At 53.2% G+C, this 141181-nt stretch overlaps 1 protein-coding gene across 1 annotated transcript; it reads left to right on the top strand.

Annotated features, from left to right (window-relative positions):
- Positions 1–24726: 24726 nt before the first annotated feature.
- On the top strand, positions 24727–129005 carry ARID3C (AT-rich interaction domain 3C). Its single transcript, XM_053303471.1, has 8 exons — positions 24727–25525; positions 25568–25707; positions 104896–104968; positions 121115–121298; positions 122527–122771; positions 124278–124547; positions 125682–125771; positions 128745–129005. Exons 1-8 carry the CDS (start codon positions 24727–24729, stop codon positions 128879–128881), a joined length of 1938 nt encoding a protein of 645 aa, XP_053159446.1. The 3' UTR covers positions 128882–129005.
- Positions 129006–141181: the final 12176 nt, after the last annotated feature.

The raw sequence follows: 141181 nt of genomic DNA, 5'->3' as shown, positions 1-141181 counted from the left end.
TGGAAAACACCCAGGAGATGGATGCAGATTCCTGGAGATGCCAGGCCAGGCACTGCAAAGGGCCCCTTTCTGTGTCTCCAGGTCCTTTCCTGCCCATGCTTGTGTCAGAGCTGCCACACGGAAAGGGCTGGAAATGCTCCCGTAGGAGCCGTAATCGGCAAGAGCTGCTCTCCATGGGACACAGCCCCCTGATGTGGAGAGTTTCCAAGCGAGGGCCAGGTGCCAGCATCTGGCAACTCTCTATGCAATGCGGGCAATCCAGGCTGGGCATGGATCTTACAAGTTAGAGCTGCTCTGTGAAGATGCCACCTTGCAGGGCTATTTCCTGTGCTTGTGGCCCGTACTCAGGGACGCTCTGCATCTGGTGGCTCTTGGGGGATTGGAGTGTGATCTGTGTCCTCAAGGGGGCTGTGGGTGCAAAAGGCTCTGCTTGTCCTGCGGCCTCGGCCTGCTGGGGTCAGGATGTTCTCCTTGGGGCCTTCTGGATGGGCAGTGAGGGGTTGTCCCTGCTGTCGTTCTAGAAGGGGAGCTTCAGCAGGGGATCCTGGCTTTGAGGGACTGAAGGTCATTCTCGGGGATTCCTCAGATGGGGCCTCACCTGCCGAGGACATATCAGTCTCCTGTGACCTGTAGTCATCCCAGGTTGGGTTCTGACACGGTGGATTCACCAGGGTCCACAGGGAGTTATCCCTTCTATTGGATACTGGAAGTTACAGAAAATGTGTCTGTTCTCTGGATTGGTGCGCACACATGCATGCGCGCACACACACAACCATGTGTGTTAAAAACTCCCCCCCCCCGCCACCCATCAACCGGAAGCAGCCATTAGGCACCCACTCATTTAGCGCACGACACTCTCCCTGAATATGAGTAATTTTTAATTTGTGCCCTCGGGCAGTCAGCTGAAGTCAGCAGCTCCTATCAATACTGGTCCACTTATAGCGCAGGGCGGTGTAATGAAAATCCAATCTGAGGACTGGTGAGAGTAAATAAGTATGCCATTAAAACGAGAAAATCAAACCCCCAGACAGGTCTTTTCTCTCCTCCATTGATTCCTTTTATTACGGAAGTATTGCAGCTAAATAACATTAGTGTGAACCATCTTGATAGTGTTTTCCGTGGATTGCCCGTCGATGACCCAATTGCAGGTCATCCCCATGTATTTGGGGGCTACCCTGCTCGCCACACAGCCCAAAGGAGGGGTCCTTCCCTGCCATGCTGGGGAAGCAGCTAGAGGAGGAAGAGGGTGTTGCTTTGTGGCTGAAATTCAGCTAGTTCTGTTCTCTGTCTCTCTGGGCAAGCGAGAGTCATAGGAACATAGGAAGCTGTCATATACTGAGTCAAACCCTTGGTCTATCTAGCTCAGTATTGTCTACCCAGACTGGCAGCAGCTTCTCCAAGATTGCAGGCAGGAGTCTCTCTCAGTCCTATCTTGGAGATGCCGCCAGGGAGGGAACTTGGAACTTTCTGCTCTTCCCAGAGCAGCTCCATCCCCTAAGAAGGGGAATCTCTTACAGTGCTCACACTTCTAGTCTCCCTTTCATATGCAACCAGGGTGGACCCTGCTTAGCTAAGGGGACATGTCCTGCTTGCTACCACCAGACCAGCTCTCCTTCCACAGAACTGGGCCCAGGAATGACCGGAATGCAGGGCAGGGATGCCGGCTGTTTCCAGCTCCGTAACGGCTCATCCTAATGACCCACAGGGGGAACCAAACAAGGTGCAGGTGCCTCTGGTTCCTCTCTCTCCCACCCCACCCCACCCCACTGCCCTACCGGATGAGCCCACGCAGCTCTACCTGACGAAAGGCCAGTCTGCAGGCAGTGTGGCTCACGTTAGCACTGTGGAGGGGTGGGATGGGGGAGAGAGCAGCAGCCGGCGCGCCTGGGAAGCAGAGGCAGCTGTGCCTCGTTTTGTGACCTCCCCCCATCCTCGGCTCATTAGGTTGAGCCGCTGCTGCCCTTGCTGCTGCCCTTGCTGCCTCCGGCGGCTGTGCCCCTCAGCCTGGGAGCCCAGGAGGAGTTAGGCACCCCTCATTTCTTCCCACGGATCCTGCCCTGGGAGCCCCCTCCGTTCCACGGTCCCCGTTCTCTCCGTGAACATGAAGTGGGCAGCCAAGCAGTTGCTGATGCCATCTCCAGGGCCCCTAAGCCAGTTTGCAGCAGCAAATGGTTCCTTGGAAGCGGGGGCAGAGTTTCTGGCAGGCGAGACATACCTGCTCTTGGTGAAAAGAGACGTTTCTGGCTGGAAGCTTGTCTCTGACAGACGTGCTTAACGTAAGGTGTGTTTTGACCCTGGAAACAGACATGGCGAATTGGGTTGCCAACGCTGAGACTGGAGTTCGTCTTGGACACTTTCCCCTCAGTGTTTTCCACACGATCAAGTCCTTCAGATCTCCATGATTGCATGAATGAGGCTGGAGGTGGCCTACCGCCCTCTGACTAGTAGCTGTTGATAGACCTCTCCTCCATGAAGTTATCCAAACCCATCTTAAAGAATTCCACAACACATCATCAACTTGTGGAATTCTCTGCCACAAGAAGTGGTGACAGCCAAAAAACCTGGATGGCTTTAAGAGGGGTTTGGATAACTTCATGGAGGAAAGGTAGTCATCGCAGGTTGGGATCAGAGACCTAGAGCACCTTCCTTAAGAGGCAAGGCTACAACACCTGGGGCTTTTTAGTTTAGAAAAAAGACGAGTGCGGGGAGACATGATAGAGGTCTGTAAAATCATGCATGGAGTGGATAGAGAGGAATTCTTCTTCCTCTCACACAACACTAGAACCAGGGGTCATCCCATGAAACTGATTGGCGGGAAATCTAGGACCAACAAACAGAAGTACTTTTTCACACAATGCATAATCCACTTGTAGAATTCTTTGCCATGAGATGTGGTGACAGCCAACAACCTGGATGGCTTTAAGAGGGGTCTGAACAACTTCAGGGAGGAGAGGTCTATCAACGGCTACTAGTCGGAGGGCTATAGGCCACCTCCAGCCTCAAAGGCAGGATGTCTCTGAGTCCCAGCTGCAGGGGAGTAACAGCAGGAGAGAGAGTATGCCCCTTTCAACTCCTGCCTGTGGGCTTCCAGCGGCATCTGGTGGGCCACCGTGTGAAGCAGGATGCTGGACTAGATGGCCCTTCTTGGGCCTGATCCAGCAGGGCTGTTCTCATGTTCTTATGTTGTCTCTGAAGATAGGTGCTGGTTCCTGGAGGGTTGGCAACCATTCAGGAAGGGGCTGGAACTGCTTCCAAGGTAGGCAGCCATCATCTGCGAAAGCTGCTCCCTGTGTGAAGCAGCTCTCCGATGTGGAGAGTTTCTGTGCTAGCACCAGCTGCTGGCCAGGGCAACTCTCTGTGCAATGGGGCGGGGGTGTGTGTGACCCGTGCAGGGCTTGGATCTTGCAAGTTAGGGCAGCTCTGGCACAATGACGCTTGGCCGGAATATCATGTCCAGCACGTTCCATGTGGGAGACAGCCTACAGGAGAGGCAGGTCTCCTGTTCCGGGCTGAGCCAGGTGGTGTGCTGAAGGAGGCTCCCAGGAGCACCAGCAAACTTGGACAGCTCCCAAGGCCAGGAGCCGGGCCGTCCTTCGAGAGCCCTGGCAGGCGCGGGGCCTAGGGCCAATCAGCCAGTGCAGGGGGCCCCCTTCCAGTTAATTCTAAGGGGGTGAGAAAAGTGGGGCCCAGGGCGGTCACCCTGCTAGCCATGCCCGAAGGACAGCCCTGGCCAGGAGCCAGAACCATGGTGAGCACCCAGTGGGCTCCCAGGAGCCAGGTCTGGCAACACAACAGACCCCTGCTGACTGAGCAAAGAAGCCTCTTTGACAGTGGTGGTTCTCTGGTTTTGAGCAGGGGGAGGCAGGGAGGAGCAGGCCCGACACTCTGGAACTCTCTTCTGAGAAAGGACTCTGGAACTCCTCTTCTTCCTTGCTCCCTCATTCAGTTTCCTTTGGGGAACAGAGAGAAATTGGAAATTGGTGAAGGAGGCACCTTTCTAAAGAGGCGATTCTCTTTATTTAGTAGGGGCAGAGAGCAAATGGCCCTCTCCACCCCACAGCACAGCATCCCTCCAGTGGCTGCTGCAGGTGTCATATCTTATGTTTCTTTTTAGATTGTGAGCCCTTTGGAGACAGAGAGTCATCTTTAGTTATTATTTTCCTATGTAAGCCATTTTTGAGAACCTTTGTTGCAAAGCAGAAGATAAATATGGCTGCTGCCCAGGCAGAGTGAGTTGGCCCCGCTTCTTGCCTAGGGAAGCCCCATTGCCCTGGACAATTTCTTAAGCACTAGCTTCAACTGTGCTGGGGGACCCCTATTGGAAGTGGCAGGTTCCCAAGAGACTCCTCTGAGTCGGAGGACAAGGGTAGGGCTGCATCCTTACTATGTGGCGGAGGTGCCGTGCTGGCTCAGGTTCCCATAGTTCTCCTGGGGTGTGTGTGTGTGTGTGTGTGTAGGGGGGATCACAGCAGCACAGGGCCTCACGGGGTCATCCTCCATGTGGGGAGGTCCTGGATCTGGAATCATGAAAGGAGTACATGATTGGAGAGCTGGTCTTGTGGCAGCAAGCATGACTTGTCCCCTTTGCTAAGCAGGGTTCACCCTGGTTTGCATTGGAATGGGAGACTTGATGTGTGAGCACTGTGAGATCTTCCCCCGAGGGGATGGAGCCTCTCTGGGAAGAGCAGAAGGTTCCAAGCTCCCTCCCTGGCTGCTCCAAGATAGGGCTGAGAGAGATTCCTGCCTGCAATCTTGGAGAAGCCGCTGCCAGTCTGGGTAGACAATACTGAGTGAGATGGACCAGTGGTTTGACTCAGTATCTGGCAGCTTCCTAGGTTCCTATGAGAAGGCTGGGCTCGTTCACTGGGAATTCTGCTTTGTTCAGGGCCATGTTTGTGGTCATTACCATCATGCCCAGAACTGAACTGGTGAGGAGGAGCTTTAACAGGACTCCCAGCCAAAAAGAAGAAGGGGTTCAAAGCCAAGCAAGGCCTGGGAGAGAATGTCTGGGACAAGCTGGGCAAAGCTGTGTATGCACCCATCCTTCAAGGCTAGCCAAATGGTTGAAGCTTCTGCCCACGGACTTTGGTGCTAGTCCCTACGAATGAATAGGGTGTTAGGGTTGCTCTCTCCCCTTCTGGCAGGGCTTCTGTGCCATTAGCAGCTGTCCCAGCGGTTCCGCTGGATTCTTTCAGGATGGAGAGGCAGGGAAGAGCATCATGTCATCTGCTTGGACAATCAGACGGCCACTGGAAGACCAAGACCAAAGAAGTCTTATGCCAGCCAAAGAGGCACCATGGGTAGGCAGGCTCCATTCTTATGTTCAGTCTCCGCTAATAACTGGTGACACAGCTTATGAGGCACGAGTGTCTTCTGATCAAATAAAAATTAAATACTTGGATTTGAGGATCAGATATTGGATTTGAGGATCAGATTTCAAGTTTTGAGGATTTGAGGATCAGATTTCAAGTTTGAGGATTTGAGGATCAGATTTCAAGTTTTGAGAAGGAATGATGTCAAAATGATGAAAAATTAGTTTCTAAAATGTATAAACTGTTACTTCGGGAGGAGACAAGAGAGGAAGTGGTTAAAACGACCATGATAAAGTGGGCTCAAGATGTGGGGCGTAATATAGAAATGGCAGCCTGGGAAAAGTTATGGAAAACTGATTTAAAATTTACTGCATGCTATGCTTTAAAAGAAAATTATTATAAAATGATGTATAGATGGTACTTGACACGCAAAAAATTGGCATTAATGTATAAAAATGTTTCAAACAAATGTTGGAAGTGTGGTGGACATTCTGAAGGTACTTTTTTTCATATGTGGTGGACCTGTGGGAAGGCTAAGGCCTATTGGGATATGATATATAATGAGTTAAAGAAAATATTTTAAATGACATTTCCTAAGAAGCCAGAATCCTTCCTACTGGGAATAACACAAGGTTTAATTTCTACAAATAATTTAACATTCTTCATGTATGCTTCTATGGCGGCCAGAATAATATACGCACAAAAATGGAAGAGTAATGAACTGCCTTCAAAAGAAGATTGGCTGATAAAAATTTTGGAATATGTGGAGATGGCAAAACTTACAACATTGATAGGAGACCACAACTTAGAATGTTTCAAAGAAGATTGGAAACCATTTTTGGTGTATCTAAAAAACTATTTTCCTACTATGGACCTCACAGCTGGATTTGAAATTTAGAGAGAAAAGGGGAAAAAATGCAGGTTGGGTAGACTAATGGTGTTTGTAAGGGTTTAAATTTATGTTTTGAATTATTATTATAGCAAGGGTAAATTTTATAGCTGATGTTTCACGAAGAGAGATGCGCGGGAAGTCCACTTCTGTTTATTATGTTTGTTATGAATGAATATTATTACTGTTAAAATCAATAAAATTCAATTTGGGGAAAAAACAAACAAATAAAAATTAAATACTAAATAGGGCCTGTTTAAGACTCCAAGGAGACTGGGGACCCGCATGTTCATCTGAGGGTCCCTCCCTGCCACTTTCTTCTCACTGGCAGTGCAGTGCATGGAAGGAGAGGGAGGTGCATCTTGTTCTGCCCCCGCTGAGAGCCCTCCTTGAAGTGAGCAGTGGAGGCTGTTGCGTGCATGCTAAAGTGTCCGTAATTGCTGCTATTATGCAAACCTTAATTTGGATGCAACAGACCCCCCACTCCCCACCACTGCTCTGAGGATGGGCTGTTGGCTGGGGCAGAAGGCACAGCCGCCCCCCACCCATGGGCGGCACGTTGTGCTGTATGTTAGCCATTGCTTCTGCAGCAATGCAGGTTTTTTTTCAGTTTGAAAAGAAATTTTTTATATATATATATATATATATATATATATATATATATATATATATATATATATAATTTCATCCATCCATATTGACACCAGGACACTGGTTAAATGTGCAGGTCAAACAACAGGACCATCATTGCCCATTGAAGTCAGTGGTCCAATCAATGGTGTGTGTGGGGAAACCCAAAATAGTGAAATAATTCTTGATCATGGGGTTATATTTCCATTGATTAGTTTTACTGCCTCAAATGAAAAGGATCGATCTGCTTATTTCAGATACTGAACCATACTTTGGATATTCTCCTCCCCACCCCTGCAGCCCCGTGTGTGGGGCCCAGGACAAATGTCCCCTTTGCCCTGCTAAAAGGAGGACCCTTTAGTTTAAATAGATGAAGTTGGAAGCTTCCCTCCCCTGCTAACTGAGTGAAGAGGTGCCTCTTATATTTAGCAGGGGGAGAGCAACTGTCCCTCTCCAACCCCAGCACAGCATCCCTCCAGTGGCTGTTGCTGGTATCTGCCTTACGTTCCTTTCTAGATTGTGAGCCCTCTGGATGTTTGACACACAGCAGTTTTACCACGAGGTTTTTGCTTCTAGCTCGCATCTCCTCCAGAATGGAGGGTGCCAGTACACAGATCGGCCAGATTTCCCCCAGAGTCCCTGCGAGTGATCAGGGAGCAGCCCATGTGCTCAATTTGGGTTTTCCATTGAGCCCCCGTGTAGCCCAATTTACCTCCAGAGTAAAAAACTCCACTATTTTCAGCTGGTTTTTGAGACAGCTTTAAGTTCACAATAAAGCCTCCCTGTAAACGTGCGGTAAAATCTACTGTGTGTAAAACCTCCTGGAGACAGGGAACCATCTTATTTATTTACTTTATTTTTCTATGTAAACCACTTTGAGAACTTCTGTTGAAAAGTGGTATGTAAACAGTAGCAGTAGTTGTAGTCGTAGAAGCAGCAGCAGCAGCAGCAGCAGCAGCTTTGAACTCCGTTGATGGGTGCACCTAGTCTAGTGACACCAGCAACACCTGTTGCTCCTCTCTGATAGTCTTGGCACTACAGACAGTGGCGCGTCTGGTCTGCCTCCCTCACCTGAGCAAAGGTCTGCAAAGCAGCCACAGTCTCATGCCCTTTTTAAGAACCCAGGTGCAAAACCAAGAGAGGCAGCATTAGGCCGGCAGAAGCTCTGCAGTAGCTTCAGAGAAGCCAGAATTAGGCCTGGAAGGGAAAAGCAAGGCCGATTCCTCGCACCTCTCCGCGGCTTCCAACCCCCACGACATGGACAAATGTGCCCCTTTGCTCCTCCAAACATATTCTCCCTGCCTCTTGCTTTGTCTTGCTGTCCTTCTGTGTACAGTTGCCATTGATTTGCTTACGGGGCTATCTATCTAGCAGAGCTTTGCCCAGATACTCCATGAAGTGTCTATATATCTCCTGTATCCCTTAGTCTACAGTTATCTGGATATCTACCGCAGCTATCTGTCTGTCTGCAGGAGCTGTCTAGCGATTTACCTCCAGCATTCATCACCACGCAGCATTGGCCTGGGATATTTATCGACAGCAGCTCTTTACGACGGCAGGTGGAAACATGGCAAGGATTTGGCACTAAAAAACATGTTAAAACTATGTCATTAAACATGTAAAAAGGCATGAACTATAACATGAAGTCTGTGGAGTAGAATTGGTTTGTGGAATTGGGGTAGAAAAGTGGGTGTGACCGCGGAGGATAGTTCATGATTAAATGGTGGTTAATTAAAACCTTTCTTTTTTAATAAAATAAAATAAAAATGACATGGAAAATTTAAGATAATAAAGTTTGTTTTCATTTGAGAGGGTTGAACTTAGTGGATGGTCATTTCCCTTGTGTATTTCCAATGCATCTTTTGCAGGCACAATAGCAGTTTTTGCTGTACTATCCCAAAATCAAGGCCTAAATAGATATATTCCAAGCCAGGATCCCGATTCAGAACCTTCTCTCAGTTCGAGGGCTCAGGACTCCAACTGCTGAAGTAACAACAAGAGTGCCTCTGAGCTTGTGCAGAATTTATTTCTCTTGCCCCTGAATTTATGTATTTGATTTATAACCACAAAAAGCTCCCAAGCATGTATTTGAATAACCAGCAACTGCTCCCAAGCATCTGACTTTTGGGGTGCGGGAGGTCAGAACAATGTGTTGAGCTTCACTACCTCAACCTTGGGTCCCCAGATGTCGTTGAACTATGACTCCCATCATCCCCAGCCACAATGGCCTTTATCCATTGTGACTATGGCTGATGGGAGTTGTAGTCCAACAGCAATTGGGGACTCGTTTGAGAACCCCTATCATACAACCCTGCATCAGCAAGCATTGCCAAGCAAGAGACTCAGGGCACCCTGAATAGATGATGGGCTGTTTCCCTTCCCTTCAAGAAGCCCCTTCATAGGAACCGAGGAAGCTGCCTTCTGTGGAGTCAGACCCTCAGTCCATCTAGCTCAGGATTGTCTACCCAGACTGGCAGCGGCTTCTCCAAGGTTGCAGGCAGGAGTCTCTCTCAGCCCTATCTGGAGATGCTGCCAGGGAGGGAACTTGGGACCTTCTGCCTGCAAGCAGGCAGAAGCTTTTCCCAGTGGCCCCATCCCCTGAGGGGAAGATCTTTCAGTGCTCACACATTTAGTCTCCCATCCAAATGCAAACCAGGGCAGACCTTGCTTAGCAAAGGGGAAAATTCATGCTTGCTGCCACCAGACCAGCTGTGCTTCCTTGCTGTGCCTCTCTGGTGTGGGGTTTCTCATTCAGAGCATGCGTTTTTGTCTCATTTAGTGTGCATGCAGCAGCACAGACGCTTAGCAAGCAGAAGGTCCCAGGTCTCTGACTCTCTTTCAGAGGATCTCAGGTAGGAAAGCCCGGAGAGCCCCGTCAGGTGGAGCAGGCCAGGCACTCCTGCTGGGCTAGATGGACTGGTGGTCCCGCTCCGAATACGGCAGCTTCAGAGGTTCTCTCCCCTTGCAATGCTGGGGATTTTAACTAACTAACTAATTAAATTATATTAAAGTAATAACAACGGGGGGGGGGGACACACATGATGATAAAAAATACAATTATAACAAATACATTATACAATTATATGAATACAAATACGAGGAATATTTATATACCGCCCTTCTTCTACCCCATTCCCTGGTTGTGTCAACGCACAGGCTGCCTGCAGTCCGAGTGTCCAAAGAGCTGAGTGCGGCAAGAAGATGTTGCAGTGGGGGAATCCCCCAATCCTGGCACAGTGCATTGTGGGATGCCGGAGGACTTAACAGACAGTTTTCATAATGGAGGTAGGTAGGAAGTGGGGCCCCCAGGGATCGGTGCTGGGACCTGTGCTCTTTAACTTGTTCATAAACAATCTAGAAGTCGGGGTGAGCAGCGAAGTGGCCAAATTTGCAGATGACACTAAACTATTTAGGGTAGTGAAAGCCACAAAGGATTGTGAGAAACTCCAAAAGGATCATTCCAAACTGGGGGACTGGGCGACAAATTGCTGTTCAGTGTAAGCAAGTGTAAAGTGATGCACATTGGGGCAACCCCCCCCCCCCCCCAACTTCACATATACGCTGATGGGTACTGAGCTGTTGGTGACTGACCAGGAGAGAGATCTTGGGGTCATGGTGGACAGCTCATTGAAAGTGTCATCTCCGTGTGCGGCAGCTGTGAAAAAGGCCAATTCCATGCTAGGAATCATTAGGAAGGGGATTGAAAATAAAAATGCTAATACTATAATGCCCTTATACAAATCTATGGTGCGGCCACACTTGGAGTACTGAGTACAATTCTGGTCACTACACCTAAAGGGGGACACTGTAGAACTGGGAAAGGTGCAGAAGAGGGCAACCAAGATGACCAGGGGCCTGGAGCACCTTCCTTATGAGGCAAGACTACAACACCTGGGGCTCTTTACCTTGGAAAAGAGACGACTAAGAGATGAACAAAGTGTATAAAATCATACATGGAGCAGAAAGGGTGGACAGAGAGAATTTTTTCTCCCTCTCTCACAACCCTAGAACTGGGGTCACCCCATGAAACTGAAGGTCGGGAAATTTAGGAACAACAAGCGGAATAATGTTTTCACACAGTGCAAAATTAATCTATGGAATTCCTTGCCATGGGATGTGGTGGCGGCCACCAGCTTGGATGGCTTTAAAAGGGACTTGGACAGATTCATGGAGGACAGGTCGATCCATGGCTACTAGTCTGGAGGCTGTGGGCCACCTCCATCCTCAGAGGCACGATGCCTCTCAATCCCAGTCGCAGGGGAGCCACAGCAGGAGAGAGGGCGTGCCTTCAGCGCAGCTCTTGCCTTTGGGCTCCCCAGAGCCGGCATCTGGTGGGCCACTGTGTGTCACGGGATGCTGGACTAGATGGGCTTCCTCGGGCCTGATCCAGCAGGGCTGTTCTTGTGTCCCTATGACTTCCTCCCCTGCCTCCCAGCTCTGCCACTTGGTGTGGTGCTGCTCATGTGCCCTGCAAGCGGCGGAGCCCTCAGTAAAGCTGTGAGCATGTGCAGGAGGCAGCCTGCCTGCCCACCCAACCCCCGGTAAGTTGGTCGTGGGTGACCTTATTGCCCTTTGGAGGGCAGGTGGGGGGAGGGTTTTCCTGTAGCTGCATGAGAAGTCCCTCTGTGGAGGAAAAGCAACTGTGTGTGTGTGTGACCTTTGCAGGGGAGAACTGGCAGGCATGGTGAAGTGCTGCCCACCCCTGCACTTCTGGCTGCCCCCTGCAAAGGCCTCCCTGCGTTCTCACACCTCTCTGCTGACGCAGGGTAGTTCTGCCCTTGCATCCTGATCCGAGATGCGTGTTTACTCAGAAGTTGGTCCCACTAAGTTCACTGCAACTTGCTCCCCGGTAAACATGCATACAAGCTGTGGGGAGGAGAGCTGGTCTTGTGGTAGCAAATGTTACTTGTCCCCTTTGCTAAGCAGGGTCCATCATGATTTGCAGCTCAGTGGGAGACGGCATGTGAGCGCTGTATGATACTCCCCTCTCAGGGGATGGGTCCGTGGAAGAGCATCTGAGGACCCAGGTCCACTCCTTGGCAGCATCTTCAGGTGGGGCTGGGAGGGAGACTCCGGCCTGAAAAGTCAGCTGCTGCTGCCAGTCAGTGTAGACAACATTAAGCTAGACAGACCCACGGCAACTCTGTATAAGGCAGCTCCCTATATCCCTATGCAGCCCAGTCCCCATAGATTTGTCCGCTCCCACTCTGGGCCGGATTGGGGGCACTGAGAGGGTGGTGGAATGTATGTGGGGAGGGCACTGGGCTTTGAGCAGAAGGGGTACTTAAGAGTGTGAGTATTCACTGCTGCCGAGCGCACTGGGAAGATGCCCTATTGCCCTGTGGGCCACTCCGAGGCTGCTCCCACTGAGTTAAACAAGCCTGACTTCCTCCAGGTCCTGGGAGACGTGCCTTGGGTGTCCAGCTCGTTCTCCCCTGTTGCTGAATTCATTTCAAATGGCAGTTAGCCTGTTCCCTCACTAGATGTCACATTTCCCCCTCTGTTGTTGAGGCCTGAGCATACAGGTGAGGTCATTGGGCAAGACCAAGGCCGTGCACTTCTCTTCTTGGCTTGGCATAAAACCTGATTACGCCTGAACTGAGCCCTCCTTGGGGACGTGGTTCCACAGCCAGGTGCCCAGTTCCTGGAAGGATGAATCCTCTCGGCAAGGGAAGGGCCACCCAATGCCCACTCTGGGCTTGCCACACTCTCACCCAGAGGGAAGCGGGAGAGGGGAAATCTCAGAACAGCCTGAGAAAGGAGCAGGGTGCTTGCCAGGGGGTGCTGCGTTGCATACAACCCTGAGTTCAGGACCTACCAACCTGTGCCAAGTATCATCTGAATGGCTCTGGGCACGTTACTACTGCATTGATATGCCTTTGTTCTCTATCTATAAAACGGGCATTAATAGTGACTTTCCTCACAGCATTGTTCAGAAGAAACATAGGAAGCTGCCATATACCGAGTCAGGCCCTTGGTCCATCTAGCTCAGCATTGTCTATGCAGACTGGCAGCGGCTTCTCCAGGGTTGCAGGCAGGAGTCTCTCCGAACCCTATCTGGAGATGCTGGGGGCAGGGGTAGGATGGGTGGGCAGGGGGGCCTGGAACCTTCTGCATGCAAAGCAGACACTCTAGGGAATGTACTATAATGAATGACGGGGAAGGCCCACTGAAAAGCCCTGGTTCCTCCCAAAGGGCCACAGGAATGCCTGGAATTTCTGGATGACCATCGGCTATTTGGGAATCCAATGCATTCCATGGCCATTTGCAACACACAAACATAGAAAGCTGCCTTCCTTATACTGAGCAGGACCATTGATCCATCTAGCTCAGCATTGTCTACACAGACTGGCAGCGGCTTTTCCAAGGCTGCAGACAGGAGTCTCCCACACGGCCAGGACTGCAAGGCATTTTGCAAAGGGCAGATTCACATGACTGCTGGCCGGCCTGGAAGTGGGGGAAATGTTGGGGATATCTCAGGATGCCAGAGCGGGTGCTCCCTGTGGGCGTGAGATCCAAACCCACCCAGCTGCAGTTCTTATACTCTCTGCCTGGCATCCTCCCAGGTTTCTCTGCCCAGTTTTCAAATCTTGGGTATGGAAGTTGAGAGAATGTTTGGTGGCGAATCTTGGGAACCAGACTTGGGCGAGTTCAGATGTCACAACCACTGGGAGTATGTATGCGCTCTTGCGTTCCAACACATATCTGACATTTTCCCCGTTTCCAGATTGGCCAGTGGCCATACAATGGCCAGTGGCCTGCCTAAAATAACAGATAATTTTCCTTTTCGTTTATTTCTTTGTATCGCACTTCAAACTGTTTTAGAAAACAATTCCAAGGGAGATGAATCCATCAACATCGACAAAACAAACCACATTAAAAATACAGAACCAAATAAAAACCAAATCTAATTGAAGCAATAAAAAGATTAAAGTGGCACTATGCAATAAAACACTAGATAAAACAGGAAATAAGCAGCCTGTGTGTAAACAATCCTCAGTAGATAAAAGCCGATGACATTTCTGTTCATGAAAAGCTCCTGCAAACCAAAGAAGGCTTCACGTGGTGGTGCCTAAAACGGAGGAAGGAAGGGGCCAGGGCATTCCACACATGGGGTGCCACCACGGAGGAGGTCTTCTCTCCAAGCACTAATAAAACCAGGGAGGGGCACCCAAAGGACGACCTCTGGTGAGGCTTTTAATTTCTGGTCAGCTTTGTAGGGGGGCAGGCAGTCCTTCTGGCACACATACAAACAGAAATATGTTGTGTTAGCAGTTACAGTGGCCCGTAAAAAAGTGCTGTTGCTGCCGTGATTCCCCCCCTCCCCATCTCATGCTGGAGGAAGGAACTTCTACCTCCTGGAGTAAAGCAGCCCCTCTAAGCCCCCCCCCCCCCCCGCCACATCCTCTTCCCCAGCTTGTCCTAATGGGCGTTCCAGGCAGGTCCCGTCATGCTGGTTGTTTGTGCCCCTGGGAAGGAGGAAGCCTCCCTCTGAGAACGGAAAGCTCCCTCTGGCTTTGGTTTGGCCAGGGCCACAGAAAGAAATTACAGGCCGGCCGTTGCCACAGGGCTCATCCCCGCTCCCCAATATTTATGTTGCTGTTTTATGGGTTTTTAAAAAAAAAAAAAAGGTTGAAAGAGAGAGAGAGAGAGAGAGAGAACAAACAGTTCTAGAGGAGGAGAGGAGTGTGGCAACTTTTCTCCCTCAGGCAAAAATGGTTGCTTAGGCAGAGCGTCCTTTTCCAAAGCAGCAGCAGCAGCAGCAGCAGACCTGCCTCCTCAAGGGAAAGGGACACAGGGCAGCGCATTCCTTCTCACGGCACAGGGCACCAAGCAGAGAGCAGCAGCAGCAGCAGCAGCAGCAGGATGTCCATCTGCCCGGATAAAGGCACTGTGCAAACTGCCCAGAAGCCAGTCTCTTTCTGTCTGAAGCAAAGGTGTTGTCAGGGCAGGACCTTGGGGCCCACGCCCAGGGCCCCACTCTCAGGGGGGCCCCATCATCAGCACTCCAGCCGCCCGCCAGCTGCGCCAGGAACCTCCTCCCTGCCAGCCTGGGCACCAACGTGGAAATTGCTCCATGAGGACTCCTGCTGCCTCCCTCCTCTGTGCCGGAAGCCCATGAGAGGCTCTCCCAGGTGCGCGGACAGTGGGCACTGCTGCCTGCCTGAGAGGAGCCCACCCACAGCTCTCCCGGGCACAGGAAGCCCCGGCTAGCCTAGGCATCCAAGGGGCAGAGCGGCACTGGCGAGGGCTGCCCACTGTGTGCCCGCTGCTGCTGCTACCTGCGCCTTCCTCTGCACTGGTGCCCCCGGAGGGACCCCTCGCTTCTGCTGCTGCTCTCCACTCCAGCCAGCTTTATGTGCTCAAGAATGCTGTGTGAATCCATGGGGGTGGTGTGTGGTGATCATTGGGGCTTCCCACCCCCCTTCAAATGCCCTGGGTTGGTGGTGAAGGGCTAGGTGGCCAGGTTTGCCTTTTAAAAAGCCAAATTCTGGCTTATGGCCCATTTGACTCGCGAGTATACCCCTTAGGTTCTGGCAACCCTGCGGTCTGTGAGTGGTCCAGAAACCCTCTGAATGCATGGCATGGGGCTTGTGTGATTTTTTCTGCTGTGCATTGATCTACTTGGTAAAGTGCTCTAAATGTGGCTTTCAGAAAAGCAGGAAACCTGTGTTGCTGGTTTTCAGTAGGCAGACGGAGCCACGTGTTATTTTCGACATTGCTCAAAATGGTTGCTAGAAGTTGTTGTTGATTAATGTTCCATGTTGCATTTGAATTCATTGGCACAGTGCAAGCAAGATTGGCCCAAGTCTAGGAATCCATCAGCAGGTGAGCATACTCTGTGTGTGTGTGTGTGTGTGTGTGTGTAGAAGGAGGAGGGGCAGACTTGTCTTCTGTTGCTCCCCAGGGCAGGACTAGGACCAGGAAGAAGTAAGTGCCCCACCCCCAACATTGCCCATAAGGCGATTAGCTCCAGGGTCTACATAAAATTACCTTGCTGCACCCCGGGTTTGAAGGTAGGAATCCACCAGAACCACTAATAAATCCTCTGACATATGGATGGATCAGAGGTTGAGTGAGTTTGAGGGTTGTTTAGGGGTTGGCGGAGGAAAAACCGTCCCACAGAAAAGGGAAATACTGGAGATAGTGTTCTGTACTGCTCCAGCTCAGAAGGCCTCAGAATGAGATGGGCCGTGTAACAGAGCTGAGTAACAATTTCACTTTTGCAGCAGAGATCTGTGTGATTGGTTTTGTCTGTATGATTGGCTCCAGGACCTGAACCACTCTCCTAGGCCCAGATGGACTAGAAACTAAGGACAGTAACTCAGAGAAGGTGTGCTTGTTTTTTCAATCCACCAGCCTAGGGGTTTTTTTGCAATTCGTTTTTATGAGCTTTCCAGTGAGTTGTAAACAATTAAAGGGTGAAGTGATTAAAAGAAGTCTACTGTGTGCTGCTCTTCTCACCTATCTCATGGATAGCAATGTTTTTAGATCTGCAGTCTTCACTTATTTTTCAAGGGGGGGGGGCCACACTGTAGGCAAAAATCCTTCCATATGAGGGCTGTCTCCCACTGTGCCTCCGACCTCTGCACAGTACTGTGCTTTTCTTAGTGCTGGGACCGGGATTCGGTGTGGGGGGGGTCGCCCTTAAAGAGAGACAGAGCCCTCCCTTAAGAGCTCTCGGAGGAAAGCACTGGGAAGGCCAGCTACTGTGCCCAGCTCTCTGGGGCTGCCTGCCAAGATGGTACAGGGGCTCAAAGGGGCTCCATATCTCTTGAAAGGAACTCCACCGGTGCTGGACAAAGGGCAGCCCTTCACGGTGGAAACCGTGGCCGCTGCGTGGTGCCAGCAGGACTGTGCAGAGACTATTCAGGCCCAATAAAGAATTAGTCACGGAGCCCCACTTAGGGTTGCTGGGAGCAGCTACTGGCCCCCGGGTCTCACACTCAAGACATTGTCTTCGACTGAAGGAGCTTTTTGCTGGTGCAAAGCTGTGCTCACCTCACGAGGGCACACAACTCTTCATCAGGTAGCTTTTCGGGCCAGCCCCAAGCAAATCACTGGGGCTTGGCCCCTGCAGCTGGGCAACTCTGTCACAGGCTTTGGCCTCTCTGGTGTCTATTTCACTCCAAACTGGATTCCCCTTGATCACAGCGCTGTTGGCCTCCTTTGGGCTGTTACGACAACCCAGGACTTGCTGTTTGAAGAATTCCCAAGAGTACACGGGGACTTGAGATTCAGAGTTGCGCTGTGGGGCAGCATCCGGTGACCCTATTCCCAGGCACAGTAGTTCCCGGTATACTGCTCTGCAGCCCCACTTTCCCTCTTCCTGTTGTTTATCTCCAGCGTCAGTCGGAAGGTGCTGGGCTACTGAGGGAGTTGAAGCCCCTCATTTTCGTATTTGAGGGAAGCTCTTTGTCCTGTCTCTTTTGCAGATTAACCCACAATGAATCTACGGAGCAGAGAGGGGGAAAGAAAGAGGGCAAACTTGCATCTGAACAGTATCTTGGAACTCTAGATTCCTTTCAGCTGCCAGATGACACTGCACATTGTCAAGCAAATCCTGCCACGTGCCAAATATAATGTAATGGCAACTGTCAAAAGCATTGATCAGTTACTGTCACTTATCAATGACTGGCAAGTACTACCAATCATCCAATATGGGGTGGGGGAGTCTTTAGATGTTCCGTGTAGACATTGAGCGATGGGAAATAATTGAGTTTCCATCAAATATCTGAAGCACATTGAACATCAAAAGCCACACTGGAACATGTATGGGTGCAAATTCAATGTAGCTGTAGCAGCCATGTTCTTTTGTATACGAATGCTAAGAAATCAGAAATGGATTTGTTTTACTTAGGAAACATCTGAAAACATTTGTAGCTACAAATAGAGGAAAGCTGATTATAAATGTGGGATGTGAGTGACTTGTGGGGCTGGTCTTGTGCCAGTACAACTAGTTGCTCCTGATGCCAAACATATTGCGAGATTCCCCGTGAGAGACCGTGGCTGTGTCAAAAACCTCGTGCTGCTTCCAGACCATTTTCAGATTATTATTTGCTCACAATGAATGTCAGTGTCAGTGCCAGGTAAATGATAGACTCCAGTTGCTGAGATACTTGGGCACCCAACACTCTATAAATATAGATTACTTTATAGATTATGTGCCAGAGGATAAGAAGAGGCACAGCATTTTCCTACAAAGTGTCAGAAGGGAGAATTATCCACCACATATGCTTTTAAGGTGGCTGGATTAATCCACTGTCCCACCTTCCTTTCCGGTAGCTCTACCATCTAATGCTCAGGGACCAGAGAGACCAGCCTTATGCATGAGCATTTCCTGGGGCGTCTTAATTTAAGGCTCCTGGAGTTAGAAGTGGATGGGGCAGTGTGTGTGCCTTTATGCATGCCTGGGTATACCCAATAAGCAGTGAATGTGCTATTTCTGGAATCAGCGGTTACACTGGCATCACAGAGTGGCTGAAAGGAACAGGCTTCAATTGGGAAAGTGGGGGACTAGATTAAGTTTGTCCCTGGAACCTGCAGAAAGTATAATTTGGGTTGAAAAGGCAGGGGTGACTTGGCCACCTCCAGTTCAAGCTCTGAAGGTTCTGGCAGCCATCCCAACATCAGTCATCTTGTTTCCCACAAGCCTGCCATATGCCTATCCTGGGTCTGAAAGCTTCACAAGAACATCACCTATTTATATATACATAAATATATTGGAATATCTCGATATTGTTTTTCAACAACCACAAAGGGTATCAACCTGGTTTACATAGGGAAAGGAAGAAGGAGAGGATTCCCTCTCTCAAAAGGGCTCGCAGTAGAAAAAGAAACACTCCAGCAACAACCGCTGGAGGGATGCTATGTAGGGCTGAGTAGGGACTCTGCCCTTGAAGAGAGGCACCCCTTGAAAAGATGCCTCGTTGAGCAGTTGACGTTTTCTCTCCTGTTTCTTGAGAGGGGTCAAAGGGCAGTTTCTGTGCTTTGACAGCAGGAGAGGAAAGAGAGCTGGTCTTGTGGTAGCAAGCATGAGTTGTCCCCTTTGCTAAGCAGGCTCTACCCTGGTTTCCATTTGAATGGGAGACCACATGTTTGCTGGGATGGGCACAGGTCTGGGAAGAGCAGAAGGTTCCGAGTTCCCTCCCTGGCAGCATCTCCAAGATAGGGCTGAGAGAGACTCCTGCCTGCAACCTTGGAGAAGCCGCTGCCAGTCTGTGAAGACAATGCTGAACTAGATGGACCAGTGGTCTGACTCAGTATAAGCCAGCTTCCCATGTTTCTAAGGTTCCCGGCAGAGGTGCACCTAGGTAATTTTGGAGCCTGGACCTCAAGGCCTTTGGAGCTCCCCCGACCCCTGCAAGTTAAGCATCATCCCACACACACACCCCACACCATGACACACACAATATTTTTAACATGCGGGTTCTTGGGGGCACAAACAAACAGCAGCTGAACTCACAAGAATGTAAGAATATAAAACAGGTCTATTGATGCAAATGTGCAGTAGCAGAAACATTTCAACACACAACTCAACATATTCCCATCCCACACATTTCTCCCCCCACCATCTCTAAAGCATCTGGCGCATGTCACAGTCACACTTGGCTGCCCAGTGCAGTGCACGCTGGCAAGACAGCATGGCAACCACACCTCCCAGGACAGACTAAAGAGGAGTTGGGGGCCCCCAGGGGGTGTGGAGGCCCTGGACCTCAGCCCCGAAGTCCAGGGGTAAGAGCACCTCTGCTTCCTGGCTCAATTCCTGCATCTCTGAGATTCCCAGTATCGAGGCTGGGAAAGACGTCTGCCTGATATCCAGGAGAAGAGTCAGCACTGAGTTGAATAAACCAATGGGTTGAGTGCTCAGTATAACGCAGCTTCTGATGTGACAGTCTTAATGCTTTGGAGTGAAACCAATTGCATTATGGTATTTTGACCTCTCTGCATGCTCTGCTGTAATATCACTAAACCACATGATCCTGGATATGATATGGAGTAAGATTCACATGTGGGAATGCTATGGCTTTTGGGACACCAGAGAGGCCAGAGACTCCCAACTCTAGGTCCGCAGAGGTTTTTGGACTACAACTCCCATCATTCCCAGCCACATGACCCTTAGCCATTGTGGATGGGGCTGTTTGGAATGGTAGCCCCACAGTCTCTAGAGACCCAGGTTGGGAACCTCTCCCGTAGATGACAAGGCAGCCAGACCACAGTGCAACTAGACCGTGATCAAATTATGTGTGTGAAGGAAGAAGGCTGCAGCCCTGGACACCTTACGCAGGAGTCAATTCCATTTCAGCCGCTGGGGAATCCTTTCAAGTGATCCTGCACAGAAGGCTGCCAAATTGGATGCTTGGCCCATCCCGCTCAGCATTGTCTGGGAACAGCTCTCCGTGGCTTGAGGGAGGGGCTGACATCCAGATGAAAGGACTCAATGGCACTGCTCAGGGGAGTGACTTTAAAGGACTACGGCATTTCAGTGGGACTTAGTCAGGATCTCTTTCCCAGCCCTACCTGGAGGGGGCAGGGGTTGGACCGGGGACCTTGTACATGCACGGTCGGCGTCCCCAAACTGAGCTGCAACTCCCCACAGGACAGGAGTGAGTGCCACGCAGGCAGCCTTAAGGCTGCAAACCTTATGTCAGCGTGGTGTGGGGGCTGGAGTAGGTGGCATGGGGGTGGGCAGTCCAGGCTCACCTCCCTGTTCAGCTGGGAGGAGTGGTGGGCAGCCCAAGGCATGGTTTGCTCCCTTCGTCTCCCACACAGGGTTCGGATGTGGCCAGGACGTGGCTCTGAGCTCTTTGGTGGAAGGGGGGGAGCATGCAGACATCACTGGCCAACTCAAAGAGGGGGCATAAGGCCCCCTGGCAGGGTAGGATGGCTAGCCCCAGAGCGAGCCCCAAGCCGCTCGGCCGTGGGGAGTTTTAGGATTAGACACGCCAAACACAGACCAGCAGTTACAGAATCAAAAGGTGGTTTATTCTAGCCAAGGGGCAAGGGCTCGGGTCTGAACCAGGGGAGGGGAGGGAAAGAGAAGTTGCAACAGCACACATTCCCCTGAGGATACTAAGGAAGTGAACCAGCCTGGGCTGGCATATATCCTTGTGGCCAACTTCAGAAGTCAAGGAAGACTGACTGCAGGCTGAGCTCCAAGTTCCACCAGGCAGACCAACTCCTCCTCCTCCTCCTCCTCCTGAGTTAGACTTCCCAGGAAGTTTTCAACACGGGGCTTTTGAAGCCCTTTAACTTGCATCTCCTCCAGAATGAAGGTGCTGCTTTCACATATCAGCCAGATTTAGCCCGAAGGCCCTGTGAATGATCAGGGAGCAGTTCACACACAATTCAGGTTTTTCACAGCATGTTAGAGCGTAGCCCAGTTTATATCCAGGGTAAAATAAATCCACTTTTTTGGGGTGGTTTTTTGGGACAACTTCGAGTTCACAGTAAAGCCTCCCTGTAAACTCACGGTAAAACCTGCTGTGCATAACAGCCCCTGGGCTGGCAAAAGGGTCCCCGCTCTGCAAGGCATCCATGGTGCTGCTTGGGACTTTTTGCTGAACACAAACCAGGGGAATTGCAAACCAGAGAGCTAGAAGTTTATACTCGGGGGATGTAAGGATTTTTTAACAACATATTTGTCATTACTTTACATATGTGAGCATAAATGCACATACATAAACATTGCAGGTGGCTTTTGACACTACAGCTGGCTGTTATCTGTGGTCTCACGGTTTCATGTATCTGCAGTTGGCTCTGAGAGGCTCAGTTTATTTGTGGTTTAAAAATTGGTAAATTTCATTCTTGGGTGGTCGGAAATGACTTCTGGTGTCATTTCTAGTTGCCTTTGCAGCATGGAGCTATTTTGTGGCTATTCATCATCATCATCATCATCCCCCCACCCCCCCAGATTAGCAAAAATTCACAAAAATTGGGAGGATTTGTGGGTTTGGAGGCACCTTGCTGGAGGCCTGGAGAACAAGCAAGGTAAAGCTAAAGTAAAGTGTGCCGTGGAGTTGATGTCGACTCCTCGCACCCCCAGAGCCCTGTGGTTTCCTTTTGATAGAATACAGGAGTTGTTTACATATGCCTCCTCCTGTTTACATATGCCTCCTCCTGTGCAGTGTGAGATGATGATGCCTTCCAGCATCTTCCTATATTGCTGCTGCCCGATATAGTAGTAGCAGGGATTCGAACCGGCAACCTTCTGCTTGCTGGTCAAGCATTTCCCCGCTGCGCCACTTAAGGTGCATAACAAGCAAGGTACTGTGCTTTATTCCCACTTTTTTGGGGCCCTTTTTAAAGCTTAAGGAACTTAACTGCTGGATTTCCATGGGGTTTCATTATTTGTGGTTTCCGTATTCGCGCCTATAGGCGAGAACAGAGCCCACCACCCTGGGAATAACGAGGGCCAGCTGTACTTGCTCATGGCTCATATTTCTTATGGCAATATTAAGAGAACAGTGAAATGGTGAGCTCTGAATAGGCAAGCTGCAGGGGAAGGAGGGACCCCTATCTGCCTTTTTAAAAACCCAGACTCAGGAGGCGTCTTTAGCCATGCAACCCCTGCAGTGTCAAAATCAAGCAAAAATGTAGGCCTTCCCCCACATTTTGTCCTTTATGGATGTCCACTTTTCACCCATAAAGATGTAATGGCCCTGGAATTTTGGAATTATATTATCTACTGGCAAGTTTATTTATCCCCTCCTCCAGGGTCATAGCTAGGGGAGAGGGGGCCCACATTTGACCCTCTCCCAGGTCCCTCGGAATGAGGGAGATAATGAAGAAAATAGGCAGGGGTGGATCTGGGTGTCTATCATGTTTCTTTTAAAAATTGTGAGCCCTCTTGGGGGACAGTAGCCATTTTATGTATTTATATCCATGTAAACCGCTTTGGGGACTTTGTTTGAAAAGCGGTATATAGATATAATTTGTCATATTTGTATTAAGGAGTGTGTGTGTGTGTGAGAGAGAGAGAGAGAGAGAGAGAGAGAGAGAGAGAGACTAGCTTCCTGGCTGAAAAGGGATTTGAACCCAAGTCCCTGCAATTCAAGCACAGCACTCAAACTCCTGCACCAATTAACAAGGCAAAGATGTTTGTGAAGTCCAATGGCTGGTGAAAAGATGGACCCTGGTTTCAGCCACATCTTTGCAAAGCTGGAATGTATGTAGCAAACCCCTTCCCTTGAAAAGTTGTGCTATTGTTGGCCACTTTTTTTGCGCGGTGGGGGGGGGGAGTGAGTGCTGATGTAACCCGCCCCCACTCTGTTCCCGGGACCTTCTGCATGCAGAGCATCATGCGGGCAACCCAAAGGGCGAGGAGGTCGAGGAAATAGTTTTATAAACTTCCCTTCCAAATGATCGGGGGTTGGAGCAGACGTGTCTGCAGGGCGTGGAGAAAGAGCCATTTCTTCCTCCTCCGAGATATATATACACACAATAATGCCAGAAAGGGAGACTTGGCCGTCGGTTCTTCAGAACAAAGGGAAGGCCTTCAGGCAGCGCGGAATTCAACGGTGGAACTTGCTGCTCTAAGAGGAAGTGGCCGCGGCTAGTGCCGTGAAGGGAGCTCGGACACATTCCTGGAGCAGGAAGGTCAAAAAGGCCAAGTGTGCCGTCGAGTCGGTACTGCCGACTCCTGGCGACCAGAGAGCCTTGTGGTTGTCTTTGGTCGAGTTCAGTACAGGGGGGTTTAGGAGGAGGAAGAGGAGAGCTCTATCCACGGCTCGAAGCCATGGCGGCTGAATAGAGCCTCCATGCTCAGGGGCAGTATATCAGCTGAATTTGATGGGGAGTCGAAGTCGGAGGAGGCTCCATCGGTGCCCTTTGTGCAGGGGGATGGCGGGAGTTGAGGTCGGGAAGCTCCGGACTGCAGGGATCTGGGGACGGGTCCTGCTGCAGCCCGACTCTTCTTCTTGTCTCTGCCCCGAGGACTACCCAGGCCAGACCGGGCTTTGAACCCCAGCGCTGGAACACACACACACACACACAGAGACATCTCCCCGCCCGCGGCGCGCCGCCGCTTCCCGAGGGGCTTGCTTGCTCCTGGGTAGGAACGGAAGGCGGCCGGCCGGCGAGGTCTCCCTGCCTGGGCTCCTCTGGTCTGCTGCTGCAGCGGCTTCCCCCTGCGGCTGTCAGCCCAGCCGCGCCGCGCCGCGCCGCGCCGGGCCGCCCCCTTCGATTCATCACTCCCTTGACGGGTTGTTAGCAAATGGGGAGCAGCGGCGGCTGATCTCTCGGGCGGGGGGCGGAGGGGGGAGGAGGCAAGGGGTCAGTCTTGCTTTGCTGCCACTTGTTGCAAGAAGAGAGGAGGAGGGCGGAGGAGGAGGCGGAGGGCGACAAGAGGAGCCCCGAGCCCACCCCTCGCCGCCCCACACGCCGCCGCAGAATCCAAACAGGGAGCCATCTGACACATGGCTGGGAGGGGCGGCCTGGGGGGGCGCAGCAGCCCAAGCCGACCTCGCCAGACCGAGCGCGCCCGCAGCCGCGGAGCCCGGGGCTAAACAGACCGCTCCGGGCGAGGAGCGACCCGCGCCTCCCTCCCGGAGGGGGGGCTCCGAGTGTCTGTCCCCCCACCCCCCTTCTTCCCCTGTTGGCAAGACGCAGCCAGGTGCGGAGCCAAGGCGAAGCATGGTCGAAAACACGCGCGTCGCCACGAAATCTGCCCTGGTAAGGAAGCGCCCCGGAGCCGCCCGGCTTCCCTCCGTACCTCGGTCTCTCCTCGCGCTGCTGCGGAGGAGGGAGGACGGGCGGGCTCGCGGGGCACCGAAGGAGCGCGGGCTGCTTGCCACGGCTTCGGGTTCCAAGAGTTGGTTCGGGGGGAGGGGGGCTCCTTGGCTGGCCGGCGGGCGGCTGCTGGGTGCGCCACTTCAGGGAGCTGGACGAATCCGGATGGGCAGAGCCCGGGCTGTTCGGGGGACCGGCAGCCGAGCAGGGCCTCTTCCCTTCGGGGTTGGTCGGGCTTTTTGCCGGACCGAGACGCACGTGGGCCGGGTCTCGCCTTGCGCGCAAACTTTTTCGCCCTCTGCGCCTCCGGGGTGGGCTTCCTTCCGGGGCCCCCTGCGCTGCCTTGCCCGCCTCTCCTCCTCCGCCGCCTTCCCAGGAGCCCTCTCCCGCAGAGTCCCCAAAGCGCCTTCTCTCTCCCCCGCCCCTCCACTGACTGCTGCCCGTCTTGTCCTCTCTCTCTCCCGCCAGGCTGCCGCCGCCGCCGCCTTCTCGTCGTCGTCGTCCTGCTCGGCGGGGCGCGGCGCGGGCGCCGCCGGGGGACTCCGGCTGGAGGCGGTGATGGAGAACCTGCAGCGGGCGCAGGCAGCGCGCCTCGAGGAGAAGCTGCGCCGGGCGCAGGCGGCCCAGCCTGGAGCCGGGGGGCCAGGAGGCGGCGGCGGCGGCGCCCCCCGCGGCCAGCAGCCCTCGCCACCCCCGTTGCGCTCGGCGCTGGAGACACGCGCCCCCCCGCAGCAGCAGCCCCGTCCATGCGGAGGCGGCGCTGCCGCCGCGGGCAGCCCGCTGGCCCTGCGCCACTTCGCGGCGGCCGGGCGCTGCGGGGGGCTGCCCGCGCCCTCCGCCCGCGCCCCCCCATTGCCGCCGCCGCTGCCGCTCCCCACTCGCCCCCCACCGGACGCCGCCGCCCGCAGCCGGTCCCAGACGGAGCGCGGCTCCGCCTTGCGCCACGAGGAAGAGGAGGGCGGCGGCGAGGAGGAAGAGGGAGGAGGAGGAGGAGAGGACGACGAAGAGGAGGAGGAGGGCGAAGCCGTGGCGGCGGAGCCCCACTTCTCCCAGCGGCCCTCCTCCGGCCCTGCGGCCGCCTCGCCGCCGCCCGCGGCCCCCCAGCAGCAGCACCACGAGTGGACCTACGAGGAGCAGTTCAAGCAGGTAGGGAGGCGCTGTTCCCCCTCTCCAGACCCCCCCCCCCCGCAACCTCTTCTTCCAGGGCAGAGGAGTCCCCAGGAGCACTTCCAACTCTTGATTTCCCCGCGCGCCCCCTTACTGCCCCCCCCCGGCTCCCCTTTGTCCCCGACCCTCAGCCTCCTTTTCCATTGCCCCGCCCCGGTGGTCCCTTCCTGGGCATCTTCCGCGGCCTCCTTCCTGCTTCTTTCCTCCTCCCTCGTTGTTGCTTCCACTGTATTCTGAGCCCCCCCACCCACTGCCCCGCTTGCTTCCTCCATTTGCCCTCCCGATTGATCTACCCAAGGGGGATCCATGCATCTGGTCCCCTTCTGCAGAGAGGGCATGTGCCCCACAACCCTTTCCTCGGTATGCCCCATGCACACCTTTCCCCACACACACACCCCTGCCCTGCAGAGCTGACTCAGTTTCCCAAGAGTGTGTCACGGCTCCCTTTTGCTGCCTCCCAAACCATCATCCGCCAGGTCTTCTCCCACAGACTCCCAGGACCCGCCTTCCCGTGGCTGCCCTTTCTTTCCCACCCCCCACGACTTTCCCCACCTTCCACTGACCGCATGGTCTGATAGTGGGGTTATCCCTGGCTGGCTGCCTGCCTCTCACCACTCCTCATGCCCTGTCCAGAGCAGGCAGCTTGTTCTTGGTCCTGATCCACCCTGTTTTTAGGAGATGCTGGCGAATCAGCTCCAGTTTCTAAATACTACCAGCACGTTGTTAGCAGTCAATATAGCTGTTGGCTTCCAAACTGGCCCAGGATTTTCTTAGGGTTCAAAAAAAGGTGTTCGCCTGTCTCAAGCCTATGAAGAAGAAGTCCTGCAGCAGAGTCATGGGGAAGTTGACCCCAAGTGCCTGCTTCTTGGCTCCGGTCCACTCCATTCCCCTTTCAGCCCCCCAGAGAGCTGCCCCTGCCCCCCCCCCAGAACTGCTCATACCCCACTGACTCTTTTCAGTGCCCCTCTTGCCTCCCTTCCCCGCATCAAGAGGGAGACAGAGGAGCAAAGAGTGATCACCCTCCTCCCCCCTGAGGCCGGAGAGTTTATGCCCCCGCAGACACGGCCCCCGGGTCTCTTCCTGGCAACCTTGTTCAGGACGGGATTCCACAGCAGCTCTGCACTTCTGAACGACTGAGGCTCGTTGTATTCCTTGCAGTGGGCCAGGCGTCTCACCGCCCCGTCCCTTCTCTGGAAATCCCTGCACACTTTTGAAAAGGGTGGCTGAATCCTCCTGCCTGCCGCCGCCGCCGCCTTGCTGTTTTGAAACGGCCCCTCCTCACTAGGTCACTCCACCACGGCACCCGTCTCCCAGTTCCCATCACGCTCCTGTTCTCCATTCCTCTTTCCCACTCCCCAAATAATATCGACTTTCACACTCAATCCAAAGGGCCAAACTGCGTGCGTGGTGGGAAGGTCCATTCAAATTTAGCATGGCAAGGGGGGTGTCTGCAGAATTTTTTTCCAGGGGGGGTGTCAAAGTGTGCGTGCTTCACATTAACCCAGTCATGAGTCTGGTGTGGGTGGGTGGGTGGGGGGGTTGCCCACCCTGCAGACCCACCTGCTTGCCGGAGTGGCTTGTCCTAATGAGTGCAGGGTGGGGGGAGGTCAGAGGAGGCCAGACTGCTGCCTCTCCCGCCTCAGCTCCATTTGCGCCTCTCTTTCCCAGCCTGCCTGCTGCCTGCAGCCTGGCTGTTCATCAGGTAGAGCTGTGGGGTTCCTCATGAATGGCTGGCCTGGAGGCAGCCTGTGGGGTGGGAGAGACAGCTGGGGAGAAGCCGCTTGAGGGGGGGGGAGGCTCAGGCAAAGTGCCGCCTCCCCCCTGCCCGTGCTGTGCTTAGTCCCGCTTTCTCGGGCTTCTTTTGGTGGGTCTCCCCATCCCTTCTGCTGTGGCCCCTTCCCGAAACCTGGCTCAGGGCTCCCAGCAAACATGCCCCCCTCGGCTTCGGAAACTCTCCAGGGGGCCCTCCTGGCAGGCCCGGCCTCTCCCCAGCTCTTCTCTGAGGCGTCTTCTTGAGCGAAGGCTCCCTTCCCAGGGCTGGGCGGCTGTCCTTTGCCCCCCACCCCCTTTCCCTGCATCAACGCTTCCCTCCCCCGCCTGGCTAGTCACTCCTGGCGATCTCTGTGTCCAGTGGGGAACTAGGCCTTGGAAGGGAGCTCAGGGACCTCTCTGACCCTGCCGCTGCTGCAAGGAGTTCCACTGGTGTGGCTGGCAGTCCCACCCGCCCAGCCCACTACTCTGAATCCTGCTGTGGAGGAAGCTGCACAGAGAGGGAGAGGCCCCCACAGCACATGATAATGCGGTGGGGGGGGTTAGTGCTTGTGGAGGAGTGATGAAAAGAGAGGGGCACAAATGCTGAACCCCCCCACCCACTGCCCGCCTCTTGACAGCCAAGCTCTCCCCCCCCCGCATTGTCCTCGTCTCCGGTGTCCAGGATTGGAACTTGATTGCGGGGAAGTGACCAGGGACCAGAGTCTGCAGGGATGCCTGGTGGGCTGCGGGAGAGGTCTGAGGACGGCCCCCTCACCTGTGCGCCTTTTTGTGCTTTCAATTGGACTCCCCACTTTCGATGCATTTGGGGCAAATGAATCTTACTTGCCCCTTTTTTGCCCCTTTTCATTTATTCATTCATTTATGTCATTTCATTTCATTTCGTTTCTATACCGCCCTATACAAAAAGTCCCTGGGCGGCTCACAATGTTATTAAGATGGTTTTGGAGGAAGCTTTGCAGACCCTGTTGGCGTGGTGGGAGGGAGAGGGGTCAGCTGGCTCACCATGAGAATGTGGTCCCTGCCCGGTTTGTGGCTTGGTTCCTGGAGTGGGCTGTGTTGAGGGGCTTCCTTCCTCACCTGACGAATCATTCCTGTTATCTCTGCCGTTCTGCCAAATGTGGACGACTTTGCATGTTCCGATGATTCCTATCCACATCTCCTTTTCAACACACAGTGTGTTCATGTACATATCTGTATGTGTGTACAGTATTCCAGTATTCCGCACATTATGCGCAATGCCTGTGCAGTGGTACAGGGGGCCTGCATGCTGCTTCACTTCTAAAATGAACGCATGCACACTCATTCACACAAAGTTTGGGTGATACTTTCCCAGCCTGCACAATTAAAAGGGGGATGCTTCAAGAGCGCAAACTCATCCAGACGTCTTTCTTGGACATCCTGGTGCCCTCCTGTTGCTTCCTTTATCAAATGGGAACTGGGGTGGTGGTGGGATTCTTCCAAATTACCACTCTACATGTGACCTAAATACTACTTTAAGCTACAGGTTTAAGAGTGGTAATTTGCTCCCACTCACCCCCCCTTGTAATGAAGGAATGCGCCAGGAGGGTATCAGGATGCACATGAAAGGTGCCAGGACAGGCAGGCTCTGGGCATGTACCCTTTTAATCTTGTGGGCCAGTAAAGTATCATCTGAACCAGCTCAAAAATGTATTCATATGTACAGAGAACTGTACACATGTGCAGTAGTGTCTGAATGGATCTCATTACTTCTGAAGTGCAGTTGATTTCAGAGAACACCTAAGATCTGAGTGCCAGTCCAACCCCAAGGGGAGGGGATTTTTCAAGCACTCTAGAAGTACTTGGAAGGTTTGTACCTTTGGGGTTGGACTTGCACTCAGATCCTAGGCATGGTATCTGAAATGACCTGTACTTACTTCCTTTCCAGTTCAGGCCCTAGTACTGATGAAGATGGGGCACAGGAGGGTATACTGTGCTTTGAACAGTTTTGGAGGACCGTTAGTTACTGCAGGAGATCATAGAGATGGACTTCATTAATCACTCTGGTAGTGCTGGAGCCAGTGTTGTGGGTAGTTCCTTAATGTCAAAAATTGGCTCCTGTGTGTGTGTGTTGGTTTTGTTACATGTTAAGAAGCTTTTAGCCATCCTGGGGTGTGTTGTTGTTGTTGTTGTAGTCGTCGTCGTCTCTTTTTGGTCTCTTTTTGTTTATGCTGGGCTGCAGCTCAAGCAGCTGTGAATGTGCCTTCTCCTTTTCCCACCTGGATCTGGTGAAGCAGGCTGCTGCTGCTGCTGCTGCCTGCAAAGAAGTGCTTCTGTGTAGGAAGACGTGTGAAAATGATGTGCAGCTTGTCACGTGTGATTTATTGCACACAAATGGTGTGCGCACCCTGGGAAGCCACAGCGGCTACCTTCATCTCTCTGAACACTGAGAGCTTGTGGACATGCTGCTTTCACACTTTCCCCTACATGGAAGTGCTTTATGTGCGAGGACATTAGTAGCATCTCAAGTGGCTCTTCGTCTCTAAGGTGGCAGAGCATGTCCTGTCTCTCTGTATGCAATATTTTAAGATCAAGGCTCTGGGGAATTGTGCAGTTCGTGCTCTACTGTGACAGAAGAAAGTTGTACGCCTCCATGGCTTTGTTGAGCTAGTGGAGCCCGTGTTTGAGGGTGAGAATGCCAGAGGAGAAGTCCTTTTCAGGTCTAGCCAACCTCTTGTGGTCAGCTGGCTTGTGCCCACTCAGCCCCCAAACTCCCATTGCTCTCTTTTGCCAAGAAGGGGTTAAACATGCTCTTCTTGTACACAACAATAGCACTTCAGAATTGTGTGTGTCTTTGTGACTGTGAGGGAAGGTGTGCCTGGCCCTTGTTCTGAGCTTCGTGGCAGAACATTCCTTTAAGCGATGTTGGCATGTTTATCAAACCATCTTGGACTCAAAAATCTGTTAGCAAAACATCACTCTTAACTCACTGCTGCGTCCTTCCAGCATCTTTACTCAGCCGGGTAACCCTGCTGCAAACAAGGACTTGATCCTGCTATGCTTATGGCAATTCTAGTTTGGTCTCAGTGGCACATGGGTGGGGGCGGGGGAGAGAAAACCCAGAGGTGTCAGGATCTGTCTTTGCAACCCGCCCCCCCCAGAAGAGGGCAAGAATTGTTTTGAGGCTTATAGGCAAAGAGGTGATAATTCCCAGACGCTCTCAAGATTCCTGGTAGGAAACTTGCCCTTTGGAATTAGGAAATGGACATGGCAGGTCTCTGTCTTGTTTATTCAAGTGGGAGAGAAGCTGAGCTGTTTGACATGCTTGCTGGAGATAAGAAGATGGCCGGGGCAGATAAAGGAAGGGGCTTCCAGGCAGACGTGGCCCCTTCCCCCATGGACAGTGGCTGAAGGCAGTGTCAGGGACAGACTGCTAGTCTCCCCACCCCCCACCCTGCCCCACCATTGGGGTGTGTGTTGCAGCTGCCTCTGGAGTAGCCCCAGCTTGATCCAAGCTCTGCACGTGTCTGGGGCCCAGCAGTTGGGAATGATGCAGTTCCGATTGGTTAGCGTGGGATCAGGCGTCAGGACCCCACATTTCCCTTCTAGGGCCGGGTGAGGGTGGGATTTGCAGGAAAGACTCTGCAGAAAAAGGGGCTTTCACTCGGCTTGCCTGCCCGCCCCCCGCAACCCCCCCCATCCCAGCAGTTCCAAGTGGGCTTCGGATGAGAGCCTCCTGGGAACCGGCAGGCCTTAGAGGGCTAAGCGCCTGTCCCAGTCATGCCCTGCAAGTAGCCGCCCCCCCTGCATTCCTCTTTCCTTGGCAGACAGGGCTGAAGCCTTGGGTTGGCAGGGAGGCCTTCTAGCTCCACCCTTGCTTAGTTGCTGGGAGTGAAATGGACTTGGGGAGGGCGTTTGGCCGCACACATGGTGCTAGAAGAGATGTCTTGCTCGTCACATATCAGGCCCAGAGCTGGCTTGTTCCAAAGCAGATTGGCCTTGGGGGCTTTTCATTAATCTCAGGGGCTTGTTGTGTGAAGATGCAAGTGCCGGTCAGCAAGTGGCAGGGAGTTCCGTGGTCTTGTTTTGGCTGCGGGGGGCCCTGGCTGGGGCATCCAAAGGGCTTCTTTTAGCGAAGGAGGATTTTGGAAGAGTTTGCCTTGAGCGCTTGTGAAAGCCTCTGGGTCCAGCTAAGAGGAGGATGAATTTGTAAAGGAGGTTTTGTGGCTTCGATCCTGTAACTTTAGTTATGACTCACTGAAGCCAGGAAGGGGTTCTCCTCCCTGCATGCAACCTTTCTTGGGAATTCCCCTTCCACCCTTACCCTGGTGCGACTGGGACTGGAGGAGTATCGTTGGGGGAGGGGTGTACACGGAATTGCACCCCCCAAAATGCCATATTGGACTCAACAGATCCAGGCCACTTTAGGCTTCCTTTGAGAAATAAAAGAGAGAAGATAGAAACAATACATGGAATGGTCACTATACCACACTGCTGACAAACACGTGACTTGGTTCACTCGTGTGTGTGTGTTATCTGGAGTCACTTGCTTGTCTGTGGCATCTGCCAGCTCTCCGTTTGTGGTGCTGGGCTGTGTAAGTCCAAGGGGGGCTGGATGGTCACCTGGCAGCAGGGGTTGCTCTGGACGCTCTCTTGGACCCTGCCTGCTCGAGTTCTGCCACCCAAGCTCTGTCTCGTGCCCTGGCCCAACCCGGCTGCATCTGCCTGCATTGCGGAAGAACCAGCCGTGGTTTTCCCGCAGTGCGTCTTGACAGGAGTGGCCCCAGTGGGGCTGGTTTCCATGTCTTCCTTTTGGGGCTCTCGAAAGAGGAGTGATGGGTCCTTGTGGGATGGTTGCCTCTTGGTCACCTCGACCTGGTACAGTGCGTGGTCCTCTCCACTCCGCATACCTGTTTCCTCATAGTCGGGGCTGGTTGCCGAAGTGTGTGGAGTTGGCCCGTCATGCTGGTGCTGCCTGCCCGAGGACAGGATTCCACAACTGGGGCCAAGACAGGTTGCCAGCGAGAAATTCCGAGGACACATGAGAGGAAACAGCGGGACAAAGGAGGCACAGGCATTGTTGAGGATGGACTGGGCTCTCTTTCAAAAGTGCTTGGAGTGACCAATTCATAAAACACAAAGACAGAACAGCAGTTCAAATGGGCATGTATGAAATCTAAGCAAAGAATGGTTCTTTGTGGTTTGTCCGGAAATTATTATTAGAGGGAATATTTACCACTTTTCAACAAAAAGGGTTCTTGAAGTGATTTACGTATTTCAAACACTTGGGCATTATTTATTATTCCTTAATAAATTTGTGCCTTTCCTTTCCTGCCAGTGAACTCAAGGCAGCGTGTGTGTGTGTGTGTGTGTGTGTGTGTGTGTGTGTGTGTATGTAGAAATCCTGTTTTAATCATCTCCCAGTGGCCTCGTGAGGTCAGTTGGGCTGGAGCCCTCTTCGGACAGTCGACAAAGACGCTGCATGAGGAGAGTCTAGCGTCTCAAAGCGGGCCAGAAGTCCTGCCCTGGGCCAGTCCGTCATCTGCGTCATTGTGCCGCTAGCGGACAAGCTGGGGTTGGCTGGAAGAGGTGAGCGGCGGGTCTGTGATGGGGGCTGCCGAACTGTGCAGCTCTGCCAGGCAAACGGCCAGCCTGAAGGCAGCGTGCGGGGGAGAGAGGAGCAACCGAGGCCGCTGTGCCTCCTTGGGTGCCCTTCCCGGCTTGTGAGGAAGAGCAGCTACTGACGGAAAGTCATCAGGCCAGCCAAGGGTGGGATGGTGGGGGAGAACAGCCTCTCCTCTTGTTGTTCTGCAGCTGGGCGGTCTGTTTCTGCTTTCCTGGTCAGTGGGCAAGCTAATGGACTGAGGCTGCCGATCCTTAATGCAGGAATCGATGCAGGGGACTCACCTGGGGTCTTTTTGTGGTGCATGGTTGGGATCACTCCACAGCGGCCTGGAGTCCTGCCTGCTCAAGCCGCTGCCCAGGCAGGGACTGTGCAGTTAGTCAATATTTAATGAGGAGGGGAAGTGGCTTTTCCATTTGGTCCCCCTCTCCCTCTTTCTTTCCCCGACCTTTAACCCCATGACCCCTGCCCATAAATCAACTCTCCCCCTCCCCGGGATCCCTAGTTATCCAGGTCTAGTTTTGTCAGGAAGTGTGTGATGCTGCAGGAATACTCGGAATTTGTCTTTTGGGGTGGAGTGTTTGAATACCACTGCCTCCTTTCCAGGCATTCAGTGCTGTGTCAATTTTGTTTCTTCTGGCCCTGTGCCATGCTCTGGCTTGCTCCTGACCCCATCCGCCACCCTTTAGAATTCATCGCAAGTTGTTCCTAACAAGGTTGTGCACATTTGATGCTTAGAACAAGCCTTAAATACATCCACAAGCTGCAGAATTTTGTGTGAGAAAAGCTGGAACCTGCAACGTGTAGAAATCATTACACAGATTTAAGCAAAACCCTGCGATTTCCTTATTTCTCTAGTCTGTTTTGCTTCTCTGCTGGTCATGCAAAGAGCTGTGCAGAACATTAGAGCCACCCACCCCCATAGCGAAATAAATTTCATTTACGCATCCTGCCCCACACGACTCTGTCTTCATATTTTGCCAGACACTACATGGACATTTCCAAACCACCTTTTTCAGCCATGAAGGCAGGAGGACGGGAAACCACATTTCAGCCATGAAGGCATTAAAAAACCCCCCGCACACAATATGAAATGGATGGAAGCCCGAGAATCTTGGGATGTTGTATTCCAAATCTTGCCTGTGCCCCCCAAGCCGCTGAGGTGGCCATGCACAAGTCACTCCCTCCCAGCTCCACACCTGCCGTTTGAGAATGATGTAGATTGTTATAAAGATTACAGGATGCTGCTGCCTGCAAAGTGCTTTGAATGTGCTCAAGTGCTGTATCCATACTCAGAGGTTTTTAATGAGGGAGAATTACTCAGGGGTTTTCAAACTTGGGACCCCAGATGCTGTTGGACTGCAACTCCCATCATCCCCAGCCCCAGCGGCCAAAGGGAGCTGTAGTCTCATTTGAAATTAAAAGGACAAGCGAGGCATTGCCGAATCTCAGTAATTTTCCTCATCATGTCATCCATTAAATATTAATATATTATTATGAGAAAGAGAGGGCCAGATTATGCATAACAGCTGTGGACCCTTTCTTTAAGCACAGACAAATACAACCTGGGACCTTCTCATGCAAAGCTGTGAGTAAAATCCAGTAGGGAAAAGGTCCAGTGAAACACAGAAAGCCGCCTGCTTCTGAGCCGGCCTCTGGTCCATCCAGCCCTCGGCTAGCAGAATCTCTGCAAGACTGCAGGAAGGGTCTCTCCCCCATCCCCTGGTCGTTTGAGCTGAAGATGCTGCCAGGGATTGAACGGAAGCCCTCCTTCTTCATGCAAGGAGGATGCTTTGCCACTCTGGCTTTATTATTTATTATTATAAATAATAATAAAATAAAGTTTGTTTTATTTTTCGTGACGGCTCAGCTTTCTTGTTGTTTTCTTGTAGTTTGATTATTTTATTTGGTTGTAAGTGCTTTGAAAACTGGTTTGCTGAAAAGCAGGGAATACGTTTTTTCATAGGAAGCTGCCATATACTGAGCCAGACCCTTGGTCCATCTAGCTCAGGATTGTCAGCGCTGGCTGGCAGTGCATGCAAATCGGATGCTATGGCCCCATCCCCTAAGGGGAACGTCTTACAGCACTCAAGTATAGTCTCCCATCCATATGCAAGTCAAGGCAGATTCTGCTTAGCAAATGGGACAATTTGCTCCTGATCCCAAGACCAAGCTCTCCTCCCTGAAATTCTTTTTAAGAGCTCTATTTAATTTTATTTATTTATTTATTTATTGATTGAAATTTAAAAAACACACAAATGTGTTGCAGCGAGTTACCATTCCTGTAGGGAGGCGGGAAAGGCACTTCGCAGATGATCAGAGGAACGGTTTTCCTTTCCCGTCCCGCAAGGCATTTAAAATGGATTTCTGGGGCTGACCCCTCATGTTCCATGGCCCTGTGATGATTGCCTTGGGCCAGTGGTGTTTAAGCAGACCTCGGAGTCTTCTGCCGGGCTGCAGGGGGGCGACTTGTGAAGTGATGGATGGAGGTGGTGTGTGCGTGTGAACACGAGAGCTTGGGATGCATTTGGGGGCGTCTCCAGACCATTTCCCTGCATCCCCCAGTCATTGCCGTCACCTTAAGTGGCGCAGTGGGGAAATGCTTGACTCACAAGCAGAAGGTTGCCCGTTCGAATCCCCGCTGCTATTATATCGGGCAGCAGCGATCGAGGAAGATCCTGAAAGGCATCATCATCTCATCCTGCGTGGGAGGAGGCCATGGTCCGCCCCTCCTGTATCCTACCAAAGACAACCACAGGGCTCTGTGGGCGCCAGGAGTGGACACCGACTTGACGGCACCCTTGGCCTTTCCCCATTCGTTGCCAAGACATTGAAATGCCTACATTGTCTGAGGTGCTGGAGTGCTGCAAGGCTGACCTTTCCGCTTGCGGGGTTGCGCAAGGATCCGCTCGTTTCCCCAGATTTCAGGCTCGACAACTGGCCAGACGAGAACTAGGTTACCTCAGCAGGTCCCTCTCATGTGTCAAGCACGCAGAAGAGGCGGCGCTTCCCAGCCGGCCTCTCGGCCCAGCAGCCCCACCCTGCTGCTTCCACCCCCCCCCGCCCCCCCACCATTTGGCTCTTTGTGGATGGAAGCTTATAATATTTTTAGAGCCCAGTCAGAGGATTGCGGGGAGGGCAGTGGCGGGGCTGGGGCTGGTGTGACTCCGCCTGGGAGGCCGAAGATGGTTGACTTGTGCAATGGCTGGTGCCTGGGTCTGGGGTGGGTCTCGGAGGTCAGCTTGGAGGGAGAGCCTTCCAGCCGCACCCGTTTGCAAGGCGGCCACACATCGATTAACGATGAATCGTCACTGTGTTTTCATCCCATCCCTTATCCCACTTTGTCTCCAAGGCCGCCTGGAGCCGAAGCCGATTCTTCTCTCTCTTTGTATGTAGTCTGGAAGCTTAAGCCCCCTGTTAGCATGTGCAGCCCCCTACTCACCTGAAGGAGCCCGGGTGGGGGTGGGGGTGGGGTGGGGGCACCACTGCCTCTGCTTCCCACCCGCTTTTCACGCATATCCCGCTCTTCCTCCCAGGAGCCCAGAGCGGTGTACATGCTTATGTTTATCCTCACAACAACCCTGTGAGGTGGGTTGGCTTGAGAGATACATGACTGGCCCAGAGTCTCCCAGTGAGCTTCATGGCTGGATGGGGATTTGAACTCGGGTCTCCCCGCTCCTAGTCCAACACTCTAACCACTATGCCATGGTGGCTGGAGAGTTCTGCCTCTCTCCCCCATCCCTCCTTGCCCCAGGGCTAAAGAGAACTGTGCTGCCTGCAGGCTGGCCATTCATCAGGTAGAGCTGTGAGGGCTCTTATATTTAGTCGGGGGAGAGCAGCTGACCCTCTCCAGCCCCAGCACAGCATCCCTCCAGCGGCTGTTGCTGGTGTCTACCTTATGTTTCTTTTTAGACTGTGAGCCCTCTGGGGACAGGGAGAACTTTTGTTGGAAAGCAGTGGATAAGTATTAGTAATCGTAGTGTGCCCATACAGCTCTACCTGACGAATGGCCAGTCTGCAGACAGCAAACCTCTCATTAACACTGCGGCACGATGGAAGGGGGAGTCACAAATGGAGCTGCTGGGAACCAGAGGCAGCTGCCCCCCATTTGCCCCCCCCCAGAAGCAGTGCAGATGCAGGGAAGCTCTTGCAGGTGTCCGGGCAGAGCTCTCCGTGGGCCTGTTTCGCCCTGGGGGGAGCTGGCCACTCTCTTTGCTTGCCTTCCGCCCCTTGGATTCTTGGCCCAGGCCACAAGTGTGCAGAGAGGGGCTGGGTCTGCAGCATGGCGACCACAGGCTCCACCCCCCCCGCGAGTGCAGAGCCCCTGTGCACGTGAGGACCACGGAGCACCCTCCTGATGAGGCTGCTGCATTTGGGGCTCTTTACCTTGGAGAAGAGGCAGCTCAGGGGAGACCGGATCGAGGTGTACAAAACCATGCATGGAGCGGAGAGGGTGGACAGAGAGGAGACACTTTCCTCCCTCTCTCACAGCCCTAGTGCCAGGGGTCACCCCATGAAACGGAAGGTCGGGAAATTGAGGACTGATGAAGAGGAAGTCCTTTTTCACACGGCGCATAATTAATCTGTGGAATTCTGTGCCAAGGGATGTGGTGATGGTCACTAGCTTGGATGACTTGCAAAGGGGCTTAGACAGATTCATGGAGGACAGGGCTATCCATGGCTACTAGTCTGAGGGCTGCTGTGGGCCACCTCCAGCCTCAGAGGCAGGATGCCTCTCCATCCCAGCGGCAGGGGAGCCACAGCAGCAGCCGGAGATGAGAGGGCCGGCACACACCTCTGGCCTGTGGGCTCCCCCGAGCCGGCATCTGGTGGGCCACTGTTGGAAATGGGATGCTGGACTAGATGGGCTTCCTTGGGCCTGATCCAGCAGGGCTGTTCTTACGCTCTTACGTTAAGGTGCTGAGCAGGGACAGGATCTGTGTGGCGGAGGTGCCCTGGTTGTGGGAAGCTGGCCTGTGCTGAGCTGGAGGTCTTTTCAGCTGAAGAGATACTTCTTTGCCCATTTCTGAGTTTTAAACCTGGACATTTTTTTAAAAAAACGCATTTGTATCCCGCTCTTCCTCCAAGGAGCCCAGAGCGGTGTACTACATACTTGAGTTTCTCTTTCACAACAACCCTGTGAAGTAGGCTAGGCTGAGAGAGAGAAGTGACTGGCCCAGAGTCACCCAGCGAGCTTCATGGCTGAATGGGGATCTGAACTCGGGTCTCCCCGGTCCTAGTCCGGCACTCTCACCACGCTGGCTCTCGTTTCCTTGTCCTTCGGTGGTTGCTGGTCCATCCATGCCGCTGCGTCTCCTCCCAGGTTTCAGGCTCAGGGCCTTTCCCAGCCCGGTCCGCAAGACTTGCCAGGGCCTGATCCTGACCCTGGGCCCTTCTGCGCCACACAGAGCAGATGCTCCACCTCTAGGCAATTCCTGTACAGAATATCTACATGAGAGGGAGGCCAGTGGTGCTCTTTTTGGGCTAGAGGGGGTCTCAGCCACCTAGCAGCTGATTTAAGGAGCTGGTGGGGAGAGCATAGCTGACTATTAGCTGAACATAGGGGTGCCCCCCCCAGGAGTCTCCAGCTGTTGTTGGACTACAACTCCCATCACCCCCGGCTGCTGTTTATTGAAGCTGGGGGGGTTGGGAGTTGTAGTCCAGCAGTAACTGGGGAGCCTCAGGTTGGCTCCCAGTGATTTGTGTTTTTCTTCCAAAGTGCACCCAACAGGTAAAAGCAGTCCCTGGCTTGCTGGTCCTCATCGCTGTGGTTTTTTGTCTCAAAGGCAGTGATGTAGTCGCAAATTCAGAAGGCCAGGTGCTCTCCATTGGTCTGTCTAGCTCAGTATTGTCTACTGAGCAGACTGGCCGCTGCTTCTCCAAGATTCCTGCCTGCAGCCTTGGAGAAGCTGCAGCCAGTCTGTGTAGACAATACTGAGTGAGATAGACCAATGGTCTGACTCAGTATGTGGCAGCTTCATAGGTTCCATGACAGCTGTGCCCCATAGCCATGCCAGATCCAGTGGGCCTCCCCCCGCTAGATAGATGCAGTTTTGGGGGTTCTGTTACAAGATATCAAGAATCATCTAGACTCTAGGGAATGTGCCAGAACAAATGCTAGGGAATACCCACTACAATGCACTGGTTCCTTCCATGGGATTTCCGAATGGCCATTGGCATTTCAGTGGGAGTTCCCTGTCATTCATTTTAGGAGGTCTGGACATTAGTCCACTGTAGTATGTGCATGTTGACCGTCCCAGGATCACTCCCTGGCAGCATTTTCAGGTAGGGTTGGGAAGGACTCCCACCTGAAACCTTGGAGAAGCTGCTGCCGGTCAGTGCAGACGGTACTGGGCTAGATGGACCAAGGGCCTGACTCAGTATGCAGCTGCTTCCTATGTTCCTAAGACAGGAAGCATGGTAATAAAATCAATTGCAGTCCAATATTCAGTGCTGGAACAAACTGTCGGAATAGCAAGAGCGGTCTCCATGTAGAAAGCCAAGGACTTGGCATCCCTGCGAGACCCTGGAGGGGGAAAAGGGCTGGGAATGCATCCCTCCCATCCCTGCCCCACGACAGCCTTGCGTAAGGGGGACGTCTCGCTTGTGTGTCTTTTTAGATTGTGAGCCCTTTGCACCCCCTTCTTCCTTTTGCCATGTCACTGCTTTGAGGTGTGTTGTTGTTGTTGTTGAAATGCAGTCTATAAAGATTCTAAATATTAATTAACAGGGCCCCCACCGAAGCAGCTGCAGCAGCGGAGAGGGGGGGCTTGTAAACATCTCCAAGTTATGATTTGGCTTCCCCAGGGTGGGCAGAAAGGGGGGATGTGCTAGGTATGAATCTCCTGCCCCAGGCCATGGGGGGAGAGGAGGGGAGGCTTCTTCAGTCCACCTCTGGTAGCAAGCCCCCCTGGCCCCCTCCCCTGCATGTTTGGACGAGGTGGAGGGGCAGAGGGTGGGAATGGCCGGGGGTGGGGTGGGTGGGTGGGGGGTTTGCTGCGTTCTTGGCCCGGCTCCGGTCCCGCGTCCTGTGTGGTCCTGGCATTCCTGCCTGGGATGCACAGAGCCAGTCTTGGAAGGAAGGAGGATTCCTCCGGCTTCTGGAGCACCTTGCCGTTCACCTCCATTATCATCGAGTCCTTGCAGCGGCTTCCTCCCTCTGCTTCCACTTTCCCTCTCGGCCCTGAGCGCAGACTGGCCCATGCGTTACTTGCGGATGAAATCCTTGTTGCGCCATGACCATGTGGGTGGCTGCCTGTGGGGAAATGCTTGGAGGAGGAGGATTATCCTTAGCACTCTCCGTGTGCATGGCGCTTTACAGAGTAGAAGGGGAAAGGCCTCTGTCCCGAGGAGCTTACAATCTATAATTCGGTGCCAGGGAGAGAATGGCGGAAGGGGAGGAAAAGGGAAGCAGGAATAAATGGGGAAGAAGATGCAATTATTGAAAGACCTTTAAGTCTTTAAAGACACATGTTTTCACCCAAGTTTTTTAACTAGACTTGCGGCTTTAAATTGCTTTAAGGTTTGTATGTCTGTTTTAATTGGTTTTATGTTTTTGTAAACCGCCCAGAGACGGAAGTTTGGGGCAGTCTACAAATATAAACCAGTAAATGAATAAACAAATGACAGTTATTCATGGGCACCTATTTGGACTTAGCTACAGTAGGGCATGGAGACGGGGGTTGTGTCAACAGCTTCATGAAAAAGGTGGGTTTTAGGAAGGAATTTGGAAGAAGCAAGAGAGGCGGCATCCCAGAGCGGTTCTAGGCATAGAAGGCAGGAAAGAAAGAAAGAAAGATTGTGAGTGAGTGAGCATGCACAGAAAACCTTTGGATGTATGAGGGGGGTGGACTTGGACGAGCAAACGCCACGGGCAGGGATGTGTCTTTTAAAACTGGCATATAAATACAGATCCTTGGCATTTGCATGATGCTTTTATTGTTTTCAAAGTACTTAATCTCATTGCCATCCTCTCGACAGCCTTGTAAGGTAGGCCAGTATAACTCTTCCCATCTCGCAGATAGGAGGACTGAGGTGGAGAAGAATGGGCTTGTCTGAGGCCTGCTAGTGAGTTTATGGCAGAGGCCAGATTTGAACCCGGGGCTTCTGTCGCTCCTTCTCTTGTCCGCTGCCTCCCGTCCAGCCGCGCTCTCCCTCTGTGACGGCTTGTCTGGTTTCCATACAGAATGTTCCCCACACCAGCAGCTCCCTGCGTGAAGCTGCCGAATGCCAATTTGACCCTCTCCAAAAAGAAACCGAGAAATGGGCCGCGGAGCTAGTGAGCAGCCAAGCTCCCTCGCAGGGGTGTCGTGAGGATAGAGCGGCCCTCCCCTGCCCACGCCCTCTTCCCTGAGCTCTTTGGAGGAAGAGCGGAGTGTGAACAAGAGAGGCCAGTGCTGCAGGCCTCTTGCCGGCTCGCCCGAAGCCTTCCCACCCAGGCCCCAAGCAGCCCTGCTGCCCATCCTGTCTTAGCACCTCCTGCGGGTGGTCCGTGGTGGGCTTCTTTGCCCAGGCCCTAGAAGAACGGCGGCCTCTGCTGACCCTTCCCTCTCCTTCAGCAAACCCATTGGCGCTGCGGACTTCCCCCCCCCCCGCGCCTTACGTTTCTGAGACCCCTGGGCAAGGAGGGGCTGCTTCCCTTGGCATTTTGCCCCCCCCCCCAGGTGAAGGTGTGAGGTGTGGGTTGATCCCGGTTGGAGAACAGCTGGCTCTGTTCCATGGTGTGCCCAGTGAGGCTTCCTCCCAGGTATGCATGCCTAGGATTGCAGCCTGAAAGCAACGGCAGTTTAGGGAGAGGAGAGGGCTTGGCATTTGTTTGGGGCTGGCGGGCACTCCAGGGACCCCAGTGATTGAGCAGGGACAGGACCTGTTCTCTGGCCACTATCCTTGGCTGAAACTCGGGGTCCATTGACAGGGGGAAGGGATCCACAAGTAACTAATAATGTTTTAAATTTGAATGTAATGTGCTAAAACCTGACCTTGGCCCCTGCACCTCAAGTTGCAGATGGTTCTGACCCACTCGGGCATTGGAGTTGTGCAGCCCTGTGGTGTATAACATCAGCCCGCCAGCTGTTGGACTACAATGCCCATCGCCCCCAGACGCATCGGCCAACTGTCAGGGGTGATGGGAGCTGTAGTCTAGCAACACTTGGGAGGGCCCAAGCCCTCGACTGGACTGGCTCCTCCCGTCCCCGCCTTCCACAAGCCATGGAAGACTCTCCTGTTTTGAACCAGCCTTGAATTTGGATTGGTTTGTTTGATGCTGGCTCTGGATTTTTTGCTGCAGTCTGGTGGGGGGGTTTTGTTTTTGTTCTTTTGGGTGACGTTTCATATTCTGTTTATGGCTCGGTTTTGCTTTGCCTGTGACCTGCCCTGGCTGCTTCTGCGTCGGAGTGGAAAGCCGGGACATGCGTTTTACTGTCGTTACGGGTTCTTTCTGTGAGTCCCTGTACAGCAGCTGCAGCTTCCGCCCAGCCCTCCTGCAGCCTGACCCCCTCACGTGGCTCAGCCCCCTCTTGTCTCTGGGACAGTCACTTGCAAATTCTGGCCCTCGGCCTCAGGAGGAACGTCTTCAAGGTCAAAACAGTTCAGCCCTGGGACCAGTGACTGGGTGGGGGTGGAGTCCGGTGGACCCATCCTGGCTTGTCGCTTTTAAGCAGGGGCTGGGCGGGCTCTCTGTTGGGCGCGCTCTAGTCTTGCACGCCTTGCACTGAGCGGGGGGCTGGACTAGATGGCCTCTAAGACCCCCTCCGACTCTAGGATTCTCTGTGGGACGTGGAAGGCAGGACAGGGAGGTGGAGGCTCTGCTCTGCTCTTCCCCTGCCCCGCCTTTCACCTTTGATCCAGGTGCACTGACCCATCAGCAAAGCTCCAGATGAAGGCTCCAGCCACATTCCAGAGCGGGGAAGGGCTTGGAGGAGGTGGCTGGCGGGGCTGCGAGCCTTGCAGCGGGAAGTTCCCTTCCTGTGGCCAAGACTCCCTCCGACCATTTTTTGCCTGATGGGAGGAGTGGATCATGACCATTCCCCAACACCCTTGTTGGAGGAGACTTGGAGGTTTCCTTTCTGTTTGTGTTTCTGTTCTGCAGCGCTTGCTAACCCCAAAAGCTGAGAGCCCGGTTTAATCCCTCAAGTGGCTTGTGGAAGTGCCTGAAGACGCCTTGGGCCAGCAGTGGCCAAGCTTGAGGCTGGAGGCAGAAAGGGGGAGAGCCATTGGTCAGTGCCTCATAGCCTTGATAGCTAAATAGAACCTCCAGTCTTAGAGGCAGTCTATTGCTAAATGCCAGGTTTTAGGGAGCATACAGCAGGGGAGGGCTGGAAGCACCTGGCTGTGTGAAACAAAATGTTTGGTCTGGCAAAGCTCTCTTATGCTCTTTCTCCCAGAAGGCTACTAGGAGGCAGACTGAATGGTCGGTTCTTGCTTGTGAGGTATACGCGCTCTGCACATGCACCTTGGCACTCTGCAGTTTTACTTCCCGTGCTCCGTCCAGGCCCAAACTAAACCCTGGCAGCATGTGTTGTGTTTGCATGTTTGGAAAAGGCACTTCCACCGGAGTCCGCGTGCGTCTTTCGCCTCGCCCGTGGCGCAGGAAGCAGGTGGGGAGAGAGTTCCGCTCGCTGCCGGGAGACGTCTGGGGCTCCTTTGCTCCCCGGCCGCTCTCCCTCTGTGGAGTCCCTTCGTGCAGCAGCATCGCGGGGGTTCCTGGGTGTGGCGGGGGCAGAGGGGAGACTCCTGCCTGGCAGAGGGGAGGGATGAAGCCGCCTCTTAGTCCGTCCCTCGTAGGGTTCTGTGATGTGGGGAGAGGCCAGGATGGGGCGAGCCACGCCTGTGATCTGTGCAGCCCAACGTTGCTGGCTCTGATCGCTGGGAGGTTTCAAACAAACGCTCCAGGGAACCGGACCGATGTTTTCCCTCCCTCACTACCATCCACGTAGCTAGAGAGAAGCAGAAACATAGGAAGCTGCCCTATACTGAGTCCGGCCCTTGGTCCATCTAGCTCAGGACTGTCTGCTCAGACTGGCAGCAGCTTCTCCAAGGCTTCAGCCAGGAGTCTCTCTGTACCCTCTCTTGGAGATGCTGCCAGGGAGGGAACCTGGGACTTTCTGCACGCAAAGCAGGTGCTCTGCCTCTGAGCTATGGTCCCATCCTCGCCCATGTAGTCTCCCATCCAAAAGCAAACCAGGGCAGGCCCTGCTTAGCAAAGGGACCAAACATTCTCACTGCCACAAGACCAGCTCTCCTGCACGAGGAGTCTGTTTAGTCCAGCATTCTGCGTCCCAAAGTGGTTGACCAGATTCCTCTGGGAAGCCTGCCAGCAGGGCTGAAGGCAACAGCCTGCAAGTGGTACACTGCCTCTGGGCTTGGAAGCTCCATTGAATATGGTGGCCGGTGGCCTTTTGCTAGACCTCGCCTCCCCTATAAAAGTGTCGACTCCTCTTTTAAAGCCACTTGGGTTAGCGGCTCTCCCCAGATTTCGTGGCGGAGAATTCCCAGTATTAGTTCTGCCTTGAGTGGAGAAGTCCTTTCTCTTATCTGTCTTGAATCTGTGCCTTTCACTTTTGCTGGGCAACCTCCAAGTTCTAGAATTATGAGAGAGGGAGAAAAACTTCTCTCTTACTGCTTTCTCCGCACCAGACATCGTTTGATACGCCTCTCTCACAGGGGTTCTCAACTGGGCCCCCCCAGCTGTTGTCAGACTACAACTCCCATCATCCCCTGCCTCCGACCATTGTGACAGGGGGAGATGGGAGTTGTAGTCCGACAGCATCTGAGAACCCCTGCTCTCTGGTGTCCCCTCCGAGTCCTCCTTGTGCTCCCTCGCTTTCCAGCTCCCCTGTCATTTGGGTGGCCCCTTTCTGCCCCTCTGCGTGGACATGCCCCACGGTTGTTGGGCCTGAGCGCCAGCCCCTCCCTCCCAGATCACCGCTGAGCGAGGGGTGGGTGTGAAAGGTCAGCCTGTCCGATCTCTTTGGGGCCGGCTGGGTAACTTTTATGGACAGCCCTTCCCCTGCCCCTCCCTAGCCGGTCCTGTTTGTGGAGCGTCTTCTCGGCCCCTGCAATGCCAGGAATGTGGCTGTGGCCGCAGCAGCCCCTTCGGGGAGGGAGTGGGAAATCAGACCTGCTCTCGCACTGGCTGTTGTTCAGCTACCCACCCCACAATGGTGCGTCTTTTGAAGCGGGGTGGGGTGGGGCAGAGCAGTGCAGAGAGAGCCACGCAGCCCTCTGCTTGCACTCAGAGGTCTGTGGGTTGTCTTGAAACATGGAGGTTCCATTGACAGACCTGCGCCCCGCGGAGGGGCCTGGTCTTTTGTGAGCTTGTGGCGGGGTGTTCTGTAAGTTCACCAGGAAGCACATTTCGGCTGGACATTGGGAATCATTTCCGTACTGTTGGGGCTGCCGGACGGTGGAACGGTCGGCCGCAAGGGGGGTGGGCTCTCCTGGAGGTTTTCAACAGAGGCCGGGTGACCATCTGTCCGGGATGCTGTAGTGGTTTGCGGCAGTGAGCAGGGGTTGGACTAGACGACCTTTGAGTTCCCCTCCAACCCTCACATTCTATGCAACTATGATTATGCATTGCTTGAAGGCAGCTTTGCTGTTGTCGGCCTTGAGCCTCCTGCCAGCCAGCTTTGCTGCAGAGGTCTCTGGACCGGAAATATCGCAGTCAGTCTGAGGCTGTGTGCTGGTTATCCAAAGACACACCTCTTGAGCACAGGCACATCTTCTCGTCTCCAGCTGGGGTCACCTTTCATGCCCAGAATCTGACTCTGAGCCACAGCAGTCTCATCGCAGGAGACTTGTGAGTGCCATTGGACTCTTCACTGGTTTTGATGGTCCAAGGCCAGCATCCTGCCTAAGGGCTGCAAGTGGGTGGTTGAGAGGGTGGTGACCTCCCAGCTCCAGACAGTCTTGGAGGAAACGGATTATCTAGTCCCATTTCAGACTGACTTTGGGCAGGCTATGAGGTGGAGACTGCCTTGGTCGGCCTGGTGGATGATCTCCAACTGGACAGAGGAAGTGTGACTCTGTTGGTCCTTTTGGACCTCGCAGCGGCTTTCGATCCTATCGACCATAGTATCCTTCTGGAACATCTGAGGGGGTTGGGAGTTGGAGGCACTGCTCTGCAGTGGTTCTGCTCCTACCTCTTGGGGAGGTTCCAGATGGTGTCCGTTGGAGACTGTTCTTCAAAATCTGAACTTTTGTATGGTGTCCCTCAGGGCTCCGTATTGCCTCCGATGTTGTTTAACATCTACATGAAACCACTGGGAGAGATCATCAGGAAATTTGGTGCAGGGTGCTATCAGTATGCTGATGACACCCAAATCTACTTCTCCATGTCAGCATCATCAGGAGAGGGCATAACCTCCCTAAATGCCTGCCTGGAGGCGGTGATGGGCTGGATGAGGGATAACAAACTGAGACTGAATCCAGATAAGACAGAGGTACTCATTGTGCGGGGCCGAAACTTGGGAGATGAGTTTTATCTACCTGTTCTAGATGGGGTCACACTTCCTCAGAAGGAACAGGTACACAGTCTAGGGGTGCTTCTGGATCCAAGCCTTTCCCTGGTCTCCCAGGTTGAGGCGGTGGCCAGAATTGCCTTCTATCAGCTTTGGCTTATATGTCAGCTGTGTCAATTTCTTGAGAACGACCTCAACGTCAGTGGTACTTCTGCTGATAACCTCTGGACTGGATTACTGCAATGCGCTCTATGTGGGGCTGCCCTTGTATGTAGTCCGGAAACTACAGTTGGTCCAGAATGTGGCAGCCAGGTTGGTCTCTGGGTCAACTAGGAGAGACCATATTACTCCATATTGAAGGAGTTATACTGGCTGCCAATAAGCTTCTGGGCGAAATACAAGGTGCTGGTTATACCCTATGAAGCCGTAAACAGCTTGGGTCCTGGGTATTTAAGAGAACGCCTTCTTCGTCATGAACCCCACCGCCCATTGAGATCATCAGGAGAGGTCTGTCTGCATTTGCCACCGGCTCATCTGGTGGCTACTCAGGGATGGGCCTTCTCCGCTGCTGCCCCGAGGCTTTGGAATGCGCTCCCTGCTGAAATAAGAGCCTCCCCATCACTGACAGCTTTTTAAAAGTCTCTAAAGACGCATCTGTTCGTCCAGGCTTTTAATTAATATTGCTTCAGTGGTTTTAATGCTGTTTCAAAATACTCTTTTAAAGAATTTTAAATCGTTGTAATGTTTTAAACTTTTCATTTTTGTTTTAACTAATGTTTTACTTTCTGTTCTTGTTTTGTTGTAAACCGCCCAGAGACATAAGTTTTGTGCAGTATAAAAATATGTTCATACATACATACATAAGTGGCTTGGTGCATAAGATGTGCCTGTGCAGCAGGAGGCTTCTGCTAACTCAGCTGTGGGGAGGAGACTGAGGGTGGGAGGGGTTTTTGCTGACCTCCCCTCCCCCTGGAGGCTGCCCTGTGCCCCATGCCTCCCTCCCGGACATATTTTGGGGTGGTGCAGCCTAATCCCTGGTAACCCTGGTTCAAGCAGGGCTCATTTGCCCTCTTCAAGAGTCCCTCCTGGCTGTGTGCAGTGGGGTGGGAGTGCACTGGCTGGCTTATCCACGCCTCTCCCCACCAGCGCTCTCTCTGGGATCAAGACATGTCTGCAGAGGGGAGTGCTGACCCTGGAGAGGATTTTTTATCCCCAGGATTTGGAAGGCTAGGTGTTTGGAGTCGCAGGGTTCAGTGCTTGCTTCTGCAGACAAGCTCTGAGACCAGAGGAACTGGAGGGCGTGTGTGTGTGTGTGTGGGGGGGGGCTTCAATGCAGCCCGGTGGTTCCCCCGCCCATGGTTCAGACTGAGCACCTGAACAGGGCACCTGTTGCACAGAGAGAGAGAGAGAGAGAGAGAGAGAGAGCGAGTGGTGGGTGCCCACAAACGCCATGCAGGTGTTCAGCCGAATGCATGTCGACTGGCCTGACCTTCATTCGCTCTCTCTGGGTGTCTTGTGGGAATGTGGCTATGGAGGGAGATCTCCAGACAAGCCTCCTGAGGTCTACCTGGCTTCATCTTTCTCCGTCTCTGTCAAGAATAGCCCTTGAAATGGCGTGGGAGGGAAGCGAGCATTCAGGGAAGGGAGTGTGAAAAGCAATCATGGGTGTGAAGAATCCGGAGAGGAGAGGGAGACCCAGGCAAGGGCTGGGGATGGGAGTTGGGGAGCAGAGGTTAGTGTGAGGGCAGCTGGTCGGGAGGAAGGCTGGAGAAGCGGGTGGGGGGGAGCGGTTCCCCTACACCCAAGCCCCCTGGGGAGAGTTCTCTGCTTGGCTTCCTCCGATATCTGGCTCTGATTTCCCAGGGGAAATGTTGCTGGGAATGCAGTTGAGAGATGGCGAGGCTGGCATTTCCTTGGTGACCAGGCAACTTAGAAGGACAGCAGAAGGGGGTGAAAGACCTTAAAGAACTCAAAGGTGAAATTGCCAACCTCCTTGCAAAAACATGTAACTTGTCTCTACAATCAGGTTTTGTACCAGAGGACTGGAAAGGAGTCAGTGTAACACTGATTTTAAAAAACGGATCCGGGGGAATCCGGGAAACTACAGACCAGTTAGCTTAACACTGGCAATTTCACATTTGAATTAAAAACCTCAAATGTGAAATTGCTGATGTTCAGCTAACCGGTCTGTAGTTTCTTGGATGGATACTGTAGATCCTCGGGGGTGGGCGTGGGGAAGGATGCCACCTGGCCCTGGTGATTGTTATTTTTAAAGTTTTCCAGACAGTTCAGAACTTCCTCTCTTGACACCTCTGTCTGACTCAGTTCTTTGATCTCTGGGATAGGATGATTCACACGTTCTGGATGGGGTTGAACTCCCCTTGAAAGAGCAAGTGTGCAGCTCGGAGGGGGGTCTCAAGACTCTTGAGAAAACTTATCAGTCATGGGATAAGGGGACTGTTTCAGATTGGCAACTGGTTGGAGGACAGGAAACAGAGGGCAGGGATAAATGGAGAGTTTTCGCAATGGAGGGAAGTAAGAAGTGGGGTTCCCCAGGGATCTGTACTGGGACCAGTGCTCTTTAACTTCTCATAAATGATCTAGAAGTTGGGGTAAGCAGCAAAGTGGCCAGATTTATAGATGATGATACCAAACTATTTATGGTAGTGAAATCCAAAACAGATTGTGAGGAGTTCCAAAAGGATCTCTCCAGACTGGGGGAGTGGGCGACAAAATGGTAAATGAAGTTCAATGTTAGCAAGTGTGAAGGTGATGCACATTGGGACTAAAACCCCCAACCCCAAGTATATGCTGATGGGATCCGAGCTGTCGGTGATTGACCAGGAGAGGGATCTTGGGGTCGTGGTGGACAGCTCGTTGAAAGTGTCGACTCAATGTGTGGCAGCTGTGAAAAAGGCCAATTCCATGCTAGGGATCATTAGGAAGGGAATTGAAAATAAAACTGCTAATATTATAATGCCCTTGTACAAATCTATGATGCTGCCACATTTGGAGTACTGTGTGCAGTTCTGGTCACCGTATCTTAAAGAGGTCATTTTAGAACTGGAAAAGGTGCAGAAGTGGGCAACCAAGATGATCAGGGGCCTGGAGCACCTTCCTTATGAGGCAAGACTACAACACCTGGGGCTTTTTGGTTGAGAAAAAAGTCAACTGAGGGGTGACATGATAGAGGTCTATAAAATCATGCATGGTGTGGAGAGAGTGGAGAGAGATAATTTTTTCTCCTTCTCGCATAACACTAGAACCAGGGGTCATCCCATGAAATTGATTGCTGGGAAATTTAAGACCAGCAAACGGAAGTATTTTTTCATACAACGCATCATCCACTTGTGGAATTCTCTGCCACGAGATGTGATGACAGCCAACAACCTGGATGGCTTTAAGAGGGGTTTGGATAACTTCATGGAGGAGAGGTCTATCCACGGCTACTAGTCGGAGGGCTATAGGCCCTGGGCCTGATCCAGCAGGGCTGTTCTTGTGTTTCTTCTCCAGCTGCTTCTAAGTAATTGAATGTGTCACGAGAATTAGGGGGAGGGGATATTCCTGACCCATCTCTTCACCCCCAGGGCTGAGGCTGGACTAATCCAATAATTGGTTTAGTAAGGAAAGGTCTGCTCTCCTCCGCATAGCATCATAAGGGGTGTGGGTGAGGGTGGAAAGAGGGAAGAACTCTTCTCTGTCTCAAGATGGAGGAGGAGATATTTGTGTGTGTGTTTGAGGTGGTGGAGATGGGGGGTGAGCTGCCATAAAGGCAGAGGCAGCGAAGATCCTGCAGCATTAATCCTGGCAATTGAATTTCCTCAAGGCCGGCCAATGGGGTGTGCAGTTGAGCTATCCCAACACAATCGATTATCTGCAGGAGGGGACGTCTCCCCCTTACAATCTCTTGAGGTTTAAGTAGAATCAGGCCTCTGTCCCAACATATATACAGCAATAAAACAGAGGCGCCTGAGCATGTGCAGAGTACCATTTAGAAAACCCAAGTGACCCTCCCTCTTTGCACGTCTGCACAGCAGAACTCACTGGGAAGTTCTGCAGAAGCCCCACGGAAATGGACTCCTCTCCAGCCCAAACCCTCAAACACCTCCTGATTAGATGCTCCAGGGATGCCTTGATAGACTTCCAAGGAGCCCAGAGCAAGAGTTTTTTAAAGCTTCACAGGAGCCCAGTGAGGCCTTGTTTAAAAGCGATGCCAGGCGTGTGGAATATACTCTGGGCCACTTTGAGATAGGTTGCCACAGCTCGCTTGTTCACTATTGATGCGCCAGCAGTCCATGGGCTTGGGGCTTGTTGCATGGGTGTGCGTTTAAACATGGCTGTGGCCACGTTCATTCTTCCGGCAGGGTGTGTGTGTGTGTGTGTGTGTGTCTTTTGCACATCCCACATCAGGTCAGGCCTGGGTTAGGCAGAGCCCCACAGTGAGATTCACACCTGGGTGGGGATGGGAACAGAGGGGCCCCCGATCAAACCGAACCCCCTTCCCCCTGCGCCCCAAAGGTTGCATTCTGGCACGACTTGGCTCTGCAGAGGGTGCGTGAGCTGCCCCTGGTGTCATGTGGCCTCAGAGGGCTGCCGTCCATCATAGTCACCCCATGAAACGGAAGGTTGGGAAATGTAGGACTGATGAAGAGGAAGGACTTTTTCACACGGCGCATAATTAATCCGTGGAATTCTGTGCCAAGGGATGTGGTGATGATCACTAGCTTGGATGACTTGCAAAGGGGCTTAGACAGATTCATGGAGGACAGGGCTATCCATGGCTACTACTAGTCAGATGGCTGCTGTGGGCCCCCTCCAGCCTCAGAGAAACGATGCCTCTCCATCCCAGCGGCAGGGGAGCCACAGCAGCAGCCGGAGATGAGAGGGCCTGCACACACCTCTGGCCTGTGGGCTCCCCAGAGCCGGCATCTGATGGGCCACTGTGGGAAACGGGATGCGGGACTAGACGGGCTTCCTTGGGCTGCCCTCCTGTTCTGATGCCCCTCACTTTGGAAGCAGTTCAGAGGTGTGGCTGGGCCAGTCCACGGTGGGGGGGGGGGGGAGCAGCGGGAGGAGGCAGATGCTGCGATCACACAGGAAGGAAACCCTAGAAGCTTGTTGTTGGCGCTGGATTTATGGCTGTGGGGGCAGCGGACATTCCTCCTCGGAGAGGCTCAGGGGAGCCCCTCCAGAAGGACTGGCTGGGAGGGCTGCTGGGTCACTTCCCTTGAGTGCCTGCTAAAGGGCCTCGTTAGCATGATGGCCGAGAAGGGTCTGAGAAGGGCCCCTCCGTGCGCCTCCGGCCGGCTTTGGTGCCAAAGGAGCCTGGGCGGGCGACTTCCTGTGGGCCTGGAGCCCCCCCCCCGGCCTTTGATTTCCTCCCCGGTTATTAATGCGGACGGCCTTTGTGCGTCTGCCTGGCTCCGTAATAATGCTGCCGGGTCTCCCCTCAACCCCCCGTTTCTCATTAGCACAATCTGTAGCTGCAACGCAAGGCGTCAGCTGTTTGCATGGCTCACATTAATGTCCCACAGCTTTATGGGCCAGGAAGCAGCAAGGAATGTTGACCCTGATTGCAGATGGACAGGATGAGGCCAGCTGGAGAAACTCATCCGCTGGGCTTAACCCTTCCGGCGCCCCTGGCATTCCCACAGAAGGTGTGTCCGTGACAGCGTGGGCCTTTCCCAGGCGCTCCAGTCTCCCCAAGTGGCCCAGAAGGAGACGGACTTTTCTTTTCTTGCACTCCGTCAGTTTATACCCTGCTGGTGGCCCAGGTCTTCCGAGGCAGCTGGGATGCCCCTTTGCAGCTGCCGTCCCGGAGGGTGATGGGGTGCAGCGCTCAGCCTGTGTGTGGCACTGCCAAGGCCAGGATCAGGGCACCCCCCCAAAGGTTGCCTCTCGGCCTGCAGGCTCCCGGTGCTGCTGCTGGGGCCGCCCAGGATCCCAGAAGTGTGCCGGCCTGCTCTGGCCAGTGGGCTTGCCTCGCCCCCTCCCCTGCTTGGCTGCTTCCTCTGGGCCTGGCAGAGAGCAGAAAGACGGTCCTCAGCACTAGCCTCCCTCACTGCTTGTGGCTAGTGGGAGGCGGATGCTGGCCACCTTTTCCAGGGGGTGGCTGGCTACCCAACTGCAGTGTCACTGTGGGCAGCCGTTGTCACAGTGTGGTGGGTGCTGCTTGCTCAGGCCGAGGAGAAACCATGCTGGAAACAGGGTGTGTGTGTGTGTGTGTGTGTGTCTTTTTTCCATGCAACAACAGGCTTCTTGCTTCTATGGGGCCATGATTTGGGCCTCAGCAGGACAGCCGGTGAAGTCCCTTTGCAGATGAGGCTGGAGGCTGGTAGGAGGCCCCACTGGAGGTGGCTGGGCTGTGCATGCCCTGTCCACGTAGAAGAGGGTGCTTGGACCTGGGGACAGTGGCACGTGGGCCGCAGGCCACTGAACGTGGCTCCCGAGAATTCCAGTTTTGTTGCGTTGATTAAGAGCTGGAGCTTGTCCCACGGAGTGCTCAGGAAATGGTTGAGAAATCTCCATCTCTTCCTCTTGATAGTACTCTCCTTGGGGCAGAGAAGGAATTAGAGCGGAGAAGAAGAAGGTCTGGGGTAGAACAAGAGCCACCCAGCTGGATCAGGCCCAAGGAGGCCCATCCGGCCCAGCGTCCTGTCTCACCCAGTGGCCCACCAGCTGCCTCTGGGAAGCCCACAGGCAAGAAGGCAGGACCCTCTCCTGCTCTTGCTCCCCTGCCGCCACTGGGATTGAGAGGTCTCTGGTCTCTGAGGCTGGAGGTGGCCCACAGCCACCAGTCGAGTGCGGAAGAGGAGGGACAGCCCAAGGGGCTCTGAGGGTGCCCTGGTGGCCGGTTTCCTGCCAGGCAGCTGTGAGCGAGGGACAGCCCTCTGGCTTGAGGGGGGTGGGGAGCGGGGAGGGGGCTCCCGGGAGCCCAGCCAGCCTGTTTGTTCTTCTGTCAACACTCCGGCTTCAGTTACAGGGAGAAAGACCAGCAGCTAACCCTTTCCCTGCTTGATGGCTCTTTGGACAGCCTAAGGAGATAGGCTGAAAGGCGCCCTCCCATGCTGCGCGGGAGAGGGCAATGGTCCGCCCCTCCTGTATTCTAGCCCCTGCTAACTGGGCAAAGAGGCACCTTTTTAAAAGGGGTGATTCTCTTTATTTGAGCAGGGGGAGAGTAACTGGCCCTATCCACCCCCAGCACAGCACCCCTCCAGTGACTGTTGCTGGTGTCTATCTTGTGTTTCTTTTAGATTTTGAGCACTTTGGGGACAGGGAGCCATCTTATTTATTTATTATTTCTCTGTGTAAACCGCCCTGAGCCATTTTTGGAAGGGCGGCATAGAAATAGAATAAATAAATAAATAAAAGTAAATAAATTCTACCAAAGACAACCACGGGGCTTTGTGGTCGCCAGGACTCGACTCAAGGAGACATGGCCAGGACCCCCCGCCCCCTCCCCTCTTGGAAGCCCCCTGCCGGCTGCTCCTTGTGTGCAGATGGGCAGCCTTTGGAATAGACTGGGGTCTGACGTGGCCTCTTGCTAGAGTCTGGAAGAGGCCTTGGTGCCATTAAGAGTTGCTCGGCGGGTAGACATCCATCCTGTGTTTCTTTTCCTCATGTGGAGATCTCCTTCTGAGGAAAATGGCATCAGCTGGATTTCTGCATGGCATGAAGCTGTGAAGAGCACAGGAATTTTGCCGTAGGAAGACCAGATGCGTTTACACACCCTTGTCCTCAACCAAGTCTAAATAGTGCAGAAGAGAAGGCTTCTGAGCACGTGCAGAGCAAGTTGTCGTTTTTTTCTGTACTGGTCCCACTCAGGGTCCTGTGCCTAACATGCAGAAATTAAGCAAGGGATGAAGATAAATGAGCCATGGCACAACATGCTTGTGAACATAAGGGCATCAGAACAGCCCTGCTGGGTCAGGCCCAAGGAGGCCCATCTAGTCCAGCATCCTGTTCCACACAGTAGCCCACACCAGATGCCGCTGGAAGCCTACAGGAAGGAGTTGAGGGCATGCCTTCTCTCCTGCTGCTACTCTCCTTCAACTGGGACTCAGAGGCATCCTGCCTCGGAGGCTGGAGGTGGCCCACAGACCTCTGACTAGTAGCCATTGATAGCCCTCTCCTCCATGAAGTTATCCAAACCCCTCTTCAAGCCATCCAGGTTGTTGGCTGTCACCACATCCTCCCTTGACATCCTTTAGAGGTCAGAAGGATAGGAACAGAGGAAGCTGCCATATACTGAGTCAGACCTTTGGCCCCTCTAGCTCAGTATTGTCTTCACAGACTGGCAGCGGCTTCTCCAAGGCTGCAGGCAGGAGTCTCTCTCAGCACAAGTCAGCATGGGGCATAGCATGGTGGGGGAAAGGATCTTTCAATGTTAATATCACACAAGTATTAAAAAGAGAACACCCGGACTACTTGAGAGATTTGTTATTCACACTTAAAAAATGGAAGGTTGAACCGGATCTATTGAAAGGATCCTCCTCAGTTAAGCAGCTAAGGAAAACAATTTATGGAGAGATTCTAGAAGTGGGTTTCTTAAAACCTGATTTAGAATGTAAACGCTACAAACACCACACTTCACAGTACTTGTTGCAACCCGATCACCCTATCGCTCTCTTTAAGGAGGAAAAAGTCCCTTTCCATTTATGGGAAACAAGGTGGCGCTTATACCATCAAGTACTACCACTTAATGCGGCTAAGCCATGGCTCCCAGAGGACCAGCAAGAGTGCCCTAAAATCACTTGCAAACAGAAAGCTAGTAAGCTAGGTAAAACATTCAGGGAAACCCACTCACATTTCTTAAAAGAGTGTGTGGTAGCCAAAAGAGTGTGGCAGGGAGTAAGCAAGCTGTTAGAGTGGCCTGATTTGGAAAAACAGATGGGAAGAACTAACCTCGGGTTTGAGCGATAGAACCTCTTTTCGAGGTCCCAGAAAGAAACCTTCAAGGAAACGGGACGGAATGGGTGCCCTCATACTAGGGAACTGGAACGTTCCCCTTCTCGTAATCAGGTTAGTAAACCTGTATGTCATTTATGCAATGCTCGTGCATAGGAATAGAGAGGGAAGACGCGACCAAGAGGTTCACGCAGATGAGAGAGTAAATCTCTTCTGGAAAAGTTTGTATGGTTATGTGCAAAAAGACAAGAGTATCTCTTCTAAACAGCATTGGGACAAATTGTGGAAATGGACGTTGGATGTAAACACCCCCCCCCCGATTACCTGATGTGCCTTGAAATCCCCCACCCCCGAGTTACAGTACTACCTGCATATACTTCATAACCTTGAGGGTTTCCAAATCCTTGTGTGTAAATCTTTGTAGATTTATCATGTACAAACAACCACTTTGTATATGATTGTGCTTTGGCAATGTACTGTATGCTTTGGTAGTATGTTGGTTCAATAAAAAAATCTTGTCCTATTAAAAAAAATAATATCTTGTCCTATCTTGGAGATGCTGCCAGGTAGGGGACTTGGAACCTTCTGTATGCAAGCAGTCGGGTGTTCTTCCCAGAGAGGCCCCACCCCCTTAAGGGGAACCTCTTACATCATTCACCCATGTTGTCTCCCATCCAAATGCAAACCAGGGCAGACTCTGCTTGGCAAAGGGGGCACGTCATGCCTGCCACCACAAGACCAGCTCTCAGCTCTCGATGGACTTCCACAGCATTGTGATATTCTGATGGAGTATCAAGGACTGAAACCTTTCAGCCCATGGGTGATCCGAATCCCTGGCCAAGGTGCTTCATAGGGGCCTCTTCATGCAATCCCAAAATTCAGGATTTTGCAGATTCTGTATGCAGCTCTTAACCTGTGGTGAAGGTGCTCACCTGTAAACCTCAGGTGACCTTCGGTGACCTTGATGTGTCTGTGGGGTCTGGACCTGGGCTTTGCACCATTCCCTCCTGAGGAGTTGCTGGTTGGATTGGAATCCTGTAGCTGCAGTCTGGGCTTAGAGGAGAGGGCTCCCCACAAGCAGAGGGCATCGTGGAACCAGAGGCTCACTTGCAGGCCCGCTTGAGCTTCAGTCTTATCTGAGAAATTAAGCTACCATTGCATTTCAAAGGCGATGAATCAAAGATGGAAATTATGCTTAGCCAAGTGACCCATTTAGGATGCATAAAAAGTAAAACGCTGCTTTGGCAGGGCAAGAAGAGAGAATGGGACGTCCTATGCCAACACCCTTCCTGCTCTTGCCTGGACTCTGACGTCACCATTTCATTTATCTTTCAAAGGTTTCTGTAGCCTGTCTGGCACCTCAGTGCAGGGGCGTATCTAGGGTGGGGCAGGCAGGGCATGTGCCCCAGGCGCCACTTGAAGGGGGCGCCATTTTTAAAAATGAAAAAAAATTTTTTAATGGCCACCGAAAACAAAATGGCCACCACGCATAGTCAAATGGCCTCTGCAAGACCCTAGTATCTGGGAAAAGTCAAATTCTCCATTGATTTTTAAAACTTATGTAATGGTGATGCTACAATGCATAGTAGAGAATCAGACAGGCACTTCTGTTTAGTTTTCCAAGTACACCTCCACATAGTCTTTGGGTATTTCATGAGCCCCAGCTATCCGAAATTTGTAGGTTCCCAGCATTTTTTGGTCTGGCTACGTCCACTGCTAAATAGTTTTTGAAATATTAAAAGATGAACGAGCTTGACTTGTATTTTTGAGCTGATATTATGGTAAAGTTATCTGAAAGATGGGTGTCAGATGTTTGGACAGGGGCGCAATTTCAGTGCTTGCCCTAGGCGCTATTTTTCCTAGATACGCCTCTGCCTCAGTGGTCAGGCTCGAGCAAGTAGTTTCCCAGTAGCTGCCCCAGTAGAAGCTAACCTAGACACTGTGGGTGACTTCACCTAGGGACGCAGGAAGCTTCTTTCTGCAACGTCGGACCCTTGGTCCATCCAGATCAATACTGTCTACACGGACTGGCCGTGGCTTCTCCCGGGTTTCAGGCAGCCGTCTTTCCCAGCCCTCCCTGCAGATGCTGCCAGAGATGGAACCCGAGACCGTCTGCATGCAAAGCAGAGTCTCTACTGCTGAGCTGTGGCCCCATCCCCCCCAGTGGCATGCGTGGGTCTCCCATCCAGGAACGGATCGCACACCAAGACCACCTTCGCTGCACTACCGTGTGCCCTTCGACCGCGCTCTGGATCTCCAACGTTTGTCTGTTACATAGATAAATAGGTCAGGGGCAAAAACCATTGCGGAGTGGATTCAAGTGGTTGCCTCTGGTTGTACCGGTCATAAGAAGAAGAGCCCTGCTGGATCAGACCCAGCCTCAGGAACCTGCTTCCCACAGTGGCCAGTTAAAGGCCCCGAGGAAGGCACTCGGAAGGTATGGAAGGCAACCGCCCTCTCCCACTGCCCTTCCTCAAAGGTGAACTGCCTTTGGACAGGGAGGCTTCCTTTGTGTCTCTGAGCTGTTGATCTCCCGCTATTCCTCCATGAATGTATCCGATCCCTTTTCAAGCCGCCTTTCTTGGTGATCGTCATCCACATCGTGTGGCAGCAAATTCTGCAAGTTAATTACGGACCGAGTGAAGCAGGATCTTCCATCTGCCTGCCCTGGCCTCTCGCCCATCAGTGTCGTGGGGTGAGCCTGAATTCTTTAATCTGAGAGAGGGAGAGGAAAGATCAAGCCTCTCTCACCCGCTTCTTAGTCGGGAATCGGTCTGTTGCCTGCAGGTCACTGCTCCCCGAGGACCACTTCGCTTTGACCTTCCCTCTTGCCTGTGCTCCTGAGCGGTGTTAAGAATACTCCTGAGCGGTGCATACAAGAAACACCAGGTTAGTGTGCCGGGAGGTCATCCCGGGGACTGGCTGCTGTTTCTCTGCTGGATGTACACTCTGCAGAAAGGAAAGGAGAGAGAGAGAGAGAAAGGGAGGGAGGGACGGGAAGTCTGAGCCATGGCCCCAGGAGCCAAAATGCATAACCCCCAGACGACCGGGGTTCTCAAACCTGGGTCCCCACTCTCCAGATGTCGTTGGACTATGACTCCCGTTATCCCCAGCCACAATGGCCTCGATGATGGGAGTTGTGGTCCCAAGCTATCTGGGGACCCAAGCTTGAGAATTTCTCTTGTAAGAATTTGGAAAAAGTGTTTGGAACCAAAGTTGTGGCTTCATGAGAGACCATCAGGGAGAATAAGTCTATTGCTAGCCGTACTAGCTAAATGGAGCCTCTGTGTCCAGGGGCAGTCTACCTCTGAATACCCGTTGCTGGGGACAAGGGAAAGGGAACTGCCTCCTTGTGGGCTTTGAAGAAGCATCTGGCTGGAACAGGATGCTGGATTAGAGGGCCTCTCCTGGAGGTCTTGCATGTGCTGGTTCAACCCTTGTCAGCTTTGTCGTTAAGACCCGACCTTGCCCTGTCAGTCTTAAAGCTGCCAGAAGAGACTCTGTGGTGTTTACCTACTTGAAATTGCTGGAATCTTTGTGTTGCTACTGACTTTGTGTGTGTGTGCAAAATTAAGCTATTCTGTAGCCTTCTGCTTTTCTTCTCTGCCTGGAAGCAAGGAGAACGTCCTGAGACCTGAAAGCTTGTGTTGTGCTTCACTCAAGAAAAAGCTTTTTTAAAGCAACTTTGCAGGGTGTGTGTGTGTGTGTGTGTGTGTGTGTGTGAGAGAGAGAGAGAGAGAGAGATTCTTTTGGAGCTAGCTGGCCTGGCACCAGCGGGAATTTCCCTCTAGCCAGTTGCCTGCCAAGGCCCTTATCTTAATGACCCCTTGTCTGAGCGGTTGCTTTCCAAGAAAAAGTCTCCCTTTCTGGAAGTGGAGGTTCCCTCTTTTGGCACCGACTGCCCGGCCTGTCCTGGCAGCGAGAGAGGGCTGGAACAGGGAGAGCCGCGGACACCCTGGGCGGAAGCGCTCCTGGGACGCCCTGCTGGCACTGAGCAGCTTCTGGGCACGATGCCTGGAGTCGCAGGCCCCTTGGTGGAGGAGCGCTCGTTGCCGAGACAAAACCCACGCGGGAGCAGTTCCAAGCGGGCCCAGGTCGAGTGGAGAGAGCGAGCAGACTTGGCTCCAGCCCCAAGACGGGCGTCGGGCAGCTCCTGTTGATTTTGGACTTCCTTCTCCTGCTGCTTCCACTCCTCCTGTTTACTGTTTGTGTAGAGGAAGCCGCGCATTAGCTGCTGTCCAGAATGGAGCAGCACTGAATGAATATTCCTGTTGCTGTTCCAAACTCTTCACATGGGCGAATGATCCCAATCAGGCATCCTTAGAACAACCCTCTAAGGTGGGCTAGGATTCTTGTGTTCTTGAGCAGGGGTCCCCAGCCATGCTTCCCTTGGAGCGGAGGGTGATGAGAGTTGTGGCCCAACAACATCTGGGGCCCCAAGGCTGTGACCCCCTGCTATGGATGGCGGGCCTGGATCACTCCCTCCTGCCCTTCTCTGTCCCTGCCCCCCAGTGAATCCACCCCGAACTTGGGGCAGGGGGGCCGCCACTTTCCAGGTCATGCCGTTTGGTTGCTTGTTTGGTGTTCTCAATGGGTGTCCCGCCCTTCAGTGTAAAAACGTTCTCCGGGCAGCTAACAGGATAACACTGAACATGACTGCAAGCAAGAAAAGCAGCCGGGACTAGAAGTGTTTCTGTTATACTTTCTGGGAAAGTATAAACGTCTCTGCCTGGCACCAAAAGGACACGAGAGGGAGCCCGGGGCGCCTCCAGGAGAACAATGTGACGAATATTTATATGCCGCTTTTCAACACAAAGTTCCCAAAGCGGTTTAAATAGGTATAAATAAAAAGGAGCCACAACGGAAGAGGCCCCGTTCCTGGCTGCCAGCTGCCTCCCAAAGGATCGAAGCGGATGGGCAGGCTTATTGTGGTGCCGCAGTTAACTGCTGTGCTGCAGCATTTTCTCAAGGAAGGATGCATTTAAAAAAATAGATATTTATTTTTACATTTGCATCCCCTCTTCTTCTAAAGGTAATGGTGCAGCAGGGGAATGACTTGAATAGCAAGCCAGAGGTTGCCAGTTTGAATCACCGCTGGCATATCGGGCAGCACAGGAAGATGCTGAAAGGCATCATCTCATACTGTGTGGGAGATGGCAATGGTAAACTCCTCCTGTATTCTACCAAAGAAAAACCCCAGGGCTCCAGCGGTCCCTCTGATTTTTTTCATCTCTGTGCAGAATGAGTTTTGTTCTGGGCGGCAGTATCAAGGCAGTGTGTGTGCACCTGGTTTGTACTGCTAGTATCAACGGCTACTAGTTGGAGGGCTATAGGCCACCTCCAGCCTGAGAGGCAGGATGCCTCTGAATACCAGTTGCAGGGGAGCCACAGCAGGAGAGAGGGCAGGCCCCTTTCAACTCTTGCCTGTAGGCTTCCCAGCGGCATCTGGTGGGCCACTGTGGGAAACAAGATGCTGGACTTGATGGGCCTCCTTGGGCCTGATCCAGCAGGGCTGTTCTTATGCTCTTATCAGAGCCTCTTCTCTAACAACTGCAGGACTTTGATATTTTGCTCCTGATGTTCTCCCTGGAAATGTTGGGTAGGTGGGAGAATAAAGGACATATGCAGACACCCTCTTTCTCAGTAATGACAACTTCCCTGGAACTGGGGACAGAGAATTTCCCCTCAGATCTGGAATCCTAGGAGGAGGCAAAGAATGAGATGACTGGAACTGGAATGAGCGAGTTGGGGTTAGCCCCTCTCCACCTCCCGCCAGGAATACTAAATCTCACTGGCTGGGCGATGTTTATTGCAGGTGTAACCTGTTCAAACTAGGATTGAAATCAAGCTGGGTGGAAGCGCTTTCTTCTTCTTCTTCTTCTTCTTCTTCTTCTTCTTCTTCTTCTTCTTCTTCTTCTTCTTCTTCTTCTTCTTCCCAAACGCTGATCACTTGGAGCTCCCTTGAGATGGGCAGAGGTCAGATAAGAAGCCGGCCCTGCCTGCCACTGTGATGGAGGCTGCTGTCTGCACTGGTCCCCCCCACCCCTCGAGGCTATAATTCACGTGCTCAGGAGGTGATTTCTCTCCCATTTCCTGTTGGCAGGGCCCAGCTGCTGGATGTGCAGGCCGCCTTTCACTTCTAAGAAGGAATGCTGGCTCTCCAAATGGACAGTGATTCATCCGCGCCCTTGCGGGGACGGGACACAGCCCCATGAGGCTGGTGGAAGGGAGGTTTTTGCTCTTCAGGCCTCTCGCCTGATGAGACGGAGGCAGGAGATGGGGGAATGGAGGGGACATTTTGGAGTCACCAACTGGTGCATGAGATGGAGGGAGGAAATGGGATTTGTCTGGATTTGGTTCAGTAAGAATTTTTTAAAAAGAGGGGTATGTGGGGGGTGATATACCCAAGGTGCTCGTTCTCTTTCTTTCTGACATTATTGTTGCACAGCAAAAATGTTGAAAATTCCAGGGAGATGGCCAGGGGTGTGTGCGTGTGTGTGCGCAAGATTTTATTCATGATGTCTACAGCACTTTTGCAAAGATCTTCGTTCTCATGTCAGCCTTTGAGTTTGTTCATTATTATTCCCATTGTGTGTGTGTGTTTGTATGTATGTGTGTGTGTGTACACACACACACACACACACACACACACACACATTTTATATCCCGCTCTTCCTCCAAGGAGCCCAGAGTGGTGTACTACATACTTGCGTTTCTCTTTCACAACAACCCTGTGAAGTCAGTTAGGCTGAGAGAGAAGTGACTGGCCCAGAGTCACCCAGCAAATCTCATGGCTGAATGGGGATTTGAACTCGGCTCTCTCCGGTCCTAGTCCAGCACTCTAACCACTACGCCACACATGGGGGATTGAGGCTGGCCCGTTCTGTTGGATTCTGCACTTAAAACAAGCCACGCGTCATCTTCTGGTGGCACCACTTAGATGGTGTCAGCATAGTATGGCGCTCCTACCCCAGAGGGCTCTCGTGCCCATGAAGTCAGGGTGGCAGTGCAGAGAGGAACCAGGCAAGGAGTTGTGTCCCATCCAGGATTCCCTGCTGCTGTGAGTTCTGAGGCTGCACACAGATGTGCATGGCTTATATGGGGAGCCTATTCTGGGTATGCTGAGCACCGTCAGACGCCCTGGAAATAGGCAAAGGCCCGGGCTGTGATTTGTCTCAAATAAATAAATCCCCACCCCACCCTGCTTGAGCTAGAAGTACAACCTGCCCAGAGGAGGGCTGAGCTCATTCTCTCTTCTAGACTCAGGAATACCCACTAGCCTGCCGGCTGGGTGTGCCTTCCCTTATTCTCCTGCTGCTCAAAGACCTAAAAATGCTCCAACTTGGCTCTAGTGGCTGATAATTCAGGGGCACTTTGTCAAGGCTCTGTTGGAGCAAATATCAGGCTATAGAGAAACAGTCGTTTTGAAGGGAGGCATTGCTTTCCGTGGTGCGCATGTTCATAGGACATAGGAAGATGCCTTCTACCGAGTCAGACCATTGGTCCATCTTGCTCCATATTGTTTATTCAACCAGGGATGGAAGTTTGGGGTGGTATCCAAATTTGAAAAACCAACCAACCAACCAACCAAATGACCAGACTCCCAGGTTGCCGGCAGGAACTTGGAACCTTCTGCCTGCAAGCAGGCAGCTGCTCTTCCCAGAGTGACCCCACCCCCTCAGGGGAAGATCTTAAACATGCAGTCTCTCATTCAGATGCAAACCAGGGCTGACCCTGCTTAGCAAATAGGATGCAATTCATGCCTGCTGCCTGGCACAGCAGGGAAATGCCTTGCCTAGCAAGCCAGAGGTTGCTGATTTGAATCCCCCGCTGGTGTGTTTCCCAGGATATAGTAAAACACCTCTGTCGGGCAGCAGCGATATAGGAAGGTGCTGAAAGGCTGCGTGGGAGATGGCCATGGTCAACCCCTCCTGTATTCTACCCAAGACAACCACAGGGCTCTGTGGGTGCCAGGGGTCGACACCGCTTTAGCACAAGACCAGCTCTCCTCCCCGTAGTCGTCTTTCGTCCCACTTTCCCCTCTAGTCCAACGATTGGGCAGGTTTCTGGTCTAATTCCGTAACCTGCAAAACCTGTTCCCCAAGGCGGGAGGTGGAGGGTGAGTGTCCGTGCCGTGAGTGCAGGCGATCCCTCTTTTCGGTTGGCTTTGACTCCTGTCTCTTGCAAAAGCCACGGGCCAGGGGCTGACAGCTGGCCGGGTGGGTGCTTTTCTCCAGGGCTCTGGGCTGGGCTGGCGCCCCTGTTCACTGCTGGGTCCTCCCTTGATGGCTCTGCAGGCGCAAGGCGAGGCGGAGGCCCGGCCTGGCCTGGCCCCACGAGGCTGGGAGAGCGAGAGAAGGTCAGGGAGGTTAACGCGAACAAATCCCTCCATTGACTTCCTGTCGACTGCAGGCCTGAGCTAATAAGCGGAGGCAGGGCCTGGTGTGTGTCAGGGGCGGCCGCCCAGAAGGGAGCCCCTCGGCCAGCCCTCGGGTCTGGGAAGAGGAGGAGGCCGCTGGCCGGGCTTGCTGCGAGGCGTCCCCGCCCTGCACAAAAGCACCTTGCTGCGCCCCTTTCCCAAATCCCTGGGCTTGAACTTCCCTGGCTGAGGCCTGGCCGGTCTCCGGTCTTTATCTCGATCGGCTCTTCCTTCCCTTAGCGCTCCCCACCCTCCAGAAGCTCAGGCTCTTCCTTACGCCCCGGCATCTTATCCCCCCCCCCAACTTGGTAGGATTAGAGAGAGCGAGAGTGCCCGGCCCAAGATCCCCCGTGGAGCTCCGTGGCTGAACAGCAGCTGGAACTGGAGTCCTCCCGCCCCCGGCCACCAGAGCACGCCCCACAACACACCCCATACTCTCAGGTTGCCACCTCTTTGTTTCCCAAAACTTCTGGCACTTCCGCTGGCGGCATGCCTCTGAACATATACAGAGTGCTTTCCCCCCAGGCAGCAGAAGCAAGTTTTCCTTTGATGGGGATTGAAGGGCAAAGTGCTTCTGAGCATGTGCAGAATGCCTCGTACTTTGCATGGGTGGGATTGAAAGTACAGCAACTAAGTGCCTTTGAGTATGTGCAGAGAATCTTCTCCTGAAAGAGCTCTCTCTCTCTCTCTCTCAGCAAATCTTAAAGGAAATAATAATGAAAATGTGAAACACGCCTTGTTTGCTGTTGGCTGCCCCCGGAGGACTCAGTCCCGAAGGGTGGGGTATAAATATTTTAAGTGAACAGAGAATACTTCTTTCCAAGTTGAGCATCCTCCCACTGGGACAACCACCAGCCAGTCAGATCGGCAGGGGAGACGCTCTAGGCTGGGCTGTGCCTTCCTCTTGCCGCGCCAGGGCCAGGCGGACCCCCCCTCTTTTTGTTTTTGCTTGGACAACCAAGGCGAGCAGCACCCCCCCCCGGCTCCTTAGGGGAGACCTGCCTTGAAACAGCTTGTGGCTAGATCCGGTTGAGCTGCCTGATCGGGAAGGCCGGCTTGGCCATCCGGCTGACCCTGGTCCAGGAAGGGCCCTTGGCCTGGGTCGAGAGAGCCAGCTTTCCACCTCTTCACACATTACTTGTTGTTTGGGTGCGTGCACCCGTAAGCATGGACAGTGTGAGGATGTGACAAGAGAGGTGTTTGGAAACGTGTCGGTCCTCTAGGCAACCCCACCCCCAGAGTCCAGGTTGCCTCCAGTTCCCGACTGAGTTCCCATAAACCCGGGTTTGCGTCTGTCTCGCATGTGAAACGGCTCGGACTCAGATGGGGATCTCCGTGCAATGTTGCTGGACTTGGGGGAGGAGCGCCAAGATCCTCTGGGTTCTCCCAGCTCAGGGGGAGACCATTGCTTTTGGTCCGAAGCCCAATTCCCTTGTCCAGATCATAGCGAGAGGATCAGGGCCTTAAGCTGACAGGAGTCAATGGGGCTTCTGAGGGGCAGACGGGGTCTCGTGGTGGTGTGTTGGAGAGGAGGACCCCCAGGGAGAGGGCAGAGCGCAGCTTGCTGAGTGGAACCGAGGATTTGTCCACATGGAGAGACTGAAGCAAATCATCTGGACTTAATCCGAGAGTGAACATACACCACCACCACCCCCCGTCTCCGTGCTGCTAATCGTATTCCCAGGACTGTGCAAGTGAGAAATGGGAGAGAGGTGGAGGGCTTGGGGGAGTCCCAAAACTAATGCCTTTATTGCGGCTGGGGATGATGGGAGTTGTAGTCCAACTGGAGAGCCTCAAGTTGGCCATCCAGCATGATATCTATCTATCTATCTATCTATCTATCTATCTATCTATCTATCTATCTATCTATCTATCTATCTCAGTGTGCAAGCCAGTCCCTGCCCTGAGGACAGCTAAGTGTGGGAAGACTTTAGAGGCTTCTAAAATTATGATGAGAGTGGGAAATTGTTCTTATTTTGATTGACTGGAGTTTCCGGACTGACAGAAGTATATGCTTCTTTACATTAAGTGCAGTTGACCTATGGAATTCACTGCCACTAGATGAGGCTGTGGCCACTGGCTTAATCAGCTTTCTTTTTTCTTTTTTTTTAGAGGATTAGACAGATTCATGGAGGATAAGCCTGTCAATGGGTATTAGTCATGAAAGCAAAGAAGAACATTCCTGTGTAGAGGAGCAGAGTAAATGGAGCTCACTGTTTTTCCTTTCTTTCATGGAATGAGCCTGACTTTCCCCTCCCTTCATCTAGGGTATCTGTCTTGCCTCCCCCCCCCCATCGGTCTTTAAACCGTATTTTGAATATATGTTAGCACTTAAACGAAATAAATAGGAAATCAATGCAAGAAGAGCTGCAAAACTGCTCTGGCGGGGGCATCGAAAGGTTGCTGGCAGCCCTGGGACAAGCCACTAAGGCTGCCATGGCCGACTCGGCTGCCCTGTGCCGAGTCTGCCAGCATCAGCACGCGTGTCGCAGAGGGTGGGGCCAGATCGGGGAGCAAACGTGTGGCAGTCCCTTGCCCTTTCCAGTCATTTTCTTTGCCAGCTGGGGAGGATGCATTGGCATGTTGGCATCCCTGCATTGGCATGTTGGTGCAAGGAGAAGGGGCATGCCCGGTGCAGGGTAGTGTGGCTGGCCTCGGCAATGGTGTGGGGGTGTAGGAGTAATGGAAGGGAGCCTTGGTGGCCTCCCCAGGCCTCATGCCTCCCTCTTTATTGTCCCTATGCGCCTGTGCTCTGGGAGTGGGGTGAGATAGGTGGGTTTGTGACATTGCAGGTGCTAGCCAATCTGTGCTGTGCACCACCAGCTTGTGCTGCTAACTGGTAGAACCAGTTTCCCTTGAGCTTGATCCTGGGCAGGAATGGTGTTTATTTCGTTCATTCTTTTAAAAAGTCCACCTCCTTCTTAAAAGAAATTATTCAGAGCATCTGACGCCACAAGTAAACAACATAAGAGCTAAACATTATTAAAAATAACAATAAAATTGCAGCAATTAACATAATATCAGTACCAGAAATCCAGCAAAAACAAATAATGCAGAAGCATGTAGGAGAGTGAAACCTACTCGCCAAAGCCCAGGGAGTCCGTTTCCCTCCAAAGCCGCCTGAGAATGTCAGGTTTGGGCTGGCATCTGAAAGGGCAGGGGGGCTGGTGACTCTCCCTAGAGAAGGCCATGTTCTCTCTGGTTTGCTTTCATCTGTGTGCGGAATGAGTTTTGTTCTGAGTGGCAGTATCAAGGCCGTGCGTGCGCAGATGTGCATTCTGAGTGGGGCCTTCCTGATTCGAGCCGAGCGGGATCTAAAACGAACTGAGCGGACATCCAAAACCGTGCACATGCCTTAGAGGGAGCCCTGGCCCCAGTGCTCAGAGGAGGGCCCGGCTGGGACAAGCCTCTTTGCATACCGTGCAGTGAACAGGCTGCCACGGTGACTCAACTGCTCCGCCCATGTAGAGCATTCCAGGCTGGGTGTAACCACCACTGCGTGGACCACTGAGGCCCTGAAGCCCCTGCTCTCTAGGTGGCCCAAGGGCCGCTTGCCTGCAGAAGCTACCTGGGCATCATCCAGCCGTGAAGTTGGACCCAGAAGAAGCACCCACCCCGCAAAACGGCACCCTCGGCCTCTCAGGATTGGTGGCTGGGGTTGGCCTTGCTGAGCAGCTTGCCAAGGGCTGCTGGTGGCCCCTGAGACCACCTTTGTGCCCAGAGCCTTGGCGTGATGGTGGCAGAACAGCTCTCTTGGGGTGGTTTGCCTGAAAGCTTGCCCCGCCTGAGGCAGGTGGAACACTTCCACGTCCATCAAGGTAGACTCTCCAGCCAACCGCGCTTCCATCTTCCCTGGACTGCATTCCGGTTGGTTTGCCCTCACCCAGACTAGAAGTGCCTCCAGTCCAGAGAGGGGTTCAGGGTTTCTGCTGCCTCCCGAGGGCTACATCACGTTGGAAACGAGAGAGACTGCTGGGTGCCTCCTGCTGGTGATCCTTCAGCTTGGATCTCCCGATGACTTAGGCCAGCAGGTCCGTGTCGGTGTTAGCAAGCATGGGGGAGAAGATGGGAGCCTGAGGCACCCCATAGGCCAGGGGTCCCTGATGTTGCTGGACTACAACTCCCATCATCCCCAGCCACAGTGGCTGGAGGGCACCCAAGTCTGTGAACAAAGGGTGGAGCAACCGTCCCCCAGTCCCACTCTCTGGGACCTACAAAGAAGAGCCAGGGGCATCCGAAAGCAGGGCCCCCAGTCGCATCCCCATGAGGTGGTCCAGAAGGGTCCGCGGTTGGACGGTACCGGAGCTGCGGAGAGATCCCGGGTCTCAAGAGGGCCGCGCTCCTTCTGCCCTTTCCCCAGCATCGGTCATCCATCAGGGCGGCCAGAGCGGTTCCAGTGCCCCAAGAAAGCCGGAAGCCAGGCTGGGATGGATCCCAGAAGAAGCAGTTTCTTCCGGAACCGCCCGGATTGGAGATGCTGCCACTGCCAGCAGCCGCTCCAGGAACTTGCCTGAGAATGGTAGGTGGGAAACTGGGCCACGACTCTCTAAATCGCTCGGGGAGGTTTTCCTCTGAGAGAACCCAGAGAGGGCCAGCCAGGACTCTGGCTCCTCCGCTCTCCCGCTAGCTACTCTCCCGTTAGCGCCCCCCCCCCCCCGTGGCTCGGTTCCCCCAGCTGTTTGGAGGGCAAAGGATTCTGTGCAGTTGGCAGGAAGGGCACGGAGAGGGTTGCCAAATGAATCCAGCAAGCGTCTCTCTGATCTTGCTGGTTGAGACAGCCCCCCCCCACCCCCCCGGCCTGGGCCTGGCAACTGTGGCCCGGACAAAGGGGGAGCAGGGGAGGCGAGGGCCGCTGGGTGGATTCCAAGGTCAGACAACCCCCCCCCTTCCCAAAGCTGGGTTAATGTTTGCAGACGGAGCCCCCTGGTGCCCCCCTCCCCGTGGGTTTAATGACCTGCCTGATTGGCTGCATTATCAGCGCTTATTAAACTTGCTGCTCTATAAAATGATGTTAAATATTAAGCACGGATTAAAGGTTCTGTTTAGACTCAGGAGGGAGGGTGGAGTGGGGGGGGGGAAGGTCACCCTCGTTTGGGAATATGCAAAGGGAGTGGAGGGAGAGAGGAGGACTGAGGGTGGGGTGTGGGTTTTTTTGGGGGGGGAGAGAGAGGGAGGCCTACCAGAAGGAAAGGGATGGAGGAACCAGCATCAGGCTGGATTGGCTCCATGCTCTTCAGGGAGCGTTAGCGTTGGAAGGGGGGCCTTGGGGGGCTTCTCGTCCAACCCGCTGTGCAGGGCAGGAAACTGCTCCAGCCTCCCTGACAGATGGCTGCCTGGCCTTGCTTTTGATTAGCGAAGCAGAGCCCCCCCCCGCTGCTGGAGGCAGAGAGTTCCACTGTCTCTTATAGTCCGACAGCTCTTACAGTTAGGACATCCCTCTGAACTGCCAGCACCAGGAGGCAGCGATGGGGAAGTGGGACTCTGGAAGGGTTAAGCTTTGGGGATTTGGGGCAGGCTTCAGAGAGCGGGTGCCCCTTTTGATGCATCTGGAGCTGGCCAGACCGTTGCTCCATCTATACCGTCAGGGCCTCTCTGAGCGCTCTCCCATCCCTTCTGCCTGAAATCCTTTAAGTGGCAAATCTGTGGGATTGAACCTGGGATGTTCTGCATGCAAAGGAGGAGCTTTGCCACATCCCCCAGACAGAGGCTTGGCTGTGGGTGCCCTTCATCACCCAGGGGGCAAGAGACCTGAAGACAGGCTGGCCAGGAGCAGGTGGTCACCTCCTCAGTACATAAGGACAGCCCTGCTGGATCAGGCCCAAGGAAGCCCATCTGGTCCAGCGTCCTGTTTCCCGCCGTGGCCCACCAGATGCCTCTGGGGAGCCCACAAGCGAGAGGTGTGTGCATGCCCTCTCTCCTGCTGTTGCTCCCCTGCAACTGGGATTGAGAGGCATCGTGCCTCTGAGGCTGGAGGTAGCCTCTAGCCACCAGACTAGTAGCCAGGGAGAGACCTCTCCTCCATGAATTTGTCTCAGCCCTTTTAAAGCCGTCCCAGCTGGTGGCTGTCACCACATCCCATGGCAGAGAATTCCATCAGTGAATTGCACACTGTGAGGCTATTCCCACGATCCACAGAAAGCGGGCTCAGCTCCCTTAGCCCGCTTTCTGTGGATCGTGGGAACCACCGGGCTTGCGGGCGAGCCTGGTGTCCCCAAGGCGCCTCGCCTGCCTAGCACACCCTCCCCTTAAAGGAGGTGAACAGAGCAAGCGCTCCGTTAACCTCATTTCATTGCTCGTGTGTGGCCAGAGTGCAAGCAGCCTCCTGGGCTTGGGGGTCTCTCTAGGGTGCCCCGCATGCCCGCGCGGGGCTTCCTGGAACTTCCAGGGGGCTCACGGACCCCGATCCCCGCAGCACCCGCTGGCTCCGTGATGGAGCCGGCAGTTGTGTGGGCAGCCGGTCTGGCCGCCCAGGGCTGCCTTTTGGAGAGAGGGCTAAGCCCGCTCTCCCCGCAGACCCGGAAGAAGCTCCTCTCACGGATCGTGAGAAGAGCTTCTGTGCGGAAAAGCACTGCCTTCGGTTGGTCCGAAATGTCCCGGCCTTCCGTTTCAGGGGACGTTCCCTGGTTCGCGTGCGGTGCGAGAGGGAGGGGGGAACATGGGGGGAGAGGTGCCCCCTCTGGATCTGGCGGGATGCCCCTCTCGGATCTTGTGCCCGGAAAGGTTCCCCCGCCGCTCGAGTGGACTGGGTGGCTGAGCCCAGCAGCCCGGCCCCAGGAGCCCCCCTTCCCATAATTCCACGGGCGTTAATAAAAATCAAGCCGCTTCATAAACATTAACTTATTAATGGCTCTGCCTGGCCCTGTAGCCATGAAATGTTAATTGCGGGTGGGATTTGGATTTTGGCACTTGGCCTGGAGAGCAGAGAGAGCCCCTGTGTGCAAGGTCAGGCCGCCCGACCTCCTCCTCGCTGGCTGGGAACTAACCAGGCCCGGGCTTGGCAGGGGGAGGGAGGGAGGGGACCCTCCAAAGACCTGGCCAGGGAGGAGCTGCTGTGGGGGTGCCGATCCAAGGGGAGGTGGGGAGAGCCCCAGCCTCAAAGCAATTCTGTGCCGGAGGCACTTGCGGGAGAGGAGGGCAGCAACAGGCAGGTCCTTGCCCCAAGGACTGTACAATCGAAAGGAAATACTGTGCATGTTTGGGGTGCGGAAAGACAAGAAGAACAAGGGGTGGGTGGGGGCAGAAATGATTTTCAGGGCTGGGGAAAGGAATGCCAGCCGTGGCATGTTGCTGCCTGAACCCCCAGGGGTGCCCCCCCCCACATCTCTTTCTGTTAAAGCAACTCATGGAGGAGAGGTCTATCAGTGGCTACTAGTCGGAGGGCTACAGGCCACCTCTAGCCTCCAAGGCAGGATGCCTCTGAGTCCCAGTTGCAGGGGAGCAACCGCAGGAGAGAAAGCAGGCACACACCTCTTGCCTGTGGGCTCCCCAAGAGCATCTGGTGGGCCACTGTGCGAAACAGGATGCTGGACTAGATGGGCCTTCTTGGGCCTGATCCAGCACGGCTGTTTGTTTGTTTTTGTTGTTTGCAAATACTTTAAAAAACGCTAACATCAGTGTTTGGATTTCACATTTAAGTCTTATTCATATACTGTGCTCAGTGCATAAGCCACCTAATGGCACAGCAGGGAAATGACTTGCCTAGGGAGCCCGAGGTTGCTGGTTCGCATCCCTGCTCGTATGTTTCCCAAACTATGGGAAACACCTCTATCGGGCAGCAGCGACCTAGGAAGATGCTGAAAGGCATCATCATCTCACACTGCGTGGGAGGAGGCCATGGTCAACCCCTCCTGTATTCTGCCAAAGACAACCACAGGGCTCTCTGGGCGCCAGGAGTCGACACTAACTCGACGGCACAACGTTACTTTCATTTTACTCAGTGCGTGCAAGTAATATATTCCCTCTCTTTATCTCTCCAGCATTTGGGAGGGTCTGGACCCAAGTTCACTTGTACAGCGAATGCAGGTACAGTGGGCAACAAGGAGACGTGGACAGACAAGAACTACCTGGACAAGAGGCACTTGCGAATGCAGTACAACCTCTGGGTTGGCAAAGGGCCGCTTCACCCTTTGTGGTGCCTCTCCCTCAGCTTCAGTTTTAGGAGAGGAGAGCTGGTCTTGCGGCAGCAGCAAGCCTGACTTGTCCCCTTAGCTAAGCAGGGTCTGCCCTGGTTGCATTTGAATGGGAGACTAGACGTGTGAGCTCTGGAAGATGCTCACACCCTTGGGGATGGAGCTGCTCTGGGAAGAACATCTAGGCTCCAAGTTCCCTCCCTGGCAGCATCTCCAAGAGAGGGCTGAGAGAGAGACTCCTGCCTGCAAGGAGAAGCCGCTGCCGGTCTGGGTAGGCAGTGCTGAGCGTGATGGACCAAGGGGTCTGACAGTGTTAGCAGGCAGCTTCCTCTGTTCCTGTTGAGGTCATGAATTTAATAGGAAGCAGGGCTGGATCCCCCAGAGACCGAGGGCTGTCAGGTGGCAAGTTCCTTTTATCTGGTCGTGGAGGGAAGGCTCACGATTCGGTGCTCCCCCCACTGGCTCAAATGGCCGGAATGGCGAGGAGGGGGCAGGAGGGGATCTGAAGGGAGGGGCCTCCTCCACCCAGCTGCTTTTTCCGTACATTAAATGAGCTAAAGTCAATATTATTTTTCTCGGAGCAATAATTGGGAGAGAGAAAGCTGCCGAACGGGTCTTCATGCCGGGCCTTTAATAAACACAGCCAACAGCCTGACCTTTGGCCCTCAGGCTAAGCCCCTGTGAGCCACAGGCCTGAAGTAATAACATCTCCATGACAATACGGAGAGCTGGGGGTGGGGAGGGTCCTCGGCTTGCCCGAGCCCTGGAGCCTGGGCTGGGCGCTGCTGCCTCCCGAGATGCCAGAGCACCCGGGGAGGAAGGACAAGGCGGCCCCAGAAGGAGCAGAAGCACACACAGCCCCGGGGTGGGGCTCTTCTCTGGGAGGCTGGAAGCAAGGTTGAGGGTTACACAGAGTGCTTCTTTGTGAGCAAAGCGGAGCAATGACACGTGGCTGGGGCAGTGTGGCTTCCTGACGTGCTTTATTAGGCCTTTGTGCAAAGCTGAATCCTCTGCATGGTCCCTCTGGCAGCAGCTCCACATGGAGGCGGCCGTCCCCACCGTCCAGGGCAGCTTTTTGCCAGTGCTCCCTCCAGTGGGGATCGCTCTTGAGCCCCTGCCTGAGCCGTCCTGGAAGGCATGCACAGAGTGCTGGGGTGAAGGGTGGTCATTCACAGTGCTCTCCATCCCCACCCCCCCGCCAGCTCATATTTATGTACCACCTGATATGTGTATCCCTAGGCGGTGTACAGGATTTAAAATACAACAAATATGAAACAGGGTAAAACAAAATGACTTTACATAATAAAACAAGCAACTTGAAATTTACTAACTAAAAGCCTCAGAAAACAGGTGTGTCTTAAGGGTCTTTTTAAAAACAACCCGAGAATGACGGAGAAGCTCCTGTTTTGACAGGGAGTGCATTCCAGAGCTCTGGGGCAGCCACAGAGAAGGCCCTGTCTGGAGCAGCCAGGGATGATCTTAATTGGTGGGAGGGTTCATGATAAAGGAGGCGCTCCTCTTAAAGGGCCAGCCCAACGCAGAGAAAATCCCAGGGCTGGGCCAAGTTCAGTACAGTGGGAGATGGTGCTCATAGTGAGAGAGCCAGTGTGGTGTAGTGGTTCGAGTGCTGGACTAGGACCGGGGAGACCCGAGTTCCAATCCCCATTCAGCCATAAAACTAGCTGGGTGACTCTGGGCCAGTCACTTCTCTCTCAGCCTAACCTACTTCACAGGGTTGTTGTGAAAGAGAAACTCAAGTAGGTAGTACACCGCTCTGGGCTCCTTGGAGGAAGAGCAGGATATAAATGTAATAATAATAATAATATAATAGTGTAGTTTTTTGGCCCAAGTGGGCCCTGTTTGACAAATAATGAAGATGGGCTGGCTACAACAACAACATTTATATACTGCTTTTCAACAAAGGTTTCTAAAGCTGTTTACATAGAGAAACAAGCAATCAAGCAATCAAATGGGTTTTAGTTATGGCTAGGCTGCTGGCCCTCTCTGCACATGCTCTGGAGAGCAAAGGAAGAAGCAGAAAGTGCTTGGTGCAAGTGCTGCGTATGATTCCGCTCACTCCGGCTGAACATTCACCTTTCAGTTGGTACGGCAGATGTGAAAATAAGTGGTGCTTTGTTTTATGGGTCAGGCCAGGTGAGACAGCAGGGATGTCCAGGATAGCATCTCCCACTGTAAAAAAAAGTTCCAAGCTCCTGTGGTGGGGGGAGAATTCCAGCTGGGGAGGGGTGCTGGAGGAGAGGGGTGCATAATCCTTTGTGCCCCACATGCCGTTTTGCTGATCTAATCCCCTCCAACTTCTGTTTGCCCTCTGAGGGGGGAAACAAGAAGGTCTTTGCATGTTTTCTCCTGCAGGGCAAACAGCTGTGGGGGCCCTTTAGATCAGGAAAATGGTGCAGAGGCGGCTGGCTTTCCAAATCTGGGTGCCTAATTTGCATATTATGTAAATGGCCTGGAAGATAATTTCTGAGCAGAAGAATGACTGCATGTTTTGCTCCATCACTCCGCTTCTACAAGGGCTAGAGCTTAGCCTTTTGTTTTTTGTTTTTTTGAAATGAAAGCTGAAAACTGGGCCAATCTGGGTGAGATGCTTAAAATCCGGGTGAAACCTGGAATTCCAGGGGACGTGGCGACTCTATGCGGAGGGAGCAGGGTTAAGCACCCCGTCCTCCATTCTGCTTCTCCAGTCCAGTTTGTACGCCTCATGTCTGCTTTGAATGGCAGCCATCCTGTATAAACCCAGGAGAGTCATTCCCAGGTTGTTCAGCATCGTGGCTGTTTGGGGCTGCTCACCACTAAAAAGTCATCAAAAGGGCCTGGATCAAAAGAGCTACTTTCGGTCCAGCCATCGGATTAAGTGTGCCTAGAACCATTTTTAATTTTTGTATTTCTTTGAACAGCAGTCCGCCCCGTCCCCTGCTGTCATACTGCGTGAATAGGTCACCGTCCGCCAGGTGAAGGCCATGCTTTAAAAGTGCTGAGTCTGTAAAGAGATTTGGCTGGGATTCAGGACTGGATTGATCCATGCCTTTGCAGGCTGGATGCTTCGACCTTCTGCCCTGGGAGGCTCTCTTTTTGACTGCCCTGCACCGTGTGGTTTGACTCGCTTTCTTGAGTCGTCTGAGGCTGTTGCTCTGATAAGGATCGCAGAGAGTGAGGTCCCCTGTGGTCTGGATTGTGCCATTTTATCTGAGCAGGGGCAGGGAGGGCTGTTGGGTGGATGCTCACAAGCTATGCTCTGCACTTGCACTAGCGTTTACAGTGTACACAGGTACAGATTATGTGCCTGTTTTTTCACACATTATGTTGGAAAGAGGTACAACCGTTCACTTTCCATCTGTACCATGCATTTGAAGGGCCTGCACTCAGGCCCACCTTTAAAATAACTGCATGTATAGTAATTCATGGGAAAACATATATGAGTGTATATACTCTTGTGCCACATAATGTCTGAATGGGGCAGAGGATTGTTCAGGCTGGATGACTTTTGGGTCCTTCCAAGTTTGTGGTTCTTATCTAGTGGTGCTCCTCTCACCGGGCTTTTCCCTACGGCTTCAGACATGGGTGGGACTCCGAAGGAAGTCTGCAAAGCTACCAGCAGTAACTTTAGCAGGGGTTCCAGTGGGGGCTGGAGGCGTTTTCTCCTTTCCCTTCCAAACTTGGATGGCATCAGCCTACCCCCGCTCTCATCCCATCCAGGGACTACAAGATTCACAACTGTTAAAGCGCTGTGAAGTGTGAGGGAAGGGTGAAACCGCTTCAAACCGCTAAAGGCTTTTTCGGTGCTTCGTTGTAGGCTGGTGGCCATTCATATTTTCCTCCCACTACAATGTGTTTTTAAGGCAGGGCATGTCTGTATTGTCCTTGAAACACGTTTATCTGCCCCTCCTCCTGCTCCATTCGGGCCAAGGCAGTCACGGGGTTTTTGTGGCTTTTTTGACATGATGAGCTTACGAAAATATATATTAAACAATCTAATGCCAGAGAGGGGGCCATAATAATAGGAGGTGATTCCCTCCGCCTTCTCAAAGGAAGTGCTGTAGAGACGTAAGTTTTGGGCAGTATAAAAATAGGTTCGTCAAATAAATAAATGAATGAATGAATGAATGAATGAATGAATGAATGAATGAATGTGAAGCTTGTTTAAGGGGGATATTAACTATTAGCTGAGCCGGGGTGGGGAGGCAAAAGAGAGCTGGAGGCCACTGGAGAGGGGAGGGGAGGGGAGGGGAAGGGAGCTCTCTGGGGTGCACAACTCTCCGGGGTGCACGAGCATCTGCCTCTGCCCACCTCCGGGTTGGAGACTTCTGGCTTTTCCAACCGGGGTTGAAGCAGGGCACGGTGAGTGGGTGACCCCCAGCTCTTCCTGAGGGTGGGCAGCCTTCCCCCTGCCTGCCAAGGGTCAGAAGCAAGGGGGGTGGGGGTGACTTCATCCTGACAGGGTTTATTCTGAACTCCGCCCCCCCCCAGCTGCACAAGAAGCCAGGGCAGACCCCCCCCCAGCCAATCTGTGAGCTCCTCCCAAAGTTTTTCTAATTGAAAAAGAAAAAGGGAAACATAAGCGGGAGGGGCGAATGCGACTGAACCGAGAACTGAAGAGAAAGAGGCAGAGAGGGAGGCGGAAGGGGAGGGAAGAAGGACTGTGCAAGAAGGGATGAGATGATCTCCCTCCCCAAACTGTAGATAAGTTAACCCTAACCCTAACCGACCTGTTTTCTCCTCTCTTTCTGCAGCTCAGCTCCTCACTAACCCCCCCCTTCCCAGCTGCATAAAAGCCGGGTTCCTACCGCACAAAGTGCCCCCCAGCATTGGCATAAGCCCTGCTCGGCGGCTCCCCCCCCGCTTTCCCAAGACCCTCCGCCAGAGAATCCCAGCCTTCCTCGGCCCCTGCAGCGCCCTCAAGGAAGCGGGTTGTGTGCCCTTCCCAGGGGTTGCAGCCCCGTCTGGGGTCCAGGCTCGGCGGCTCCCTGATTTGGGGAAGGAGCAGGAACGACCGTCTGCCAGAGGCCAAAGCCTGAAGGGAGCCCCCCAAAAACCACGGAGGCCCCCCTCCAGCACCCAGTGGAGGCCCTGAACCTCTTCCCCCCGGCATTGCATGACTGCAAAAAGAAATGACAGGGAATTCGTGCCGGGGCTGGGGTAGAGGTTTAACCACCCATACTCCATTACGTTGCAATGCAAAAAACACGGGGCAAGCCTCCTAAAAATGGGAAAATGAAGCGACTCTCCTGCAACACGTTTACAAGGTTATAGTGCTGAAATGCAGCAATAAAATTCGAACCAAGGCACCGGAAATATGAACGGCCCCCTGCTGACAGCGCAGCCACCGCGATGTCGAAACACCAGCAGTATGGAGGGGCACTCAGCGGGCACGTTGCGAACCTGTTGCAGGGAGTAATCTGGAAACCCCCAGGAGTGCTTGTCACCCCACTCGGCTGGGATGGCTGCCGCAACAGAGAGGCAGGAGTGACTTCATTTGCTCACCCACAAGGACACAGCCGCCCCTTTCCGCCCTCTGATTTGTGAAGGGGGAACTGTGGCCTGTTCTCCGTGGGTGTATTGATTCCCGGGCCTGACAGTTTAATTCTTCTGTTTATAGAGGAATATAGCTCTATCGATGGCGTTAAATGAGTTACTAATTATATCAATACAAACATGATTAAAAAGGGGCTCTTTTGCTTGGAGGCTGCTATCAAGGAAAGAGAACAGTGTAATTGCACAATTCCTCTGTGAGTGTGTGTGTGTTTGTGTGTCTGTGAGAGAGAGACATTCCATCTGAGCAAAGTACACCTCACTGCCTACTTTACAAAAACTGCTACAATTACAGAGGACTTTGACTTTCATTGCTGAGTCTCCACCTGAAATTCTGGCTCATAATGGGGGGGGGGGGGGGATGAAATCCCAAGAAATCCCAAGTGCAGTCTTCTAAGCACTTCTGGACTTCCCGTTTCTTGCATTGTCTAGGAATTAGGAATCTAATGCCTTCCCTAATTAGGGATCAACACATTTTGGCTAGATTTGGTGGCCATCCAACAATTTGTGGTTGCTGGGACCCTGCCCCTTTCCCAAGGGATGAGGTCTTCTCCTTGACCTTGCACTATGCCTCTACCCTTCATTGCACTGTAGAGTCAGCCTCCTGCCTCTGGGACAGCAGGGTGAGGGTAAGAGAGGAGAGCTGGTCTGGTGGTAGCAAGCCTGACTTGTCCCCTTAGCTAAGCAGGGTCTGCCCTGGTTGCATCTGAATGGGAGACTACATGTGAGCACTGTAAGATATTCCCCTTAGGGGATGGAGCCGCTCTGGGAAGAGCAGAAGGTTTCAAGTTCCCTCTCTGGCATCTCCAAGATAGGGCTGAGAGAGAGACTCCTGCTTGCAACCTTGGAGAAGCCGATGTCAGTCTGCGTGGACAATACTGAGCTAGATAGACCAATGGTCTGACTCGGTATATGGCAGCTTCCTATGTTCCTATGATTGTTCCTAGCCCTCCTCTTGGGCTGGGTGCTGGAGACTTATCCATGTGGCCATTGGGCTGGTAGCCAGACAACCCCAACCTTCCTCACAACTCTGAAGCCAAGCAAGCACAATGCTACTGTGGGGACAATTCCCATCTTGCTTCGCAGCTTTAGCCATATAAGTGATCTACGATGGACAGGTTTGTCCACAGACATGCCCATATTGAAGACAGTGACCCTGCAGAGTCATCTTGGCGCCTTCCAGATTAAACCCTACAAAAGTGTCACTATGAAACTCCTAAGTGTGCTTCCGTACCTCCTGTGTTGTGACACCGCAGTCCTTGTGCTGACAGCAAGGGGCCGTTCACATTTCCAATGCCTCCCTTCGGATTTTATCTTTGCATTAGAGTGCTACAACGTTGCAAGTCCGTTGCAGAAAAATAGCTGCATCCTCCTGTTGTAGGAGTTTGAGATTCTGGGGATTGTTTTCAATACGACCCTGCCAAGCTGAAGCATTGGGGTGCCCCACCAAAGGAGTCACAGTTCACGGCAGCAGTTGGAGGAGTTGCTCCTCTCTCTCGCTCCCGCCCCGCCCGGGAGCTGCACTGCCTGCGGGCTGACCATTCATCAGGTAGAGCAGCATGGCTCTTGGGCGGGGTGGGAGAAAGAGAGAGGAGCCACCCGAGCTTCTTCCAGGAAGCAGGGGCAGCTGTGGGTCCTCTGGCATCTCCCTGGCTCATTAGGATGAGCTGCTACTGATATGTAGGGCTGTCCAGCCACAACCCTGCGAGTGTCTGTTCAGCTTTAAATGTTTCAGTGCAGCTGCAGAAGAAAGGCAGCTGCAGCTCCTTCTGCCGGTTCCTTCCACCCTCTTTACCGGTTGTCCAGACTCTTTCTCCGCTCCTGGTGCAACACACCTTTTGTCAGAGAGTGGAGGAGAGGGAAGACAGTGGACTGGGGAGGAAGGGACGCGAGATGTGGTGGCTGTCTCTTTCCCCACCGCATTACAGAATTTACAGCTATGCACATCTGGCATCCTGATCCGCATTCTGTCTAGCCTGCAATCCAGTGGTCTGTCTCCGCCTACACCAGTACCTGCTCTTCTGGAGCAAAGGTCCTCCAGTAGACAGGTGCTGTTTAAGACTCTCCTGGCCCTTGAAACCCACTTTGGATCTTGCCTGTAACATTCCAGACTGGGAGAATGTCACCTATACGTAGGCACAAGCAGTCAGAGTTTCACTAGATTCTTTGTATTTCTTGTGGCACTGAGTCCCACAGGCTCATGACATCCCGGTCACACAAAGCTTTCCTTAGACCCATCTGAACTCTTGATGTTTTTCATTCTCATCGGTCATGTGCTTGGGAGATGTAGAGAGAAATTTGTAGGTCTGCAATCTGCATTCCCACCCCACCCCCCCGCCCCCCTGGGTGCATTATTTTATAGACCCATGTTATATCCAGTCTTATCTGTCTGCTCTCCAGGGTAAACACTCCCAGCCTAATCTCCCATTTGCATGTGTGCCCATGGACCTTGGCCTTCATGCCTTGAACCTTTCGCCTCTAAATCTGTGTCAGCTTTTGCGTTGCTGCCTCCTGGCCCCCTGGACAAGTTCCAACTCGGACCACTCCTGCTCCCTCCCTCCCCCCCCTTTCTTGCTCTGGTAACTTCAGCTGTCTGGGATTCCTCTCCAAATCAGCTTTCGTGTGGTCTTGCTAAATGCTCTCACATTCATCTCACACTGTGTCTCCATTCATCCCTGACAACCTTTAAAAAGCCCAAAGCCAGGGAGTCGTTGGAACCGGGCTGCCCTGAAACGTACTGAAATGCATGGAACAGACTTCCAAGGAAATGTGTGAGGCTCGTGGCCCCACACCCTTGTCCCTGGCTGAGGAGTATGTGTGGTTTCACCATTCCCCCTTTGTTGCTGGCACTTTGGTCTTCAGCTTTGCCACACCTAAGCAGCACCACAGCTCAGAGCTACAGTCTTGCAAGCCTCTAACTGCCAGGCTGTAGATAGGAGCTGTGTAGCAGCTCAGATTTAGGAAACTGGCCTCATTAAGTTGCACACGCGCTTCAGAGTACTAGCTGGTTCAATTAGTCTTCCACTCCTGTACCCAGGTTGGTTGACCGATTTGCACTTTAGGGGTCTCCTCCACCAGAGTTCTCTCTGGCTGTACCCTGCCCAGGCAAAGATTGTCATCCACAATAATGAGGTGCTTGCCGAGATGGTGGAGTATGCTTTGTGCTGACCGAGCAAGCTCAGCTCTGTGCTTGGCCCCTTTACTTAGAAACCATTTCCGCCTCCAACTCAGTGTCAATCCAGTGGAACAAGGCAAGGCATTTTAGATGCATGCTATCCCTTGATTGGATCCTAACGCTGTTTACCTGGAAATAAGTCCCATTGTAGCAAATGGGCCTGATTTCTGAGTAAACATACTTAGGCTCAGAGTGTTAAACACGTCTTGTTCTTAAGGGCTGAATGGCGGATTTGATCTTTTTATAAAGTGCTCCGTAATTTTCAGCCTTAATCTGCAGTTGAACACTAGCAGAATTTATTTTACCTCCATTATCTTGCCAGACAACTGATAGCTTGCTTTGGTATCACACCTGTAAAAAAACAGTCAGGGGTGTTGCAAGGGAAAATGTCATTAAAAAACGCCATGCACTCTGCACATGATACATGTAATGAGCAAAGGAACTCCCTGGCACAGAATGTGATGGCTACTGGTCTAGACTTTCAAAGAGGATTAGGTGCACTCATGAAGGAGGGGAGATCTTTTAGTGGCTAGTAGTCATGATGGCTAAATGGAGCCTCCATGTTCAGAAGCAGCGAGGCTTTGAATACGAATTACAGTGAGGAAGAGCTATTCCTGACATTCCTGGAAGCAGCTAGCAGGCTGTTGCGGAACTGCCCCCCCCCATCTAATCTTATGGTTTGGGCAGATTTATGCAGGGGAACATAGGAATATAGGAAGCTGCCATTTACTGAGTCAGACCCTTGGTCTATCTAGCTCAGTATTGTCCTCACAGATTGGCAGCGGTTTCTCCAAGGCTGCAGGCAGGAATCTCTCTCAGCCTTGTCTTGGAGATGCTGCCAGGGAGGGAACTTGGAACCTAGATGCTCTCCCCAGAGTGGCTTCGTTCCCTGAGGGGAAGATCTTGCAGTGCTCACACCTCAAGTCTCCCATTCAGATGCAACCAGGGCAGACCCTGCTTAGCTAAGGGGACAAGTCATGTTTGCGACCACAAGACCAGCTCTCCGCTCCTATAGGAGGAGGCGACCCCTTCATCTACCCTGCTCCCGACCACTGAATGATTATTGCAGTGGCACAGGGCCATTTCTGGAGGTTCCTTTGGCACCTCAGTGCAGGCCGTCCTCCAGGCAAGGCCTTCCCTGTGGTGGCCCCCTCCCTGTGGAACCTCCTGCCTCAGGAGAGTCACTGGACTGCCTCTCTCCCACGTTCTACACACTTACTGAACACATTCTTGTTCAGACCAACCTTTTCTGCCACAGGCTCATTGATATGGGACTTGACTGTGGTTTCTCTCTCTCAAATCGCCTTTGTCCAAGCACTGATTTGTGGCTTGATGGTTTTCCACCCTTTTATTGTATACTTTTGTTGTATTGTTGCTCTTAATCTGTAAGCTGCTCTGAGACTGAGGCGTAGGGCGGGGGAGACATGCCTTAAGTAAGCAAGCAAGTACAACCCTCTGTCTCCAGACAGCATCAGCATCCTGTGGGGAAAGCTCGCCCTGTGCCTTGTATCTTTCGAAAGCGGAGGGTGCTGAAATGGTTAAGCCGGCTTCGGCCTGGGCCCATCTGCTTGTGGCCACGTGTGAGAAAGTCCCCCTCGGTGGCGGCCCCCTAACTTTCCCCCATTAAAGGCTGGGATGGAAGTATCAAAGGCTTGGGGAGCCTGCTGATCGGTCCCTTTAATGAAGGCCTAAAAAGCTGGGCACTGCAGCCTCTCTGTCATTTCGCTCGGCAATTGTCTCTGCTTAAAAGGCGACCTTTGGCCCCAGTTTGATGAAACATGTTTATGCATCTCCAGGCGCCCCCCAGATAAAAGGTTAGAGGTTAATAAATGGTGGAAAAATAGATACCAAAGCTTTGAGGTCACACCTGTTTTTGCTTCTTCAAGCTCCCCGCTGGAAGCATCAGGCAGGCAGGCAGGAGGGTAATTGCGCTGGGCCAGCGGAGAGGCTGAGCATTCCTGCCTTTATACGGCATGATTGGGTGGAGCTGCCCCGGGGAAGGGAGAGAGCAGAGAGGCCAGATGCCTCCCAGAGCGAGAGAGAGAACGAGGTGCCTCCAGCCTCTGCCCCCCCCCCGAGCGCCTCCTCCTCGTGCACAGAAGCGCATGGATCTGTGGCCAAGTGTGGCTGTCCTGCTGTGGAGGAGTGTGGCACTCCTGTCACAAGTATGCAGCATTTGCCGGTGTCTCCATGCCCCTTGGCTTTGTGTGAAACGTAGCCTCAAAACCTCTTTGGCTGCCAGGACTCACTCAGCACATAGAGTTTGGCTGCAGTATCACTGGGGGGAACCTGTCGCACCCCACCGAGACGGCTCCTAAACGTACTTACCTGGAAGTACTCGCTGAGACCAATGGCTTGCATGTTGCACGGTATAATGTGGGTGTTACAGACCTGTCTGTGTTGCTGTTGATTGAAAAGCGGTATACTAATATTCGTAGTAGCGGTAGTCACACACATGGCATCAGGGCCGCACAAGAGGGCAGTACTGGAACTACTGATGACCTTTTGCGCAATGGCACACCAGCATCACGCATGTCTTCCCTAAAGGAAGTTGTGTGCAGTCTCGCAAGAGGCCAGTGGCTCTGAGAGTGCTCTCCTGTGCAGCGCGATTGCCACTGTGTCAGAGCTCTGCAGTGGCCTGGGGAGGTCTGCGTCACCCGCATTACGTTGCGATAGATCAGGCTTGCATTTCAGGAATCCAGGATACAGGGCTACAGAGTCAAGCTTTGTGCTTTGCTGTGCTGGGCCTTTGGGATTCCTTTCCCAAGAGGAAAGGGGACTTTCAGTGGCTCATTCTCAACTGATCCCAGACTGTCTGTGTGTGAGGAGGCAGGGAAGCTGTGGTTTAGGCAGTGGTGACAGAAGCTTTGTCCATGCTCAGAGGCACTCTCATTTTTTCTTAATACCTTTTTAGTTTGAGCATTCTGAACTTGCCCTCCTTTGTACTACAAGGCAGAAAAAAATGGAGTGGTGTTTTTTTGATTTGCCTTCTAGAACACTTGCTAGAGAATTTTGTACTGGATCCAAAAACTGGATTTGGTAAGACTCAGGGACATCATTGTCACTTAGCGTTCCTGCTTGAACTATATGTGTTGTGTTATGTTTATTTATTTAAACCCTACTGTTAGTATGCTCATGTCTGTGCTGTCCTTCAGTACCCAAACTGCCAGGGCAGCGTACACGTTAAGCAAACCAGGCACAATAAAGTCCAAACCATAAAACTACAAAAATCACAGAGGCAGCAATAAAATTGGGAGGGAAGCTCAAAATTAGCAGAGCAAATGAACATCGATGACACATGGTGACAGCATGTAGTGCCAGAAGGCCTAGCCAGAGGAAAACATGCTACCAAACAGAAGTCAGAGGGGCACCTGTGGAGGGTTCTCCGTGTGTGGGGCACCCCAGCCAAGAAGGCCCTCTGCCCAGTTACCGCCTGCCTCACCTCAGCCTTTCAGACGCCAACGCATGCGCACTAAGGAGCCAGAGTGCTGCGGAGCTGAATGCCAAAATGCCCCTTTCCCCCCTGCTGCTGCGGCTGCTGTGTCGGAAGCCACGGGGTGCCTGCACATGCTCTCTCGGTAGCCAGTCCCCACAGGTCCTGTTGTGCCAGCGGAGGCAGGGTGGGTGGTGGCACCTGCGCTGCTGCTGCTGTGGCAGTTGCTCTCCTGCCTCCTTCCTGGCACATTTTCTTCGCCTTCACTGGAGCCCAAGTGCAAGCCCGGCAGCTCTCTGTATCTGGGAGTTCCAGCCTCGGGTGCAGCAAGGACGGGGTTGCCCTTAGTGCTGCCCCTGCCTGCCGGGACCCATCCGCGGCCCCCGCCCCCTCGCCCCAGGTATCAGCAGAGCTTTGGAACTCCAGTCTGGGCAGCCCTGCCAGGAAGCAGGTGGTGCGACGTCTGATGAAATGGTTGGAAATAATACTCTGCACTCGCACAGAAGCCTGGAAGATCAGCAGCCCAATGCCAGGCAGAATGACAGAGTTGCTTTGGGCTGTTTTATGGTCTTTATTGTTTTAACGGATTTTAATGTGATCTCTCTGGAGTTTTATTGTATTTTAATCTTTGTAACTGCCTTGGGATACGTTTTTATGAAAGGCAGTAGAGAGATTGAACTGTAAATGAATGGATAAATCGGGCCTCCTGTTGGCACAGCCTTCTGTCTGCCTCAGAGTTGGGCTGGCTTTTTCTTAAGCCAACCCCTCCATCCCCATCCTTAAAGCTGGTCTGCTTTGGGGGCTGCTCCGTCCTTCCTCCTCAGCCTCGCGGTCTGCCCAGCCCAACAGGTTGGGACAGGTTTTTATTTTATTTTGTGTTGTAATTATTGATCTAGTTTCTGTCTTGCTTTTCTGTAAATACTCAAGGACAGGTTACAAGCAGAGCACTATAAAGACCACAAGGTAATAAGTAATATGCCAACCGTTATTCCAAAAATGGAAAGCCAATTAAAGCAAACTAAAAGGCAGCAGCGGCCATCAGACCCACATTGAGAGCGTTTGTTTATATTTCTATACCACCCCAAACTTGCCTCTCTGGGCAGTTTACAATTAAAAGTATTTAAAACATCAATTCAATTAACAATTAAAATCATTTAAAACATTAAAAACATTTTAAACCCAGTATTAATCCCCCCCCGCCCGATAACTTGGGTAAGCAGCAAAAGGTTCGGCTCTTGCAGCCACAGTCCAAACACTCCCCCCCCCACACCTGCTTTTTGAGAAAGGGAGTGGTCAGAGCTCCTGCTGCGTCACACCTGTGGGCCTAACCCTGAAAGAAAACTGTCTCTGCTGCCTGCCTAAAGGCAAGGGGCAATGGGGCCTGGCACGCCTCTCGTGGGTCTCTATGCCAGAGTTTGGGCACCGGGGCCAAAAAGCCCTCCCCTCCCCACCTGCCGTATCTGAGGGTGGCAAGGCCTCCGAAACGGGATCCAGTTCTCGGATAGGCTCGTGGGGGGGGGGGGGGGCGTAATTCTGAAGATCACCCGGGCGCAGGCAGTTAAGATCTTTAAGCGTCAAAACGAGCTCCTTGAACTGAGCCCAGGAGCACATTGCTGATGTTCTCTCTCTGGGTGTGTGTTTCTGCTTGGTGTGCTTGCACAGAAATGGCCTCCACCTCATTCTTCCTTGCCTTCTCTATGTGGTCAATGGAGCTGGGCTGTTCTAGAGTTTGCCGTCTGGAGCTAGGGGGTTGCTGTGTTCTTCTTCACACATTGCGGGACAATGGAGGGAAAGCTCTGGATTCCAATCCTGATGCTTTGATCCCACCCCCCCCCCCCGGTCCTGAATCAAGATTCCTGAAAGACCAAAGAGAGAGAGAGAAAGATAAGATCGTGCACCTTAATGCAAATTCTGCAAGCCAGCTAAATCTTTGCATCACTTTGCATTTGATTCCTCCACCAGTTCTCCATTTGTAGGAGAAAAGGGGCTATTGCATGAGAGACTGTCCTGGAAAGAACCTGTTGAAGGTGTGTAGAGTGTGTTTGTGTGTAGGCACTGTTTTAGCTGCTGAATGGCCCTGCTGGTTTATATATTTTTATTTACAATATTTATCTCCCACCCCTCCAGTGCGCTGCTGCTTGGGACAGCCCACAGAATTAGTCAAAAGAGATAAAACAATATAAAAATAATGTAAAATGTTAATAGCAAAATTTAAAAACTAATATAAATGTAATATAAAACTAATAGAAATATATAAAACTAATAGAAACCAAGCTTAAAATTAAGCCAATTCAGAGTTTAAAAGTTAAAACTTTGCCAGTGCCTCTGAGCCTCGGAGTTCCTCAGCCACTCCTGCAGGCACCAAGATTGCTATGCCTGGCCATTAAAAACCACAGACCCTTCGGAAGAGTTTCACCGAAATCATTCTCAGCCTGGCTGCCGTCTTTCACCGTCCCCTCTGATGCATTGCCCAGACCTCGCTGGTTCTGAACAGCCTCTCTGAGTGCAATTGTTTCTTTAAACGATTCTGTTTTGTCCTCTGCTCTGTTGTTGGGGCCGAATTCCTTTGTGTGCCTTTGTGGAAATCCATTCTGCATTGCTGAGTTTTGTTTCTTTTCACTGGGCTTTAAATTCTCGCCCCCGTTTCCTGGGAGGAATTGGTGTCTATATGCCTTCGATTAGCACTAATTTTTCCTTCATGTGCCCTGACTTTTATGGTGGGAGCATTGATCTCCCATCCTGCCGTTTGTCACAGTCAGTGGAGCATGAGTTTCTGGCAAGCAAGCAGGGCTTGGGACTGTTGACCGGAAGTGTGTCCGCTGTTACTTTCCGGAGTGCCTCTGCTGCAAGTCCATCTTTCTTCCTGGACTCTCCCAAGCTTGTGTGGGCCAGTTTGTGGCAGCGTGGCACTTCTGTCCTGGTGGGAACATAAGGATAGCCCTGCTGGATCAGGCCCAGGGAGGACCATCTAGTCTAGCATCCTGTTTCACGCAGTGGCCCACCAGATGGCACTGGAAGCCACAGGCAGGAGTTGAGGGCGTGCCCTCTCTCCTGCCATTACTCCCCCGCAACTGGTACTCAGAGGCACCCTGCCTTGGAGGCTGGAGGTGGCCCACAGCCCTCTGACTAGTAGCCATTGATAGACCTCTCCTCCATGAAGTTGTTCAGACCCCTCTTGAAGCCATCCAGGTTGTTGGCTGTCTCCACATCTCATGGCAGAGATGACGGGAAGAGAAGCCACCCTGCCAAAAGGTGGCGCTATGGAGCCTCCATGTTCAGAGGCAGTATACCCCTGAAAAGCAGTTGTTGTGGAGCAATGGCAGGAGAGAGGACGTGCCTCCATGTCCTGCTCATGGGCTTCCCCAAAGCATCTGACTGCCCACTGTGGGGAAACAAGAATGCTTGGAACAAGAATCTTTGCTCAGATACAGGAAGGCTCTTCTGATGTTCTTGTATAAGGGGATTAAGGGCAGGGCAGGAGAGTGGGAGAGAGATGGGTCTGACCCCTGTGGTGCCGTTCATGGGGACGCTCTCTTGTGCAAGACCCACTGAAATGAGCAATGTGCCTCCTGCACACTTCCTCTCCACTTCAGTGAGGCATGGGCAGGAGAACCTCCTTGCAGATTGTGCCCCTTTGTCCACCAGTGATGTATGTGCCGTTCAGATGTCCCTCTGGCAGTGCTGAAACCTGACTGGCTCCCATGGCTGTGATGGGGTCGGGTGGCTTTAAGTGGGGGTGGGATCCAGACCGCTGCACAGCTGCCCCCTGCTGTCGCCCCTGTGTACAGCAGCCTCTAGCCCGCCCCTGCCTGTACACAGCACAGGCCACAGTGAGGAGGGGCCCAAGGCAGGGTGGGCGGAGAATCCAGCTGCAGCCTGCAAAAGGCAGGGTCTGCCCTTTGGAAGGAAGCCCTGGCTTTGCTGCTTTATGCTTTTGGTTGAGCATCCAAGTGCTGACCGGAGGGCACAGGCTGACTGTCAGAATATGCCTCCAAAGCAAAGCTCAGTTGGTATTTCAACCTCTGGCCTCTGGATTGAGTCATGTTGGGAATGTCTTGCTGGAGCAGTCCAAAAGATCCATTTAGCCGTGGAGCCCTGCCCCTGGGAATGTTTCATGCAATAGCCCTGTTTGTCCCCTGCAGCTGGGGGTCAGAGATAGACTTCCTCTGAAGCTGGAGGTTCCGTTTACCTGTGGTGATGAATAGCCATTTATAGACTTCTCCTTTTTCTCTGTGTATCTGATTTTCTTTTGGAGGCTTCTAAGGTGGTATCCATCACCATTACTCTGTGGCAGCAAATTCCATGAATTAATCACATGTAGTGTGAAGAAAGATTTTCCTTTGTCCTGAATCAATGTCTGAACCAATTTCTATGGACTCCAAATCTGAATACGATGGAAGAGAAAAACCCTCCTCTGTTTACTTCCTCTGTACCAGGAGCAGCAAACCTGAGGCTCGATGACTGTTGTTGGACTACAGCTCCCATCATCTCCTGCCACAATTGCAACTGGGGATGATGGGAGTTGTACTCCAACAGCAGCTGGAGAAGCTTATTCTGGCCAGCCGGGCTTTTTACTATGCACTCCCTCTGCAGAAGAACAATTTTTCTCATTTTGTGGTGAGAGTTCCCCAGAAACAAAAAGTGTGTGTGTGTGTGTGTGTGTGTGTGTGTGTGTGCGTGCGCAAATGGCCCCTAAGAGAGAAGATGATAAACTTGCCCAAGGCCATGCAATGCCTCTGAAGACCAGCGTGGCAGCAGCCCCTAAATCCCAGTAATTGCCAAGCTGACCCCTGTGCTGTCGGCCAAATTGCTTAGGTAGTCGCAGGGGGCTGGCCTGGTGCTCCGGGTGACCTCTCCCGGCGATGGCTTCGTGTCGCTTTGTCTTCCCTCGAGCCCCTCTTTGTTGTGGCCGTGGCAAGCCACACGTGGCCAGTCATCAATAGGTCCCCTCTTGGGTCAAAGCGCTGCTTTCTGGCTGGTGCTCCCTTGGAGATGCATGCCTCCCCCCCCCCCCGACAAGCGACCAGCCCTGACCTCTGACCTTCCAGGGCCTTGATCGTTCCCTGGGGACTGTGCGGATGCCCGCCACGGGACTGCTCGGCCCTCCGCTAGAGGAAGAGGAGACGGAGGAGGAGGAGGAGTCAGAGTCGCCTTGGGCCTCTTCTCTTGCATCCTCCGACTGCATTTCGAGACTGTGCCCTCCACCATCAGTAGGAGAAAAGTAACTGGGGTTGCTCTTGTTTCAGTGTCATCGGTGTGATTACCGCTGTTCTTTGACCAGCACCGTCCGTGTTCTTGGTGCTTTCCAGGATTCCATGAGCAAAAAGACAGATCTCAGTCCTGAAGAGCTCCCGGCAGAGATGCCAGCCACAGAGAGAAGGGAGAGATGAGGGAAGCCGGCTAGCAAGGGAGTCGTGTTAGTTTTTAAGTCATGCAAAGGGAGTCATGAAAGTTTGTAAGGGTTGTATTTTAATGTGTCTATGGGGTAGGGTATAAACGCAATAAAAAAGAAAATATGAGAGTCAGCCAGCCATTTGTAATATAGTAACTGCAAACACCACGTTTCCTCACAGGTCAGAGGCACTTATGATGGGGGATTAATGATTTTTTAAAAAGCAGAAATTACGGGAGTCTTAATATTGTGCTTTGAAACACACATACACACACACCTCACCACCACCACCACCACCATCCTAAGTTCTCTGACTAAAATCATAGGCAGTCAGTCGGCTTGCTATTTAAAGAAATAGATAGCATTTTTGCAGCCATTTGGAGCATACAAAGATTTTTCCATAATTATCTGTTTGTTTGTTTTTAAACAATTATTACACGGTTAGCAAACTTAGTACATTTTTAGCCGCATTAGTACAGTGTTAGATGAAATTACCCCAAGCACAGCAATATTAGCAGTATAGGAAGTTATGTTGAAAGGTCACTTAAAAGAAACAACATATTGCAACCTAATACCAGCACCACAATTCTGCTTCTGTTAGGTTCAGATCTGTGAAATGGATGATGACACACCAGGTAGGCCAGTAATACAAGACACCTGATGGTTCCAGAACTCCAGTGTGTTAAGTTTTCTTTTTCACACGGTGCATAATTAACCTATGGAACTCTATGCCACAGGATGTGGTGATGGCCACTAGCTTGGATGGCTGTAAAAGGGGCTTGGACAAATTCATCTAGGAGCAGTCTATCAATGGCTACTAGTTGGAGGGCTGTGGGCCACCTCCAGCCTCAGAGACAGGGTGCCTCTAAATCCCAGGGGAGCAACAGCAGGAGAGAGGGTATACCCCTCACCTCTTGCCTGTGGGCTTCTTGGGGGCATCTTGGTAGGCCACTGTGGGAAACAGGATGCTGGGATAGATGGACTTTGGACCTGATCCAGCAGGGCTGTTCTTATGTTTTTGATAGTGAGTTTCAAACTCTCAAATACTTCTCCAATCCAGTCTCTCGCATGTTATCTTGTTGTAGTCCTTACAACAACCCTGCAAGGTAGGTGAGTATTATGGTTCTCACGTGGCAGGCGGAGGGGGAGTGTCAGGGCTGGGGTGCTCTGACAGTTCATGGCAGCAGAAGGGAGACCGTGAGCCAGAGGCTTCCTGGGTCGTTGCTCAGTCTCTTCGACACTCTGCTACCGGAGTTCACACGCAAAAAAGATGTCTTTGTTGGGAAGTGGAACAGGGGTGGTGGAGCAGTCTCCACATTCAAGAGGCTAGCCTCTTGAAAACAACAGAGCATGAGAGAGAGCGAGAGCACCGAGATGCTTTGAAGAACGTGGCCCTGGCGGCCAGATGAATGCTCCGTTTCTTAGCACGGCCACAGCGATGCGTAATGTCTGAAACCTTTTGTGTCTTCCACACCCTTCATGTCCACTGTAGGATAAATGTCCTTCGTTCCCTCGGGGCTCCCTCACATGGTTTACCTTCCAGGTAGTTCACCTCTCGGTCATTTCCAGCATCTGTGATGTGTGCTTTGGCTCACTGGCTTGAGCCGTTCACAGCTCTGTTACCTGCTGCCTCTCTCTGATTCTTCGTGGCCAACCAGTGTCCCCTGATGACTCTACCGAGCTTCCCTGTAGTGATGACTGGTGAGCTCTGGGGGTACAGACTGGGCAGGGCTTGGGGGTGCTGGCGGTGGGGGTAGGAGATAAACTGGATTGAAGAGGCCTGGACTGGAAGGACCCACATTCCTTTGCTGCTCTGGTTCAGCTTATAAATGGCAGGCAAAGTTATAATAAATACAATGCCAAACAGGGAAGTTAATCTGTATCTAGAAGAGCTTAATAAATATCATGCTGAAACATAGGATTCCTCTCTTCTCCTTGTGACCCCCATCCTGCCCCTGAATCCTGCTTTTGCTGCCTGCATTCAAAGTAGGGAGCTGATGCGTTGCAGGCGAAAGAAAAGTCCTGCTCTGTGGTCCTTGAAAAGCACAATGGCAGCAGGGTCCTGGTATTTATACCAGGCCTGACCAATCAGGAGGCGTCATGCTGCCTACCAATCACAGGGGCTAATGTTGCACACCCTTCTTTACTTGAAGATAGCCCTGAGGCCTGAGCACTAGACACGAAATGAATTTTTCAATTTGTTTCAAATTCAAATCAAATTCTGAAAATTTGTTTTGGATTTGAATCAAATTCAAATCTGGTCTGAAAATTTGAATTGGATTGGAATGGATTCAACTCTGTTTTGGTGCCTTTTTTTAACCAATCAGGGGGCCTGAATGTTTTTTTTTTAATTTTAAGGTGCCAAACGGCTCTCAAATCAAATTCAAATTGAATTTTGAAAATTCAATTCGAATCACTCTAATCACCCAGATTCAAGTCAGATCGATTCAAGTTGATTTGCATATCCCCACTGAGCACGTTCAGTCACAGCCCATCTCAGGCAGTGAGGTGCCTGGCGGGCTCCTGTTCTTACGTTGTTGGCGATTAAAATGTAAGGATCTAGGGAAGGCAAAGAAAGATTTTTCCAGAGCTCACCGTGCAAGAGGGTTTTGCCAAGCTGCTCTGCCCTTCAGCAAGCTTTGCAAGGATCTAGGCTGATTTGCAAGACCTGAGCTACCTAGCAGCAATTCCTGTCTAGCATGCTCGTTTGTCAGCTTGCCCGGCAAGGGGCCCATTTGGACAACGCAGCCCCCAGCACACAAGATTAGGAAGAGGACGCACCGGGAGTGTACTGCTGGGACGTCCTCTGGGGACATCTTGGCGTCCTTACTTAAATAAGTACTTGAAGTATGTAGATCGGGGCCATTTGAATGAAACCCCCCCCATTATAAAAAGAAGAACTAAGAGGGCACAGGGGCATGTCCATTGGAACACAAGAAACTTCCTTCTGCTGCATCAGACCAGAGGTCCATCTAGCTCAGTATTATCTACACACACTGGCAGCGGCTTCTCCAAGGTTGTAGGCAGGAGGCTGTCTTAGCTCCATCTGGAGACGCTGCTAGGGAGGAAACTTAGAACCTTCTGCATGCAAACCATTTTAGTACATTCCCTAGAGCATCTGGTTTGCAGGGAATGCCCACTAAAAAGCCCAGGTTCCTTCCAAAGGGTCATAGAATGCACTGAATTTTTGAATGGCCAGTGGCCATTTGGAAATTCCGTGCATTCCTATGGCCATTTGGAAGGAGAAACATAAGAAGCTGATTTCTACCAAGTCAGGCCATTGGTCCAGCTAGCTCAGTACTAGCGATGTGCATGAACTGTGATTCAGATGCAGAATTGCAGCACATCCCTTTAACAAGGTGGAGAGCAGGTCTATACCTGCTCTTCCTTAACTGCCACTTCCTTAATTGTGGCTCCCACTTCAGCTGTCTTTGGGCACCGGAGGCACCCAGCTGCCCCTCCACGCATGTACGGTCTTCACAGACTGGCAGCGGCATCTCCAAGGTTGCAGGCAGGAATCCCTCTCAGCCCTCTCTTGGAGATGTCGCCAGGGAGGGGACTTGGAACTTCTGCTCTTCCCAGAGTGGCAGCTCAATCCCCTGAGGGGAATATCTTACAGAGCTCATACATGTAGTCTCCCATTCAAATGCAAACCAGAGTGAACTCTGCTTAGCAAAGGGGACAATTCATACTTCCTACCGTAAGACCAGCTCTCCTCCCCTTCATAATCATGTGTTCCAGGAGCTACATCATGAAGGTGGTGCCCAAAACTAAGTTTACGGGGTAGAAAAAGAAAGACAAATATCTGATCCTGTCTTCAAGCACAACCATCTGAAGCCTCTTGGCAAATCTGGTGCAGGGCCTTAGTTGTTGTTACTTTCAACAGAAGCCCCCCACCCCTTTCAGTGACCAACAGCAAGCCATTTTTGAACGGAGCCCTTTGTGATGGGACAAGGCACAGGTAGATGACCTTTCAGAGGTTGACTGTTCGAATCCCCACTGGCATGTTTCTCAAACTATGGGAAACACCTTTATTGGGCAGCAGTGATCTAGGAAGATGCTGAAAGGCGTCATCTCATACTGTGCGGGAGGAGACAATGGTCAGCCCCTCCTGTATTCTACCAAAGACAACCACAGGGCTCTGTGGGCGCCAGGAGTTGACTCTGCTAAGTGCCCTTAGAAGGAGCTGCCTAGATTGTGGCCTTACAACCTAATTGGAAGTAAGGCCAGGTTCACATCTTACTGAATGCCTCAGGGTGGCAAGTGTGTGTTGGACTGACTCCAGTGAAATGTGTTCTGTTTGTCTATTGTGTATATATATATCCATTAATTCATTCACTTTATTGACTGCTCGGCAGCAGAGCATTTTGTTTAAGGGGGTGCAGAAGTCCAGGCCTTTTAGAAACAAAGGTCTTCTTGCCATTAACTTCGTTGTTTTTTGTGTTGTTTTAATTTGTGCCTAATTTTGCTGTGTTTGTAGCTTTTCTAGGGTTGTACCCTAAGGCTGGGGATGATGGGAGTTGTAGTCCAGCGAATTTAGTTGTAGTAGTTGTAGTCCAGTTGTAGTTCAGTTGTAGTCCAGCGACCCAAAAAGAACCCACCACCATATAACAGCCTAAAACATTATGCTCTAAAAGTATGCCTGAAACTTGGAAAACTATCAAGTTATACGTGGTGGAAATATACAATACCACCAAACATCATAGAAGAAAAGGGCAAGATAAAGAGAAACATCTAATAAGCAATCTCATTTCGCACATCAGAGTGAGCAATGTATATATAATAAGGTAAATATATGTAACCATGAAAAACATGAGTATAAAACAACAAGTTAGTGTTATGAGCATTTACGATCAACCTTACGTAAAGTGTGCCGTCAAGTCAATTTCAACTCCTGGCGCCCACAGAGCCCTGTGGTTGTCTTTGGTAGAATACAGGAGGGGCTGACCATTGCCTCCCCCCTCACAGTATAAGATGATGCCTGTCAGCACCTTCCTAGGTCACTGCTGCCCGATAAAGGTGTTTCCCATAGTCTGAGAAACATGCCAGTGGGGATTCGAACCGTCAACCTTTGGCTTGTTGGTCAAGCATTTCCCCGCTGTGCCACTTAAGGTGCTAACCTTACTACTAAGATCCCCAAAATAAATAGACAAGGAATGTATACAACTTGCAGATCAGTTCTCCACATGTTGACCTCCTGAGTATCTGAATATCCAAATTAAATACCTGAATGTCTGAATAAAAGAGGAACCCAGTTGTCCTTGAGTAAAGTAAGAATGTATGTGTCGTATCTTCTGGGGAGTTGACATCCTTGGCAAGTCCCATGTAGGGAACAGCCTTCCTTCTTTGCTGTAGCCATAGACATTTGGGCCGATGCTGGGCCTTCTTCAGTGGCATGACGAGAAAGGGATCCTTGCAGAGCCCACCCAGGTCCCCTTCAGCTTCTCAGTTGCAGTGCAACAACATCTGGGGGGAACCCAGGCTGGAAACCCCGGCCTCGTGTGAGTGGCAGGAAGCTTGCCCGGATGAACTTGCCCAGCCCTCAGCCCAGCAGCAGCCTCCCGCCTTCGCCCCCCCCCCCGAAAAGATCCACTTCTGAAGGTCAGTGGATCCTCCAGAACGGGACTGTTTGGGGACAGAGCGCTGCAGGGAAAAGTGGGAAATGGTGGAAATGGTGGCCCCCTGCGCAGCACAAACAGAAGCGCCTTCCATTCGCCCTTGGGGTGCAGCCCTGTGTTTTGGTTGTAGGCTGCTTTGCTGCATATTTTCCCCCTTAAACAGAAAAGTGGCCTTAAAGAATCTGAAGCAGATAAGCTAGAAAGGCTGCCTTTTCTCACCTGGACCAACCCCCTCCGGTGAGCCCTCACTCTGTGTGAGCCAGCGAGGTGTAGTGGTTAGAGTGCTGGACTAGGACCAGGGAGACCCGAGTTCAAATCCCCATTCAGCCATGAGACTAGCTGGGTGACTCTGGGCCAGTCACTTCTCTCTCAGCCTAGCCTACTTCACAGGGTTGTTGTGAAAGAGAAACTCAAGTATGTAGTACACCGCTCTGGGCTCCTTGGAGGAAGAGCGGGAGATAAAATGTAATAAATAAATAAATAAGATAAAGATAAATAAATGTGTCCCACCATTGCTCTGAAGTACGGTGGGCGGACTGCATTCTGAGGTGTCTTTTTGGTTGTGGCACCCAGGCTTTGGAATGGGTGGCCCTGGCCTGTCCCTCTCCCGAACTGTTTTTAGGCACAAGATGCTGCTCTTTAAGCAAGCCACAGCATGTCTCTTATGGCACAAAGCAAGGACATGGCAGTGGCTAAATGTTCTTCTGCAGCTGGGGATGTTTTGCCACCAGTTCAGCCGCCTCCTCGCATGTGAGCCTGCCCAGCTCTTAAGCCCCTGTCCTCTGTCTCTGTGTGAGATCAAGTTGCGGGGTACACAAGTCAGGGCCTGCTTGGTGGTGGTGCCGAGATTGTGGGATGCCTCCGCATGGAGGTCTCTCGCTTCTTCTGTCAAGGTTTCTTTTGATTTCAGCAGATTTTCAGTCTATGGGCTTTTGAGTCTGACCTGCTAACTTCCATCTGATCTGCTCTTGTAGTTTATGTCTGTCCTTCTGCTGCGCTGCGCTTTCTGCTGCTTTTGAAGAAGCAAATAAATGAAAATAAACTCCACTAATAATGCCTCTGCTGATTTTCAGAGGTATTGTGAGCTGCTTTAGCTGTTTGGTGTTGTAGACAGAATTTTTAAAAAAATTATAGGAGATAAATGTTTTCAATGAACACATTGGATTAAATTAAGTATTGTTTTGTTCTGCAGAGAATACCCCTGCTAATTGGACAAAGGCACCTTTGCAACTGGTGTCCATCTCCAATCTCAGTGCAGTGTCTCTCCTCCACCCCCACCATGTTTTTGGCATCTCCTTTGCTTTTTTTTTTTTTTTTTAATTGTGAGCCCCTTTTGAACAGGGAACACTTTTCTCCTTCCTTTTGCTATGCAAACCACTTTGAGAGCTCTTTTGTTGAAAAGCAGTTATTGTTGTTATGGAGTCAGCTTCCAAAGATTTCCCCCCTCCAGTCACAGCTCTACTGTTATTTGATCTTGTGATGCAGTAATAAATAGGGCAGGAAACTTAATAGGGCAGTGGAACTTAAGAACTGGCTGGGTTAATAATAAAGTCAAGCCTGGACGGACCAATTCCTCGGAACCAATTTTCATTGGTTAAGGGCAAGTTTTCATTGGTTAAGGGCAAGTGCTGGGGCCGAAGGTAACAGGCACAGTTCTTGAGTATTTGACCCTAATCCGGTTGTGGTGTTTTAGTATAAGGAGCAGAATTTTTTAAAAAATCCAAAGACGTACTTTACTTTCAGCACAGACTGGCATCTTCTGTTTATGAAACCACAAGTTACCTCACACTTTCTTCAGTATCTCAAAAAGGTGTCTTTTTGAGATATTGAGTTTTTAGAAATAAGCCAGTTTATTCAAATCTCTTCTGTTGGTTGATAGATCAGGCATATGGTTTGTCGGCTAAAGCGTCTTTGATCAGCTGATTGATTAAGAGTTTGTGAAAGAGCAAATGTGGAAGAATGCCAAGAGTTTCTGTGGACAGGAGCAAGCATGGATTTGTGTGGGGCCCAGCAGTTTGCCCAGAATTGTCCATCAGCATGTCTCCTATTCTGCAAAGTGCTGGGAGTCGGCCGCGCAGGAGGGAAGTGGCCGTTCTGCTTTATCTGCCGCCTGGCAGCTTGGCCTCCTGCTGCCTGCAGAGTGCATGAGGTCAGCCCCGGGGGTCACTGAGCAACTGTCTGATCGGCTCTCAGTGCTGCCCCGATTATGTAATCCGGTGCAATGGGTAGCAGCGCTGCCTGGATCCATTCAGGGCCAGACGCCAGGAAGCCGGCTGCAAAGTGCGGAGGCATCTGTCCTGTTCCAGAGCCTCATGTCCGTGCGAGGGAGGGGCCCTCATCGCTCAGCATGCTTTGCATGCTGCAGGTCTGTCCCCAGCTCCGTCCGTCCGTTGTTGTGTCTCCAGATTCAGTGGTAGCAGCAGGGCTAGGAGGAGAGAGCTCATTGCCTGGTGGTGCCCTGGAGGGGAGATGCAGCCAGTCAGTGGGCAGGAGCAGGCTCGAGATCCATCCACAGTCTGAGTCATTCTGACTCAGCAACAGGCAGCTTCAGGTGTTCATATGGCACACACAGAGGAACCAGAGGGAGTCTTGTCAGTCTTGTCTACCCAGACTGGCAGCGGCTTCTCCCAGGCTGCAGGCAGGAGTCTCTCTCAGCCCTGTCTTGGAGATGCCGCCGCCAGGGAGACAACTGGGAAGCTTTTATTATTTGTTTGTTTGTTTGCTTGCTTGATTGATATATCGCCCCTCCAAAATTGGCTCAGGGCAGTTTACAACAAATAAAAACAATTAAAATCAATTGACAGTTAAAATCAAAACTAAATCAATTAAATAATTAAAATCACTTAAACATTAAAATCAGCATTAAATTTTTTGCCTAAGGGGCTCCCTTTCCTCAGGGGAATCTCTCCCAGTGCTCACATGTAGTCTCCCATTCAGTTGCAAACCAGGGCAGATCCTGCTTAGCTAAGGGGACGAGTCCCACAAGACCAGCTCTCCTCCCTGAAAGCTCTCCTCCCTGTCCACTTGCTTCTACCCTCTGCGTCCCTTGCTCTGTCCCCACCCTGACGTGATGCACCCATACCTGGCATCTCGCACCTCTTGGCTTTGGGCTTGCCGTGCTGCAGGGAAGCCAATTGCAGCCGAGCGTCCCGGCAGAAGGAAAGCATGGAGCAGCCGCTACTGCACGGCCAGGCTCCGAGCCAGCCTGCTGGGAAAGCTGCCAGCCCAGTGGTTATCTGGCCCGTGGCCACGGACCGAGGGTGTCAGAGTCTGGCTTGGGAGGAAGCCAAGGCCGCAGGGCAGGAGAGTTCGCCGCCGGCGGCTCGGTGGCTCTGCAAACACAGCACGGGCTCTCGTCCAGGAGGGCAGCAGGGTGGAGCAGGAGGAGGCAGGGCAGGGAGGCCTAGGAGTTAGTGCCCAGCATGGCAAGGTGGGTGATGGTGGAGTGACAGGGAAGATGCTTCTGGGAGGGCTGGAGAATTCCTTGCCATGGGATGTGGTGGCGGCCACGAGCTTGGCTGGCTTTAAAAGGGGCTTAGACAGATTCATGGAGGACAGGTCGATCCATGGCTACTAGTCTGGTGGCTGCTGTGGGCCACCTCCAGCCTCAGAGGCAGGATGCCTCTCAATACCAGTTGCAGGAGACCAACAACAGGAGAGAGGGCATGTCTTCACCTCTGGCCTGAGGGCTCCCCCGAGCCGGCATCTGGTGGGCCACTGTGGGAAACAGGATGCTGGATGGGATGGGCGTTCTTGGGCCTGATCCAGCAGGGCTCTTCTGATGTTCTAATGTGTGCAGGAGAATCTTGGGGAGGGAGGGAGGGAGGGAGGGAGGGATGGAGGCCGAGGGACTTCTTCATGACACACACACACACACACGCTTTGCTCCACTGCACACCACACAAACCAGTGAAATAGGCGCCTGGGAGTTTTCTGGCTCGGCTCCCGTGAAAGGGTTTGAAAGGGTGTCTGCAGCAGATCTGCGGGTGAGGTGTTGGGGTGGGGGAGAGTGTTAAGAAGGGGGCCTCTTGTCATAGGCTGGAGTTGCAGTCAGTGTCCCCTCTAACAGGGATTCTCAGATGTCGTTGACTACAACTCCCATGACCCCCAAGCAAAGGCTATTGCAGCTGGGGATGCTGGGAGTTGTAGTCAACAGCATCTGGGAATCTTGGTTAGAGGGAACATGGGTTGCAGTCTGTGCTGGGCGGGGGCTTGGACGAGAAGACCTGCAAGGTCCCTCCCAGCTCTAACGTTCTGTGATTCCCTGAAGCTGCCTTCCGCTGAGTCGGGCTGTTGGGCCCACATAGCCACCCCATCTCTTCCTGTCGGACTGACTATGGCTCTGCAGGGTCAGGCAGAGAGGAATCCTTCCCAGTCTTGAACCTGCGATTGCCTGTGAACTGAGTTGAACTGAGCGACTGTCTCCAGCCCCAAGGAGTGGCTGAGAACAGAACTCCAGACTTAGGTGCTGAGTGTATGCTCCGGTCTCTGGGCCTGTCCTAAACGGAGGCAGCAGCCTGCTTTTGCTACTTTTTAGATGGTGAGCCCTTTGGGGACAGGGAGCCCCTTCCTTCCTTCCTTCCTTCCTTCCTTCCTTTATTATTTACATGTCTAGCCCACCCTATAGCCAAAGGTCTCAGAGCGGGTTACAATAAAACCAATATAAAACATAATTAAAATTCAGCATCATAAAATCAAAAATACAGTTAAAAATACAGTGCCTGAGAGGGGAAGAACCACTACATCTCTAGTCAAAGGCCAGGGTAATATATCTATGTAAGCCGCTTTGGAAATCTTTGTTGAAAAGTGGTCTATAAATATTCATTGTATTTGTATTTTGAAGCAGTTTTCAGTTGGAGAGCAATTCAGCCAGAGCTTAGTGCAAGACAGAAGTCAAGGTCAGACATTGGGCTGCTGGGAGAAATAAGCCAAATTGGCCAGATGCGCACGTGTACACACACACACACACACACACACACACACACACACACATTTTGAAAATACAACATCTAGTAGTCACTCAGGTCTGAGTAGTGGCTATGTGTTGGTTTCTTTGGCAGTGCTTCATGACCTGAGTAGTGGTCCTTGGCATGAGATTTGGGGGCTACAGGTGACTCCCTATTTTCATTCATTCATTCATTCATTCGATTTCTATACCCCCCTTCCAAAAATGGCGCAGGGTGGTTTACACAGAAAAATAACAAATGAATAAGATGGACCCCTGTCCCCAAAGGGTTCACAATCTAAAAGAAACATAAGATAGACACCAGCAACAGTCACGGGAGGGATGCTGTGCTGGGGGTAGAGAGGGCCAGTTACTCTCCACCTGCTCAATAAAGAGAATCACCATGTTAAAAGGTGCCTCTTTGCCAAGTTAGCAGTAGGGATGTGCACGGAACCACGGAGGCGTGGTCCAGCACTGGGGGGGAGTGTCACTTTAAGGACGGGGGGGTAGTACTTCCCCCTCCCGCCGCTCTTCCCCCTCCGGCACTCGTCTTTAAACAAACGTTTTTGGGGCAGCAGGGTTCCTCCCTGCCACCCCTGCCCCCATCTTTGGCTGCAAAGCTCTAAAGTAAGTAGAAGCTGGTGCTATGCATGCACCTAGCACAGTGCGTGTGCGCCCGTTGTTGCTGCTGGCGCGCCTGCGGCATGCGCGCTCCGCGCCAGGCACATGCATAACGCCAGCTTCTACTTTAGAGCTTTGCAGCCAACGATGGGGGCGGGGGCAGCAGGGAGGAACCCTGCCACCCCAAAAACGTTTGTTTAAGGACGAGCGCCGGAGGGGGAAGAGCGGCGGGAGGGGTAAGTACTACCCCCCTGTCCTTAAAGGGACAGTGCTGGGCCACTGGACCGGCCAAATTCCGGACTGGTCCGGAGGTCTTTTCCATGGCTCCGGACCAGTCCGGGCACACCACTAGTTAGCAGGGGGGTTCATGGGTGTTAGTTGTGCCGTGTTTAGCTCACCCCCATGACTTTGTTTTCAGACATTCTCACCTCGCTTAGTATAAGCTAGTGCTAAGCACCTGAGATCATCATCAGCAGTCATAGGGAAAGAGGATGCTGCCTTCTACTGAGTCAGACCCTTGGTCCATCTAGCTCAGTATTGTCTTCACAGACTGGCAGCGGCTTCTCCAAGGCTGCAGGCAGGAATCTCTCTCAGCCCTGTCTTGGAGATGCTGCTGCCAGGGAGGGGACTGGGAACCTTCTGCATGCAAGCAGGCAGCTGCTCTTCTCAGAGCTATGGCTCCATCCCCTCGGGAGAATGCCTTGCAGTGCTCACATGTATAGTCTCCCATTCAAATGCAATCCATGGTAGACCCTGCTTAGCAGAGGGGGCAGTTCATGCTTGCTGCAAGACCGGCTCTTCTCCGGTACACAGACTGGCAGCGGCTTCTCCAAGGTTCCAGGCAGGAGTCTCTCTCAGTCCTATCCAGAGATGAGCTGTCCCTTGGCCCCAGCCAGAGCTCTGCCCTTTGCTCTCCAGACCTCGCTGTGGCTGGAGGTTATGTGCCGCCCCTGCTGACAGGAAGCCATTGGGCATGTCTTCTCCTTGGAGCTTGTAGAGGGCAGCCAAGAGCGGAGGCCCAGCTTGCTGCAGTGGGGGCTTCTGCTGGTTGTTGCCGCTTCTGCGAGTTGCAGAGTCCCAGAGATCTGGAGGAGCGGCCAGCCAGCCAGCCGAAGGGTTAATCCTGCAAGCCGCCATCCTCCCTGCTGCTGGCTCCTCTCCCGCTGGTGCTGTGCCCGTGGTTCCCCACGAGTGGTGCCAAGGCCTCCTCTGCAGATTCTGATCTAAGGAGATGTGTTCCGTTAAGGAGGAGGCAGCAGCAGCCAGCCGAAGAGCCCTTCTCTTTTGCAACTGGGAATGTGATTCGCGGGCACTTCCGGAGATTAGGAGGGGCTGTGCTAGGCTGGGGAAGAAGGGTGGTCCGGGAAGCATTCCTGAGCAGGCCAGGGGGTCTCTTTCCCCTTCTCTTCTGTGGGCCCACATGGCCACTGACTGTGTTGTCGCTGCTGCTGCTGCTGCTGCTGCGAAATGTTTATTTAGTGCAGAAGGTGCGCTGGGTGCCGTTCAGAGCAGCACAGAAATGACAGCCCCTGGCCAGAGGGCAGTCAGAGCAGAGGAGGCGATGGACGAGACGAGGCTGCCGAGGGAAGAGGTTGGGATGACGAGTGGCTGCAGAGGGCAAGGGCAGGAAGCTTTTCACAGGGGACCTCGCAAGCCTCTCCATTCGCATCTCCTCCAGAATGGAGGGGGTGCATTCGCATATCGGCCAGATTCCCCCCAAAGTCCCTGTGAGTTATCAGGGAGCAGTTCACACAATATTCGGGTTTTTCACTGCGTGTTAGAGTGTAGCACGATGTATAACCAGGGTAAAAAAAAAAAATCCACTTTTTTGGGGTGGTTTTTTGGGACAACTTTGAGTTCGCAGTGAAGCCTCCCCGTAAACTTGTGGTAAAACCTGCTGTGTAAGTCCCAGGCAAGCTTGTGCTTTTGCAGCTTGTGCAGCCAGAAATGCAAATAGCTCTCCTGGAGAAAGCAGAAGGTGTTTCCTGTGTTACTCACTGAGAAGTCCACATTGTGCAAATTTATTTTTAATTTTTTTATTTTAGTACATTTATATACCGCCCCATACAAAAAAAGTCACAGGGTGGCTCACAATATAAAACCAATTAAAACATTAACATAATTAAAACAATTTAAAATACAATAAAAACACTAAAACCGAAGTTTTGAAAGCCTTTAGGTCCTCCTTAAAAACATTCAGAGAAGGGGAAACTCTAATTATGTTCTGAAACATGTTCCAGAATCCCGGGGCGATTCTAAAAAAGGCCCCAATGTTTTAATATATATATTTTTAAAGGGAAAAAGGTGTGCATTTCTTTATCTTGAATCGTGTATTTCTCTTGCTGCCAGCCTTGAGAGAGGGGCACTGAAGCCCTGACAGCCAGAAATCCTGACCAGCTCCCACTTGAGATTCCTCCGGCATGGTCTGCTCATTCTCCAGGCTTTTCTATGCAGCCGTAAGGGCTAGAAAGGAAAGCTGGGATTCTCAGGATGTTGAATTCTGCATCCAAAGCCAGCTGCGTTGCAGTTGTGGATCTTGTGGCTCAGAGCCCAACCCCACAGTGGACACTTTGCTTGAGTCCCAAAGCTGAGATCTCACACTGGAAGTAATGCTTCTCCAAACCAGACCTCCACAGATTGTCCTAGCAGTGTTGAAATCGAATCTTCTCCCCCCGCTCTTTGATTTTTGCCACTGAAATGTTTCCAAGCAGGGTGACTGACCCAGAGCATCGCTACTCTGTGAAAGGTTTTTGCTCCGGAGCTTCAGGTTTTAGGCCAGAAGCCATCCCACCCCCCCGCCCCCCCCCGGGCTTCATGCCACGGGGTGGGAAGCCGGAAGCCCTGCCAAAAGCGCAGAGGGCTGCCCAAGCCTTGCCTTTCCCCATCAATTTTGCTCTGCAGGAGCCTGGATAATAGAGGTCGGAGGTCAGTAGGGGGCTGCCCCCATCTTGCTAATTGCCCTGATGAAGGGGCGGAGGAGGAAGGGAGATGGATGGAGTCCCTACAGGTGTCAGCGAAAGCTCAACAGAGATCACCCAAGTGCCATCAAATATTTATCTCTTCCACCCGCGCAAAGGTGAAAGGTTACTGGGGTGGAGGGCAGCATGACGGGACAGCTACGGCTCCCTTGGGGTGCAGGGAGGGAGCTGCTGTCCTCCATCCGGGCTGGGAGGAGGAGCCCATTGGAAGCCGGGCCAGCTCCTTGGCTCTTGCAAAGCCGGCCTCGGTGGGGGGGGGGAAGGAGAAGCTTTCTCGTTCAGGCCCAACTGGGATGAGGAAAGGGAGGGGCAAGTGGGCGGTGGGGTTGCTGGTTTGGGATACAGACACCCCCCTCCCCACCCCACACCCTTCTAGGAGGGAGAGCCTGCAAAAGACCTGCTGCTTGGTGTGAGAAGAAGGACATCTTCTCTGGGCTTAAATCTGCTCTCATCACTCTCACTGGAGGCTCCTGAACTTTCAACAAATGAGCCCTCCCAGGCCTTTTGGAAAGACAGATGAGGTTCCGAAAAACCTACAGTTCAAAACCTTGATGTGTAATTAGCCTCGATGTGGTGACGGGTGATAATTTAGTGAAGCGTTAGACCAATTTGTTGGGGCGGGCGGGGGGAGAGCTCTAGTGATAGTGACTGCATGGAACATCTCTGTTTTCATCAGCCTTCTTCAGGCGCTATTAAAACGTGGGGATGCTCTGCTCATGCACAGTGTCCCTGAGAATGTGTTCTGAAGCCTCACACCTGCGCTGGGATGCTCAGAAGCTCCGCCCCTGCGGTCCGCAGCGGCAGAAACCAGCGCTGTTTTTGTGGACAGATTCTTCTTGTGATCGGAGTGCCAGTGGGATGCTGATGGATTTTGAAACGATGAAGTGGGCTGGATTCTGCACCCCTGCATCCTGTGCTGTGCCTATGCTTTCAAGAGATTTCCACGTACATGGATGTAGCTGGGCTATTACAGTCTACATAGAGTCTTTGAGTCTAAATGATCTTTGGGGGGAGGCTTCAAGGGGTCCAGGGTGGGGGGGGTGCCCAAGGAGACAAGGTGGTATCTTCTGCTTCCCCACCAATGCTTGCCTTCTGGGATGTTGATGAGCCTTGGCACTGGCCTCTAGGAGGGATTCCTCGAGCGCCCCCCTCTCCACTAACGTCTCCCTCTGTCCCTTCCCACCTGCAGCTCTATGAACTGGACACGGACCCCAAACGCAAGGAGTTCCTGGATGACCTGTTTGGCTTCATGCAGAAGAGAGGTGAGTCTGATGAGTTCCAAGGCTCTGCTGAAGCCCAGCCAGACAGGGATAAAGAGGCCGTGAGCTGGAGGATGGAGGAACTCCCCGTCCTGCTGGTGAGCTCTTCCTCCTCGTGGTTCCAGACTGACCTCTTCCCGCAGGAGTCTTGGGAAGGTGTGCGTGAGACTTCGAGGCTCCACCCCAGGCAAGTTGTACACCTATATGGTGTGTGAAAAGCAGCCAGCCTTGCCCTAGTCCAGGGGCTCGTTGTGTCTGGGAATGATGGGATTTGTAGTCCTAGCACATCTGGGAACTCAAGGTTGGGGGCCCCTACCCTAGCCAAGTGGCCGTGGATTCTGCCATCGCCTTCCCCCTGAGCCAAGGAACAGATCTGTAGCCCAGGCTTCCAAGGAGGGCTGCTTGGGTGCTGCTTTGGTTCCAGGGATGCAGTGAAGGGGTGAGATCTCAAGGGTGCCATGCTGCAGAATTCAGGTTTGGGCGTGAATTCCGGAGGGTCTCACCCTGCCTGTGGAAGGGGATGTATGAGGTTTGCAACCACTGGATGACGCCACTAGCTTAGGTTAGATGGTTTTAAGTGGCGGGTGGAACAGATGCATGGAGGAACTGACCTATCCGGGGCTATTAGTGATGGTGGCTATGCAGCACCTCCGTCAAGTGCGGAAGAGCCGCCGGAGGAGAGGGGCATTCCCCTCTTGGCCACCTGAAGCACTCTGAGAAGCAGGGCGCTCGACAGAGATGGCCTTGTGGCCAGATCCAACTGGGGCGGTCCTTCCGTGAGGCGAGGCGAGGTGTTGCCTCAGGGGGAGGATTATTGGGACGGCAGCAGGGAGCCGAGATTCCTGTGCCGTTGAAGGAGCACTTCAAGTTCTGCACGGAGCTTTGCCTCTCCTCACACACCTTGCAAAGCCTGCAAGAAGCACGAGGAGAGGAGAGGAGAGGAGGCGGCTGGCCACTCGCTCTCTTGCCCAGCCATGCACCGCCTCCCAGGCTTGCAGGGGCCAGGTTTGAAAAGGGGCTGGCCCCCACCAGGGATTCCCAGATGTTGTTGACTACAACTCCCATCATCCTCAGTTGCAAGGGGCCCCACTGGTTGTGGGGCCAGGCAGCATTTTGTGCCTTCCTGAGGGGCCACAATCCCTTGAGCCACTCCTAGAATCTAAAGGATCCTGCGTTTGATCCTTCAGACTCCCTTTTGCCTCCTGATCCGCTGAGTAGCCCCCAAGCCCAGCCCTGCAAAGAGGGCGCTGCCTCTGAGGGAGCGTGATTCGGAGGGCTGGTCTGGAGTCTGCTGCCAAGACTTCATGGCTGCCGGCCTCTCCGTCGCAGTTTGGCGACGTTTTCATGTTTACTCTTACAACTCTTGGCCACTCTCATCTGGGCTGAAGGGCGCCAGAGACCAGCTTTTCTAAGTCATCAGAGAAAGGCGGAGAAAGGGGAACTTGGCCCAGTCCTGAAGCCAGGAACTGAGGGCCTCTTCTGCCCCTGTGGGTTTGGAGATGGGAAAGGGGAGAAGAAAGCTGGCCTCTTCCTTTTCTCTCCATACCCAGCTCCAGAGTTGGGGGTGGGCTCCAAGGAGGGCAGGCTGTAGGAAGCAGAAGCTGCTGGCTAAGGGCAGTACAGGAAGCCGGCCACGCCTCACTTGGCCTGGGAGGGGAGAGCCTGTCCTGGCTTCTTGGCAACGTTATTATTATTTTTGCATTTAGATCCCGCTCTTCCTCCAGGGAGCCCAGAGCGGGGTACTACATACTTGAGTTTCTCTTTCACAACCACCCTGTGAAGTCGGTTAGGCTGAGAGAGTGAAGTGACTGGCCCAGAGTCACCCAGCTAGTCTCATGGCTGGAGGGGGATTTGAACTCGGGTCTCCCCGGTCCTGCTCCAGCACTCTCACCACTACGCCACGCTGGCTGCTGAGGATCAGGAAAGACTTCCTCATCTCACAGGAGGCAAGGCTGGACTCGGAGTCAGTCCATGCAAACAGCTGTTAAGCCAGCGCCAAACTTATAGAAAACCCAAAAGCACCTCAGGGGAAAGAAGATGGTTTGCTGGTGGTTTGGGGAAGGGGCCATAGCTCAGTGGCCAAGCACGGGATTTTCATGCCGAAGGTCCCCGGTTCAATTCTAGGGGATGCGAGTTAAAAAGGATGCCGTGGAGGTCTCCCTAGAGCAGACGGTTTCCCATTCTTGGCTCCCCAGAGATGATGTTAGCGACAGCCCCCAGTGTGAAATTCTGCCGGAACTTTGCAGTCCGGTTCCTCCAAAGGCGAATGGAACACACTGCTGAGAAAGGGAAGGCGAATAAGAAGCTCTGAGGAGTCACTTGACTTATTCTGGGATGCCAGGTTCCCCCCTCCTTTCACCTGCCTCCCCCTCCAGGGTCAGCATCTTCTTCCCAGAGCTGGTTTCTTTAAACAGCTCCTGCCTAGCCTCCCCCGCACCCCCCCAGCTCCGCTTTGGGTCTCCCCCCTCCCAGTTAATTAGTGCAACATTAACCTCTGCCTGGAGTTTTATTTCCTATCGAGCGGCATGTTCATTAATCCAGCTGCTGGCAAAGGCCTCTAATTGATGGCATCCTCTCGACGGCTTCGGCCGCAGTTTGGGAGCCTTTTGAAAATGGTTCCGCGGCTCGATGGGGAATTGGGAGGAGAGGGCAAAGGTCAAAGCATTTATCGAATCGCCTCAATTGCTGGAGCATCCTATTTATCCCGCCTGGCCCTGATAACAAAACCCAGCACCGATTTCCGATTGGGGGTGGGTGGGAGGGGGCTGGCTGCTGTTCCTCGAGGGCTGCCGGAACCCACTGGGGGTCCCAAGACGGGCAGCACAGGAGCTCCCTCCCTGCGTCGATGCCAGAGCTCCCTTCAGAAAGACCGGAGGAAGCCGCCAGCAGGTGACTGAGCAGGTGCAACCTACACACCCTCCGACAGCAAGCCCCTGAGTTTGGGGGCTGGATTGTTGCTTCATGGAGGGGGCTAGAGATGATTACTGTTGTTATTTATTATTTATTACACTTTATACCACCCCAAACTCGTGTCTCTGGGCAGTTCACGATGATAAAACAGTTAAAAACACATTAAAAAACAAACCATTAAAAACTAACAATTTAAAAATCAACCACAGAATGAAAAACCTATACATGATCAAGAAGCTGAAAAAGCCTGAGTAAAAAGATGGGGAGGATCATATCTCAATAGGGAGCACATTCCATAGTCCTGGGGCAGCAACCGAGAACTGGTGGCAACTGGAGACGGACCTCCATGGACGACCGCAATGGATAGTGGGGCTCATAATGAAGAAGACGCTCTCTCAAATCCCCAGGGCCTGAGCCGTTTAGGGCTTTATAAGTTGTAACTAGCACTTTGTCTTTGGCCCAGAAACCTTTAGATTGCCCACCAAACAGCAAACGGGATGTCCCAACAGAATGCTACTGGTGTGTGTGTGGGCAGGGGGAGAAGGTTTGCCAAGGTGTGTGTGGGGTGGGGTGGCCTCTCCGGACCGGGCTGATGGATGTTCAGCTGTGATACCCACTATTTTTGCCCCCCCTGCTGCCCCCACTGCCAGCCTTAAGAGGCAAATAGAGCTAATAGTGGCTACTCGCTGTGACAGCCCTAAATATCTGCCTTATACCGTGGCCTCCCTTGTCCATGTAGCGTACGCCTGCCAATTCTGACTCCCAACAGCTCTTCAGGATTTCAGACAGGTCTACCCTGGGCCCGACCTGGAGATGCCGCTAGAGACCAAACCTGGGGGCTTCTGCAGCAATGCAGGGGCTCTACCACACTGAACTATGGCCCCATCCTGTAGAGTGTAGAACCTCCATGTCCAGGGGCAGTGTAACCCCAAGGGGAAACAACAGGGGATGGCTGCCACCTCCATGCCCTGCTTGTGAGCTTCCCAGAGGCATCTGTGAAGTCAGAGCCCTGGACCTGTCACAGATGTTCTTGTGGCCCCACCGCTCTGTGTCGGTGAGGGCAGGTGGGGCCAGGCAGAGGCAAAAAGTTGCAAGGTTTGGTGAAGGTGGGGCATTGTCCAGCCAGAGGTTCTCCTGGGCTGAAGAGGAGCCATGCAAAAGCATCGTGCTCGAACTGCCCCTAGGCCAGGCCGGGCGCTTCCGCAGGCTCCCATTCAGACCCATAGCGCTTGCCCTGCAGGTCTTCTCACTGGATCCTGCCCTGTGGCTCAGACGCACCAGTCTCCCGTTCTGGCACCTTTCATATCGCCCAAAGCCGAAGGGAGGAGAGAGGGAGACATTCTGTCTCCACCAGGAGTGGTGATCAGCCTCTTCTGACCTTTCCCCCTTAGGAGTCCGTGGCCACTTGGCCAACAGATACCCCTAGAGGGAAGCGAAACGGGCCTCTGGTCACCCCCATGCCCAGGGTCATTTTGCCTCCCCTTGTCTGAGACTGATGTGGCTCATAGGACTCCACCGAGATGGGGGCTGGGGATTTTTCAATTGCTATCATTTTTGCTAGGCTATTTGAAAAACTTTGGAAATACAGTGAAGATAAATTAATACTGTGGGGGTGTCGGCATCCCCCTGCAACTGTATAAATAGAGCAAATAACATGCAGAATCAGATCACAATCTCTTTCGGGCATCTGGAAAATTGGCAGTTTTTTAAAAATAATAATAAAAGTTTATGCAAATTCTGTGCAAATGAGGGGGAGATTTGCATGTGAAAAATTTCCAGAAAACCTTCATGTTTGGTAGTCAATGAGTAGTCCCCCCTCCTCTGCACAGCCCTGCCTAGAGCCTCCTCTCTTTCTGTAGCACCCCTATTCCGCTGTCAGCGTCCCTCGTCCCACTGAGCGGCCCCTGCTCCAAGGCAAGGCACCCTCCCCAGGCTCCTCCCCGAAGCTGTGCCCTCCACAGGAGGGCAGGAGGGCCCAGGGGCACAATTCCCTGAAGAAGAGCTCCCGAGGATTTGCGCCAGTGAGCCAAGCTACGGGGGAGCAAGGCAGGCAGGCAGGCAGCCAAGGGGCCGTCCCAGGGCCCCCCAGATGGGATGAGATGCAGCCCTGCCCGGAATCGTCCCAAGCCGGGGATGCTCGGCTCCCACCAGCAGGCGACGGAGGAGGCCGGAGCGGAGCCACTTGGCTGACCCTCTTCTCCACCGGCGACAAGATTCATGGAGCCTCCGCTGCACACGGGCCTCATTATTTTCGCCGAGCTAATTAACTGGCTCTCTCCTGGCTGAGATAAGGGTGCTAATTAACAGCCCTTCTCCCTGGCTGTACATCTGTATCGGAGGGGTCTTTGTGAGGCTCCTGCCATCGGGGCTGAGGGATCGAACCCCATGGGGGGCTGCTTCCCCGGGGAGGGGCCTGATCGATGCCCATAAATCCACAGCAGCCGCGCGGAGATAAGGGCCGGGATGCTCTCCCCCGCCCCCCCGCCCCTGCCCAGAGCATTGATTCCGGGGAGGGGATAAATAACCCCGCGGGCTGGCAGCTTCCTCCTTGGCATTCATCTGCCGGCTGGTTCCCCGGACAAGGCCTCATCTCCCCAAGCAATCTGCGTCTCCATTAGGGCCTCCCTCGCAAGGGGACAGGGGCAGGAATAATGGGGCCCCCCTTTCGCCCACAGAGGAGGCAGCTGGCCGGGGAACGGGGAGGTGGCCTGGAGGGCAGAGGAAGAGGCCCCCGCCAGGAGGCGAGCAGGGTCGCCACCCCGGGCTGCCAAGGCGGCAGAGTGGGATGGGAGGCAGAGCAGATGAGTGGGGCCCAATCCACCAGGAAGGGCTCCCCGCTGGACAATTCCTAGGAGGAGGTTGGTGCTTAGCTTGACTGTCTTGGGGGCGACAGCTCTGGACCTGGGTGCGAATCCCACCTCTGCCATGGACCGGCTGTGTGGAGCCCGTGGTAACTCACACTCTCAGGATTCTCCGGCTGCATGAAGGGAATGACGTTTATGCCGCAGGAAAAGCAAAGAAAGATTCTAGGACAGGGGTTCTCAAAGAGGGGTCCCCAGATGTTGCTGCACTGCAGCTCCCACCCTTCTTCCCTACCACACTGGCCAAATTAGGGATGATGGGAGTTGTAGTCCAACGACCACTGGGGACCCACTTTTGAGAACCGTGTGCTATGACATTTGCAGATGACAGGGTTTTTTAAAAAGTAAGCCATACTAGAAGGAACACCTAGGGTTTTTATTTTTTTAAAAAATTAGACTTTAAAACATGTCAGACCTCTTCTCTCCCTCATGCTTACAACCACCGTGTAGGGCAGGCTGGCACTGTCATCCCCATATTGGGGGAGGAGGGGCTGAGGGCCAAACTGGGGGTTGTGTTAGGGCAGGCTGGCTGGGCTCCCGCTCTGGATTCTGAGATGCCATCGCTTGCAGTTCATAAGAGGCAGGTGTTTTCTCTGTGGAATTTGCTTTTTCTGTTCTGGCATGGAATAGATATAGAGATGTTGGCATCTGTACGGGATGCCACTTCCGGCACCTGTCCAAGGAGATAATTGCACACAGGGCCTTGGCAGCCCCACCTGTATGGCCCCCCCATGTTGCGTGGGGGTGACCCGCCCTCATTCTCCTTGTGAATGACTGAGAACGGCAGGACACTTCGCCCAGGCCTTGGTGTTTCCCTCCTGCTGCCTGTTACGTTATTTGCCCAAGCGGAGTCTTTCCAGTGAAACGGGTTCTTCCAGCTCCCCCTCCCTGCAGAGGGACGGGCACGTCCTCTGGGCGAGGAGCATGTGGAGCAGGCCAGGGCGTTTGCTGCAGAGGCACCCAGGTTGGGGCAGAGTGGGCGAGCCTTTCCTGGGAGCCTGCATTCCCTCTCCTGCCTCCCCCTGGCTGGGAGGGCAGAAGAGCTCGGGGAGGCCACCCGGGAGGAGGCAGTGGTGGAAGAGATGTCGCTGAGGAACGTCGCAGGGAGCTGCCGTATACTGAGTCAGCGCATTGGTCAGTCCCGCTCAGTGTCGTCTACCGTGACTGGCAGCGGCTTCTCCAGGGCTCCGGGCAGGAATCGTTCCCTGCCGGACTTGCAGATGAGGCTGCCGGAGAGTGACCCTGGTCAGTGGGCATCCCAGCAGGAATGGCAGGGGAGGCCCAAGGAAATGCTCTGGCTCCTTTGGGATTGCATTGGCAACTCCCATGTGGCTCTTTGGAAGGAACCCGTGCGTTTCAGTGGGCCTCCCCTGTCATTCACTGAGGGCGTTCCCTAGGGTCAGATGCGTGACCAGATGCAGCCAGGGTGTTAGCCTAGTGGACTCGAACTGGCTGGCCCTTGGTGGGGGCTGGCCGGCCTGTCCCGCTGCCTGCCATCGACTGAGCCAGACCCTTGGTCCCCCTAGTTCCGTGTTGTCTCCACTGACTGGCAGCGTCTCTCCAAAGTCCCAGCCCTACCCGGAGATGCTGCCGGGGAGTGAATCTGGGAGCTCCTGCATGCGGAGCAGGTGATCCACCGCGCAAGGCCGGACTCTCTGCCCTCATAGAATGGGCTCCGTTTCCTTCCAGCCCACGGGATCTTTGCTGCCTGGGGCGTGTGAGCTGATGAAGGGAAGGGCCGGTGCTACCATTTGGCCAACTAGGCAGCCGCCTCGGGTCCAGACCTCAGAGGGGCGCAGGGTGTGGGGGTGGGGTGGGGTTGCAAGTCCTGAGCCTTGCCTGGGGTGCAAAAGAGTCTGGCACCGGCCCTGAGGGCAGGTGAGCCAGAGGCAGCTGGGTGGGCCCGGTTCCCTCGGAGTCGCGTTCCTCTCCTCTCCTGCTGCCTCCATCCCTGCCCCTTTCTGACCCTGGGGTGGGCCGCCCCAGCCAAGGGGCTCCTCCAGGCTCCCACTGCCAGATGGATGGGGGCCCTCCCAAGGGCTCACACCCGCCCCTGCTGCCCACTGACTCTCAGTGCCTCGGCAGCAGCCTGGAAACAGCCTTCGGGGCCACCTGTTGTCCCCCCCAGTGGTTTCCAGGCCGTCTCCCCACAAATCCGAGAGCTTCTCCAGGAATTGGCAAAGCAGTTTCCCCCCAAGACAAGCTGCCTGCTACCAGATTCCGTCTGCAGGCAAGGAAAAGACCGGTCTCTTCTGGAGTCTCTTCTTCGGGCCAGTCTAGATGTGACCGGAGAGGTCGTTCCCCAAACCTTCCTCTTTTTCAAAAAGCATCCAGGGGAGGATTTGGATCGGGGCCATGGCAGCTGGTAAGGGGGCAGGGGAGGGTTTTACCACCACTACAGCGCAAGGTAGAGACCAGCCACAGCCACCGGAGGGATGCTGTGCTGGGGTTGGATCGGGCCAGTTGCTCTCCCCCGCTCAAGAGAAGAGAATCGCCATTTTCAAAGGTGCTCCTGGCTCAGCTAGCTGAGGGTTCACTCCACCCCTGTGCTAGTCTGTGGACAGGTGTCACCCCCACTCCCCCCAGCCGCACCAAAGCCACCGCTCACTGGTGGAGCATCTGCTTGGCATGCAGGAGGTCCTGGGTTCGGGCTCTGGCAGCATCTCCAGGAAGGCTAGGCAAGGCTGCTGCCTGCAGCCTTGGAGAGCTGCTGCCAGTCAGTGTCGACCCTGCTGAGCGAGATGGAGCCGTCTCCGTAGCCTTGGTGACTCCGGACTCAGAAGCAGGAGGCCTCTCTGCAGGGCGCAAAGGCAGGAGAGGGGGCCTGCCCTCCCCTCTGGCCTGCGGGCTCCCCAGAGACAGCTGGTGGGCCCCTGTGGGAGACAGGAGGCTGGTCTAGAGAGGCCTCCTTGGGCCTGGCCCAGCAGGGCTTTTCTTCTCTTGGCATGCTTGTGTGTCTCTGTGCTGCTAGCTGGAGAGGGGAAACTTGGGGGCACAATTTCGATGCAACCTAGAATATATCCCGGCATCCTCTGCAGTGCCAGGAATGTCCTGGGCCACTAATGCAGGGGTTTGGCATGGAGGCGAGGGCTCCCCTGGAAGTACCTACAGACATTCTGCCATCCGCTCGGACATCTGTGTGGGTGTCGGGCTGAAGTCCCCGGGCCCGCTTCTGCTCCCTGCTCTGTGCTTTGCCTAAATGCACAAGAGTGGAACTTGTGTCAGGTTGGAAAAGCCAACTCCTCCTCCAGTGTTGTTTGGTTTGGCTGTCAGGGGCACCTCTTGGCAGTTACCTGTAACATCAGCAACACACGTCTCCATACCTAGAATAGGTTAGAAAAAAATATCTGCAAGGGAAAGGATGAAACATCCGTATGCACAAATGCAAATCTGCTTCTGCACATTTTCCTCCTGAGTTGGGGAGCTCCCCTGCCGTGAGGGCCGAGACGAAGGGTTGGCTTGAGAATAGTCAGCTCCCATTTGTGCCACCGGCTGCCACACCAGGTTAGTGCTTCTGGATCAAGACCTCCTGTGAGCTCTCCGGCCAGACTGTGGCCTCCACCCTCGCCTCCTCATGGGGACCCCAATTGTCCCTGCCTGATATCACGGCAAGGGCCAGAGGAAGGGCTGGTGTGCGCATGGCAGCCCCCCCACGGGAAGGGGGCTGTATGGTGCGGTGTGCACGTTGGGGTCCTGGCTGGCTCCTCTCTCAAATGCTTCGGCCCGGTTCTGGAACGAAGGCAGAATGTTCTGGAGACGCTGGCTGTGTGGAGGGTGGGAGGCGGCGGAGGAGAAGCGAACACCACCCCCCGCCCACCTCCCCTTTCCCAAACAGGAACAAAACATGTGAAATGAGCTGGGCAGGAAGAATCAAGAGGGCCATTTTTCAGGCTTCTGAGGAGCAGCCGAGCCAATATCAGGGCCATAAATTAGAGGTGTGAGAAAGCGGCGCTGAGTGACGGCTGCATTTGAGCCGAGAAGCGGGGTCCTGACGGCCTCCTCCCTGCAAATGGATGGCTTTTCGATTGCTGCCTGGCTCCCGCCCCGCTCCCATTCACGGCCACCCAGGAGAAAGGAAGGGCATAAATAATAAAGAGCTTGTCTCTCGGTGTCAGGGGTGGCAGCTCCCTCTCTGGCCCGTCCCACACGCCCCACCACTTGCACAGCAAATGCCAGGCCAATGTGGGGCTGGTGGGGATGTGGGGTGACGTCAGGAGAGCCTAGGAAGGGGGATTCAGGGATCATTCCACTGCTAGCCCTCTTTGAATGGGGCTCTGCTCTGTGCCTCGCTGCCAGTGACGGGGCCGTGGGTGGATAAACGGGACAGCAGGCAGCCTTGGGGACCCTCTGCACCAGGAACCGTCTGGAAAACCCTTTTCTCTTGACAGGCCTTGACTTAGTTAGCTCCTGTCCCTAGAGGTTATGACGTGAAAGTAAGGCAAAGTTGTGCCGTCGAGTCAGAGTCGACTCCTGGCACCCACAGAGCCCTGTGGTTGTCTTTGGTAGAATACAGGAGGGGCTGACCATTGCCTCCTCCCACGCAGTATGAGATGATGATGCCTTTCGGCATCTTCCTATATCGCTGCTGCCCGATAGAGGTGTTTCCCATAGTCTGGGAAACATACCAGCGGGGATTCGAACCGGCAACCTCTTGCTCGCTAGGCAAGTCACTTCCCCGCTGCTGTATAATTGCATTTTAATTGCTCATTGTCATTCGATTCCGTTGTTTTTGTTGTATGCTTATTTTTGATGTGTGCCATTTTGTGGGATCAAATGAAAAACTGAAAATAAGAGAAATGATGTCTATATATCTCTCCTCTTTCTCTAAAGCCATTTTTGCTTCTGGTTATAGAACATCTTGCAACATCCTACAACACCTGGGGCTTTTTAGTTTAGGACAAAGATGACTGCAGGGACACATGATAGAGGTCCATAAAATCATGCATGGTGTGGAGAAAGTGGAGAGAGAGAAATTCTTCTCCCTCTCCCATAACACTAGAACCAGGGGTCATCCCATGAAATTGATTGCCAGGAAATTTAGGACCAGCAAACAGAGGTACTTTTTCACACAACGCATAATCCACTTGTGGAATTCTCTGCCACAAGATGTGGTGACAACCAAAAACCAGGATGGCTTTAAGAAGGGTTTGGAAAATTTCATGGAGGAGAGGTCTATCCATAGCTACTAGTTGGAGGGCTACAGGCCACCTCTAGCCTCAAAGGCAAGATGCCTCTGAGTGCCAGTTGCAGGGGAGTAACAGCAGGAGATGAGAGGGCATGCCCTCAACTCCTGCCTGTGGCTTCCAGAGGCATCTGGTGTGGGCTACTGTGTGGAACAGGATGCTGGACTAGATGGGCCTCCTTGGGCCTGACCCAGCAGGGCTGTTCTGATGTTCTTATCCTGTGGCAGTGAGTTCCATCATGCCCTATCTGAACAAGTACTTTAACCCACCTCCCATTGTGTTGCCTGTTCAAGCCTCTCTTCCTGTGACCTGGCAGAGAAGATAATCCACAGAGGCCACAGAATTCAGCACGGGTGTGGAATTCTGATTTCTCTTTTAATGCAAAATGACACTGCACACAGTCCTGTGTGTCCATATTGAATAACAGAAGTAGTCCTGAACAGCACTCAGTCTTCCCAGCTTCCCACCAACTTAGATTCTGGAGTCCAGGGCGGTGTTCCCTCTAACAGGGATTCCCAGATGTGGTTGACTACAACTCCCACAATCCCCAAGCAAAAGCCATTGCAGCTGGGGATTCTGGGAGTTGTAGCCAACCACATCTAGGAATCCCTGTTAGCGGGAACGCTGGTCCAGGGGGCTTTGCTGCTCTCATTTAATCTCCGTGTTCCCTCTGCAAATTCCAGCAGATGCTCAGGCAAAGCAGAGCTTCAAGGAGGGAGGTCATGCCACGAAGGCATGCTTTGCACTAGATGACACCGGAGAGTCCGCTACAACCTGCCTGCGAGGTTGGCCACTCACCTGCTCCTTGAGGTAGTGGGAAGAAGGCTAGGTGGGCTCGACCTCCCTGCAGGGCCCCGCGGAAAACCACCCTCCCCATCGTGCTGACAGCAGGTGCTGGAGCGGGCCCCACCGCGGCACGGAGCGCTCTTGTCACGGCGACCCGAGAGGCAGTTAATTCGCCCGGGATGGGTTGTGAAGGGGCTGTCGATGCTGCAGGGTTATTGGCATTGATTTCAGTTTAAGCGCTGAGCCAGGCTTGCGGGCAGAGAGCATGCTGGGAAAGGCACACCGGACTCACCAGTCGGGGACAGCCCAGAGTCTGCTGTCAGGGACGTGAGGCTGGAGGGGCCCGGGGTGCCGTTCTTGGCCCTCGGAGCGGACTCTGGGCTTGCAGCTTCTGCTGCGCATCCGACGTCCTTATGCCAAGTCACTTCATTCAGCAGAACAAACAAGCCCACTTCTGTAAGCTCCGTCTCCAACATCCGTAGGAGCCCCTGCTGCACCCAGAAGCACGCGGGAGCCGGCTGCATTTTCCGGCGGCGGCGGCAGCAGGGCTGGGAAAGCCCCCCCCCCTTTCCCACCTGAGACCTGAAGAGCTGCTGCCAGTCAGAGCAGAGGGCAGGTGGCTGCATGGCCTGGCTCCAGGAAGAGTCTCTGGTTGGAGACTTGCTGCTGCCAGCAGTGGCTGGTTTTCTGGAGGGGGGGGTCCCCTGGGGGAAGGCAGAGGCCCCGCCCTCTCTGGACAGGGCAAGCCATTGCTGTGCAGTGTGGCCGGAGTCCCCAGGGCGGCATCCCAGTTTGGCAGCATCCCCAACCCCACCCCTCCCTCAAGCCTCGGATGTTTTGCTGGTAAATTAATTACTTCTGGAGGGGGGAAGGGGAGGAGGGGGGTGTTAGCAGCAGCAGCAGCAGCAGCAGCTGGTGATCCCACAGTCAAGGCAGGCTGGAATCTGCCCTGGTTTTGAGGAGGGCTGAGGTCCATCCCCAAGTGAGCCGCTTTCTGTGGCCCGTCCTTGGCCACAGTGAAAACTGCCACCTGGCAGGCCCCTGGAAATCATAGGGAGCTGCCAGATCCTGAGCCAGGCCCTTGGTCCATCTAGCTCAGTGTTGTCTTCACAGCCTGGCAGCGGCTTCTCCGTGGTTGCAGGCAGGTGTCTCTCTCAGCCCTCGCCCTGCTGCAAGAGGCCGGCTGTGCTGGCGGCCTCTTCCCCTCCATAGAAATCCCTCTGTCAGGAACGGAAATGATTATTGTAAACATTTCCAGAGGGAGCCTGAACGCGATTAACAAGCTTTCTGACAAGCCGACAATTTTATAAGCTGATAATGCACCTCGTAGCTGAAGAAGCCGCGCAGGGGAGTAATTAACTCAGTCGCCCCGGAGGAAGAGGGGAGCGGCGGGCCGGGCAGGATGGAGCCCAGAGGGATGCCCTTCGCGGGCCTGGCCAGCTCCCGAAGGGCCCACGCAGGGCTCCGGCTGCCGACCTTGGCCCTGGGAAGCTCTGGGTTCAAATCCTAGAATGAAACGTCGCCGTGCCAGCACAGAGTGTGGTGCAGTCTGGCCCCCTCCTTGGCATGTGGACACTCTTGTCCGAGCCGGATCGGAGACGTGGCATCCCCGGTGGCGGAATGCAGGTGGCGCCTGGGTTGACACCTCCGTCGGGGTCATTTCAGCGGCAGCAGCAGCAGCGGGTGAATTAAGCAGACACAAGGGCTGCCCTCCGCTGTGGCTAGAAAGCCACCATGTCGTGCTCCGCAAACATACACCTGAGGTGCTGGACAGAACGTGGAAGCCACGTGGCGGCTGCGTGGCAGGCGAGCCGTGGGTGGAGGCGGAGACGGGCTGGATGGCCGAGGAGCATGGGGGAGGGAGTCCTTGGGAGCAGGAAGCCCAGCTGGAGCGTTGGGGCTGGCAGGTCCCGGAAAGCCGTGCTGATGGCTTTTGAGGAGGTGCTGAGAGGGGGCCACCCCTTGGTTTGGAACCGGCCCAAGAGTTGAGCCGTCAGGTGGTGGGTGCTCAGACGTGTGAATGGATTCCATCCCAGCATCGGCTGTTCCAAGCTCTCTGATTTCTGTCTAGTTTAAATAAAGGCGGATCAGCCTCAGGCTCTGCAGCAGTTGCTGGACTACAACTCCCATCATCCACAGCGGCAAATTATGCTTTCATTTTCAAGGGCCCTGTCCCTCCCTGAGGGACTCTTTCCTTTGGTGGGCAGGCTGTCTTGAGGCAAGGGGCTCTCAAACTTGGATGTCCAGATATTGGTGGACTACAGCTCCCATCATCCTCAGCCACAGTGGCTAAAGGGATTATGGGAATTTCAGTCCAACATCTGGGGAACCTCTTGTCCTTCAGGTTAATCTTCTCCCCCCCCCCCCTTCAAGCCATATTTCTAATTGCTTCTGTCCTGCTTGTCGTTTGGATAGCCATTGTCTCTGGGTTTGTCTCCCTCTACAGGAGGAAACAAATTCCAAATTGTGATCAAGGGTCCATTAAATGTCATTTTGAGAAACCAAGCTGGTGGATCTCATTAAGTTTTTTTTTAATTCGGCATCTTTGCTCTCGTAACCCTCAGTTGCTTCCCCGCCCCACCCCCTTCATGGCATTGCCTTCCATGTGGTCAGCTCCTCTTGGAAAATGGGGAGGGCGGACTCAACGGTTCCCAGCTCCGGCCACCCAAATCAGTTGCATCATCTGAGCTGCAGGACATGAATTGGGTTGGATCTGCATCCCCGAAGCTGCACTGCAGTGAAGAAGCCTAAATGCAGCCACGGAGACTTGCAGCACTGACAACTGTGGCGCCTGGCTTCTGGGATAGGGGCTGATGGATGGGGGGGGCGGGGGCATGAGCCAGGGCTATCCACAGGTCAGCTCCGCTTCCCGGGACGGTCTTGGATGGGGCATTGGGTTTGACTCCAAGCATAGGGGTCTTCAGAAGAGAGGAACGGCGCGTGCATGAGGGCAGGGGTCTTTCTTGCACACTCTTTATAGGGTGAGGAAAGAGGAGGTTGCTCATAGGAACACAAGGATGAATGGATATCAGAGCTGGCGATGATGGTATGCTTTGAGCATCCCAGAATGGCAGGTTATGAATATTTTAATACAAATAGTGCAAAATAGGCTGGCTGGTTCTAAATTTTAATTTCTGCAGTGACCTTTAGGTTTTTTGGGGGGATTAAGCCAGTCTTACAGTAGCAGGCATGAATTGCCCCCTCTGCTGAGCAGGCTTTGCCTTGGTTTGCATTTGGATGGGTCACTACTTGTGAGCACTGTAGGATGGTCCCCTTTGGGGATGGGGCTGAACCTCGGTGGTCGAGCTTCTGATTGGCGTGCAGAAGGTCCCAGGTTCAATCCCTGGCAGCATCTCCAGGTAGGGCTGGGAGGGATACACTCCCACCTGCAACCCGGTTGAGCTGCTGCCAGTCAGTGTAGACAATACTGAGCAAGATGGACCAGATTGTGTGACTCAGTATAAGGCAGTGTGTTCCTGTGGCTTTGTGTGCACGTATGAAAATGCAGCTAGATTCCACACCAAGATGCTCTAAATCACGTGACAAGAAAAGTTAAGGTCTTTCCGTACAAATCCTGCAGACTTAGAATGGTTTCTTTAAAAAAAATGTTGCAGAATTTTATCTGCAAAACTGTTTGGCACAATTTATTCTGGTTTTGCTATTCCTAGATATGGGTGAGTTACTGTGGAGCCATTCCCAACTACGGGAAATGTGATTCAGCCACTCGCCTGGCTTCTGGGAGTTCAGCAGGCACTTTCAAGGGCTAGAAACTTGTCATACACACACACATGCAGTGTTCCCTCTAAGGCGTGCGCATGTGTGCGCGCTCACATGTTTTTGGATGTCCCCTCAGTTCATTTTAGATCCTGCTCAGGTTGAATCAGGAAGGCCCCATTCTGAATGCAGGTGCACACACACTGCCTTGATCCTGCCGCCCAGACCAAAACTCATTCCGCACACAGATGCAAAAAGGTAGAGAGAGCACTGCACACATCCATACAGAATTGGCTGTATTCTGTGCCATCCTCAGATTTCGCACATGTGCAGAACTGGAACACGCCCCGGCCTGCCTGCCTCTGAGGCAACTGTGGCTCTGGGCACCACTTCCTTAAGCCACACAAGAGCCATTCTGCAAGGGAGGTCCTGGATGTCCCCATTTCAGGCTGGGAGACCGTGACTCACCCCCGGGTCACCCAATGGATTTCTGAATGCGCCTCTCCCAGGCCCTCATCCTCCGTCCGGAGGGGCCCCGCCGTCTGGCTGGTGGCCGTTGACTGGCAGTTGGCCATCCAGCCGCTGGAGGTCCGAGGCTTCTTCGGGGAAGGGCGACCCGCCTGCTGCCCGGAGCTCCCAGCCTGAAGCCTCCGGCTCTCCAGCTTCCTTCCCTCTTTCCTCCCCCCTCTCCCCAGGAACCCCCGTGAACCGGATCCCCATCATGGCCAAGCAGGTGCTGGACCTCTACACTCTGTACCGGCTGGTGACCGAGAAAGGGGGCCTGGTGGAGGTCATCAACAAGAAGATCTGGCGGGAGATCACCAAAGGCCTGAATCTGCCCACCTCCATCACCAGCGCCGCCTTCACCCTCCGCACGCAGTGAGTGCCTGAGGCCGCCGGGCGAGGAGACGGGCACGCCCCCAACGGGCCCCTTTCGCAGGCAGGGCACTGCTGGAGCACTCTCCGGGACACCCCCCCATCCCTCCAGCTGGTGCAGCTGACGGGTAGCATTGCCAGTTGCGGCAGGACGTGGAGGACCCGATGCAGATTCCGGCTGCCCAGCGACTGAGCCCGTCTTCTTGTGCCTGGCAAGACGATGTGCCGTGTTGCGTCTCTGCAGCGCCACACTGTGGGGCTGTGGCACCCTTCCAAGATGCTGCTGTCAAGTCTGGGCAAACAGGGCAGCCCTCCCGGGGCGGCGGGGAGGGGGCCCTCTGGGAAAGGGCTGCTGGTGCAAGCACTCCGTTGGAGGGGGCAGCAAGCCCGCAGGGCAGCATGGTGGAGATGGCATGCTGGACCAGGTGGCAGCCACTGTCCCTGTTTCGGGAAGAGGCCTTCTAAAAGGAATCTAGGCTGGATGGGATTGTCAGACCCCCCAGTCCTAGTTGGAGAGGAGAGCTGGTCTGGTGGGAGCAAGCATGACCTCTCCCCTTAGCTAAGCAGGGTCTGCCCTGGTGGCATATGAATGGGAGACTTGATGTGTGAGCACTGCCAGATATTCCCCTCAGGGGATGGAGCCGCTCTGGGGAGAACATCTAGGTTCCCAGTCCCCTCCCTGACAGCATCTCCAGATAGGGCTGAGAGAGATTCCTGCCTGCAACCTTGGAGAAGCTGCTGCCAGTCTGTGAAGACAATACTGAGCAAGATGGACCAATAGTCTGACTCAGTATATGGCAGCTTCCTATGTTCCTGGCCACCGGACAGAATACACTTTTACTGCAAAGGGCAGGCTGGCTGGCATCCCTACTGACAGGGAGCATTGTGGGAAACCCACACGCCTGCTCTCCCCTAGGGCTCCCCTGCACCCCAGGCTGTGTGCTCCAGTCGCCACCCCAGAGCATGGGAAGGTTGAAGCAGGGAAAGGCTGCCCCTCCGTTTGGCAGTCATTTGGGGTCAGCGTCTGGGGTGGTTCTGCTAAGAGGGAGACTGGTCTACCGAGATGTGATGGGGAAGCTGCATCTGTTAGATTTCTGGCTGCTGTGTGGCGGCTACAGAGAAGCCCTCCGGGGATGAGAGGGGAAACCCTGTGCTTGCTGAAGGGGTCTGTGAGCGCCTGGAGGTGACCGGCTCCCCCGGCTTCGGCTGTGTCCCCCCCCCTGCCTTGCAGATACATGAAATACCTCTACCCCTACGAGTGTGAGAAACGCGGGCTGAGCTCCCCGGGTGAGTTGCAAGCCGCCATTGACAGCAACCGGCGGGAGGGGCGGCGGCAGACCTTTGGGACGACGCTGTTCAACTACTCCCCCGTGGGGACTCCGGCCGTCTTGTCCTCCTCGAAGATCCCCCTGCCCGCCCTCACCATCTCCACGCACAGCTGCAGCCAGATCAGCCAGATGCACGCCATCAAGAAAGGTGAGGAGCCCGGCCCAGCGTGAGGCAGGGGAGCAGCTGGGCTGGTGGAAGCCGGCTGGGTGAACCCGGGAGGGGCTGGGCCGCCTTCTGGGTCCCCGCAGCAGGGACCCCACACCTTAGCCTGCTCCCCCACCCTCTTCCTTCCTCCCCTCACTGGATTCCGGATTGTAAGCTCCTCAGGGCAGAGTTGCTTTATTTGGCTGTAAAGCACCACTGATGTCCATCGCTGATGCCGTAGAAATAATGACAGTCGTAAGGGGAATGAAAAGCTGGTTCTAGGGAGAGAAAGTTGAAGGGTGGGGGGTGGCCAGATATCCAGAATGGCGAAAGAGCTTCAGGGACCCCATGGGATGAATTCTGTTCACTGGCGTGACAAGGAGGTGCGGTTTCCGTGAGAATGGGCCAGCAGAGCGACTTCTGCTTTTACATGAGCTGTCCTGGCATACAGGAACAAGACAGGAATAGGGGCTGACATCCGGACAGAACGAGTGCTGGTGCGTCCTGAAATTGGTCAGTGCTGCAGATGCAATCGACTCACTCAGTATTGGCACTTGTGGGGGGGGGCAGTTTATTCCAGCGACCTCCCCTTCCCCCAGAAGTGTTCTATGCCACTTGAAAATATGTCCCTGTGGGCTGCGCAGGGTGACACCAAGCATTTCTGGGGGGAGGGGAGGTCGCCGGAATTCGGCTGCCTCCCAGAGCACCAGCGGTCCGTTACGGCAACTGTGGTGCATCTCCTGACGCGTGGGCGCTCCGTTAGTCAGGATGTCAACTAGTAATATTTCCATACTTGGCAGAGTGCCTGAAAAACTGGGTGCTCAGGTAGGAAAACAGGCCCTTCCCAGGCAGGCTGATGATCTAATGTAGGCAACACAAACAAAATAATTAAACACTACAGGCTGAAAAAGAAAAGAGTACACCCTTGGCCTCTTACTTTTAGAGGAGTATAAATAACTAGTGGGGGAAAGGGAAGAGGATCACTTAACCAAGTTATGAACATAGCAATGAACTATTGCTACCAGAGGTGAGCCGGTCTTGTGGTAGCAAGCATGAGTGTCCCCTTTGCTAAGCAGGGTCTGCCCTGGTTGCATATGAATGGGAGACTTGATGTGTGAGCACTGTAAGATATTCCCCTCAGGGGATGGAGCTGCTCTGGGAAAAGCATCTCGGTTCCAAGTTCCCTCCCTAGCAGCATCTCCAAGATAGAGCTGAGAGAGATTCCCGCCTGCAACCTTGGAGAAGCTGCTGCCAGCCTGTGAAGACAATACTGAGCTAGATGGACCGATGGTCTGACTCAGTATATGGCAGCTTCCTATGTTCCTACGTAGCTCTGTAAGTTAAGGGCCAATGAGAGGGAAAGCACAAGGCAGAAAGCAGAACGTCAAGCAAGGCATAACTGTGGGTGTCAAAGGAGGGGCTTGAGCTATACAGGCCGTCCCTGCGGGCTCCTCACCATGCCCCCCCCCACTACTCAAGCATCACCTCCTCCACATCTCCTTGTTGCAGAGGAGAGCATCCTGTCCTCAGCCGTCCCCAGCCGCATCGCCATCCCCGTCAGCCTCACCGGGCATCCCCTGGTGGCGGCACAAGCGACCGCGTCTCAGGCGGCGGCCCTGGAGCAGCTGCGGGAGAAGCTGGAGACTGGGGAGCCGCCCGAGAAGAAGATGGCCCTGGTCGCCGAGGAGCAGCAGCGCCTGGTCCAGCACGCCCTCCAGCAGAACCTCCTGGCCATGGCCTCCCAGTTCCCAGTCAACATCAAGATCAACAACCGCGGAGGCAAGTGCATCCTCCGCACAAGGGTCCAGCCGGCTGCTGGGCCACTGAGTCCAGCATCCTGCGTCTCGCCGTGGCCCGCCGGATGCCTCTTTAAGCAGATCATGCCACATTGGCGGGGGGGGGGGGCATTTGGCCAGCACGGCTGATGGGCCTTGATAAAGACTCCTCCGTTGTCTACTTGTAAAGCCCTCAGAGCACAACCCCCCCCCCAAAAAAAAAGAAGAAAAGAAAGAAATCCCCATAACCAACCACCTTGAACTCGGAGAAGTCAGGGTAGGAGAGGGATGTGACTAGTAATTAACTTACCATGTACAAAGAGGCTGGTTTGGGCGATCCTTTCCCCCTACTGCTTTTCCTCTGCAGGAATACTTGCAGAATAAAACAATAATTCGTAAAGCACTTATCACTGAGAGAGGAGAGCTGGTCTGGTGGTAGCAAGCATGACTTGTCCCCTTAGCTAAGCAGGGTCTGCCCTGGTTGCATAAAGGGAGATTAGAAGTGTGAGCAGCACTGGAAGAGATTCCCCCCATCAGGGGATGGAGCCACTCTGGGAAGAGCAGAAGGTTCCCAGTCCCCTTCCTGGCAGCATCTCCAAGATAGGGCTGAGAGAGACTCCTGCCTGCAACCTTGGAGAAGCTGCTGCCAGTCTGTGGAGACATTAATACTGAGCTAGATAGACCAAGGGTCTGACTCAGTATATGGCAGCATCCTCTGTTCCTGAAGGATACACTCTGTTGGGAGGCTAAGAACACATAGCTTTTGCATTGCACTTCCCAAAATATTCCGAGCATTTGAGTTGCCAGCTTGCCCAAGTCCACCCAATGAGTTTGTGGCAGAGGCCGGATGGGAACCTGTGGCTTCCTGGTTTCCAGCACAGCCTCAGAGCCACTAGGCCACGCTAGCTTGCAATGCAATTCGGCGCAGTGCTTTGACCTCTTCCTGGCTTGGGCGAGCAGCACCATACGATGAACAGTACTTATGACGAACAATTCAGACCCCCCGTTTGCTACACCCCTCTGCGTTTTTTAGGAAAGCAGTCTGCTGCGGGCATCTGGGTTGCATGGCTGGGTGCCTTGCGTGGTCTCTCAGCTGTCTTCCTAACGCCCCTTATCGGCATTTCTTCTCCCCTTCCAGATGACAGACAGGAGGCTGCATTGAACCTGTCCACCAACGGCATTAGCAGCATCAACATGTCAATAGAAATAAATGGAGTTGTCTACACAGGTAAATAGAAAGGCTGCTGGCCCCATGTAATTGCAGGCAGGAAATCCAATAAGTTATAGCTGCAGCCCGGCTGCCGATCCTTCCCTCCAGTTTGATGTCTTGACTATAAAATCCATCATAATGAAGTAGGGGGTCCCGTCGGGCCGGAGGCACCACCCTTGCCCGGGAGCGGGGAGTCGGGGGTGGGGGTGGGAAGCTGGTCCCTGTCCTCGCCTCTGAGGCCCTGGCAGAAGACCAGGCCCCATGCACTAGGCACATCCATGTTTCCCCCATGCATGCATGCATGCTGCGTGGTGCCTCTGTCAGAAAGGTCCACCCGAGACGTGGGCGCAGGCGCTTGTTTCTTTAGCCAGGCCGGTGGCCGGGGGAGAATCATTCCAGGTCTGGACTGCAACAAAGGCTGCAGGGAGGGGGTGCTTGGCCCCACCAGGGTCCTCTCAGTCTGGATCCTCCCCTGCAGATGCGATTTGACTGGGGAGAGAAGCTCCCATGGGTGCCCGTTTGGCCCACTGTGTTTTCAGAGAGCCCCAGACCCATTGAACGCCCCCCCCCCCCGTCTTGGCAGATGCCACTTCTGTTTAGCAACAGGCAAATTGTTTGTTGGGATTGGTCCAGCGGAAGGAGAGCTGCGCCTGTGCCATTCTACTTGTTTTATTTCTTTATTTAACATATTTCTATACTGCCCCAAACTCACCCCTCTGGGTGGTTTACACAGCACAAATTAAAACAAAATTAACACATTAAAACCATTTTTTTAAAAAAATATGTTAAAATCCATGAGTCTAATTAAAAGCCTGGGTGAACACACGTGTCTTGCCTTTTAAAAAGCTGTCAGTGATGGGGAGGCTCTTATTTCAGCAGGGAGCGCATTCCAGAGCTCTGGGGCAGCAGCAGAGAAGGCCCATCCCTGAGTAGCCACCAGATGAGTTGGTGGCAACTGCAGACGGACCTCTCCTGATGCTCTCAATGGGTGGTGGGGTTCATAATGAAGAAGACGTTCTCTTAAATACCTAGCAGGGCCCAAGCTGTGTAGGGCTTTATAGGTCATAACCAGCACCTTGTATTTTGCCCAGAAACGTATCAGCAGTCAGTGTAGATCTTTTAATACAGGAGTAATGTGATCTCTTTGAGACGACTTGGGTGCTTTCTAGCCTAGCTGCTCAACAGCAGCAAAATGCCTCCGTTCAGGCAAGTCACATTTGAAACATAAACAGCAGGGGGAGCAGTCTTGCGGAAACTGACAACCTGAAAAAACAGCAGCTTTCTTATGCCAGATATAGGGATGTGCACGGAACCGCGGAGCTGCGGTCCGGCACTGGTGTGGGGGGCTCTTTAAGGGCGGGGGAGGGTGTACTTCCCCCCCCCGCCACGTTTTCCCCACCAGCACGTTCATTTTGTAAAGCTTTTGGGGCTTTACCCCCCTGCTGCCCCTTCCCCCAGTCGTCGGCAAAAGGCTTCAAAAAGCCTTTTGCGTGTGCGCACACCGCGCATGCACGTCACGTCTCTGCAGTGCGCGCATGCATGTGTCGCGGAGACGTGGCGTGCATGTGCGATGTGCACACGCGCAAAAGGCTTTTTGAAGCCTTTTGCCGACGACTGGGGGAAGGGGTGGCAGGGAGGTATCCTGCTGCCCCAAAAGCTTTACAAAACAAATGTGCCGGCGGGGGAAACGCAACGGGGGGGGGAGTACACCCTCCCCCACTCTTAAAGAGCCCCACACACCAGTGCCGGACTGCCCTCATGTCCGGACTGGTTCGGAGGCCTTCAAAATGGCCTCCGGACCGGTCTGGGCTCATCCCTAGCCAGATATCCCCTTAGCTAAGCAAGGTCTGCTCTGGTTGCACATGAATGGGAGACTAGAAGTGTGAGCACTGCAAGATCTTCCCCCTCTTAGGGGATGGGGCACAGCTCTGGGAAGGGCAGAAGGTTGCAAGTTCCCTCCCTGGCAGCAGCTCCAAGATAGGGCTGAGAGAGACTCCTGCCTGCAACCTTGTAGAAGCCGCTGCCAGTCTGTGTAGACAATACTGAGCTAGATAGACCAATGGTCTGACTCAGTATATGGCAGCTTCCTATGTTCCTATATCGCAGTGATTAAATTCGAAGCAAGGCATTGGAAATGTGAACGGCACCCTGCTGTCTGCGTAGAGACTGCCGTGTCACAACACAGGAAGTGTGGAAGCCCACTTCAGAGATATGTCCTGACCCCGTTGAAGGGTCTGGTCTAGAAAGTGTCCTGGAGACCAGAACAGGTGCAGCCCAGACGGTTCGGTCCCAGTGAATATTAAGACCAAGGCTTTAGTTCCGGGCCTGCGTTAGTCCCCCCTTCTGTCTTGAACCCCAAATTCTGCTGCTCCCCAGCACTTGCAGCGCCTCCTTTGGGAGTCTGGCTCTCCACCACTTTGCAAGGGAGTCCCAGCTAGCTGGTAGAAAACCCTCCCAGATCCGGTCTCCCACCTCTCCTGTGGATGCGTTTCCCCCAACAGGGCAAATGGTTAAAAATGCCCCAGGCGCCTTCAGAAGGTGGGCTGGAAGCAGAAAGACCCCCTCCGTTTCCCGGGGGATGCATAAAGCACAGAACGGCACACACCAAGTGTGTGTGTGTGTGTGGGGGGGGGAATTCATCCTGAACCTGCAGAAAAAGCATTTATTCCTCCCATTTCCCTTCCACGCTTTCCCCAAGGAGCTCAGAGGGCAAGGACGGTCCTTCCCCCCTCCCACTCTGTCCTCACAACCACCTTGTGTGGGAGGTCAGGCGGAAAGGGAACGGATGCCCCAAATAACCCGGGGAGCTGAGGATTTGGACCCGTTTCCTCCCAGTTCTTGTCCCACAGCCACGTTTACACCCTAACCCAGGCCCTCTTGTGGGGGGGGGCACCGTCGCTGAGCAAAGGGCTTCCCAGGGATGGGCTGGCCTGGGGCTGGGCGGCCGGATGAGCCCGCTCTGACCGGGGCTTCTCTCCTCCTGCCCGGCAGGCGTGCTCTTTGCCCGGAGGTCCAGCATCCCCGGCAGTGCTGCGGGCGCCCACAGCCACGTGGGGCCAGTGACATCGCAGAGCCAGCTGCTGCCCGCCACGCCGCGGGGCCACGCTCCGGCCAGCGCCTCGCCGTGAGGGGAGATGTCCCAGGAGCCCCCCTCTCGGGCCCCTGCTCCGTCCTGGTGCCAGAACCCTTGAACAGCCGGGCTGTGCTACGAGCTCCCGGGGGTCTGACGAGCTCGGCGTGGCCAGCAGCTGCAGCCCCATCCGTGCCTGTCACGCGACAGGGTGCCGGGGAGGAGGATTTCTGGGGAGGGGGGTGGCGCAGTGGGGGGGGGGGCGGATGGAGAGAGCCTCTGGAGGGGTGGCCGGAGCCGAGAGCGGGGGGCGTAGGGAGGAGGCAGGACAGCCCTTGCGGGGTCTGTGACCCCCTTCCAGCGCCCCTTGTTGAGGCTGGAGGCTGGACTCCTCTTTGGCTCCTGAGAAGAGAGGGGGGCACCCTCCTGCATCCTCTCCTTGCCCCTCGAGACAACGCCCCAGGCTCTGCACGGGCTCGTCACCCACACGGATGCCAGGACCTGCACGCTCCTTTCTGCTGCACACCCACTCGCTGGGAGGGTTCCAGGCCCAGCCTCGCATTTCTCGGGATTAGCCGCCGCTCCCCAACGCCAGTGGGCAACACGGGCTCTTCAAGGACCAGGGAAGGGCAGTCCCAGCTCGCCTGGACATTGCTGAGGGCAGCCTGTGGCTGGGATGGATGGGGCTGGGGGCAGAATGCAGGAGGGAGAAGGCAGGTGCTCGGAAGACGGCTGGACGCCGGATCCAGTGGGACGGACGGACGGACGGATGTGAGGCATGGCAGCGGCCCATTGCAAGGCTAGGATGGTGGTGGGGTTTCCAGGGGAGAATGGGCCCACAGAGCGGCTTGGGCGTGGGGCAGGCTCTGGATAAGATATGCAGAGATGAGGCTGAGGAGGTGGCTTGTGCTCAAGCCTAGAAGTGCGGCTCTTTCTGCCCTTCCACCATGGAGCTGAGTGCCCCCCTGCCCCCCCCCCGCCCCGAGGCCTCTTTTCCCCGGATACCTCACTGTCACGATGGCCCAGGGAGCATCCATCAGGGATCCAGCGCACGCATGCTGATATCTCGGTGCACTTTCATTCTGCCACTGGGGGTGGGGGTGGGGGGTGGGTGGGCCTGCCTTTCGCTGTGGTTAGCAGCCATCAAAGGAGGCAACTGGATTTTGTCTCCTCTAGAATCACTGGATGGGGGGGGGAATGATGGGATGGGGGGCACCTCTTTTTTGTGCTAGTGGAAATTATAAATGTACCAAAGAAGGGACCGACTTCATCTACCTCATGTTTTTCAAGACGTGCCAATGGTGGGCTGGCTCCGTGAACGCCACCTACGGGGAGCGAGGCCAGGGAGAGGCAAACCGGCATCTGGACAGTGACGGCCTGGCTGGTTGTTACCGCTGCCGGTCAGCAGCAGTTGTGTTGGCCGATGGCAGAGGCAGAAGGGTCTGGCCGCCTGCCCCCTGCCTTGTTTCCCCTCCCCCAACAATGTCAAACAATCATGCGCTTGACCAAAGAGAATTGCCCCCTCCCTGGACTTCAAAGCCACCGGCTGAGTTGGGTTGTGGGGCATCCCATATGGGTGATGGGAGCACGGGTTCTGCGGGGGGCAGGCAGCCCCCGGGGCATGGCCGGGCGTTCCAGCGGCGAGAGGCAGCAGCTTCGGAGACGGACACTGCCAGGACTGCCTCGTCAAGAGGACCCTCGTCGGAGAATCCTGACATGGACAGAACCAGGGTTTGGGGTTTGAAGCTCTTGCACCAAAGATGGGGTGATGCCTTGGGCCCTTGGCTTCCATGCTGTAGGGCCAGGAGCACACGGAGAAGGGCAAGGAAGCGGCTGACGATCTCGACTCTCTCTCTCTCTCTCTCTCTCTCTCTCTCTCTCTCTCTCTCTCTCTCTGACTTTCCATCGTTCTTCCTTCACTGTGCTAGATCACCGTTCACTCTCTGTGTATGCAGCTTTCCCACCTGCCTTTCCTTCTTCTCTCCGGCTTTGCTCTCTCTGTTTCTCTTGCTCTTTCTTGTACATTTTGGAGTTGATCCAGTGCACTGCGTGGGAGCTGGATTGTGGCGCTCAGGGGAATGCAAGTATCAATGATGTAAAAAATAAACCTGAAAAATAATTTTAAACAATAAAAATCAACAGAAGAGACATTGTTTTCCCTTCAGTTGCTCTGAATTTTAGCACATTTTGACAATTAAAACGGAATCTCTTTTCAGTCACACTTGTTTGGCTCCGGCCTCATTCTTGTGCCTGGAAGGCACGATGTTCTTTTACCCAGAATGCATTCTGCTTTTGCTTCCTATCCCTAACGGACATTATTTATTTATTTAGAATATTTATATACCATTTTTCAGTGAAAAGTCCTCAAAGTGGTTGTCAGAGCAAAAGGATCGAGGAAATGGTCCCCGACTATTGCTGTTATGGCTACTGCTACTGACATACTGCTGCTTTTCAACAACAACAAAAGTTCTCCAAGTGGCTCACACAGAAAAATGTAATAGAAATAGCATAATGAGAAGATGGTCCCCTGTTGCGAAGGGGCTCACGGTCTCAAAAGACGGTGCAACGGCAGGAGAGGGGGCATGCTCTCACCCAGTGATTCTCCAACTTGGGTCCTCAGGTGTTATTGGACTTCAACTCCCATAATCCCCAACCAAAGGCCACTGAGGCTGGGGATTATGGGAGTTGAAGTCCAATAACACCTGAGGACCCAAGTTTGAGAATCCCTGCTCTCACCGCTTGCCTGCGGGCTCCCTGGAGGCATCTGGTGGGCTGCTGTGTCAAACAGGTAGGTTGCTGGACTGGAGAGGCCTCCTTGGGCCTGATCCAGCAGGGCTGTTCTTAGTTCTTGGGACCCCCAGCAACAGCCTCTGGCAGGACACTGAGAGCCCTGAAGGAGCACTTATAAGATATTGCTTCCCTGGTGCAGGCTGGATCCTGCTCTTCAGGAAAATGGACAGCCCCCCCCCCCCCGCGCTACACAGAAGGGACCACCCCACTTTAGAAGGTCCCTCTTTGCCCAGATAACTTAGTTGGGAAGCATATTATGGGAGCCTCACTGTGGTTCCTTGTTTCTGTCGTCTGAATTTAAAGGACTCGGCCCTGAATTCTGAAGATGGCTCCTATTTAGGAAGATGTTTTTAGATCGTAGTAGTAGTAGTAATAATCCTGTCCTGCCATCTCATGCCAGAGTTTCTCAGGGCAACACAATTAGTTCGCGAAATGGTGTCATTCATTAAGCAACAAGGAGCGAAAGCAACACCCCCAACTCGGCACCTGAATGTCAGAAGCCAGCCTGCTCCAGGAGCACAGTGTGGCTGTGCACATGACCGCCATCACCAGATGATCGCCCACATGCTGCTGAGTGCAGCTTGCAAGCAGCATGGATCTCCGGAGGCCAGGACGATGCCTCCAGATGTCCCACAATGCACTGTGTGATGAGTGCAGTGCATTCAGGGATACGACCCCAGTGCTGGGGTTAAGGGTGGGCTCGTGCCCTGAACCCTGGCTAGAGGCTGGGGTTCAAAGCAGGGTTAGGTGGGCGGGCAGCACCAGGATAGTCGGTGATCCCGGTGCTTACCTCCTGACTGTCTTATACCTGGGAAGACCCCCCCCCACCCCTCAGGCCCCCCCCACCCCTGACTGTCTAATAACCACTGCTCAGGGGCTCACACTCATTCCCAGCGTAATAAGCTGGTTTGCCTTTGATGCCAGAAAGGGGCAGCTTGTACTTGGGGCAGGCAGGTGGGGGGGGGGGGGGGCAGATCCCAAGCCTGTGTGAAGCAACCTCAGACAAAGAGGGAACCTGAAGCAGAGCTCCACGCAACGGATTTTGAGGGGGAGAATGGGGGCCGTTCCTGTGCCCTGGACTCCAGCCATCGGGGAGGTTCAGGACTGTGACTCACGCTTTGAATTGGGCCCAGAAAGCTCAATGGGACGGGTGGAAATCCATGTTGTGTACCTGTGCTCCCAGTTCTGGATCCTTGGGTGTTGGACTACAATTCCTGTCATCCCCAGCCACAATAGCCAAAGGCCATTGTTGCTGAGGATGATAGGAGTTGTAGTCGGCCATATTTATTTAAGAATTTATTATTTATATCTGGGAATTGGGAACCCCATCAAATGCTTGCAGCAGCCAAGCTCCTCTATGTTTCTGAGGTGGTATGGAAGGCCGATTTGGTTTCCCTTGGAAATAATTGACTCGGAGTCACCCCTGAGGAAGAGGACTAATATTTGAAATGCAATGGGCAAAAGGTTACGGTCCTCCGAGGTCCGCTCCTCTTCCTTTGCAAATGCCACTAGGTGCTTGGAAGCATATGGAATTGCCATCTTTTCCTGGAGGGGCTCCTATGCTCTCAGCAACTGCAAGCCAGACAAATTCAAGAGGTGCAGCTTTATCACTGTATTTGCAACATGCATTTGTCTGCCTCTGTGGTGGTGGTTAGCTGCCCAGGGGGGCCTCCCAGAAAGAAAAATGGTGGTCCTAGAAGGATCCATCCTGCTGGTGGGCTGGGATTTGTCTCCATCACATTATAATTAATCGGTTTCCCACCTCATCTCCAGGGTTAAAGGCTGGTCTCAGCGCTCAATCCTTGATCACTTTTATCCTCCCAGCAAGGGAATTATGGGGAAATGATCACTATTTCTCTATATGCAACATATTTTTGCATGAGGCCACTGTAGACTTTGGGGTGATTTATTAACTATGGGGTCAATCTAAAGGAAGGCAGAAACTAATCATAGCCAGGGAATGCTTTCGGAAGGAGGCAGAGGCCATCCTCCATGGGCTGTATCACTTCAGGCTACAGGGAACTGAGCCCACCCAGCTCCCAGACGTGCAAGGTTTAATGTGCCCAGAAAACACAATTCAAGGCACAGCCAGAAGGAACGTGAACTCTTTGAGTGGGTCTCCTGTTTTTTAAAAGTTTAATAACACAGACCTGTGGGTTGGGGGTTGATTTGCCCTGTGTCATTTTCCCAATTTAAATTGCCCCTCCTGGAAGCTTCTAATTGCTCTGTGGAGGGAAAGTTCTAGGTATCAGGAGTATGCTAACTGAGCAAAGAGAAACCTTTTAAAGTGGTGTTTCTCTTATATTTAGCAGGGGAGAACAACTGGCCCTATCCATCCCCGGCATATTATGCCTCTAGTGGCTGTTGCTGGTATCTGCCTTATGTTTCTTTTTAGACTGTGAGCCCTTTGGGGACAGGGGGCCATCCTATATATGTATTTTTCAAAGCTTTGAGAACTTTAGTTGAAGAGTGGGATAGTAGTAGCAGCAGCAGCAGCAGCAGTATGCCCCTGTGTTTCCCTCTGCAGGGAGTTATTTGCACTTGGCTTCATGCTTCGGGGTAAACGTTGAGTGAAGCCACTTCAAATCACACTCGTGGCATTGAGGGAAGCAGCCCCTCCACTCTGCTCTCAGGTTTTGTTTTGAAGCAAGTTCGCATGGCATGGCTCTGTGTTTTCCTTCCAGCCAATGGGCAACAGGAGGCGGGGGCGGAGAGAACTTCCTAAAGATGTCTGCATTTCTAAAGAGAGCATCTCTCTTATCATGCTAAGAGTGCCTCTCCCTATTTACTCCTGTCATTTTCAGAAAAAGTAGCTTAAAACCAGCATTTTAAAAACCTGGAAATACATCAAGATAAGCTAGAATTCGCATCCCAAAGCCCGGTTTGTGTGTGGAGTGGGTCCCAGGATCTCAAAGGGACTTTCGGGTAAGTTTGGCTGGTGTGTTTGGGACTTTGGGGTAAGTTTGGCACACTCTCTCGCGAAGAAGATTCGGGGTAGAAGCCCTGCGTATAAAGCCCTCCAGGACAAGCAGCAGCTCAAGGGATCTTCTTAATCTGGAAAATGGCCTGAGGGGAAGCTTAAGACTTCTGTGCCACAGTCCATCAGAACTGGGGAAGGGGAGGCTACCACTGCCGTTGAGCTAGAGAGGAACATAGGAAGCTGCCATATACCGAGTCAGACCATTGGTCTTATCTAGCTCAGTATTGTCTTCACAGACTGGCAGCGGCTTCTCCAAGGTTGCAGGCAGGAATCTCTCTCAGCCCTGTCTTGGAGACGCTGCTAGGAAGGGAACGTGAGACCTTCTGCTCTTCCCAGAGCGGCTCCATCCCCTGAGGGGAATCTCTGACAGTGCTCACACTTCTAGGCTCCCTTTCATATGCAGCCAGGGTGGACCCTGCTTGGCTAAGGGGACCAGTCATGCTTGCTACCACCAGACCAGCTCTCCTCCTAGGAGAGGAAGGAAGCAGTTCAGTAGCAGAGCACAGGTTTGCATGCCTGATTGTAGCTGCCATCACAGCTATCGGAAGGAGGAGCCTTCGAAACCTTTAAAAAATGCCAACATGAGCCTCCTTCTGGTCCCTCCACCCGACCTGCCTCCAGTAGATCAAAGGTGGAATCCCACTCCACCTTTCCAGGTGGGGCGGAGAGGAAGACTGTGCCTCTTTTCCACAAGGGGAAACCTCTTTAAGAGTGATCAAAAACAACATAAAACTCCTAATGAATTTATTGCAGCAGAATTTTTCACAGACTAGAATTGGCTTCAGTTGCTTTAGCAGACGCAGGCTCTCAGCCATGCAAACTTCTGCTGTAATAAATCCATTGGTCTTGAGGTACCACAAGACTCTGTTATCTTGATGCCAAAAAAGAATAGTAGATGAGGGCAGAGGAAAATGTGTTTATTTCAGAATACAAATGCATTTGGAGCGATGTGCTCTTCATCAGGGAAAATAACGAAGAAATGAGTTTCCAAAAGATACCTCTAGCCTTGATGACACTAAGCAGAAGGTACTTTTGAACCACTTTTTATTCTTTTCCTCTGATGAAGAGCATATGGCTTGAAACATGTTGGGATTCTGTAATAAATGCATATTTTTCATGCATAAGTTATTATTGCGGGGGGGGGGGGAGCTCAGATTTTGGTGGTGCTGCCCTGTTTTATTTTGGTGCAACCTTGGGACTGCATCAAACCCAAGGGATTAAGGGAAGAGGGCTGGTCTTGTGGTAGCAAGCATAAATTGTCCCCTTTGCTAAGCAGGGCCCACTCTGGTTTGTATTTGAATGGGAGACTCCATGTGTGAGCGCTGTAAGATATTCCCCTTAGGAGATGGGGCCATTCTGGGAAAAGCATCTCATCTGCATGCTTGCAGCGTGGTGTAGTGGTTAGAGTGCTGGACAAGGACCGGGGAGACCCGAGTTCAAATCCCCATCCAGCCATGAAACTAGCTGGGTGACTCTGGGCCAGTCACTTTTCTCTCTCGGCCTAACCTACTTCACAGGGTTGTTGTGAAAGAGAAACTCAAGTATGTAGTACACCACTCTGGGCTCCTTGGAGGAAGAGCGGGATATAAATGTAAAATAACAATAACAATAACAATATAGCAGATTCAGGACATAAGTAAGGACAGCCCTGCTGGATCAGGCCCAAGGCCTATCCAGTCCAGCATCCTGTTTCCCCCAGTGGCCCACCAGATGCACACCCTCAACTTCTGCCTGTGTCTTCCAGCGGCATCTGGTGGGCCACTGTGTGAAACAGGATGCTGGACTAGATGGGCCTCCTTGGGCCTGATCCAGCAGGGCTCTTCTGATGTTCTTATGCCTCTGAGAAGCCCACAGGCAGGAGGTGAGGGGCAAGCCCTCTCTCCTGCACTTGCTTGCCTGCAGCTGGCCATCACCACATCCCATGGCAAGGAATTCCATAGATTAATTATGTGCTGTGTGAAAAAGTACTTCCACTTGTTGGTCCCAAATTTCCCGACCTTCGGTTTTATGGGATGATGCCTGATTCTAGTGTTGTGAGAAAAAAATTTCTCTCTGTCCACCCTCTCCACTCCATGCATGATTTTATAGACCTCCATCATGTCTCTCCTTAGTCACCTTTTTCCAAGGTAAAGAGCCCCAGATGCTTTTGCCTAGCCTCATAAGGAAGGTGCTCCAGGCCCCTGTCCATCTGGGTTGCCCTCTTCTGCACCTTTTCCAGTTCTACAATATCCTTCTTAAGATACGGTGACTAAAGCTGTACGCAGTACTCCAGAAGTGGCCACACCATAGATTTGCACAAGGGCAATTCAAGTCCCCTCCCTGGCAGCATCTCCAGATAGGGCTGAGAGAGACTCCTGCCTGTAACCTTGGAGAAGCTGCTGCCAGTCTGTGTAGACAGCACTAAGCTAGAGGGAGCAAGGGTCCAACTCAGTACAAGGCAGCTTCCCATGTTTCCTTGGGTCCCCAGGGCTTCTTGGATTGCAGCTCCCATTTTATAGCTTTGCTTTGTAAACTGCTTTCAGAACTTTTATTGGATATAGTAGAAATATAAATACACGTGTATATCACGTACTATATAAATATCCAGAACAGCAGCAATAATAATATTAGTGATAATAATTCCCAGCCACAATGACCTGACTGGGGGTGATGGGAGTTGTAGTCCAACAAGATCTGGGGACTTGTGCTTGGGACAGGCGAACAAGGTGCCCCCTTTTAAAGCAGCAAATCTACTCACAAATGCACCACCATGTGGTGAAACAAAGGCACAACCAGAGAGTAATCCAAATCAAAGTTTCAAACTGAATCGATGGTTTCAGCAGGGGAGGACACCAGAATATAATTGCTGCATTTGCAAAATTAGCCTGAGGACCCTCAGACTTCAGCATTTTGTTTCCAGCAGGGGGGGCGGTCAGGAAAACCTCCCTGGGAAGCTCATGTGTATTGCTGGTATGATGATGATGATGATGATGATGATGATGATGATTTTTACATTTATATCCCGCTCTTCCTCCAAGGAGCCCAGAGTGGTGTACTACATACTTGAGTTTCTCTTTCACAACAACCCTGTGAAGTCGGTTAGACTGAGAGAGAAGTGAGTGGCCCAGAGTCACCCAGCAAATCTCATGGCTGAATGGGGATTTGAATTCAGGTCTCCCCGGTCCTAGTCCAGCACTCTAACCACTACACCACGCTGGCTCTTTGGATTTGGGAGCCAACCTTTGGGAAGCTGGAAAATGTCGGGGTTGGGGTGGAGTGAAGGCAGTGGGCGGGCCTTGAGGCAGACCGTGCAAAAGTGCTCCACGGCGTGCCCTTCTTGTTGCACAGTGCAAAGCGTGAAGGTGCTGCCTGCCATGCTTGCTGGGGCACAGGGGAGAAGGGGGCCCTTCAGGCGTGGAGGGACCAGACAGTTCCTGGGGTGTTAGGCCGAGAAACAAGCACCTCGTTTTAAGCCCAGAAGGCAGTTTAAGCCAGTGCAGACACCCAAGGGTTGGCTTCTGGTGCTCTTAGTAACCTGGCATCATCAGAAGGTCAGCTGCTACATTCTACACCCTCTGAAGGAGGAGAGGAGAGCTGGTCTTGCGGCAGCAGCAAGCATGACTTGTCCCCTTAGCTAAGCAGGGTCTGCCCTGGTTGCATATGAATGGGAGACTAGAAGTGGGAGCACTACAAGATCTTCCCCTCAGGGGATGGAGCCACCGCTCTGGGAAGAGCAGAAGTTTCCAAGTTCCCTCCCTGGCAGCATCTCCAAGAGAGGGCTGAGAGAGATTCCTGCCTGGAACCTTGGAGAAGCCACTGCCAGTCTGTGAAGACAATACTGAGCTAGATAGACCGATGGTCTGACTCAGTATATGGCAGCTTCCTACGTCCTTATGAATCATGGGAACAGTATTCAAGGGCAGCCCCAAAGAGACAGCATTGCTAGTCACACAGTTGTGACAGTCTGCTGCTGTATCCTACAAAGGAAGAGCCCAACGTATTCATCCAGTGAAGCTGCTGAAACATGTTACTAGCTGCGGCAACAACTTGGACTTACAGACTCAGGAGTGTCCTAATCTGTGAACCATACATCCTAAGGGTAGCCACATGTCCCTACAGCCCAGCATTGTGCTGGCCACCGTAGGCAGACAGGACCTTTTGTGGAGTCCATAAGTAGAGTGTGCAGGCAAGAGTTTTCCTCTGCTGTTGCCCCAGTTGTAGGTATTCAGAGGTAGGCTGCTGCTGAACCTGGAGGTTCCATTTAATCGTCAAGCTACTGACAGGCCTCTCCACTGTGAATTTTTATTTATTTATTTATTTATTTATTTATTTATTTATTTATTTATTTTTACATTTCTATACTGCTTTTCGTTAAAAGAAAACCCCAAGGCGGTTTACAAAAATTAAAACATACAATAAAAGCAATAAAAACACCAAGCAATAAAAACGCCAAGCTAAAAACATATCAAACAAGCATAAAAAACAAGACAACAGATAAAAACACACAGAAGCAGCAGCAAAAACGATTATGTAAAAGCCTGGGTAAAAAGCCAAGTCTTTAAAAGCTTTCTAAAAGCCGTGATGGAGTCTGAAGAACGAATGGCCACTGGGAGAGCATTCCAGAGTCTAGGAGCAGCAACAGAGAAGGCCCTGTCCCGAGTGCACGACAGCCGAGCCTCCCTCATTGTCGGCACCTGGAGGGCCCCCTCAGATGTCCTCGTCAAGCGGGCAGCAACCCTTGGGAGCAGGCGGTCCCTCAAATACCACGGGCCCAAACCATTAAGGGCTTTAAAAGTCAAAACCAGCACCTTGAATTGGACCCGGAAACAAACCGGCAGCCAGTGCAGCTCTTTCAAAATGGGGGTGATATATTCCCAACGGGCAGCTCCGGTAAAACCCTCGCTGCCGCGTTTTGCACTAGCTACAGTTTCCGGATATTCTTCAAGGGCAGCCCCACGTAGAGCGCATTACAGTAATCCAGCAGCGACATGACTAAGGCGTGGGTAAACGTGGCCAGATCTGCTTTCTCGAGAAAGGGACGCAGCTGATGCACTAGCTGAAGCCATGCAAAGGCACCTCTGGCCACCGCCTCCACCTGAGCTTCCAAAAGCAGAGCCGGGTCCAGTAGTACCCCCAAGCTGCGTACTTGCTCCTTCAAGGGGAGTGCAACCCCATCCAGAACTGGTAAAATCTCCACATCCCGATTGGCTCTCCTACTGACGAACATTACCTCCATCTTGTCTGGATTCAATTTCAGTTTATTAGCCCACATCCAACCCATCACGGCCTCCAGCCCGCGATTCAGGACATCCACTGCCTCCCTAGGATCAGATGACAAGGAGAGATAGAGCTGAGTGTCATCCGCATATTGCTGACAACTCAGTCCAAGTCCCCATATGACCTCTCCCAGCAGTTTCATGTAGATGTTAAACAGCATGGGGGACAAGACCGATCCCTGCGGGACCCCACAGGCCAACGGCCACGGGGCCGAGCAGTAGTCCCCCAGCACCACCTTCTGGACCCTCCCCTCAAGAAAGGACTGGAACCACTGCAACGCAGTGCCTCCGATTCCCATACTCGAGAGGCGGCCCGGAAGGATACCATGGTCAATGGTATCGAAGGCCGCCGAGAGGTCCAGCAGAACCAACAGGGACGCACTCCCCCTGTCTAGTTCTCGGCATAGGTCATCCACTAGCAATAGCAATAGCACTTACATTTATATACCGCTCTATAGCTGGAAGCTCTCTAAGCAGTTTACAAAGATTTAGCATAGAGCGACCAAGGCAGTGACAATGATCCACTAGAGCGACCAAGGCGGTCTCAGTCCCATACCCGGGGCGGAAGCCAGATTGAAAAGGGTCCAGATAATCCTTGTCATCCAAGACCCTCTGCAGCTGGGACGCCACCACACGCTCCATCACCTTGCCCCAAAAGGGGAGGTTAGACACAGGTCTATAGTTGTCCAGGTTGGAGGGATCAAGGGAGGGCTTTTTTAATAGAGGTCTTACCACCGCCTCCTTGAGGGAGGATTTGTCTAATTTGTCTAATCCACTTTGATTCCTAAGTCAGTAGCCATCACTACATCTTGTAAATGAGAGATATAAAAGCCCCTTAATTGCTACATTAATCACAGACATTCATATTAACTAGGTGATCCGGCACAGGGCATCTGAACCCCTAGTCCCCCCACCCCCACCACTTTTTTCTTTGCCACCCCAGCCACCCCTCTTCTCCCCCCACCCACAGCTGCTGCCGCCGCCCGCCTGCCAGGCCCACCTGCCATTCGCGGCTGCCCGTCAGCTGTCTTCTCCCCACCCCATTCGCCGGGCTGCTGCTTCCCCCCACCCCCCATGGTCCCCCGTCGCTAATCGGCAGCTCTCTCGCGAGATCTGCCCGGCATGGGATTAGCGGCGGGTGTGCCTAAGAGAATTAAGTCTATAGATAATGCATGGCATGAGCCTTAATGATCAGAAGAGACGGAGCCTCCTCAGTGACCTCCTTTCAGCCCTTCCGTCTCTCGATTGCGAGACCAGCTCTCCTTCATCCCTGCAGTTTGGACGTCGCTTCCAAAGGCTCGCTCACAACCGCAGCTTCACTCGGTCCAAACCC

This window comes from Hemicordylus capensis, chromosome 2 (genome assembly GCF_027244095.1).
Source record: "Hemicordylus capensis ecotype Gifberg chromosome 2, rHemCap1.1.pri, whole genome shotgun sequence".
NCBI lineage: Eukaryota > Metazoa > Chordata > Lepidosauria > Squamata > Cordylidae > Hemicordylus > Hemicordylus capensis.
The sequence above is the reverse complement of the archived record's forward strand: the minus strand, read 5'-3'. Positions and strand labels throughout refer to the sequence as shown.

What these genes read in the sequence shown, in the direction of transcription:
- ARID3C (XM_053303471.1), top strand. Translation starts at nt 24,727, where the DNA reads ATGGGCAGAGCCCGGGCTGTTCGGGGGACCGGCAGCCGAGCAGGGCCT. An exon ending in GCCTTCACCCTCCGCACGCA is followed by an intron (nt 121,299 to 122,526) that starts GTGAGTGCCTGA and finishes CCTGCCTTGCAG; the next exon opens with ATACATGAAATACCTCTACC. An exon ending in GATGCACGCCATCAAGAAAG is followed by an intron (nt 122,772 to 124,277) that starts GTGAGGAGCCCG and finishes TCCTTGTTGCAG; the next exon opens with AGGAGAGCATCCTGTCCTCA.